Consider the following 144,179-nt stretch of genomic DNA (forward strand, 5'->3'; position numbering starts at 1 on the left):
TTATATATATTCAGCGCAGTCGGATCCAGAGGGATCCCACGCGATTCTTTCCCTTCTCAAAAAGCTGTATCCACCCAAGTTCAGGATTGAGCATCCATCTATCTCTCAAGGTGTGTTCAAACGTGTCATATTTTCTTTGTATTGAATCAGAGTCATCTATATGCATGACTTCGCCATTTCGGACCTATTATGTTTTTCCTACTAAAATACAAATCTGTCACTATCTCCCATTAATAGGAAATGAATAAAGAGGAAGTGTGTATCTCATCTATCCTACTCAAACCGTGTCAATAGCGCTTTGTGGGCCGTGCCTCTTGTGTTCACGGTCTCGGTCAAAGGGGAGTAACTCTGTATGAATCGGGTGTACACTATTCAACCAGGAAGCAAATTAAATTTAACAAACACGGAGGACGGGTTTTAGACAACTCAGTGTTATCAGACGTGTGTGACATGAAAAATGTCTTCCCTCCCACCATACGAAGAAATCGTTCGTTGGACTGTGGCCGACACCACAAGATGGCTTGCAGAGGTAGGAGGGATTTAAGTTCGGATTTAAGTATAAAACTTGATTAACCCTATCTGTTCTTGGCGGTAGCAGTAATTCAGCGCAAGTTGATCAGTTGCACGTGTATAGTCCAGTCAATGATCTGTTAGATTATGTGAATGAACGGTGTTTACATATTTACTATTTAGTTTCATGAGGTTATATTCTTTACCCCCAACAAAGCTGACAAGATGAGCAGTGTTCTATATTGTGTTCAACAGGCCAGTGTCAGTCAGTTTTTTATCGACAGAGTGCAGGAACTTAAAAAAACTGCTGTAGCTGACAGAATTATACTAATTCAGAATGACCTCTCTTTGTGACATACACTCTGTGTGAGATACTATACAGTCAGGCAATTACTACTACTGAGACAAAGTAGAGGGGACCTTTGGACATGCTTCGTGTTATCAGAGATTTGACACAAGTGCAGAATGATTTATAGGAAAGGAATATGTACATGATGTAGTGACCATGCCTTTGCTTCAAGAGAGTCAAGTTCAAGATATCAATGTTTGACACAAAAGTATTTGAGTGTACATCAGTATCTATGGTAATTAATACTATGGATGTTTGTGCAGGAGATGACAGTGTAGCAGTGCATTGTTATGATCTGCTTCTTGGTGTGGTGTGACATGAAAACATTGATGTGCTGATATTGATGAGTATACCATATTTGCCATAATAATCAATCTTGGTTCCTTAAAAAAAGGTCAAAGTGAACGGGTGTGTTTATTTTAACACCCAATGCAAGTTAAGATTACTTTTCAGATGAGGAAGTAGGATACACTTGTTTGTTGATGAAACTCAAATGTCTGACAGCCATGTAAACAGTAGAGAGAGTAAGTGAGTGAGTTCAGTTTTATGCCACACTTGGCAATATTCCAGCTATATGGCGACAGTTTGTAAATAGTAGAGTCTGGACCAGACAGTCCAGTGATCAACAGTGATCAACAGCATGAGTATTGAACTACACAAGTGGGATGTGATGATATGTCAACTAAGTTAGTGAGCATAAACACCACATTCCTTTAGTTGCCTCTTACAACAAGCATGGGTCAAGTCTTGTAGTGACTTATCAGTCACAAACAATAAAGTAATATGATATTTTCATTTCATTTGTTTATTTTTCTATCCGATGCTAGTGGACCATGAACAAGAAATGTGTAATGAAATAGTATGACCAAGAGATAAGAAAGATAAAACCAAGAGATCAGGCTAGTCTATATATGGGATATTAATATGTGTATATTGATATACTGTACCAAACAGCAGTTACTTGTTTCTTTTTATAGCCTGTTTAGCACTGAAATGAAATTTATCATCCCAAACTGGGTTCCACAGGAGATATTGCTTACGTGAGATCAAACGATATCACTAAAGATATACTATAAACTGTCTTTTTTCCGCGCCTTTAAATTTTCGCGAGTGATGGTCACTAAATCTTTTTGTGCCTTCTTATTTTCGCGAGGTGATCTTGTTACAGGGGAGTCTCTGAATGTTTTTACACAACACACAGGTGCGTGACCTTTGAGCTGTTATAAAATAAACAGATTTGCGAAGTGATCTAACAACAAATCAATGTAATTGATTTCAGAATGAATCCTTTTTAATTAGGTGTTAGAGCAATGAAAATAGAACGTGATTGAGCCGTGTTAATCCAGATTAGCCCAGCAGTGACACGTGATTGAGCAATGACACCTGTATTGTTTTTGTGTTGTTGACTTACCTGAATAGAGTGTATGATATATCTATATTATAGCGTGTTTTTTTTCTTGCGTCAGACTTCAAGTTCGCGAGAATTAAACGGTCGCGAAAATTTGGCTGTTTACAGTATCATTTTGACAGTAGATTTTGTACAGTGCCCTGACAATGGTATGACGTCATTAACTTCATGATGTCAGAATATTTTGACATCACTGTGCTACAAGTCTATAGGCAGAACTGTGTTTGGAAATGAACATTTTTCACTAAAACTAATGAAGAGTTATGTTTGATTATAAATATAATCTCACCCTCATGTCTGAGCAGGCTTCTTACATTTATAACTAGCATTTTGTATACTCCCACTAGTTTAAAGAATTGAGTACTTTTATCCTTACTGGGAAATGAACACTTCTAACTCTATAAATATAAATGCTTCTCAATAGCCCTAAGCATTTAGTAATTCTATATAACCATCGCTTAACATTCACTCATGCTGTTGTTGAGTTTGGGTGCCACGATGAATTATCATACACGAGCTAATTCAGTTACTGAGTAAGATACACAAGGTATTGCAGACCTATTGAGGTTTAAGTGATTTTTATGTGTTTTTGTACTCCCAGATTTGTAATTAATTGAGTAAATGTGAGTTTTATTGTGTAAAATATGCAAATACTCACCTTATCTGGAGCTCTGTTATTCTGGAAGTGTTGTTGCAAGGATCATCACCTTTAGGAAGAAGCATGAAAAAGTATACAGATGCCAGTGATCACAGTTTTTCTCATGACATGTTAGAAGGTTTTACTGTATGTAGTGATGAACTTAAAGTGTATCATATGTCTAACAAGGGAGAGGATACTTTCAAAAAATGACACTGATTATTCTTTTTTTGAATTTTACATTTGTCATTATGTTTTTGTATTAAGTGACATTGTTACATAACAGCAAAGTCTTCAGTGTTTTATCACAGAATTCTAGGCTTACACTGTCCTAGTACCTGGCTGAGTCCATAGGGACTGTTACTATCCACTGGATATTGTAAGAAACTAGGCTTTGTTACTAACCAGTTGAGATTGTTAGACACTAAGCTTTGTTACTATCCATTGGATATCATGGGAATTTAGGTGTTGACTCTGTCTGATGAAGGTCACAAGAAACACTCATGCTATCAGATTCAGGTCACTGTGAGGAAACAAAGCATTGTCATGATTGTTTTTATCAGACTGTAAGAACATGAGAGCTAGATGATTTTCTGACATATCGTGATAGTATAGCTCTGTCATAGAGGGCACTGCTATAACTGAAATGTTACTACCAGCACCCACAGCACCTAATATCAACGCAGTAATAATGTACATTAGTAAATAAATTATATATCATTAAGAAAAGTTCAAAGATGTATTACGCAGTGAAGAAACATCCTTTAGGCTCTTGGTGTTACGGAATCAAGTATATATCAGTAGAAAATTTAGAGGGGATCTATCATGTATAACTTCTGCTGGTGTAGGTGTACTTACGTTTACATTCCATATTGCAAATAGAAGTGTACTGAGAATTTTAAAGGAGTACTGACATATTTTTGTGCGAGAGAACCTGTGATGGTTTTTGTTATACATGATATTAAACAACTTTTCAGCTATTAAACTTTATATATGTCACATGTACAAAAGCATTTATAATACGCTTGAAATTGATGTTATGCCATACATAAAGCATTTATTCGTATATTACACCTGTACGTCCCTTGTCTGTTGCCCTTGAAAACAGTATGCCTTGTAAACAGAGATTGTGAGATGTATTATGGAGTGAAGAATACATCATTTAAAGGGTCTGTAGTATGTTTTATGAATTAAGGTAAGTATCATTTAGTTAGACCAGGATATCAAGACACATATTCAAATAGTACAGAGTATCAAAAATTCTAATTTATACATGGTTCTATTTCAGAATCATCTTGATGAGTTCAAGGATCCCTTCAAAAAGCAAGGAGTTGATGGATCCAAATTAGCTGTAAGTGTCCTTACTTTCACATGACTTCATAACAGTCCTGGCAAAAAAGGGTGAAATTCAAGATTTCAGCTTCTAATATAGACGTTCTATATTATGAGGACCACATCTCAGAGCATATTCTCTCTGCTTAATAGCGTTCATTTACCAGATGAAGCAGTGCTCCGAAATGTGGTTTTCATCACTATACCAAAGTTTATATCCATATTTCTATGTATGTAGCACTTCTTATTGTCATTAAGATACCTGTATTTCATGTTCAGCATTTGATCAGTTTCTCAGTTTTCAAACTAAGTAAATTCTGCAGGCATTCTGCTTGCCACTGACGAGATGTTTTCTGCATCAAAAGGTAATTTCTGTTATTTATTTTGCAACTGCAGAATTGTGGAATCAAGGATGGACTGTTTAATGCTCTGTTGTCCATTGAGCAACTGTGTGAGATGATGAAAGAGTGTTGTAGGTAATCTGTGACATTTGGTCTCCATCATCTCCATGATACAGGCGATGTTTCTGTCACCCGCTGTTGTCATATTTCTTTCATATCACAATATAAGGAATTCAGATGAGTGTTCTCTTGCTTAAGTTGAGTGGTGGGGTAGCCTAGTGATTAAAGCATCCCCTGAAGACTCGGGTTCGGACAATGTCTGGTGGTCTGGTGCTGATTTCTGGTGTCCCCCACCATGATAGTGCTGGAAATTGCTATTGCAACATAGAGTCAAACTCAATCACTCACTTTTGCTTGCGGTTTTACAATTACAGCTGAAAAAAATTTGAATTTGAGACAATTTTTAATTACCGGTATTGCACATTTACTTTTGAAGTCAAATGTTAATATTTAAGGCAAGAAAGAAAATGCACTTACTAAACATCTAATATGGAATACTTTATCATGAAAAATTATTGTTCTCATAAATAGCTTATGTGATTAGGTTGCAAGAAATAGGTGTATAGACCAAGTACAGAAAATGATAAGGAGAGTTATTTTGGTATCGGTTCCCACTTGACAGGCCTGCAAGCCATGACAGTAGGACCAGGATGCTGGAGTATCAGTGTTCATCTCAGGATGCTTACTGCTTCCTAGTACACAGGACAGGACACACAGGGAATCACTGTATTCACTGTAGATGTAGGCTAATGGCTAGTCCCTGAATATATAAAATTAAGGCCGAACCAATTTTATTGCTTGATTTACAGATCCACAGATCATATTTTTTCAATAATGAGAAATAAATAGAATCAATTTTTCCCACTCAAAAGATATAATTTCAATATTTTTGGCCAAAATTGTAAATGTGCCAGAAAATGCTTTAGATTTTTTTTACACTTGGAGTGGACCAAAGTGGTGTAGTGCAGACTGGCTTCTTATGCCAAAGGCCTGGGGTTCAAATCAGAGCCGATGGAGACACCAAAATTTGTGACTTGGGTTTCATACTATGTTTTGTCCCAAGGCAAGGCACTTTGTCCACATTGCACTCAGTCCACCCAGCTGTTTAAAATGGCTACCTGAAAATGCAGATGTACGGACCAGTGCGGTCATGCTTAGCGCTTAGTAGCAGCTTTGAAAGTACAGTTCCATTAGGATAATAATGTGTAGGGCATTGAGCAGACTTGATGTATGGACTATTGCGCACAGTAAGTATATAGACTTCATAATTGCTAACAGTGAAATACTTTTAGCATTTGAAAGGACTGTTACTTTGACTGGTGATTTGTATTTGTACTTTTTTCCTCCTGCCTTTAGGCTTTTGGAGACAAAAATCTGTCAAACAAGAAATAAAATCTTTAGGATAGTAACAAACATACCCATTTAATTTGAAAAACAGTTTCAGTGAGGTTGGAAATTATGAACCTGGGAAAATCTAGACTTGCTTCATTTAGAACTTTAGCATTGAAGAGAGGCCTAAGTAATAGGGAGAATGATGTGATTCAGTCATTGAGGTCTCAATGCCCCTCACAGTTACAGCTCTAGTGTGCCATGCTAAACACCCAGGTCTCAGTGCCCCACAGTTACAGCTCTAATGTGCCATGCTAAACTGTAGGTCTCAGTGCTCCATGGTTACAGCTCCAGTGTGCCATGCTAAACATGCAGGTCTCAGTGCCCCACAGTTACAGCTCTAGTGTGCCATGCTAAACATGCAGGTCTCAGTGCCCCACAGTTAGAGCACTATTGTGCCATGCTAAACATGCAGGTCTCAGTGCTCCATGGTTACAGCTCTAGTGTGCCATGCTAAACATGCAGGTCTCAGTGCCCCACAGTTACAGCTCTAGTGTGCCATGCTAAACTGCAGGTCTCAGTGCTCCATGGTTACAGCTCTAGTGTGCCATGCTAAACTGCAGGTCTCAGTGCTCCATGGTTACAGCTCTAGTGTGCCATGCTAAACATGCAGGTCTCAGTGCCCCACAGTTACAGCTCTAGTGTGCCATGCTAAACATGCAGGTCTCAGTGCCCCACAGTTAGAGCACTATTGTGCCATGCTAAACATGCAGGTCTCAGTGCTCCATGGTTACAGCTCTAGTGTGCCATGCTAAACATGCAGGTCTCAGTGCCCCACAGTTAGAGCACTATTGTGCCATGCTAAACATGCAGGTCTCAGTGCTCCATGGTTACAGCTCTAGTGTGCCATGCTAAACTGCAGGTCTCAGTGCTCCATGGTTACAGCTCTAGTGTGCCATGCTAAACATGCAGGTCTCAGTGCCCCACAGTTACAGCTCTAGTGTGCCATGCTAAACATGCAGGTCTCAGTGCCCCACAGTTACAGCACTAGTGTGCCATGCTAAGCAAGCAGGTCTCAGTGCCCCACAGTTACAGCTCTAGTGTGCCATGCTAAACATGCAGGTCTCAGTGCCCCACAGTTACAGCTCTAGTGTGCCATGCTAAACATGCAGGTCTCAGTGCCCCACAGTTACAGCTCTAGTGTGCCATGCTAAACATGCAGGTCTCAGTTCCCCACAGTTACAGCTCTAGTGTGCCGTTCTGAACATTCAGGCTTAGTTCCCCACACTATGCTGAACACTTAAGATTGTTCTTGGTGGGTCCTGACATAAAATAAGTTTTGCTAGTACTCAGCAGTACGCATTTCTGAAGACATATTTATTGTTTTGGGAAAAGAATTAGAGTACTGCTTGCCTTTTGTTGAAATAGTCCTACACCTAGGACTGCCCTTTTGAGATTGTATCTGACTTCCTGCACAGTAATATCATCCTTACAGATGTGTTCAAGCAGGCTTGTTTACAACAGGATGTAGGAGCTACTGCTGATATTTCTGTGAGGAAGTATGCAGCCTATAGCGCATGCTGCTTTCCTGATGGTTCCAGTTATCATACAACCCCACAGAAAAAGATCTGAATTGGAGTTGTGCTTTATTGGTCAAACAGGACCTTTGTCATGCTCTCTTGGTTACGGCCTACTCTAATTTCATATTTCAGAAACTTAAAGATACTGATATTGATGCTTTCAAGGTTGCATCTACCAAGAAGAGAATGTGAGTATCATGATCATCCATAACCCAGTCACTTTGCAGTCCCTAACAGTTTCCATCTATAACACTAAACATCCACCTACCTGCAGTAGTGGATAAATTAAAGTTGTGGATGGTTGCTGTGGTAGACTGACAGTTGGTGGATGATTGCTATGGCAGACTGAGAGGTGGTGGATGGTTGCTATGGTAGACTGTCAGGTGGTGGATGGTTGCTATGGCAGTCTGAAAGGTGGTGGATGGTTGCTGTGGCAGACTGACAGGTGGTGGATGGTTGCAGTGGTAAACTGTCAGGTAGTGAATGGTTGCTGTGGCAGACTGAGAGGTGGTGGATGGCTGCTGTGGCAGACTCAGAAAGGGTGGATGGTTGCTGTGGCAGACTGTCAGCTGGTGGATGGTTGCTATGGTAGACAAGTGGTGGATGGTTGCTATGGTAGACTGTCAGTTGGTGGATGGCTGCTATGGTAGACTGTCAGCTGGTGGATGGTTGCTATGGTAGACAAGTGGTGGATGGCTGCTATGGTAGACTGTCAGTTGGTGGATGGCTGCTATGGTAGACTGTCAGTTGGTGGATGGCTGCTATGGTAGACAAGTGGTGGTTGGCTGCTATGGTAGACTGTCAGCTGGTGGATGGTTGCTATGGTAGACTGTCAGTTGGTGAATGGCTGCTATGGTAGACTGTTAGCTGGTGGATGGTTGCTATGGTAGACAAGTGGTGGATGGCTGCTATGGTAGACAGACAGATGGTAGGTGGTTACAATGGAAATCATGCAAGGGGTGGTTGGTTGCTATGGTAGACTGACAATTGGTGGATGGTTGCTATGGAAGACAGACAAGTGGTTGATGGTAGCTCTTGTAAATAACAATTATTCACTTCCTTTACATCTACACTATAACTATTCACCTTTACATCTACTTGAAATTTATTCACCTCCTTTGCATCTACACATCTGTTCACCTCCTTTACATCTGCACAAAACCTATTCACCTGCTTTACATTTTAGTTTATGTCTACACATCTATTCCCTTCCTTTATGTCTATACATCTTTTCACCTCCTTTTTATCTGTACAAAACTATTCACCTCCTTTGTGTCTACAAGAAAAAACTATACACCCCCTTTCAACTATTCACCATGTTATACAGAGCTACAGATAAGGTGTGTATTTGTTTAAAATACGCTATGGAAAAGTTGAAATACCCGAGAAAAATAAATGGCAATGTATGAAAAAACACTAAATATTTACATTTACGCTATGTCAAAGTAACAATGCGTATATACCCAATACATCAAAATCATGTCGCGTGTTCTATCAATTTTATCTTAAAGGTACTAGAAAAGGTTGTTCTGAGACAACTGTTGGAACATCATACTAGTGCTGCAGGGCTTCAGGCAGAATATAGGCAGAATAATAGCACCGAAACAGATGTACTTAAAGGCTGATGACATACATGTCTTTTTGATATCTCTATTGGATCTGAGTGCGACGTTTGATATGCTGTAGCACTCAATTCTATTAAAGTGGATGGAAATAACATATGACATTCGAGGTACAGTGTTAGCATGGTTTAAATCTTATGTCAGTGGACATTCACCGAGAGTTGAAATTGATTCCATGCAGTCCGACCCCAGTTCCCTCATGTATGGAGTTCCACAGGGCTCTGTCCTGGGGCCAATATTGTTTACTTTGTATGTTCAACCACTCTCAGAGGTCATCTCTTCCCATGACTTTGAATTTTAGAAATATGCAGACTACACCGAAATGTCAAAAAGTGGTCGTCCACAGGACTTCGATGGCATTCAATGCATTGACGACGTCTTGGAATGGATGCTCAGTAATAAACTGAAATTGAACACTGAAAAAGCAGAACTTATGCCATCTAAAACTCATTAAAGATGAGTCAGCTGTGGTAGGACAGAGTGATATTCCCTTTCAACCTTGTGTGAAGTACGTAGAGGTGCACCAAGATCAATCACTCTCCATAACCACATCACCAGTGTATCATGCGGTTGCTTCCTTGAGATGTGCAGACTTGCTTTCATTAGACGATATCTCACAGAAGACGTAGCAGCCACTCTTGTAAGTCGCTTTATCACTTCAAGATCGGACTACTGCAATTCAAATTTCTTTGGTCTCCCTCTTGATGAGATCGCTCGACTCAAGCAAGTACAGCACAGTGCAGCTCGTCAAAGACGACATTTCATGTTCACATTTTGATTAAGAATCACATTCTGGCGATTGCGAGTGGGAAGTGACTGGTCCTGAGCAGCAAAAAGGAAGCCCTCAGTTTCACATTTGAGACCAGCTGACTTCATCCAGGCGAAGGAGTCAGTTGGATTGCTGTTCTGGTCCACACACTGCATATACACATGATGCAATGGCTTCTCAGACAGCTTCTCCACAAAGGACCGACTCTGGGCAGACTTGGTGAAAGACTTCACCTTGTGTACTCCCATCACTGTACCGTCCAGCAGTACATTGCCATCAACAAAATCAACTTCAAATTTCAGATTGTGTCCAACAACCTTGGCACACTTAAATTACTATTATCATTATTATTATTCTTGATCGAAGCTGATCAATCTTTTCTTTCTGTAAACAAATGGGTAATGCTGAGCAAGTGCAATCGAAAACTTCCACACGCTCAAAGGAAAATATCAATTCTTTACGCTTTACAAGAAGAAAACAACTTCATTACAGGACTGCTAGATGCATTCATAGGCAAGTGCTGTGTTTAATAATCAGAATCCATTGCCGTTGATATTTTAAATGAACTTGTAATATTAGCTGTTCACGGTGGGTAAGTGAAACAACATGGTGGGAACAAGGTTTCGAAAAAAACTGACTGTTAGAATGAAGACATGGCTGTTATATCATCCATCAGCCATCATGGTATCTTGTTTAACACCAATGCAGATGTATACGTAGAGTAAGGCATGTATTATATCTTACAGCACATTTGGATAAACGTTAATAATAATATCAGCTGTAGTTTGGTATTGTTGGATGAATTTTGTCTCTCTCTTATTGAATGTTGCACATGTTATACTTATTTGAAATGAATACCCAGATTTCAAAAAGATGATGGGTATCCAAAACTATAGGTACCCACTTGAAATGTAAAATTATTTTCGACTTTGTTTCAAAAGTATGGATATGATACCCACAAAGCTAATCTCGAGTTCTGGTTATACATCTACACAGTAACTATTTAATGTCAGTTTGGGAGAATGCTTTCTTCTCCCTGGCTTTATTAGAAACCTTCATCAGTTAAAGTTTACCTTGCTGTAAGTAATGACAGAGGGTTGTATTGTTGTTTCTGGTTTCTTTTCTTCAGTCAACTAAAGAACGCTGTCAGTAACATTGACAGAAGCAGATTGAACAGTCTTCCTAGAACACAGGGGTAAGACATGAGCATTATGTTCAGTGTGTGCCTAAAGGGCGTGTGTGTGCATAAAGGGCAATGGAATCAAATGGCATGCCCCTTCATAGTGTCAGCATTCCATGATTTAGGCACTGTGCTATAACTTGTTGATCTTAGCAGTATGGAACATTCTTCACAGAAGCTGTAATTTTATTGATGTGATGCTTATGTGATTCTGACTAGATTGTAAGTCATCAGATAGAACGTCTATTAAACCAAGAATATGTCTGTTATAAGAAAACCCACTGTCTACTGACCTACCTCATTGTATTGGCCAGACAATAGAGATACTAGGCAAGGTGAAGGTCACTATTTGAAGTAGGATGTAATTGTGACAGCTTGTGTTTGTACTTTCAGAATGATGAGCACCTTCCGTAATATGCCGTCAGAGCCGGTACCTCCACCAAGGCCACCAAAGAGACAATGTAGGAAGTTTTATGCATATTTTTCATGTATATTTATTTATTTGTAAATGAATGCATGAGTAAATTTGAAATCTGGTCTTTCTGTTAAAGATGTAAGATATTCAAATTTGAATTCTACTTTCATTGTGCACGAGACCTTGCACCCTAACAACCAATTAGAAAAGTAGAGGTTATCGTAATGCATCAATGTTGCTATTTTTAGCCTAGGTTTTTCCAAAACAGCTGTTTCTTATTTGAGTCTATGTTATTGTGAAAACATAATCTGTATCAAGGAGAAATAGAACTGACAGAGGTAATTAGAAAATTGATTTAAAATTTGCAAGACAAGATAACAGACAGCCTTTGAAATTAGCAGACATTTAAACTTTGTACTGGTCAAAGAACAGTATATACCAGATAACGGAAACACTGTTAAGAACTGGTAACCTCCGACAGCAGACCTGTGGTTCAATTCATTTCAAATATTGAACACAAATTTGACAAACTTAGTGGCATAGTGTTCATATATAAAGTGCGGTGCATGTTTGATGGCAGAAGTATCAGTAGCAGAACGATCATACATTTGTTTGTCCAGCCGTCCCAGTGGAACAAGCTCCCCCTCCTCCCTCATCACGTCATGCTGGGTATAACGATGATGATGACGATGCCTACAGCTGGGGTGATGAGTTTGACTACCAGTCAGACCCTGAAGACCAAGATGTGAGTCCATTATTGTTCATTCCTGTGTTCACCTGTCCCCTGCAGCTTTCACCAATCTGCACCAGTTGTATCCAGTTTTTACAAGCGTATTCCAGGCTATGCGTGCCAAGACCAGATTCATGTCAGTATGCACATGATCAGACTCCTTGGTTTTACACACACAATAGTTCAAGTAAACCCAATCTTCTGAAGTTTTCACACTCTCAAAAGTTCAAATAAAACCAATCTTCCACAGTTTTACACACAAAAATTCAAGTAAAACCAATCTTCTCCAGTTTTACACTCACAAATGTTCAAGTGAAAAACCAATCTTCTCCAGTTCATACACACGGAAAAGTTTGAGTAAGTTTATACATACACTCAAGTGAAATCAGTCTACTCCAGCTTGTACCAGTTAATGTACCCATCCAGCAAGACCAGTTGTCAGACTATGTTTAGTATTGGTGACAGGGAATGAGGAATGGTTGCTTACTGCTTGTTCCATCCTCCTCTGATTCCATCTATCTTCTGATCCTCACTTCAAAATCACATGACTCTCTTGCAATCACAAGAATCAACTACAGTGTGAGGGTTGAAGGCCAGGTTCTATGGATGCTAGTCATCTGTCAGCATATTTATAAAGAAGAAACACAACTTTGCATGTTATTGAGAATGTAAATGCACATTTATTTCTTTCCTAAACCTACAATCAAGGTTCATATGTGTGGGAGATCTGAGATTTGGACCCACAAGTAGATATTCCTAGACAAGCTGTGACAAGCTGAGACAAGTTGACCATTCTGCAGAGTACATATTTGAGCTGCAGTAGTTGCATGACTTACCCACAGATGCACAACCACACAGTTCCCACAACACCCAGACAACCTGGAAATTTCACACCTCAGATTCTAGTCTTGGAATTTGGAAAAAATGGAGTAAATCATGAAAAATCATGGAATGATCTTGGAGGTTTATGTAGCAAAACAGTATATCTTACCAGCACTACAGGGGCTATGATCAACATACTAAAAAATAGGTAACATTGCCACACTTGATGTTTCATTTTTATTATGTCATCTTAAAGAGGTGTGAATGGACAGGATTCACACCTCTTTCTCTTGAAAAATTGTGGAAATTATTCTTCACAAAAGTGTGGGAACCCTGAGTAGAATCACCTTGAAACACATACCGAAATTGTTACAAAGGATTAGATATGACATGTAAAGGTTGTACACAGGTATTTTACAGTACAAACCATTGCTTGTATAAGTAGATGTCCAATGAGCATCCAAATGACGTTTGTTTGGTGTGTTGTGAACAGGACCATCGCAGACGAAAGGTAAGACGCCGCAAAACAGAGCTAGAATATCTTTGTAGGACTGGTGCTTTTAAACAAAACAAATAAGGGCAGAGCAGGACAGATGTTGATGGCATACTATGTTTTGTGTTTGTTTGTGTATTGTTGTTTTGGGATACACAGGGAAGTGTGTTAATGTGTCTTAATTTTATTTTCTTTGTTATATTGATTTCACACACTTTGTCATTTCCATTACATTTCATTATGTCACCGTTTCACACCTCATAATCTATCTCTCAGCTAAACAGTCAGGAATTTTGTTTTCATTTTCACAAACATAAATGTTCGTAAGCAGAGATTTGGCAACATCCCTTTATCTAGTAACCACAATGGTGCTTGCTGTGTCATGTGAGAAGGAATGGTCAGACCACATTGATGGTTTCCTAATATGTGGGTATTTCACTGGAAGTATCATGCTCAAGTGAACTGACTAATGCTACAATCAAGAAAAAAACTGATATGGACAACTATTATAAACAAAAATGACAAGGAGTAATTGGCTCCTTCCATTAATATATAAATAGAGCAAGCTTTTCTTTTAAGTACCAATCATTCCTGTTGTAGTGTACAACCCAAACTGTGTTGTAATCTTGTATCTGCCAATCGAGTTATATCATCCCCATATGAATGTCCCATTGTTATCCAGCTGTTGTAGTTGATCTTATTTAAGGAGCAGAGTAACACTATGTTGCTTTTGATCATCTCCATCTTCAGATTCCACAACTACTCATCTTTCAAAATAGTTCAATAACAATCTACCAGTGATTGTTTCTGCACATCTCAAACAACAGATAGTTTTTTTCTGTTTTTTTAAAGAAAGGGTTTTCTTGTATTTATATATTACCAACTGACTTCTGTCTCATTATTAGCAATGTTTTAGAAGCACACAGAATAATAAGCCCATACCATAATTGTGATGTGTGACAAAAAATCACACTGTTATATATCACTCATCACCAGTTCAAATCTTATGGTAACTTCCAAGACAGACCCCCACCTCCCCCCCATGTTGTATGCAAAAAAATGGCAAACCAAAAGAATCCTGAGTTCTTGAATAGTTTATCACATTATGTGATTGTTTAAAAAATTATAAAGAATCGTGAGCATGTGATTTTGACATTTTTCCATTACAAAGAGTATATCCAGTAGAATTGTAGTTCCTGATTTGAAGTTGACAATAAAGATGGAGCAATGAACGGTGAGAGATTCAAATACCCACATGAACTCTCATGTTTCCAAATGAGCGCTTTCTCTCATGATCTTATTATCATCCTTTGGCTTTTTTGCCACTTTCTCTTATTATGGATATGTAGTTATAAATAGTTTTGAAATGATATATATGTACTTTTAATCCTAAACACTGCGCTTACATTTCACTTCACTGGGGATATTTTCAGCAGTTCTTCATATTTGTTTCAGCCTATTCACTTTAAAATCCACCAGGGGTATGGCATCCAGATTACAAGTGGTAGACACACTGAGTACACTTGAAATTGATAAGACTTTCCACAGATTGGTGGATAGCATCTATTTTTATTACAGACTTATTACAACCAAAATAAAATATTATCTTAATTACCCGTTGATGAAAAAAAAAATCCCATTTGCAATTCCTAACTGTATTCAGAAAATATACATAAAGAAATACATGGTGACCAGCAATAATTACATCAAAATATGTTTTCAACACATCATCATCATCATCATCATCATCATCATCATCATCATCATCATCATCATCATCTAAAACAGGTAAAACAAAAATAGAGTTTTGGAAGTAGTTTGAAGGATGTTCATGCACCATTATGAAATCCTTCCAAAGGGGCACGAGTCACTATTCGGCTTGTCACGGAATAACATGATTGGTTACGAATGAATTATATAACTTTTACATCATGTAGCTTAGAAATGGTTAAAGATCAGACATGTTTCCTTGATCCAAAAGTAATGACAAGATCAACTTCTGTGGAGCCTGTATACTGTATATATTGGTGCCATGGCTCCAGCCAACTGCTTGTCATGTTTATTCTGATGTACCGGTGTTTTGTGTGTGATGCTGTGTGGCCTGCTTGTGCAAATACTATAGTAAACTTATTTTTCAAAAATATAATGTTGAAAAACAAATTAGCAACAATGTTTATCACATACCAAGAATTTATTATGGCTAAAGTGGCATTTGCATTTGTGAGTACACTGAAATTATTGATTCACAGATCGACATTAAAAATCGTAAATGTGACAAAAAATCAATTCTATAGCATATCTTATCAATGCCATGCCTAATAATCACTCATGCCTGAGTGAGACACTTGGTAAATGCTCAATGATGCATGTTTGTTTGATCAGGTATTCGTCATAGTTTTGCTTGTACCCCAAGCAGTGAGTCACTTTGGTTAACATTATTCAGTTAAAGGTCACATGCAACACAAAACACAACTTTGCAGATTCTGATGCCTTTCAGGATGGACTTACAGAAACAAGTTATCAAAACTGTAAATTCAACTTATAAAGTTGAAAAATAACACAATGAAAAATTGCCCGCGAATTTGCAACTCAAACAATTCACTAATTTTCCCCTGGCACTGGGGGAAAAAAGTGGTGTCACCAGCTTTGCTATGCTGCGCACATAGTGCATACACAGTGCTTAGGTTCATTCAGCTTCTGCTGGATATGCAACTCATACAAACACAGCAAGTAATGCAAGCAAGGATTATCAATATGGTCGAAGTTGGAGATCCGAGGTGTTTCTTGTGATTACAAGCCTCTTGGGTCTGCAGTAATACATATGCCCTGGCCCCATACATGCAGATTTACAAACCATGTCTTCTTCTTTAAGTGGCATTTTAGAAGTTGGTATGATGAGAATGAAGACTTGGATGGACTGTTATAGAAAGAAGTTGTCTATTGATAAAAGTCTTCATAACAAAACCATGTCTGTTATATGGCTGGTACACCTGAGCTCTGTCTCTGTCACATTATATTATTACAAAGACAGGCAGGTATGATCCTTATACACACGAGATTTTGTTATATATGTGGGTTGCAAACAAACTGCATCTATTTTTACCGGATGACCGGATCAGAGGGAGACTGTTGCAAACTCAGATTGTCAGTTTCAAGTTCTGCTTGGTACATGGACAAACAACAGATTCCAACCATGCAATTATTCACCATCTCAGTATTTGTTGATTGGATCGAATGGATATACAGATAGCATTTATTTACAAAATCCAACATCTCTATATACATTATATAGAGATAACAACTTCTTCTGAAATACCAGTCAAACAGATTATCTCTATATACACACAATGAGCTCTCTACACATCGGCATGACTATGCTTCTTGTAAGAGGCGACTCATGGGATCGGGTGGTCAGGCTCGCTAACTTGGTTAACACGTCACTGGTTCCCAATTGCGCAGATCAATGCTCATGTTGCTGATCACTGGAGTGTCTGGTCCAGACTTGATTATTTACAGACTGCCACCATATAGCTGGAATATAGCAGAGTGCGGCGTAAAACTAAACTCACTCTCTCTCTCTCTGCGTATCGGCAAATTAATCAGCCAATGAAACGTCTTTGTTATACTTGAGTGCACACTCACCCACTCTGACCGGGTTCGGTCTCCAGGTGCTTCATTTCGAGGAAAGAAACCTCTGTCATGAATAAGTGATAGTTGTGTTTTGATTATGTTTGATATTTTGGTTGCATGTGACCTTTAAAATGCTTGTAAAGATTTGTTACTTGTAAATCATTTGTTATTTAGTGTAACTACATAACGACTTGTATATTAAATCCCAAGTTACTTCACTGTATGCTTTTTTACTTGATTTTATTGTGGATTGTTTAAATGTGCATGTGTCATTGGATTGTGAATACGTTTGTGTGTGTGTGTATGCATATACAGTATGGTTCAAAATTATTGAGAATAGCTAAAGCATTTCATATTATTAAACGAGAACAAATCAGATAAAATTGAATGTATTGTGAAAGTGAACTGACCTTTTCATGTTGTGTAGGTAACAATTTAATATTTTTATCAAGTCTCCTTGAGCTTCACGGCACAGTCTAAGACGGGTAGGCATATTTCCTATCAGAGAGGTTAGTGTCTCGTGAGTTATGCTGTCCCAGTATCGGACCACTTCTCTCTTCATGTCTTCAATTTTTGTCAACCCCTTTTGATTCACACATTCCTTCATCATCCCCCAAATGTTCTCAATGGGATTTAAGTCCGGACTATATACAGGAAATGGTAATGCAGTCACATTTTTCTCCTGAAACCACTGCTTGGCATGTTTTGCAGTGTGTTTAGGATCATTATCTTGCTGCAAAATCCAGTCATTTCCATAAAACACATGTGCACTTGGAAGGAGAAAATTATCTAATATGTTAGTGTAGCGTTGACTTGTCAGATTTCCCTCAAACACACACTCGTTCCTAATAAGGATATCCCTCCCCATACATGAAACTTTGGGCTGTATTTAGGTCGTCGATACAACGGTGCTGACGCAGACTTTGTCCATATTTTCACATTATTGGGATATACCCATATTGAGCTTTCATCAGTAAAAATCACATTTTCCTAGTCAAAGTTTTCATGTGCCAAACACCACTCAACACGCCTGTCTTTATGTTCTTGTTTCATGAGAGGAGAAGGAATTCCAGTCTTTTTCTCCCATCCAAGATCAATCAAATTTCTTCTAACTGTAGATTTTGATACAACTGTTGATCCCCTTTCTATCATTTCATACCTGATGTTGGAGATGCTTGCCGTTTGCTTTTTAGACGCTAAAATTCCCAGCCGGACGCGATCTGAGAAGTCCAATTTTCTGGGTCTCCCTGCTCCTTTCTGGTGCCCAAAATCCTTTCCCTCTTTAAAATTCTTCCTAATCCTATACACAGTAGAAAGAGGAGTTCCTGTTCTCTCTGCCAATGTATTTACATCATCAATTCCTTGATTACACAACTCAAAAATCAACCTTCTTTTATCTTCAGCAGACATTGTTGACAGTGCTGAGGAAAATGACGTCTGCTACAAATTCATGGGAGATAACTCTAATTGTACTATACTCAGTAGGCCAAGATGAGTTACCTCCCTTATACCATTACTTAGTTTTAAGTATCAGTGAATCAGTTGAGGTGTTAGGATAGCTCAAAGTAAGAAGAAAAATTCTCAATAATTATGAACCAGACTATATATGTCTGTGTGCCTGAAGACCATCAACACAATCACACTATGTAGATCATGGGTGCCCATCACTATGTTTTGGGCCAAAGAGGACTTGTTCAAATTTGAAATACGTCTACATACTCATACCAAAAGCTGCTTTCTAGATCATTTTGTCGCCATGAATTGTTTTATCAAACAAACAAAATGAAGATATTTCTTCAAGAATCCTCTTTGAATAATCTAATGTGTAAACGTTCGAAGGTATTCATGGAATATACAGTACAGTGTTTAGTATCACAAGATACTGTATTGTTGTTGCCGCAGTATCTGACCCGTGAAAGTCCGGATTAAAACTGGTCTTCAGTGACACATGCTTGTTGTATGAGGCGACTAATAGGATCGGGTGGTCAAGTTAACTGACTGGGTTGACACATGTCTTTGAATCCCAGTTGTGCAGATTGATGCTCATGTTGTTGATCACTGGATTGTCTGGTCCATAATTGATTATTTACAGACCGATGACATATAGCTGGAATATTGCTGAGTGCTGCATAAAACTAAACTCACTTGTAATGTGTAGAGTTTTGACACAAATCTCTGCTTGCTAGGACTATATAAATGAACAGCAGTGGACCCCGCAGGACAATGACAACACAAGATATGATCAAGAAGAGACCTATGAAGGTAGGTAACTGGTGGTGGATGGGTCCATTTCATGGACTTTTAAATTTGGAATTACTGTAAACAGAGACCATGGTCTCTGCTGTAACTAATTGCAAGTACAAGTAAAACAAATATTATTTGTTTTTTTGTAGTATATTTTCTGTATAAAGTTCTGGTGTGAAAGTTTGGATAGTTATGAATATCAACAAAAAGTCCCTTGTGTTAGTTGTACCCTCCACAATGATGGAGTTTCAGCTGTTTTGGTTATGCCTGGACGATCTGTATCTAGCTGCAGTGACAGCACTTATCAAGACTTTATGTACCCAGAACAGCCTCAATGTGACAATATTCATTGAAAAGGTCAAAATTATGTTTAATGAGATTCCTCACATGGATTCAGATAAGTTCACAGTTACAATCATTTTGTTTGCAATATTTGATAGATACTGTCATACCCACCTATATAATGACATGTCTGAACTTCTTTCATGCAGACTTATTTTGCTGACAAGGTCATTGTGTGAAAAATATTCATAAAAATTGCACCAAGACATCACATTTGAATGTTAGAACACGTCAAAGGTTTGTCAACCTTTCAATGTTAAACAATGGAAATATCAAATACAAGCTAAGTTGTGTATCAGAGTTACCTCCCTTGGTCAAAGTGGCATATTGACATATGGGATCTCAGTAAGGAAACTTACAGGTCCAGATTTTTCCTTCATCCTTAGTTTATGTGAATAATGCAGTGAGTGTAAAGTGAATGATGTTGTGGTAAAAGACAAATATTGTATCTTTAACATGTGGCAATCAGCTTTATTGTTCATATTGGTAATGAATTTATCAGGCAAACCATCCATTCAAGTTGTCCAATAAATACAAGCAGTGTTACGTCAGTTTTGCTAAGTGAATCTTGATACTTGGTTAAGTTTAGCTACTGGATTCTAATAATTTTCTATATATCTTCTAAATGTCATAGGAGCCAGGAATTCGGTTTGTGCAGAGACCATATAATATATTATATGGTCTCTGGTTTGTGTGAAAGGGCTTTTAAGAACCCTCATTGAAACAAATGTATTGTGGAACTGTGGGGCTGCGTATCACTTTGCTATGCAGTCCCATGGTGTGTAGTGGAGCAAAGGTGTCTTAGCAAAGCCTGCCCTTGATTACTGAGGATGATACTAAAATGTTTTCTGTATAAAGTCTTCCGACCCTCACATTCAAGGTCCACTGATGATGACTCTCCCCTCCTCATCTCAGAATAATAAATGATAGAAACTTTATTCTATATCCTGATGTAGAGACATGTTATAGTGATCAATCTGTAATATTTCACTTATATTATATGGTTATAACATTTATATCTTATTTTGAATGATATGCAATATTAACATCATGATGTCTTGTAATGCTGCTGTGATAATATTAGATTGTATTTGATCTATAGTTCCAGAGTTCGAAAGGTAAATATTTTCTTGTGATTTGACCAAGCATGCCCATGGGAATTTCTTTTGTAAATGTTTATCGATGAGGTTGATGTGTGAAGCAAAATATATATTCATGGTTCGGGTGGTTTGTAATATTATAATAACATATAAAAAATTGATTTAGTGTTTTTTTGTCTACATTTGATGATTCTGTAATTGGCACCTGAGGGTTTTTGTTTCTTGTGTATATTCAAGAAACAGAAGGATGGCAAGAGGAATCTAATGCTGTATAGGGTGGTATCGTGTGCCTCCTCCATTGATTCCACCTTGACTGACATGTTGTGTATATCCTTCCCCAGCTGTTGATGACGACGTGAGTGACAGCAACCCAGATGTCTGTAGTAACCTGCCTGCAGCCCAGTATATATATAACATCATGCCTCTCTGTGTTGGGACAGATATGCTGTCTCTCCATTCTCTCTTAGTTGTGTTGTGTCTCTCTGTTCTCTCTCTGTGTGTTTGGAGCTCCTACCTGCTTCTCTCCCGACCTCTAAACCTTGTCTCTGTTGTGATCTATTTCCCTAGTTCCAAGAAGCTGGTGAAGGTGATACTGATACATGTATATATACATTTAACTTGATATCTTTGAAAATAGGCTTGTCTGGTTGCTTTAGTGATTAAGTATAAATGCAGTAATACGAAGGCAGTTTTCAGTTCAGTCCTTTGGGCTCTGAGGGCACATAAACAAACATCAAGGGTACATCAGCCTATGTCCCCTCATGACCAGTGAACAACTTACAGAATGCCTTGTTGGCCACTCTCATCTGTGGCAGATTGTACATTTGTTTGTTTTAAACATATTTTATTCATGAGAAAAGGATTGGGTACAACTTATACAACTTAGAAGTACATTTAACATTTGTGGCAGGGGTATTCATTATGATGTCATGTCTGAGATGAGACCTGAGTTGACACAATGTCATGACGTGGTTATGGTCTGAGGTTGCTCAGTGTGGTGTCATGTCTGAAGGCATGCAGCTGTAATGTCAGAATTATTTGTAAATATGTTTACAAGTACAACATTTTGCCATGATCTACCACAGATTGGAGTTTAGGGGAGTGGCCAGCCAGTAGTTACCACTACAACCTAGTGCATGTTCAAATATACCCCTTTCCTGCTTGCTCTGCTGATCCTGGATCTACACAGTTAAAACATTAAACTGTACAATATGTCCTACACTATGACATCAATACAAGTAACTATTAGCACTATATATTCACGGGCATCATTAATTGTAGATATCAGCATAATTAAGCCAATCAACTTGTCACTGAGTATGTAACACTAAGCTTTTACATGGAGGCTTATCAATGACATTAAAATATAATGCATATGTTGACATTTAACCTTTGACGTACCCTGCATGGAGACGGAGCTATCAATACATGAGGCTGTAGTACCTGCAAATGTGCATGCTGTAGTCAGGGTAATCTATTGATTGTCATATTGATTGGTCAGTAAGAGAGCTTTGTGAGTAAAGAACAAGGAAAATGTGCTTTCTTTCTTTCAAATCCATGAAAATGACATGCCATCTACACTGACAGTGGGTGACAGTCAGGCAGCTTGTGCTGTGCATGAAATTGGTGTGACACGCAAAGTCCACTTCACGACAGGGTCAGGTTATGTGTTAGGATAATTTGATGAGGACAACTGCTTACAATATCTAATCACAATCATAATTTCTGTGTATGTTTTATGACTTATGAAAAGAAAAAAAATTCTGATAATTGATTCATAAAAGTGGATATATATTGTACAGTAAATCATCATTGTTACAAAAAAATTATGGTAACCCAAAAGCAATGCACTTTGAACTTACTTTGAAATATGTAAGATACAACTCTCCTATCAGCTAATTGACATTTAGAAACTAGTAACAGATTTGTATTTACTTAGATGATAATGTAGCCCCAATATAGATTCAGCAGACCCAAATTAGTTTACACAGCCCAGTACGCACCCAACTCTTCAATATTGCTGCCATTATCTGCAAACGATGACACTTACAGATGCAAGCCAGCCTGTGTAATTGACGAGCCTGGAATTCACAGTGTTAGTAATTATCTGTCATTTAAGTGGCATATTGGCTATATGGGAATCACTGTATTCCCACACGTTGTGTCGTGGACCCATGACACGACTCCCTGCACTGCTGACATCAGCCACGGTATTTAACACACTTCCGATGAATTTTCTATTAGTCACATGACTAGAATTATCTAATAAAGTTCAAAGTACAATAAAAAGCCTGTTAGTTTTAAATTAGAGTGAAATATATTTTTCGTTAAAGAATGCATGTTAATTTTAAGCTTGCTTCCTTGGTTTTCTTGTTTGGATAGACATTGTAATTGTACACCGTTTAGTGCCATGTATAGTTTTTTAACCTCTGTAGTGTATAAATTACCAATTGGCAGAGAAATATGAGTGTTTCTTGCTAAAATTGTATGTATTGCTGGACACGAGATAATAAATGCACTATTTTGAAATAGAACAGTATGTTTCCATGAAAGTTATCTTCTCACCTATTCCTCAAAATAGACTAATCCAACAGCTTTTAGATGCATCAGGAATGGGACAGTTCACTTACTGGCTACGGGTGTTTCATCCCACACAATGTGGCCCTGCAGAAAATTACTTCACATGAGATAACAACTGATGCTTGTTCCCAGATATGTCAGTTTCACCAGCTTCATTCATCATGCAAACGAGAGATGCTGGACTCCTGAAATAAATTATAATTGCATTTTACTACAGATTAGGATGGTGTGTTTTCAAAAAAGATTCATGGAAATATTTATATTTGTGAAAAGGATTTTTAGATTTTTATGAGTTTAATATAATTATTTTCAAAATATTATCTTTGACAGAAAGGAAATTAAAACAAGTTTAATTTTTATAATTACAGATTTTATAATGCCATTCCTATCTTCAGCATGTAAGAGTTGTCTCCCCTTATTCCACAAGAATACGCTTTACTTCATCCAAAGATTGTCACTAATCTGAAATAGTGTGATTAAGTGGAAAGAAAAGGAATAATTAACACTTTAACCAATTAAATAGAATACATGTTATCATTATAATGGATAGTATGAAAAAAATGAGCTTATATTGTCTTGTCTGTCTTTTAAAGGGTTACCATAAAACCAAAGAATTACATCATCACATGTTTTGGCCTCATTGTTTTCCAAACCCAGCCCTGAGAAAATGTGCATTTCATGTGTTGCACACTCCAGCACTTTATCTTTGCTCCCGAAGCTCAAAGGTTTTCGGCCTTTTACTATGGGAAGGTTGTGTCCTTGCACCCTGGAAGTGAATTGAAGTGTTGCAGTATGTTTCTGTGTGAAAGTGGCCAATCTAAATGACTTTTCCCATCATTGCTAGAATGAAATAATTTGTTGTAATGCACAGCCTGCCTTTCTGGGGACAATTCTCATCAGCCTAATGGCTTTTTATACACAAGCTGTCGTTATAATTGCATCAGCGTTCCATGAGTTTAAGTTGTTTTGAGACCTTGGGAAATGTTCACCTACTTTTTTCAGGTGTGTGTATTTATTTCCTCCCAGCTTAACAGTACCCCTCATTTGCTAGTGTCCTTCAGAGAAAGAGGAGGCTGTATGTTGTTCAATGATGCTGGAGCATAAGACGTTATGGCTTACTAATAACACACTTTCTCGGGCTCTCTCACGCCGCCTTCAGTTTGACTTACCAGAATCGGTTTACGAGAATGGATTTAAATGTCGGTCAAGGAATTCTAAAAGGAATTCTGTCAAGAGATTCTTAGAGACTCCTGGATCTAGATCGTTGCCACGGTACTTCATATTAGGTAGGGACATTATGTGATGGAATAATTTTATAATATTTGGTACGTGAAGACTTCCATCTCTGAATGACAGATATATTTAAGTGTTTTTGATCTTCATTTAAATGAATTATTTGTGCATGGTTATTTGGTTATGGTTAAATTTGTGAAATAAATGAGCCAGATGTTAGTTACTGGAACATGGACTGTTTCCCTGGAGACAATGTCTATGACATGCAGGGAGTCATGAGCTCGCCATGCAATCATTGTCTCATGATACTCACATGCAACATCTCAACTTACCTGATATCGTGTTGCGACGACTTGATTCCGTTACCTGAGAAACATGCATGAAATATCAGCTGACATGTACGATGTTTAGGATTCTGCGTAGTAGTTTTCCGGAAGAAGTTGGTCACATGACCTGAGTGGAGTTGAATGTCAGAGTCATGTGACGTTTAGCGTGATATTGCCAAGTTTGTTATTATTGCCAATTTTTCTTTTTTACTTTATTCTGTACACAATAATTTCAAAGCTATGCAAAACTAACATAAGACATTTTGCCTGAATTAATAAGCTTGAAATTGACAGTACATGCTAAAATAACCATTTGGTAAATCTTACATAGTTGATAATAAATATTTGTTGAATATATGTAGTTTGATTTGTAAGATTTTAGAAAATCATTTTATTTCTTGTAGACTGTTGTGATGAGCAAGTTGTTGCTTGTACCATGGGCTGTATAATCCACATTCTGATTGATGATGATGATGATGATGATGATGATGATGATGATGATGATGATGATGATGATGGAAGGATATATACAGTGTACATTAAGCGTAGGGAAATATTTTGACTTATGTTTTTACAATAAGAATGTAACCTATGTCTTCATTATTTTGATCCAAATTGCCTGTTAGCATGTCATGCATGACTTTCCATGTTTTACCTTTCTGACTTTATATCTTGCACATGCCTTGCTCCCAGTGGCCAGACAACACAAGCATTAATATCATAACATATATGTTATACCACTTTAATTTGATTAAATTTCATTTACGTAAATTATGTAAATTCAGTGCTATATCAAACGTATATATTTTCTCATTTTTGGTTTTGTATTTAATATTTTGTTGAATATTTATTCATAGCTAGTGTTTGTTTTTATCTGACATGTTATAACAATTGTCAGAAGATAAACTATTCATTTAGTTTCTAATTAAATATTTGAAGATTTGAAAATTCTTCCTACATGTAATGAAGAGCTTGCTTTTTATGATAATTCTTTTTCTTTGAATAATTGCTTTGGCATATGATTTTCACTTTTTGTGTTTTGAAATCTGAGGTAAAAAGGTACCGTTGACTGAAAGACTGGGAAGTCTGGAAACTGTAATTGTAGCTCACAGAGACAGAACTATCGTTTGACACTAGTAAAGAACTGTTATTTGACACTGATATGAAAATTTTGTTTGACAATAAAGATGTTGTTTGACAGTAATACAGAAGTGCTGTATGGCACTAACATAGAACTGTTATTTGTCAGTAACATACAGTATTTAAAAGTGTTGGTCTACACGGACATACAGATATTCAGGATATTGATATTTGACGGTGACATACAGACATTCAAGGAACTGATGTGTGACACTTACAGATATTCAGTGAATTGTTGTTTGCTGCTTACATTCAGACATTCACAAAATTGGTATTTGACAGTTACACAGAGAGATTCAAGAAATTGTTGTTTGACAGTTACAGAGGCATTTCAGATACTATTGCATGACAGTTACATAAAGACATTCAGGAATGAATGTATAAATGGTGACCCTTTTTATCTCAGAATGCTGCATTGTGATTTTATGTCTTGCTTATATGTGTTGTTGACATCAGGATGATTATGAAGAACCAACAAATCCCCCAGCACCATTAGGTGGCAGTGGCACAATTCTGGAGAAACTGCAGGCAGAGTTAACCCGACGAGGAACCCTGAAAGGTCCTGAAAGACCTCCAGGTTGTCATATTTTCCATGCTATGCAAGCCCATTCCCTACTTCATTCCCTCCCCATACCTTACTATCCTGCCCCACACACTTGGTACCCTAACATTCACTGATACTAGATCACAGAATCTTGGACCTCAGTCTCTCTGCCCATTGAAACCCAAGATGTCAGAATACATAGTTTGGCAAAATGCTTTGTAAATGTAGTTGCATTTGCTGAAATATAAATTATTGACTGTTGAGTATGCTGGATATTCAGCTGAATACAGTGCATGATTTGGAACCTTTGTGAAAACATTGGAGAGAAACATATGTGAAATAAACACAAATGCTGGTAGAAATGTTTCCTTACTTACAGCCACAAGAACCTTCACAGTCTACATATCCTTTGGATTCCTAACAATGGGAAAAATGCCTTTCCTCACCTCAGGCTTCTTGAGCACCATTCTTTTATGTATTCATAGTAGCCATTCCTGTCATTGACATCAAAGCAACCTCCAAATCTCAGCATCCACACCACCCAACCTCCACAGCAAGTGTTGTATTTGAGTTCAGTAGAAGTTTTGCTGTAAGTAGTCAAATTCACACACACACATGATGTCTCTTATCAGTTCCCAATATAATCTACTTTCGATTTAACTTACAGTAGTGAACCTGGCTTAAATCCACTCTTCATCCTTCACTAAACCCTTCAGATAGGATAACTTCAAACTCCTTCAGATGTCATATCTATGCCGGAGATTCATATCTGACCATGAAATATACTGAACAAAGTAAATGCCAATATAAAAATGACCTACCTGTTAGATGTTTGTGTGCAGTTGTTCAGATATTACCAGAAGGTTCCTAGATATGAGTTCAGTAAAATATTGTTGTTCTTTCACTTTACCATAAATGGTGGATTTTCTCACATGACCTTGCTCTTAACGGATAACCCTTCAATCTTGGATGAAGTGAAATAGTCCATGTCCTACCATGCTGACGAAGGACCTGCCATGTTTGAAGAATCTGTCTTCTTTGACCATGACCTCCATGAAGAATCTGCCCTCTTTGACCATGACCTCCATGAAGAATCTGCCCTCTTTGACCATGACCTTCATGAAGAATCTACTCTCTTTGACCATGACCTCTGTGAAGACTCTGCCTTCTTTGACCATGACCTTTATTAAGACTCTGCCCTCTTGACCATGACCTCCATGAAGAATGTGCCCTCTTTGACCATGACCTTCATGAAGAATCTGGCCTCTTTGACCATGACCTTTATGAAGAATCTGCCTTCTCTTACCATGACCTCGATGAACGACAACCTTCTTTAGCATTACTTAGGATTAGCAGACATTAAGTCTGCTCAGAATCAAGACTTTCCAATACACTGCAAGTGGAAGCGTGACAGAATTTTCACTTTTCAGTATGGAGAATTCAGATTGTGGTGGTAAGTGATAGGCATATATTCTATAATGCTACTAAGGAGTACTTTTTAAGTGATTGGTGCTCTGGTCTTTTGTTTTGCATGTTTGTTGCTTCTGATATGTGGCATTGTGATATGCAACCAGTAGCATCTGCAGTTAAGATTACTTGTTGATTGGTCAGGTAACAGTAGTGCTGGGCAGAACTTGAACTAATAACTAGCAGTACATCATGGACAGGTTAATAAATCAGGGTCCAATCAACAAAGCGTACCTAGCACTCATTATTTATAAGACTATCATAACTATCCAAGTACATCTACAAATGCTTTGTGGATCAGGACTCATTAATATGTTCATATCAGTATATTTAAATTCATAGATGAAATCACATACACTTAACAAAAGTACTGAACACAGAATAACTGACTTACCTTTGGAGCTGTTTGTGATGAGTGACACCAAGGGAGCATATGTTCATGTTTTCACCAAATGGTATCAACGCTTTATGATAGTAATTGATCAAAATGGTCTTACATGTAGTTCAAATCATACCACAGATAGTTGTCAGTAAAAGCAGGTTTATAGTTCCTATAGGGAAACATCTGTTCATCTTCTTCTCAAGGGATGAACTCATATTTATGGGGGATGTCTGACATCATATTTTCACTTTGTCATGGCATTTTCTTTAAAGAATGTTTCTCCCAGAATATGAAATGTGTGAAAAGACAATGTCAGCGAAGAAAGAAACTGATACTCCACTTTTTGAAATTCTGAAAGTTTTTAAAAACCTCTAAAACATTTTTCACTAACCACAAGATCCAAAGCAAAGACTTTCAGAAGATACCATAATGTATTACTTTGACTGGACACTGAAAAGATTATAGTGTTGAGTTAAAAAACTGATGAAACTCCATGACTGTAGGAGAATTCTTAACAAAACTACTTCACACCAAAATGCAGCTGTTCACATGCACAATATTTGCAAGTGCTTTTCAGCAATTTGATGCATGATCCTTCTGATCATGACCATCTGCATAAGTTTTGCAGTTGGTTCCCACAAGTTAGTTGGGAAATCAATCTTCGATGTAACCATATGTCTATACATCACATAGAGTGAATACTTTAAGCTAGTATACACTTTTGATGGAAACTGTACAATGTTCTTATACAGTATCATTTAGGACCTCTTGAAAACACACCAAATTTTGTGCAGTGAAAACAAAATAATCCCAGCAAACATCCTTTGCATGTTCAGCTGCTCCTAGCCGAGACTGAGATGGCCAAGTCTGAACTGTCTAGTTCATCAAATCTCAGGCAAGAATGGATCCAAGCATCCTTGTAAACTTGCAACAAATCACTTCAAAGTCTAAATCCATTCTGAATGATTAACTATTGCAGTACTCACAGAGAACAGACAAATAACTTCATGGAATAGAAGCCTGGAAACCAGTTGGATGTTCAGCTGACATGAACTCCTTTAGAGCACCTTTAGGTTTAGCCTGCCATCATGCTCAACTGATGATCATCCTTGGATTATGAACTAGAATTGACAATGTTCTTCTGTATCCTGCATGATGTAGATGGCGCTGGCTTCATGCTTCCTGTTGGAGCAGATGGTGGGTGATTACAAACCTGAAATATCACCTCACTTGTAGCAGAGAACTGGAGTGATCCAGACATAGGGGAGGGGGAAATAGCACCTCACTTGTAGCAGACAACTGGAGTGATCCAGACATAGGGGAGGGGCAGTTACATATAAGTCCCATTTTACAATATTTTCATCAAATTGTAGTTTCATTCTTGCTTTAAAACTCAGAATGTATTCCATCTGTATGATTATATTTTTCATCAAATGGTGCTTCTCAAATTTCTGTGTTCATGTCACTTTGCCATTCTGTAATGATGTGGGGTGGTAGGGTGTAGCCTAGTGGTTAAAGCATTTGCTCATCATGCCAAAGACCCATCATTTTTACTTCCAGGATCCCACATGGGTACAATGTGTGAAACCCATTACTGATATTCCCCGCTTTGATAGTGTTGGAATATACCATACAAATCAGAACTGTTCTTCTCACTTTATATTAGGTCATCTCTTGTTTTCCCGGAATAATTGTTTTGTTTTGGAGGGACAGGTTTTACTTTTCGCTGGAAAGACCTCTTCCCAGGTTTTACTTTTCCTAACTTTATATGTACATCAACATTCAAATGATACATGAGTATTTAAAATCAGCATTCAAGATTAAGCTCAAAGTAGAAATGTTTTCCCTAGCGAGTTTGGAACTGCAACTCTCATTGGTAGGCAGACGCTCTACCGCAGGGCCACCGGGCCGACGAGGGTGGTGGGGCTAAATTATCTACTTATAGTTACTGTCATTAAATTGATTTTATGTGCGCTTCAGTTATTGTTATAGCTTCATTATATGATCATCTACATTGTAATTACCCATCATTGATGGTATATATGTTAGAGAAAACGCATCTCCTTGGTTTGGGTAGCCAATGTAAAACCATCTCCTGTACTTATAGCGGGGTAAAACCATTCTCTCACTCTTGAATGATGTGGATTCCAGGGCTGTATGTGGTGACAGAATTAGAGGATGTCAATTCATGTTTGGCAGCAAGTTGGGAGTTTGGTAACTGCAGCACATAATGCGGCTTTGTATGTGAGTTGTGCAGGTGGAGTGTAACTAGGACAAACTGACATTGTCAAGATGATGAAGCTTTGTCTTTCTTGAATTCTCCCTGTTCCTGTCATTTCTCCCCTGATGTCAAGTATCTGTTTGTCTCAATACAGTATGTGAGATCCCAAGTGATGGTTCCAAATCTAAGCTGCATTGTGCTTCCAGTTTTAAGTCAGTATGTTATTCATATATCTGTCTTCAGAATGTTCTAAACAAAATCATTATCAAGATGGAGTCAGTATGAATTCAAATTCTTTTCAGCTATTTCTGCAGATCAGCATTGCAGACAGAAATATTGAATAGACTTTTGCTTCTTTTTAGTGGGAGCAAACTGGAGACCAAGAGTATTCCTTTTAAGAAACCAAATTATCTATCCACGTTTGAGTAAATTACCCATAAGGCCATCAAGGTCATGTCAATGTCATCTTCCATAATATGGGAGACTTTGCAGTTTTATTTAAAACACAACACAGGAAATGTTCAGATGATAAATTTGAGAATGAAATGTTAAATCATTCTCTAAATTAATTTGTCTTACAAATGACTAATGGAGAGTCACAGTGGAGGATGTTGTCTGAGTGCAAGTTGTGTATTTCCAGTGGCAGACCACAGCGATGACAGCTCAGAGGATGACTATGTGCAACCTCAAGAAGGTAATATAATTGCTTATGCGAAGTATACATAAAAAACCTATCTGAGCACCCCCTGATCCCCGACATATTTTGAGAAGCTTTATGTTAGTGTTGAAATTTTACCTATCATTGCAAAAATACAGGGGGTGCTTATTTTAAGTGAGTGAGTTGATATTTAACATCACATCAGCAATGTTTCAGCCATATTGTGACAATATTTTAAGTTCTTTGTGTGTATGTTACACAGGTCTAAATGGACACCAAGAAGTAAGTAATGTTCTCACTTGTCTGTATTGTGTGACACATTCCTAAACTGTCATGATAACTGGCATCAGACTTGTACTCAATTCAAGAAAGGTTTTATGTTGCTCAGTTTGCTCTATGACAAACTGATGTATGTATTTGGTTGACCTTTATCAGTGGAAAGGTTGCTAGGATACCATGATTAATGATAATCCTGTTTCACTGTTGTATCCAGCACCTCCTGCCCCGTCAAGACGACAACCACCTGTGCCAAAACCCCCTGAAAGAAATGCCCCGCCCAGACCTGCACACAGATCTGCACCCCCACCTCCACCAGTCGAGGATGAGGTAAGAGACAAGACTGGTCACAGTTTAACATTCTCGATCATGGCCAGCAGTCATGTCATGAATGCTTTGATGTTTTCATTTGATTTCGCCACACTATATCATCACAGTTTTGGCTTTTAACAGACATAGTAAATGCTTGTGATTGTAATAGTGCAGAAATCTGTCATCAACATATGTCTTTACCTCAGTACATCACCTACATTTCATTGTCACAAATCATGGTTTAAACCAGTGTTTTATTTGTACATAATGTATTTCAAGCAAATATGAAGTCAATTGTCTGTAAGACATGGCATTTCAGAGTATGTGTTCACCTGTATTATATGGAGTCACAAAATGAGATGTTTGTGTTCATCTGTAGGATGTGTAGTCACTGGTGTGATGTTTGTTTTCACCTGCTGGATGTGTACTCACTTAATGACATGTTTTGGTTCACCTGAACGTTGTGTGGTCACTGGTGTGATGTTTGTGTGCCCCTTTAGGATATATAGTCACTCAATGAAGTGTTTGTGTTCACTTTTAGGATGTTTAGTCACATAATGAGGTGTTTGCGTTCACCTGTAGGAGGTGTAGTCACTGGAGTGTTGTTTTTGTTCATCTGTAGGGCATGTAGGCAGTGATTTGTGTTCTCTTGTAGGAGATGTAATCATTGGTATGATGTCTGTGTTCACCTGTAGGATATGTAGTCACTTAATGAGGTGTTTGTGTTCACCCTTAGGATGTGTAGTCTCTAATGAGGTGTTTGTATTCACCTGTAGGAGGTGTAGTCACAGGTGTGATGTTTGTGTTCACCTGTAGGATGTGTAGTCACTAACAAGGTGTTTGTGTTCACCTTTTGGAGGTGTAGTCACTGATGTGATGTTTGTGTTCACCTATAGGATGTGTGTTTGTGTTCACCTTTAGGAGATGTAGTCACTGACAAGGTGTTCGTGTTCACCTTTTGGAGGTGTAGTCACTGATTAGATGTTTTTGTTTACCTGTCGGATATGTAGTCACTTAATGAGGCGTTTGTGTTCACCCATAGGATGTGTAGTCACTGATGAGGTGTTTGTGTTCACCTGTAGGATGTGTACGAGGAACCAGAGGCGGAGCTGGTGGTGACAAAGAAAGAAGTGAAGGGAAAAACTACCAAGGAGGGTCGACAGTTGCCGCCAGTGCCACCAATCCCTACAGTAAGAGTGACTTGTTTCTTCAGGGACTGATGGGCAGTCATCTGCCTTTAGTCAGTGAACCAAAAAACCAGAAACCTAAGACATTCTGTTGCCATGTGATACTTAAAAACATTAGTAATGGTTCTTGAAATTATCAAAAGCCATAATCTTCAACATAAAAAAAGTATACATGAAAGTGATAGCTCATCAGTATTTATCAACATTATCAGGCTTAGGAATGACAGATCTTTGTATGATCAGCTTCTGTATTGTACATTACCAAAGTTCTGATATTGATACAGTGGAAGCTGTCTTACTCAGACCCTAATATAATTCGGACTGAATTGTTGGTCCTGGCAGACGTTAACTAAGTTATCATTACATATAGGCTAACTAATTCAGACTTTGGGTAACTCGGATTTTGGACTAAAATCTCCACCCTTCAAGGTAATTTACTATGAAAACATTGCTAATTAATTCGGACTAGCAGGACTGCCCAAGCTGGAAGTGCTTTGTAGTTAGCCGATTACTGACTTCAAATGGATTATCAGGTGTGATGATAACCAATTAACAAAAGGAATTAGCAAAGCAGGTCAGCAAGCTGACACAACTCACTCAGTCATTGGTATGCGATTTTGTTATAAAAAGACAATACTCCAGTAATTTCTTATCAGTGACAAAATGGCTGAACCACCACTGAAGCAGGGACATCCAAATGAAGCCCTTACCTTCACTGACAAGATCAAGTTGATCGACAATGCTAAGAGGCTGCAGGCAGTGAAGCAGAAGTGCTTTGTCGTTAGAAACAGTGATTCAAAACTTTGCACTGAATCGGCGGTTTGCACAACACAAACAAACCGACCCGAGGGACTATTTCTGCAAGTAAAGCACGGCCATTCTGTCAATCAAACCATGGAATAAATACATTAATCTATACAGTACATGTTTACTTGTTCATTTGTCCATTTATTCATTTAGTTGTGTCTTTCATCATAACAGTACTGTGCATGCGTATCTCCTGGTCAAGGGAGCTAACTCTTGACTCTCACCAGTCCATTTCGGACTCCTCGTAATTTGGACACAAAAGTAGATCCCAGTCGAGTCCGAATTAGACAGCTGCCACTGTACTTATTCTGTTTACAAGCAGTTTTCATGCTTGAAAACTGTACAAGTATCTATACCGAAAAGTCTTCAGTATGACGATTGAATGTTCTTACCACTTGGGTATGCCACTGCCCCCAAAGTTTGAAATTTTGTGATGGTGTATTTTCAGAAATAACGGAGACCCTAACTCTTGGTAACATTGATATCCACACATCTGGAATGTACTAAAAAATGTAGCTGCTTCATTCCATGCCTGGGGATTGGGCGTTTGCAGCTACTGCGTCGACTGTGATACTGATTATGTCTACTTTTACTTTCAGGATGATCGGCCACCTTTACCTCCACCAACAGGTAATAACAACAACAATAGTGACTTTATGTTTGTAGTTTGTGAGATGAGATAAATATTTTGGTGTGTGGAAACACACCACCTCTCTGATGCGGCTCTGGTCTTTAGCAACTGGCCTCGGTCTTTATATTAAATCCATTTTGCCCACAGCTTATCCTCAGCATTCATATCTTCCAAATCAATACAGTTATTGTCAACACATAGAGGTAATCCATTTGATCACAGAACAGTTGTGCCACAACTGGTTTGAAGTGTTTGTTAGTTCATACACCCACCCAAAGGTGTATGGAAAAGGATGGCGGTGATTATACATAAAAAATTAACTTGAGCATTTCTTAAATGCTCTCTCTTTTTAATTAAACCTTTCTTGCCTACTGTATATCATGGACAAAACACATTTCACTCTCTCCCATGGGCCCTTGACAAGTAGCTGTGCACTCTGGGACTGAAGATGGTCACACGGCTATAGTGCATGCAGTGATCTTGTCATGTATTTCTGCTTTATGTATTAGCTAATGGACCCTGCTGGTCTATAGAAACATCTGTATATGGTTTCTCATTGCTCTATGTGATGTTACAGGTGGCAGGAAAGGCTCCAGACCTCCCCCTCCGCTTCCACAAGAAGTAAGTACCACAGCATACTGCTTCATCCATAACTCTTGTTCACACAATATAAAATCTAACATACTTTTTATATAGATAAAATAAGTATATATGGATGACAACTTCTTTAATACTGGAACTTGACGTTTCGATACAGGTTCTTGTATCGTTTTCAAAGTGTACTTTTTATAATTTGCTATTGTTTTCATAAGACCAGATCAGTTTTATTTTTTGTTTTACTGGCAAGAATATGAAAAAAAAAAATGTCTCAAAAACTAAAATCTCTTTTGTATTGGCCACAAATGTAAACTGATAAAGATCTTTTTTATTGTATTTTGTTTTGCCACATATACACTTCATCTCTTGCCAAGTTAAATACTTTTAGTATTTTAAAAGGAATCTGACTTTGACTGGTGATTATTTCTTTTCCTCCTGCCTTTTGGGGGTTTTTTTAGGGCAAAAATCTGTAAAATAAGAAAAAAACATTGGTCTGGCTTAAGTATACTCATGGAAACGTTTAAGGGAATGCACGTTTCTTAGGGCAATTCAAAATTTCTGTTTACTAACTTCAATGCCGTGTATTATCGTTTTCGTGAAGAGCAGTTCACTCAAACTCACCATAATGCTTTCCATGCACATGCACTACATGCTCCTATAGTTACATGCACTTAGATTTACACGTGACATGTATGTGCACTGTCAAACACAATGGTTAAAAACATTGTTAACATGGCGAGACAGTACTTCACTTTGGCACAGAAATGGGAGGCAATTGGCATGGTTAATGGTGGAAACTCATTACAACAGGTTCCAACAACTATTCACAAGTCTGTTAGCATGATATCCAGACTTTGGAATCTCTACAGAGCGCCGGGTGATGTCAAAATGAGGCGTGGTCGGGGACGGAAAAAGAAAACCAGCAGGTCGAATGTTTGAGTTCCAGCATGACAATGCCCACCCTTACATCGCTCATATTTGTCGGGACAGACTGAGGGCTGCAGGTGTTGCAATGGCTGGCTAAAAGTCCTGACCTTAACCCCATCGAACATCTGTGTGATGTTCTTGGCCGCAATGGTCGGGACAGACCTGTTCAACCCAACAATTTGAATGAACTTTTCATGGCTCTCCAGGAAGAATGGCATAGAATTCCAAGTGGTACCATCCGTACACACATTCGCAGCATGCCATGGCGATGCCAAGCAGTTCTCCAGAGACATTGGGGACATGCCCGACATTGATTTTCATCACTTGACATAAGCCTTTTCATCCATATGAACTTTTCTCTTGCTGATTCAAAGATTAAGTCACAGCTATTTCATGCGTTCCCTTAAATTTTTCCATGAGTATATGATAAAGAAGGATATATTAGATTATATGTATTAATCAATAAAGACTAAAAATGAAATTAGAATGATACAATTAAATTGTGCAAAAATGGAACAATGTTTACATGAAAGTGTAAGATAACCTCTGATAGGTTTCTTGTCATACCTTTTACCTCCAACAAAGGACTTCTTTCTTTCAACAGGATCTTTCATAATACCACGATATATTATGACTATATGGAGGACATTGTCAGTAAAAAACACCAACATGAACCATTTCAAGTTCATTTTTTAACTGTACATCATAAAGTTTAACATTGTTTTTGTCTGGTGTGGAGTAAATGAAAGATGTCTTCACCATTACAGTTTGTGTGTTTATTTTGTCCAGACACAGGAAGTATATGAGCCTATGGATCAAGGGGAATTGTCAAGTACGTAAGATCATTCTTTCTTTCACTTTACTTAATACTTTCTTGCTTAATATCATGTCTAATTTTAACATAATTGTAGTAGTACTTAGATCAAACAAGTAGTAATCATTACTTACAAGATCATGAATATTTGGGAAAGGATTTTGAAAACATTAGAAATCAGTGTAGTGCTTGTGGTGATTTCTTAATAACATGTATTGATCCACTGTATAAAATTATATGAAAATGATGTCAGCCCCCTATTGGGCCCCAGGGTATCATGCTGTCATGGTGCAAACACTACAGCTTGGCTGGTCATGTTGGCCAGACTTGTTTAAAATAAATAATAAACAGTTAAGAATCATTGAGATTTTCGAAGGAGAAAAGTAGCACAATCACATAGCCATTAATTATTGGTGTATTTTCAAGATGAATACATGGCCTTGGTACAAGCAGCACGTGAGAAAATTATATCCTTCAATACCTGACCTTCACACTTCAACCAGGACAATAATCCTACTGAGCTTTTGTCTACATGCTTATTTCAGTGTAAATGTCTCCTTGTTATTTCTAGGGCAAGCATATTTTACTGAAACCTTCCCCAGCACTAGTTTGTCAGGTTAAGGCTGTTTTGTCTACAGACTGGTATGAGAAATCGTCTCATATCTCCCTACATTGAAATTAGCCCATTGAATTTGGTCTGATCTCATGGAAAAAGGCAGAAGAAACAAACGTTTCCTGGCATTCTTTGTTACCACCAGGAGACAACTGCTTCTTGTACCTACTTTGCCAGCATGTGAAACTTGTTTAAAAATACCACTGCTACGGGATAACTTGTAGTGGCAAATTTGGCCAGACATTGATACTACAAGTAAACCTGTGGTGGCAGTCAACGTGTTAAAATCATTGTACTTTACTAAAAATACTATCCTTTTCTGATTATAATCTGTTGTTAATTGTCCATGTTGTGAGCATCATGAATATTCATTATCTGTATCGACTTGCATGCTCAGTTGTAATTACATGACAAAGTTGAGACTATTCTTACATATTGTAGTGGTATGTGTAAATGGTGAAGACCCCCACCCCCTTCCAAGTCACAACCAACCCTCATCCAAACTAACTTCCATTCACCTAGTGAGATCCCATAGTAGAGTAATAATGGCCTTATCCCAGTGCCAGCTTGACCTGTGTGATCCCTGTATAATCACTTTTATATCCACAACAGCTTCAAACCCTATCACTCACCCTGTATTTAACAGCTAATACAAATGTCATATGGGTTCAACTGAAATGAATGCAGACACAAAACTTATTTAGCTTAGAAAGGTGTTGATGTTGTAGCTGGTACCATCTGTTAACAGGGGAATGTCTTATGATGCTTTGTTTTTATTTTCAAGATGGGTATACAAGCTTGGAACGTACAAGTGAACGTACAAGTGAGAATATCTGAGCTGCAGTAACCATATTTCTCTGCTGCTCCCTATAAATGATTTCAGTATTGACTTGATGCTACATGGATCTACAGGCAGTTCAGTAGTGTATTCAGTAGTGTGTTCAGTAGTGTGTTCAGTAGTGTTCCACTCATCAGTTCCATAATGTGAACATGTAGGTGTTACCAACCCCATACACTGTGAATGTAATCCCTATAAAACTACACAGTGATTCACTTCCGGAAACACTTACCTTTAAATATGTGAACTATATTTTGTACAGATCATGTTTGAATCATTAAAAGGCTACATACTTGCACCTTCATAGTAATAGGCAGATCCAGAATGGGTTGCAGGGGTGCGCACCACCCCTTTTGTCCTGAAATGACCATAGAAACTCTTGTGAAAACAGGTAAAAATGAGCTGTACAAGGACCATCCACCCCCTTTCTGAACTGTGCACCCTTCCATTTTCAACATGTTAAATCTGCTCTGACAGTTCATGCACTTTGTAGATAAAGTGTGATGCAAACTGGACAAGGATGACACTGTTGAAACCATAGCTCTGTGTAGCGCAAGTCAAAATAAAAAATGGTTTATACAGAACAACAAAGAGATGTGGCTATCATGGCTACTAATAATGTCCGTATGAGCTTGTCCTTCAATACTTGATTTGCTTCCACAAGAATAATAAGCTGAACCAAGTTTACCTGCCTGTTGACCGACTTGCATTCAGTGGCAGCTTGTGCTGGAATACTTCATCATGCTATCAGTCACTGGTTGTCCAAACCAGGCTTCATTAATCACTGTTTGTTGTGATGTAGTATTCATCCATATTGTCAACCATATTTGTAACCTCAGTGAATGAACTCCACCTCTTGTTTTTTCACATTGAAACAATAATAATAATATAATCCCTGTCCTGAAGGATGAAGTAAAGAACGGATGTTCTTGGACACCATTGTTTCATAGCACAAATACAACTGATCTGCATTACGTTTTCATGCTGCACAAGATCCTGCACAGCGTTAGACGTGGTATAGTTGACAGGGGTTAGATGTTGAGTTGTAAGACCTAGTGAGCTCTCTTGAACTGATATGTTTAAACTAGCATAGCATAGATAAAGTAGAAACAGACATATTTGAGAGAGTTACACATAAACATTTAACATTTGCTAAATAGACAGTTATTTTTCATACTGAGTTCAAACCTCATTGCTTGTAGGTATATTTTGCATTTCTCATTACATTAAAAAGGGGATTGGTTGGTTCAAAGGGTATTTTACGTTTAGTTGGTCGAAAGGTATGTCAAAATTTATTTAAGTGTTCATTTATTTTCCACTGTGTATCAATCCCCATTAATTTCTTAATTTGAAATAATTTAAATAATGAGGACACTGATCTCCATGTGCATACTGTAAGCACATACAACAAACAGTTTAAGTCAGTTGTAATATCACCCAAAGAGTTAAGTCTTGAGATGAACTTTACAAACATCAGGTGAAGGAGTGCATCTCAGATCAAAGTGAAGAGCATTCCATATAGTTCAGCTGACACATGCTGAAAAGTTTTGGCCTCAAATAATTAACTTGTAGGAATGAACACAATGGAGAAAGGGATCAGCAGAACATAGGCTTCGCGTATGCTTGTAGAGGTGTTAATATTCGTAGGTATGGAGGACATGTCTTGTGACAAAATTTTAATATGTATCCTCTCTTCTACTTGTAGCCAATGATGAGATTTGAGGACACATTGAATGTGATCTCTCAGTTCCGTCTTACTCTCTATTGTAATAATAATAAGCACTACAGATTTATTATTGTTAACAGCAATAATAATAATAATATTTTTGTAGAGGGCTTAATATCCACCTAAAAATGCTAAGTTGTGCTAATTTAATGGGTTAAAAGGGTTTAAAACAGTACAATTCTGTTTATATACAGTCACAAGGAGGTCAGAATTTTGGAGAGACTTGGAGGTGTTCTTGGGAAAAGTATGTCCGATTTCTTTACATAGTGAGTTCCAAAACTTAGGGCTGCAGACACAGACGCTACTTTCAGAGAGTCCATTTGCTGATTTCAGTTGTGTCAATAGGGTATCACTGCAGGATAGAAGTCTTTGCTTGAGGCTGGAGGAGAGAGATAAGGTCCATGAGATAAGATGGACAATGTTTGTTTATAGAACACACTGGTAAACAGTAGACTGTTAATGATTGAAATACAGAGGTCAACCCAGAAACTAGTTTGTCCAGAAATGAATTAAGAAATCTGTGTATACCCAGTAATGACATCTGAGTCAATGTACAATCTTGACATCTGAACATTGATCACTGCGTAGTTTCACATTGTGGTACATCCCTGTACATGACACATTGCCCATCTAAACATTGATCACTGTGCAGTTTCACGTTGTGGTACATCCCTGTTCCTGACACACTGCCCATGTAAGCATTGATCACTGTTTGCATCTGTGTCTCAGGGTTTATTCACCAACATGGTCACTGTGATACATTTGGTGAGTATCATTATTATCATTCATAGGTCAGTCATAGGTCAATGTGTCAATCATAGTTCAGTTCTGTGTCAGTCCTAGGTGTGAATTCCTGCTTGCATCCTTTGGCTAGTTACATTTTATGGATTTTTTGAAAGTTTGTATTTATTGCACTTAATATTACCTAATAAGGCCAATCCAATTTTATTTCTTGTAAACAAACCTGCCGGTTGTATTTTTTCAGGAATAAGATTGGATTTTTTTGCCCCATATACATTTCATAAATTGCCAAAAGTAGAATAATTTTAGTTTTTATAACAAATATTACTTTGACAGGTAATTTCTTTTTTAACTCCCCCCTGCCTTTAGGTTTTCTGAGGACAGAAATCTGTGAACAAGAAATGAAATTGGTTTGACCTGACCAATAAATATTGTGGTATTCTATATACACTGATAACGTTTAACTCAAAAGCTAAAAACGTAACACATTTAACATGGGAAAGACTAAGATTATCTTGCGTTCAGCTTCTATTTACTATTCCATATCGTCATTAAAATGTACAAGAAATATTTTCATTAGGGTGTCTTGCATCATAAAGTAGACCCGTCACCATCATGGCATTGGGACTAGTTTGTTTTCACTAAAATCAGCATTTAATAGTTCATAAGATAAATATGTCAAAACCTATGTAATATATTTACTCAGCAAGAGTCACAGACATAAGGTCTGCACAGCCTGCCTGTGTGGGCTAAAACACAAGTGGGGAGGCCTAGTGGTTAAGGCATTTGCTCATCATGCCAAAGACCCAGGTTCAATTCCCCTCATTGGTACAATGTGTGAAGCCCATTTCCAGTGTTTTCCACCATGATAAAAGTGACTCTCACTACAACCCAAGATCTGTCCCGAGTGTGAGTGCTTGTTGGCAATCCTGTATCAGTCCTGTGCTTCTTGTGATCACCAAAGTAATCAACATCTAAAATCTGAAGCACTGTCCTCTTTTTAAGTCCTTTTAATGTAACCAGAGACCATGTATATGGTCTCTGATGTAACACAACATGACGTAACTGACACTAGGTTACAAACCAACTCACTTTATGATGTTGCAAAGATAATGTTTTCACTCATAAACATACACTTGTTCCAATAGTATATTTGGATGATCATGATTCTTACCTTTTATGTAAGTTCCCTTAAATATTTTTCTGATGTCCATTTAGGCAGATACACCAGTAATAGTCTGTACTCCCTGAACAGTTGAAATATGAGTCAAACTGTCACACCAGCAGGTAATCATTTAGTCTCTGGGAAGTTAACTGTGACCATGAACATTTTCAATTTCATGACCTGTTTCTTTGAGCAGGAAGACTACATCTCCTGTCTTCAATAATTATGTGTGCAATAGAGATCCCACGTTTCTGGCGCGACTGACCTTTCTCAAATTTTGTGGAGGGACATGATTCAGTATGGCTTAACTTTGACTTGCTGCTGTTCTTCTGTTCATGGGGAAGATTTCGGGATGCCTGGCTGTTGTGTATACAATGTTTATGGCTTAATGGTCTCTGGCTGTTGTGTCCATGATGTGGGGCAAGACTTAGGGATCCCTGGCTGTTGTGTATACAATGTGTATGGCTTAATGGTCTCTGGCTGTTGTGTCCATGATGTGGGGCAAGACAGGGATCTCTGGCTGCTGTGCCCATAGATTTGGGAATCTCTGCATGTTATGTACTCAATGTGTATGACTTAATGGTCTCTGGCTGTTTCAGGAGGAAGCAAAGTTCCGGCCCCACGTAAAACCTCCTACATACCACCTTGTAAGTACAATGGTTTAATTATTACACATTAGTTTTCCTAATTTGACATGAGCTTGTTAGTTGGTCATTTTTATTTCATGTTCAATTCAGGATGCATGTTTAGACAGAAAAATGGCAAAACAATAACCTTATATAATCCTGGATTTATTTAATATTTGATGGTATTTATCAACCATAAATGGCAATGGACTGCACAGATCTATATATTGACATAATATCATGTCTGTTATTACTAGAACATCACTGAAAGGGGCTTTTATTCAAACTTACTCACTCTAGTTATATAATTTGTCATTTGCGAATCATTATACTAATACCATTGTGTATTTTTCTCAGCGGAAGGGTCAAGTCGTCCATTGCCTAATGTTCCCAGCCCAACAGAGAAGCCTGAAAGAAAAGGTATGTCTCCTTGCAGAAAAAAATAATTTTGTAGCAAACTGACTCAACAATCCTTCTTGGAGTGACTAGGCATAGACCAGTAGAACCTTGTATGATTAATGAACTCCATAGTAGGTCAGGCTGTCGTGATATTGGTTGCATTCACTGTATGTTTAATCATTGAAAAAAGAGAAGGGCAATATCAAGTGAAATCATTCAAATTAAGATGAGGCTCCTTGTGATGTAGCCATATTGGCCTTGAATTGAAACTGCCTTTAAAAAGGGGTTTCAAATAGTATGATGAAGCTGAACACATTGGGGGCATTTCCCAAGGGAAGAGGACTAGCTCTGCACAAGTTATCTGTGCCATGCACATCTGATGCCTACACTACCCATCTTGCAAGTAACACAGGGTTCACACCGAGAAACAGTCCCATTCTTCACAGCGATACTTCTTAGCCTAATGGATAAAACCGCCAAGTTAATAAGCGAAGGGAGCAGGTTTGAAACTGGGTGTCGGCACAACGTGTTGGAAATTGTCAAGAATGTCATATTTTACTATCATATTCAGTGATAGTATGACAAAGTCATATCAATCTTCAAAACACATAATGATTCAAAGTTTCAGGGCAAAGGGGCGTTATTAAGATAATGCCCGGGTCAGAGGTACATTATGAAGATAACGCCTGGAGCAGGGGGACATTATTAGATAATTGCTGGAGAGAGCAAGATTGTATCAGATTTTAGGGATATTACAATAAAAAGTGTCCCCTAAGAACAATAGAGTGACGTCTTTGTCAGTTTTTAAGTTATGATATTGTGTAATCATGCATTTAAATGCTTCATGAACACACTCAGTTATGCATGGTACCGTGACTCCCTGGGGGAACACAGACAGGCCACTCACAGGAAAGTCCCTGGGGTTGAGCTGGAAACCTGCTCATCTCTTTCATGTATACTTGGTTGTCATGACTCGTGGAACCAACTAAAGAAGTTCGAAATAAACTATGTCTTCGTCTTCATCAATGTATTCATTTGTCTTTGTCAACATACTCTTCATCTAATACAGAACTAATTCCTCAGTAGACACACCAACCATAAGAATGCTCTGACAGAATCATGACCAGTTTCACTTTGTTTGATTGAAAATCTGCCCTTAAGACATTGTCTGAAAGCTTTTACTTTGAAACTAACTTGCTGCAACAGCATGAGCAAATTGGTGGAGGCTCGATGTTGGTCCACTTGACTCTCCTGAAACAATTTGCTGTGTACATGGATTATTTAGGCTGTCACACTTACTTCCAGAAATTTATTTGTATAGACAAAGTGCCACAATTTCATATTCCCACGAATGTTACATACCAATGTCAGTAAATGGACATGGTGTTGTAACATGATTAGCTGTAAATGATGCTTGTCCATTTCAGCAAGATCCAAAAATGGCGTACCTCCATCACCAAAACAGGTAAGTTGCCACAGACTGACTCAAACCATTTGTTGATTTGTTATCAGAAATGAGATATCAAACCTGGGGGAAATAGTTGTACATAGAAGAACCTATGGCATTACATGGCATGGTACTGAGTGTTAATGTTGTATATGCAATATTCAAAATGCCACTTCCATTTCTAAGCTGACTATACCCATGAAGATTCACAAGATATAGCTGTTGTCAGCAGCATGGTTCAACTCCCTAACCTCATGATATCACTGCTAAACAAGGATAAGTTGAACCAGTGCAGAGAATGTGTTTACAAGAAGTAGCCAGTACACAGCAATTTGATGGAGGCTAGTGCACATGCAGTGTATGGCGATGAAATTGATTTTGTGTGCACACGCCTTGCGCATGGGACTCTCACATAGTCAGTGTAGTAATGGCAACTGCCAGTGGGCCACACTGATGCTAATACAGGTCAATTGTCAGGGCAGTGCTCAACTTATCCTTGTTTGCCAGGGGGATATTTCTGTTGTTCGTGTTGTTATGGCTAGCTGTTTATGGCAGGATGAGTTGGAACAGTTTGACTGGTACCACAAGAACATCGAGAGGTCGGCAGCCGAGTCCAGACTTATGGAAGCGGGAGAGGTAAGTGGCAGTCATCAGTGTGAACTTCATGACCTACGAAGATATTTTGATGTCTTGACAGTGCTTGAAAAACCCGCCTGTCCAACAGCCTGGGACAGATCATTTTTAACATGGACTGCCAGATTCTCAAATCCACCTCCCTTACAGTCGGGTTATAATTTAAACATGTATATGAGGAAATTCATCATATTTCAGGATGATAAATCATTATTAGTCCAGTCATAAACATAGATTAAATAAATACATTAGTTTTCTTTGTGGGCAGGTACGTTTTGGTCAGAACTGGCAAGTTTTACATCTACCCAGCCTTGTGGTCTGGCTGAAATTTTTGGTCTTTTGTCTTGATGATTTTGTAATCAAAACTGTTAGACAAACATATGTTTCAAATATTTTGGGATATATATCACATTTTTAAAAACTAGCACACAAAAAGTACTTCAAAAGCTCAGATATCACATATGCTTTCTGGATTAGTAGGAAACATGACCCCTTGTATCTTGTAATGACAACTATTGATATTCCTGTCAACAAGAACAGTCTGGGGGTTCACTGTTTGTTTGTCATGGAAAAGAAGCACCTTTTCTTTATTTACCTGATTTGCACAAATTGAAATCTCAGTATAAAGTGCTCCAAGATGTCTATGAAGAAATTGGCTGAACACCTGGTAATACAAGTCATGATTTATGTAGGAAGTATCCATATACATATGGTTGTGTGAAAATTGTAAATTTATGTATTTGCATGATGCAGATAAGGTTTCTGCAAGATCCCGAGAACTGTGAAGCTTGTTGAAAGAGTTATCTAAAGGGAATTATATTGTTTGTTGCACTCTCAGCTATGCTATGACTGCTGTCTGTAAGTGTGGATATCCACTGTAAGTCGAGGAGCATCGCAAAACAGGCAATCAACTCCAGTGATAATCATGGCATGCTGAAGAATTTCTAATACGGATGTTGGGGCGAGCTGGCTGATGTGCCACTCTAATGATCCAGTGAGCTTGAGGTGACGGGATCGAGCTCACCTCTGACCAGGTGTAAAAACCTTGTAGTCAACTTTGATGGGAATCTGTTGGTATAGGACCAGATGATGGGCACATGAATACTAGCAAACACCTAGTTGTGGGTACAGCAGGTACGACATGTTGAGCGACATGTTTATGGGTCCAAAAATTTGGGAGGGTAATCAGCCTTTATTGTAAACCACAAGTCACTGTGTTCTTTAATATGGTTGAAAAACATTATCATGATGTTATTTGATTCCCTGAAATTGCAAGACTATTCACTGCATATTAATATATACAATAAGTACCCTTTGTGCTGGTGGATTACACTTTATTGCTGTACCCATACTCAATGTCAATGAGTGCAGACAGAAAAATGTGTGGACCTTTTGGTTTACTTGGTGTTTATATTGTCAATAAATATCTTGTGTACCATTGGTTCCAAATGAATTCCCATGCTTCTCAATAACACACAGAAGTTGGCCAACACATGATTATCTCCTAATTCATTGTATAGGACATTGCATAGAATGTTGCCCAGAAGCCATGACTGAAATACTTACAGGCCACTGTTTTGTAGATGCCATTAAACAACACAGAGTTTTATGTGTATCATTCCTATTATAATGTCAATCGATGTAGAAGATTATGAGCTATATCTAAGCAGGTAAGTTTATGGAGTTAAGGTAAATATGAGTGGTGTGTTGTTCCCCCAACTCACAAACATGATGAAGAGAACCAGAAAACATTATAAACCAGATATGTGTGTCATTTAGTGGTGATATACAGAAATCTGTGCATGCTTGTTATGAACAGGACATTTCCACAGATTACATGCAGTATGGTGACTAGCTGTGACACATGTCAGGCAACTCTTACCAGTATCAGGGCCAATATGTCAAGATACATATTGTGATGTTCCAGGATGGGATGTACCTGATCCGGAAGAGCAAGCGTGGTGGCACTGAACAGCAGTACACATTAACGATCTACAAGCAGGGGCGTGTCTACAACCTACCCATCAGGAAGAGAAACTCAGATGGCAAGTTTGCACTCGGAGCACCCAAACCAAATGAACTCGTAAGTATTTGGCAAGCGACATCTGTGGTGGATGGAGATATCAGAGATTTATACTTCATTGCTGGTCTCATATCCCTCCTCATTGGTGGGTGGAGATATAATGCTGAAGTCTGTTATCTCTCCTCAGTGATGGAAGGAGATATCAGAGATTTATACTTCATTGCTGGTCTTGTATCCCTCCTCATTGTTGGGTGGAGATATAATGCTGAAGTCTGTTATCTCTCCTCAGTGATGGAAGGAGATATCAGAGATTTATACTTCATTGCTGGTCTCGTATCCGTCCTCATTGGTGGGTGGAGATATAATGCTGAAGTCTGTTATCTCTCCTCAGTGATGGAAGGAGATATCAGAGATTTATACGTCATACTGAAGTCTTATCCCTCCTCAGTGGTGGGTGGAGATATCACAGATCCATACCTCATGCTGAAGTCCTCCTTTTGTTACACACACCCCAGTCAGTAGTGGGTTTAGATTCATACTGTTATGCCAATAATTCCTTTCTGTGTGTGTATTTCAGGATTTTGACACGGTGTCTGGCTTGGTGGACTACTTCAAGAAGCAGCTGATCAAACTCAACCCTAATGCAAAGAATGCAGCAGGCAGCACAAGGCTGGTCATTCCTCTCAGCAAGTAGCCACCCCACTCATCTGGGAGAACCATACGATTGTAAGTCAACACCATACCAAACAGGTCTGAGACCTCTTGCGTCATGTAAGGGAAGATAACTCCCAAAATCAAATTCAGTAATGAATAAGGATGTTACTTATTTAGAATAAGTTCAGTGCATCATTGACTGAAACTGATTTTAATTTCACACGCATCATAAATGACCAGTTGGAGGAACCTGGTGTCACAGTCTGTTAACAGTTTGGACAGTTAGACATCACAATCTGAATGGATTAAACTACTTAAAGTCAGGCCAACATTCAAATAACCCAAGCGACTAAACTTTTTGAACAACATATTTTGATAACTATCTTAAGACTTATTCAAAACCATATGTTTTTGTTACTTAAGAGATATGAGTTTCCCATTCAAATCATTTCAGCATTGATTTTTTGACAGTTTAAAAAAACTGATATTGATTGTTAAATGAAGTGGATTATGGCGTTAGTTTGATTATTTCATGTTCAATAGTTTGCTTTCTCATATGATTGTCATCACTTTGTTGAATTTCTAGTTTTCAAATCACATGTGTTAACCAACATGTACAGCTGTCTTAATGTTGTTAAATGCTGATGTGCAAATTTCACCTTGTTACAAAGCGCAGCATTTTCAAAGAAATTCACATTTGATATTGGTTAGATGAAATATGCTTTAATCAATGTTGATTTTGACAATGGCTTGTGATGTTTCTGCTTTCTGTGGTCAACCTCATTGTTACTCCAGTCATAAGTTTTTCAGACTCTGGGTTTTGTGTATTCATAACCACGTCTTGTGATATGTGATGCAATGCATCACCTGAACTGGTTTCTGTTTTGGACTGTTTGCCAGTGCTCAGTTGACCAATGTTGGTGCTAGTCAAATATGTCAATGATATTAGGTTTGTGGTTTGTCAAAACCACACCATGCGTTTTATGGAAAGATTTTGTGTGAGTTGTCAATTCATTACAGACGTTATAATTTATAAGCAGCATTCTTGTGTGAAATTCTACAGTTGAAAAACTACATGGAACAGAGACAGGTAGCTCTCACTATAACTCTGCATCTGGGTCAGTTTTATCCAGAGTGCTAGTAGCCAGTGTGTAAAGAATGGCATTAAGACAAACATTTTGAGAATAACTAGCCAGGTTATTAAATGCATGTGTAAACTATTGAAGAACTCTATTGTTAACTGTGAGAACACTCTATGAGTCAGCCTTGTGTGTCGCTTATAAAACGTCATCTGACTCCTTTGTGACACAAGTTTGGAAATCCATGTTCCTGGGCAAGTGTACAATTCATACAAGATCAGTTAAGCATATTCATAAATTTCTTGTATGTTCATTTCTTTGAACAAAAAGTTGCAAACCATGTGTGCTTTAAGAAATGTCAGTATACATTTCGAGGTAAACATCAGTAGGCCATGACTGATTCAATGATCAATGAATTTCAAACAGATACTGTGCTTAATGAGTCAGCATCCATGTGTATATATTTCGTAGTCCTCAGTTCAAGTTTGATATTGAGACACTGGGGTAGCCTAGTGCTTAAAGTGTTTGCTGTTATCAAAACCCAGGTTAGATTCCCAACATGGGCACAATGTGTGAAGCCAATTTCTGGTGACTCCTGCTGTTGTATTGCTGGAATATTGCTAAAAGCAGCGTAAAGCTCTCTCTATTTTGATATGGTAGTCTGTGTTTATTTTCAGGTCTTCCCAATTGTGTGTGGCAGTTCCTTGAGACTTCCTGTGATGGTATAGCTGAGCCACTCTAAACCTTGGCAGTAGCTGCTTGGCCCACTTCATGTGCAGTCCAATTCCAAGTTCTCAGATATTGCTAGAAAATATCACTGTCAGTGTTTGCTAACAGTTCAGGATGACAATTTTTATGTTTAATTTTGTATTACAAATACACATGTATTTGATATTTGGAAATAGATTCCAAAATATACCAATTATTTTAAACCAGTGTTAAAACATAAGGTAAAAGCAAATGTGATAGCTGAAATAAATTTTATGATACTTGATAGTGTAAAATGATGTTGGGCATGTGATCTGAACCATTACGCTGCTACCATATTGGTCTATCAGCAGTATATTGTCAGATATATTCATTGCTGTAACAGTCACAGATGTACTGACTACCCCTAACACGTGGATTGAGTGTAACAAATCAGGTTCCATATGAGAATGGGACATGCAGTAGCCTAGTGGTAAGCTCTTGCTCCCCACACTCAAGGCCTAGGTTTGATTCCCTATGATTACTGGCCCCATTTGTGATACTGCTGTAATATTGCTGAATGTGCTGAAACTTCATTAGAACTCTTATATAAGCTGCAGTTTATTCTGCCGTACAGACCCTGAAGCAAATATATCCAAGAAAGTCCATGCAAGTCTAGATATGGCAAGCCTAGATTTCCTTAGCTTCTGAAAATGAAGAGTCTCAGGGCTTCATTTCATTATATAATTTTTTTTACTGTGAACTTTTTTTCAGTAAAATATGTTCATTTCAGTGACTAGTTGTTAGTCTAGCTGCAGTTAAAATCTCAATGTAATAAAACTCCAGGTCAGAAGCAATGATATTAGCCAGTTCAAACAATGATACAACAAATGCATTTGTGTAGTATCAACAGTTATGTTAGAATTTGTTTTGTTTTTGAAATTTAAATCTGAATTCAAGTCTGTTTTAATATGGTGGGGTTCATTTTTCGCAGTACAGTGATGAAAACATATAGAGAAATATTCCTTTGCTGAATGTCCAAGAATAGTTTGTACATAAACTTTGTAACACTGAAATTAAGAGTGAGTATTGCCATTTGGTTATAGTTTTCAGAAGGTTTTTCAATTTAGCACCAACCAAAGACTTGTATTTGGTACAAACTGATGTTAATTATACTTGTTTTTTACTGTATGTCTTCACAGTATGGATTAGGTGTCTCATGGGTCAATGTACTGGGTTAGTGGCACAGCCTAAAGATGATGTTATTTCGGTCAGTAGCATGCCATGGCTTCTAATCCCACAATATTCTTGCTCAAATTGTTCGAGTTGACTGTGCCCTGAACAACTTATCACTACCACCCATCCAGACTGGCCAAAGACTCTGGACATACACTATTTTGTCAGATTTCAAATCTGTAAAACTTTCATTTGAGATAGGTGTAATATTCAGACTGATTTGTGGAAAGAAAGCATTTTTTGTTGTTGATGGTTTTAAGGAATTTATGAAGTACTGAAAAGGAAAACTGTTTGAAATATTTCTTAAGAATTATTGATACTGACATGAGCAATACAATCAGCATTGTAACCTGAGGAAAACATCAATCCCTGACTTTTTCATGCTTTTCTAAAGTACAATGGTTGATAGCTAGTGTTAGTGTCTAATTATTGGGTGTGTTGATAATTCAGCCTGGCAGAGGGTATGGCTGAAAATGAAAACAGTAGTGGTTCCTCCACAAAACTAACACTCCGCCATGAAATAATTACATGTCTTCACATATTAAGACAATGAACAGTCAAATCCCAGGGAGCATTCATTGTTCAGTCTTAACCCATACTGAGCTGACCACTATGCTGTTGTTTCAACTGTCCCCATCGGACAACCAGCTATTGTCCACTTAAAAACAATGTCGGTATTATGTAAACATGTAGCTATTTTAGCTTTCGAAGTTCAGTATCCACAAGTGTGTTTATCCGTGACTGCCAGAATGTATAGGTAATCCAGAACACCCATTGCATATGAAAGTCTTAACATACACCTCCGAATGGTAGAAAGAACATCGCTTGAGCATTTAAACAGAAAAGGAGTACAAATATTATTTATTTGCTGTCATAAATTGTTTTTTAAAAGGCATAATAATATGAAAAGATCACGGAGGATGTAATAGTTGTATGCATGATATGGCACTAGTTCTTACTATGAGAACAGACACTGTTCACTAGTTGTATATGTTGTTTGTAGAATATTGCCACTGTTCCTTTATAGAATGCTATGTAATAAATATCTTATCTGAACAGGAAATGTGTTCATATTAGAGGTGTCATTCAATGAAAGTTGACAACATATATCTTGAGCATGTTGATATGTAATAAAATTTGTTATTCTGTATATGTAAAGATAAAGATTTTTTGATGTCTGCATGAAAAATGTATGTCATCTTTAATTGTCTAAGACAATGACATTGTGAGTCTTTACACACAAAACAGTTGTCATAATGTGTCTGATGAACATGAAGGATAAAATGTAATGCACACCTAATATAAGGGGTACATAAAGACCTCCCTGTCACTGATTTGTATATATTAACAAGATTCCATCCTTGAGAAACATTACCTTGAAATGGGAGAAAAGACTTGAAGTTTGTTACTGTTGAATGTATGACAATGTATTGTTAATAAAGTAGCATGCCAGATTAACAAAGGGATCATGAGGCTTTAATATTATTTTCAGACATCATTTAAGTTGCTGTTGGAGCTATGGATGATATATCACTGCATGTTTGAACCAGATTTTTATGTTACACCAGTTACAACTTTCTCTGGGACTACCATTATTAAGTTACATACTAATTATCAATGCTCAGTGAATTATTACACCGCTTGCTTAGGAGCACCTTTTTTGTTTTTCAGTCGTTATTGAGCAACCAAATATTAAGCTGTTGTAGAGTAACAGTCTAGTGTGATGCACACTAACAGTCATTGTGACAGAGTTGACTCGGTCTCCATGAAGTCTTCATTTGTTAGTCATTACTGGCTTTTGTTAGAAACTGTTCATACTCTTCAACATTGATTGGAATACTGATTCACATGTGTAACATTGCTGTGAACAGGTTCTGTAATATGCCAGTGTATCTGCTTTATGTACCAGGAAACCCTGGTATGATAGACCTCAGATCTTTACTGTGACATTAAAGGCCTAATGCAACACCTTTTTGACAATATTTTGGCCTATATTATATATTTTGAGGCAGTATCACATACTTTAGCTTCCTATTGATGCAATAAAACAATCTGTCATATCGTTATGACTTGCCTAAAATCAATAATTGAAACTTTGAGTTTCCAAACACAGACCACTTGCCATATATGTAATGTAAACAGTTGCTCTGTACATGGAAAACTGTCCCATGTGACAGGTGTTTGCTGAACTGGTTTCAATCATAAGTTGTTTGTAGGATATTCATAAAGACCACTCCAACGGACATAACTCTATGGGGTTCAGTTGAAATGTTTGGCCAGCAGGTGTGAGAGTCAAGCTAATGCAACGTTGCATTAATTCATTCAAACTTTTGTTGTAATCTAAGAACTGTTATGTTAATAAAACAAAAACAAACAAAAAATAAATTTACATTACATAAACAATAAATTTTATGGTAGCTTCCCCGAGAGTTGATTGTAATACTGCGAGAAATGTTTTATTTATTTATTTTCAAAGATGTGTGATGTGATACTGTGCCTTTAAGAAAGTTGAAGACAATCACTTATTAACGTGTGTTCTTCATGTTTATTGAACTTGAAGCTGAATGTTATATTTACTTAAGGACTTGAAATATTTGTGTCATTTTGTCTGTCTGAATACTTCCCAAATATTCAGATCAGTTCCTGACTAGTGTTGGTTTATAATCATAGATGTATCTTCATTGTGCCATATCTAACACAAAACATAACAAACTGAAGACTTCAGGAGAAACGGTAGTGCTTCACCACTGATATCACCTTGTTGTATTGTAGTGTTGCTGCATAGATATTTACAATGTACAAAATTTACCAATGGCATGCATGCATTGATGCATAATGCTTGAATAGTTTTTTTATGTTACATATTGGTATTTCAAAGTGTTTTTTGTATACAAATTTTATTAAACATATGATCAAACAACTGGTGTCCTAGTCTTTCTCAGAACCATTGGAATAGTCATGAAATTGGAATGCATTTTCACAAACGAGACGTTGATTTATCCACCTTGACTTTTCATACCATTATGATTGTTTTAGTTGAAATCAACAGTTAATTATTACATCATGCAACCTATTCAGAAGCTTGTGCATTTTCTTTGGAAATTTTCCAGTTCCAGTTTCAATAATTTGAACTTGGGTTCTAAAGTATGGAAGGGCATAGTAGGGCAAAGGTGGAAAATGTATTTTGGTGTCACTACCTCCTACATTGGACTTATGATCTTCTTACATATCCCTCGTCTCATTTTCCTGGGAATGTTACTCTCAGTGGGAACAAATGTTCTAACTTCACAGCTTATGTATTTGAAGGAAGAATGTGAAATGTTGTCAAAAAGGAACACTGGCAGGGGTTGATGAAACCATGTATTCATGTTAATGCTTCAGCAGTTTTAAATCTTATCTGGGATCTCACACTGACAAATCATACAGCCTGTTCAACCCAACAGCCTGGGCATATCTGTGAGAGTGGTCTGAAGACGTCTCTGCACCCAGGGTTCCAGCTGTACAGACATTTCGTTGCAAACATTAAGTCATTATTTCAAGATATCCCCTTCGGACATTCTCCAGGCCTTTCTTGAATTCCTTGTTTCAATCATTTTTGTAACATAACACTTGAACTTGGTGACTGTAAATAGTGAACAGTTCTCAACTCAAAACCAACACAATGACTGAATTTGCAATTATCTTTTATTGTAAGATCTTATACTGAAATACAGGTTACACTATTTGTAGTAAATAATGAGCAGTTTGTCCACTGCCCTCAATTTGTTTTACAAACTAGAACTGTGATAAAACTGTCTAAGTCTAGTTATATCTACAGTTTGAGGTGATCAGCCAAAACGAGTGTTTCAAAGCAAACCAGATGGAAGTACCTTGAGGACATGGTAATAGCTCTCTCACCTTGACATTAATATAAATATGAATTTTGAAATGCCTTCCACCTTAAAATATAAATCAGGTGGAGTAGACAATGATGATGAACACATGAAGATTGATGGATATGTACAATGAAACTGACATCAACTTACCCTCCTTGAGTGAAGGGCTTAGTGACTGGTCAATGAATCAAATCTACATGAATATCTAAAATCGAGATGAGAAATGTGCAATGCAAATGTCCAAAAGATGATTTGTTAAAATTTTCACTTTAGAGTGGCCAGTTGATTTGATGGACATGAGGTAATAGTATGTACCTGAAGTGACTGGAACACATTGGTCAATGGAAGATGCATTTGTTTCAGCAAACCCAAAAAGTGCAAATTCCAAAAACACACAAAAATTGAAAGAGAGAGAGAAAAAAACCCACACAAACTCAAACTTTTAGGACAAAGCATTGAATCGTAAAATGTATATTCAAGTGTTTCTGTGAAATATATTACACACAAAAAAAAATGTCAAAAATGGAAGAGCACTTTTTCAGATTCAGCCAAATCCCAAATATTTTATCACCCTTTTTGTTCCCCTTTTGCAAAAGGTGTATAAAATGTTTAGGTAACCCAATACATTACTAAGCTGAATAAATAGGTCCAACAGTTACTTCACGATGAAAAAGAAACACATAATGGCATAAAGTTCATGGCATTGTGTAATCATGAAAAACACAAACAACAATACTGTTATACAAATACTTGAGACATCGCCATGTACCACTTTATCAATTGCTGTTAATCATACTAAGTTCTGAGGATATAGCCATTACAACGGAGATCCCTAACTTAAATGTTATTGAAAAAGCAAGTTATTTGATGCACGAAGGTCAGGAAATAACAGCAGTCAATCAGAAAATTTCATTAAAATCCTGTTAACTTTCTCCTGAGTTTTCGATAGGAACTCATCATGCAAGGTTTGAAACAAAAGCAGTGATATGTTTTATATTTAGCATACTATTAATAATATTGTCGGTCAAAATAGCAGCATTCATGACTTATCTGTTCATAGGAAGAATGACTATTTACAATGAGCACAATAATAAAAGCTTTTTAAACAATACTTTTTTGGAATCTGTATGCATAGCAATAATGAGGAAGTGATGACGATAAAACAAGGTGACATTAAGCATAACATGATATATATATATATCTTTGTTGCAGCTGCCCAAAGAGGAACGAATGAGTATGTTACAAATGGGACACTTAACAGTCACTAAAAGTTAACACAACAAATAACACGTTGACACCACCAAGTAAAACTTGGCATAAAATAAACTGACTATTTAACATAGTAGACATAAAAATAAAAACTATTTTAGAGACATTTGAACACATTATTTAACACTTGTCTTTTCAAAGGCATCTGAGGTAACTATTGAGGTTACAAATTGAAGTCTCTACCACAAATTTAAAAATATTACAAATGTACAGTTGAACTACAGATAGGAATTTCAGCTATTGGCCAGCTAAAGCCACATGAAATTATTTTCTACTCCGCATAGTTCTCTTTGCAGGTGTGGCTTTCTTTGGAGTCGTCTTTGCCTTTGGTGCCTTTTTCAGAACCTTCTTAGGGCTTTGGGCTGCCTTCTTCTCCTTCTTTGGACTTGGAATTGTCTTTTTCGGGCTAGGGTCAGCCTTCTTACCTCGTGTTGGCTTAGGAGTCTTGGGTTTTTCTACAGCTGCTTTTTTCTCTCCTCTCGTCTTGGCAGGTGTTACAGCCTTTGTTGGTGTTGCTATCTTCTTAGCCCTGCCCTTACCCTTTGCAGCTGAGCTAACTACTTTTCCACGCCTTCCCTTTGATGCAGAGAGAGGTGTCACCACAATCAAAACTGACTTCTTAGATGGCGGCTTTTTGGGGGTCTTGGGAGCTGGCTTCCCTCTTGTTCCTCTTTTGGAAGCAGTCACAACTGGAGATTCTGCTGGTGTTTCAACCACCACTGGGGCACCCTTCTTAGATATAGCTGTTTTCTTAGCAGGAACTGCCTTGGCAGGAGAAGCTGTCCTTTTCTTAGCAGGAGATGGGGCAGATGGGACAGCACCTCGAGCAGACCTCTTGCTGCCTGCTTTGACAGGAGTCTTGGTTGGACTAGCAACTGGTTTACCCCTTGTGCCTCTCTTGGCAGGAGCTGGACTTTTTGCATTTTCTGGTTCAGGAGCCGGTTCTGGAGCCTTACTGACTGTTTTGATTGGAGAAGCAGCTGGTTTTGATCGGCTTCCTCTCTTAGCAGGGGCAGGATTCTTTGCTGTGCTAGCAACAGCTGCCTTACCTCTTGTTGTCTTCTTAGCTGGTGATTTTTTAACTGGTGATTTAGTGACAACTTTTCCCTTTCTTCCCCCTCTGGTAGCCTTCACGGGACTTGCTACTGGTTCTTCTGTGACCACTGGCTCTGGTTCCTTTGCTTTTGCCTTACTCTTGGCTACCTTTGCTGGTGGTGTCTTTGCCTTGACCGGACTAACCTTCACAGGTTTACCTCGAGTACCTCGCTTGACAGGTGTTTTGGCTGGACTGGCCACATGCTGACCTCTTCGACTGCGAGCCTTAACTGGTGATGGAGACTTTATCGACAAGGCAGCCTTTACTGCTTTTGTCTTTCTTCCAGATGGCTTGGGGCTCTTTACAGGTGTGGAAGGCTCAACAACAGTCTTTGCTTTCTTAGGAGTGGGTGGCTTGACATCCTCTGCCTTTCTCTTGGTGCCTCTAACTTGAGCAGGTTTTGTTTCAGGTTCTGGGGCTGGAGCTCCTCTTCTTGATCTTGCTACTGGTTTTGCAGGGGAAACAGCTTTCTTTGGAGACTGAACTGCTTTTCCCTTCTTCACCGTGGGTGCTGCTTTCACTGGTGAGGCTACAATAATATCAGAACATCTTAAATCAAGTAAAACTGGTTAATCAAACATCTGACCTGCATGCATTTGAACAGTCATAAATGAACCCTATTTAGTCATGAAAATAATTCATGAAAGTCTTTCCTGTCCAGGCACCAGACATTTAACTCACCACATGTTCAAAAAAACATTCAAAACCTCTTTGATGGGCATTTCAGAAGCATAGGTGATAAAAAAAGATGATAATTTTATGGATATACAACTTGGTTGACGACATAGAAACTATGTCAAAACGTCACCCTTTACAGAATACAGAACTTGATATCCATAAAATTATCCTCATTACTCATTCAAGAATTTGTCTTTATGCTGATTTATGCATATTTTCTTAATACCTACCAACCGTATGTCACTATGTCCACTTGACCAAAAACAACTTAAAAGGGCACTTTTTTCACAACTTAAAGCTTTGAAAAAAAAAAGAAAAGAAAAGAGAAAAAAAAAAAAAAAAAAAAAGTTTAACCGAGTAAAAACCAAAGATCTTAATTTGCACAAATTGTGATTCACAACAACAAAGAGGATACAGGTAATGGCTTAGAGAATGAAACTGGAAACTAATCACTCCTTTGATGTAAATCCAGAGAGATGGAAAGATGATAAAGACAATATTAGTGAAGCATACTTAATTATTAACTTTGATCGTTGCCATTGTATTTAGAATAGGCTTAAGAAGTTCGTAGCGCTACGAACGTTTCGAGAATAGCTACCCTTGAATACTACCCCATACATGACAAATGAGAATGGAAAGCATATACTTACAGTCCTTCTCAACTGGTTCAGATTCAACTTTGGTCTTCTTGTTCACAGTCTTGATAGGGGTTGCCGGACGCTTCCTTCCCCCACGCCTGGAACAAAGCCACAAATTAGGAACTATACCAGACATTCTATTACAGGAAATATAAAATACAACTGCCACAGAACCTACATAAAATACACATATATTCGTGTAAGTAATATATGAATTCTCTTAATAATTAGACAAAACAACCTTATTGTTTCTATATAGGTACTATTATGTTATACAATTATGTCTTTTAGTGGCATTTAGAAATTGTATATATGACCAAGATCTTTTGTGGATTCTTTCAAACACAATGTTTTGGGATCATTTCAGACCCCTTGATCTAGCGAACTGACACTTGATGCATTTTATATATCATTAATAAGTGATAACTGTGTTTGATTTGGGGGGTGCATGTGACCTTTAACTTTACAACTGACTTGGGTAAGATTGGTTAGTGGAACGGTAAGCAGATAGTAACGTCACGCTAAGATTGGGATTGTAGAGGTTTACATAGGGCTAAGATCAGTTGGTGGAACAGGACCCTGGGTTGGAGTCAATATGCTTCTCTGTTGCTGGTCATGTGACCAGCTCTAGCCCAGTCAGGTTGCCAGAAAAATATGCCGAATCAATAATATAGGATATTTATATAGCACACATGTCCATGCAGTTGATACTTGCTCAGGGCACAGGTATTATTTTGTTCTTATCAGATACACACCTGGCAGGTAATGGGGACTTGGCTGGTGATGCACTCTTTGCTTTCTTTGCCTTTGCTGGGCTGACCTTCGGCGACTTTAGAGCTGTCCTGATTCTGCCACCTTGTTTTGTCTGTAATGTACACAACAGTAAATCATGAACTGAAAATACAGAAGAAGCACTGTACGTCCATGAGAAAAGAGCTGAATGCCTTTGCGGTAGTGGTGTTGGGGGTGTAGGGACACCAGAAATAGGCTTCAAACACTGCACCCATGTGGCGTATCAAACCTGGGTCTTTGGCAAGACGAAGGAACAGTTTCATCACTAGACTATCCCACCAACCCCAAACGTAGTAATCTAAAGTTCTCTACCAACCAAAAGGCATTCCAAGGGGGGGCATAGAATTTCAGTTGGTTTCAGGTAACGATGATTAAGATACATCCGTGTTAATCTTTCTGTAAGATAACATCCTGTATAAAGCATAATGCCCTTCCAGAACAGCTTATGTTACTTACCATAGCAGGAGTTGTCTTGGTATTGGCAGTAGCAGCACCTCTTCTACCTCTTGGTGGTGGAGATGCAACTGGTGATGCAACCTTTGCTGGTGCCACAGCCTTCACGGGAGTTTTCTTGGTTTTAGCAGAACCAGCACCTCTTCTACCTCTTATTGCTGGTGGAGAGGCAACTGGTGATGCAGCCTTTGCTGGAGTTGCTGCCTTTGCAGGTGTTGCAGCCTTTGCTGGAGTTGCTGCCTTTGCAGGTGTTGCCTTTGCTGGAGTTGCTGGCTTTGCAGGTGTTGCAGCCTTTGCAGGTGTTGCAGCCTTTGCTGGAGTTGCTGCCTTTGCAGGTGTTGCCTTTGCTGGAGTTGCTGCCTTTGCAGGTGTTGCAGCCTTTGCTGGAGTTGCAGCCTTTGCAGGTGTTGCAGCCTTTGCTGGAGTTGCTGCCTTTGCAGGTGTTGCTGGCTTTGCAGCCTTTGCTGGTGTTGCTGCCTTTGCAGGTGTTGCAGCCTTTGCTGGAGTTGCTGCCTTTGCAGGTGTTGCAGCCTTTGCTGGAGTTGCTGCCTTTGCTTCCTTCTTTACAGACTTCGCAACGGGAGATTTTGCAGGTGACTTGAATAGCTCAGCAACACCAGATGGACTGGCAGGTGTGGTCTTGACCTTAGGGGTGGACATTAAACGTTTCACCCCTACTGGGCTGGCATTACTTGCATTTCTGTTCTTCCCTCTTGGTGTTTTCATTAACCTTTTCACACCTGTTGGACTTACGACAGTCTTCTTCTTGGTCTTTGGTGTTCTCATGAGCTCTTTCACACCCTTCAGATTGTTTGGACTCTTTCCTCCACTGCTGCGTCGGTTGGTAAGGGGTGAGACAATCATCTCACCAGGGCCAATAGGAGTGTCAGGGAGATCTTCATACAAAGCATGTGGTGTTCCCTTAGTAGAAGCAGGTGTCTTCTTTGATGACGACTTCAGACTTTTTCTTTCTGGTGTCTTCCCTGTCTTGGCTGGAGTACTGAACAGCTCAGAAATACCAGTAAAACTTGTATTTCCTGCAGATGTACGAGCAACCTAACATAGAAAACAGAAGTGAATGTCAAATGCATCACTGAAATAGCTACTGATATCTATATTTAGGATCAAACTTTTAGTTTCAAATCTGTCAGATCATAAATGTTAAACAAGAGAAAATAAAACAAATGTCATTAACTACTGCTCACCTTGCCAACTTTACGGCCCTTTCTTGGCACAGGTCCAGGGGTCTTGACCCTCTTGCTGATCTTTCTGCCCACAACCAGAGTAGCAGGGGAATCTGCATGTCCAGTGGAGGGAGCAGTTGCACGAGCAAGGGCACGGGGAGTTTTGGGGGTCTTCTTTGCGGACTTTAGCAGAACCTACAAAGAAAACAAACAAGACAGTGTCATGTTAGGATAATAATTTCAAATCACAAAGAAGACTGTAATAAATCTGTTGCCATCTAGATCCTTGACACATTATTTCATATAACTATCTGAGAGCTATTTGCACTGACAGTATTAGAAACCTTTCAATTGGACAACAATAATTACGGGTCTTATCTGTACTTCAATGATCCAAAGTAACATTCATCAGTTCACATAACTATCAATGCTATGCATTCATCTGAACATTATGCATATGTTAAATTTAATATAGACTTATTACAGTGATCCTGAGTAATCGCTTCAACTTGTGAGTATTACTATATTTGAATCCTCATGGTATCTCTTTTTTAAAAATTTAATTTAAAGACTTAATTATTCAGATGGGGAAAAAATTCACTTGCTATCAGGGCCATTGCAAACTTACCAGCATAAATTTTACACACCTACTGACATCTTACCTGTTTTGACACCTTCTTAGCAACAATCTTTACAGGGTTAGCCTTAGGCCCAGCTTTCTTGCTAGCAACACCCACAGCAGCAATGCCTACTCTCACAACATCAGCCCAAAGTTTCTTTGAATTCGCCGGGGTTTTGCGTCCTGGTGTTTTCTTCATAAGCTGTTTAAGCTTAGGTGTTGCAGCCTTTCCATGGATTGCTCTCAGTGCTACCACCTTATTCATATCTGATGGTGGTGAGACTATCTTTCCAGCAGGGCTCTGGAGTAGTTTTGTCTTCTCACTCAATGCGCTGGGTGACTTTGACTCTCTGGCTGGGGTAACAGCTTTCTTGGCCGACTTAGGGGTATATCTCATCGATTTGGGTGAAGTAACTGGAGACTTCTTCAAAGATCGGGGAGCAGATTTTGGTGTCTTACCCTTCCCAGGGCTAGGAGATTTGAACAAATCTTCAAGTCCAGATAAGTTCAAATTGCCACTCTTCTTTGTTTTGGGAGTTTTTACTAACCTGGCAATTGCAGACAGACCTACATCATCGGCCTTAGTTTTCGGAGTCTTCATCAGTTCTTTAATACCAGTCAGATTTACTGACACAGATGGCCTTCCCTTTGAAACTTTTTTTACTTTCCCTCCTGATTTAGGGGTGTTGACTTTTGGTATCCTTCCTGGTGATTTGGCAGCTGATTCAGGGGTAGATGGAATAACTACTAGTGATTTAGCTGGTGTCCTTTTAGGTGATTTGGCTGGTGTCCTCTTGGGTGATTTGGCTGGTGTCCTCTTGGGGGACTTCGCTGGAGTTCTCTTGGGGGATTTAGCTGCAGGAGGAGAAGCAGTTGCTGCTGGTTCTATCTCAGCTAATTTCGGAGGTGTCTTGGCTGGTGTCAACTTGGGTGACTTTGCAGGAGTTTTTTTAGGTGTTGCTGCCCTAGCTGGAGACTTCGCTGGTGTCGATGTTCTTTCTTGGGTCTTGGCTGGTGTTGCTGCCCTAGCCGGAGATTTGGCTGATGTCCCTGCCCTAGTAGGAGACTTGGCAGGAGTTGCTGCCCTAGCAGGAGACTTGGCTGGTATCTCTGCCTTAGCCGGTGTCTTGGTTGGTGTTGTTGCCCTAGAAGGAGATTTGGCTGGTGTCGCTGACCTAGCTGGAGACTTGTTTGGTGTCGCTACCCGAGCAGAAGTCTTGGCTGGTGTCACTGCCCGAGCAGGAGATTTGGCTGGTGTCGCTGCCCTAGCAGGAGATTTGGCAGGTGTTGCTGACCTAGCAGGAGATTTGGCAGGTGTCACTGCCCTAGCAGGAGACTTGACAGGTGTCGCTGCAGTAACTGGGGACTTGGCTGGTGATGATGCCTGTGCTGGAGACTGAGCTGATGTCTCAGTCTTGGCTGGAGACTTCTTGGGGCTCTTGCTTGTTGTTTTTCTTGTTGGTGATCTGGACTTGCGTGAAGACTTTAGGGGTGACTTAGCAGGGGTGCTCTTCAGTGACACAGGAGTATCAGCTATGATTAAAGGAGCTGCTTTTGTTGGTGTTTTTGGTGAACGCGGTGGTGACTTTGATGGAGTTCTTGTTGTCTTGGGTGAAGCCTTCACAACAGACTTAGGAGTGGACTGTGGTGGGCTAACCGACAGCAATACAGGCATGGTCTTAATATCTTGATTTCTCGGTGTGGACTTAGGTGATGACTTTGGGGAGCGTCCTCGTGGAGTCTTTTGAGGACTCTCTTCTTTGATTGACTGCACAGCTAAGGATCTTCTCAGCAGTGACTTGGGGCTCCTCTGATTCTGGATGGGTTCTGATAGCCTCCTTGGTGTGTTTCCTTTCTTGATTGGTGTGGCCCCTTTTCTAATAGGCGTGGCTGGGGGGAGCCTCTTATCAAACTGCTCTGGTGTGAGCTGAGGGCCAAAAGAAACTCGCTTTCTTTTGGCGCTTGGCAGTTCAAAATCTGTTGACTTTCTTTTTCTTCCTCCACTATTTGGAGTCTTGCCTGAAAAGAAAAAGAATTCATTAACATGAAAGCAATCAACCATCAAACACCTTAACATGAAAACAATCAATCTTTGAGTCAATATTTGATATTTAGGTTACAGATATACACATTTCAAAGAAATGTGGCATAAAAGCTTAACTTAACAGCTGTTTTCCTCCAAGAAACAATATATCAACATGCACTAAGTGGATTTTCTCAAAAATCCCCACCTGAATTGTAAGAAATTGGCTTTATAACATGATAGTTGCATTTTAACAACTGTCTCTGTGGTTATGAAGGCTTTACTTCTCCAACATAGTGATCATCGAAAAAATCTGATTAAAGTCATGAGGTGACCGGAATCTAACAAGACACACACCCTTTTTACTTGACGAAGGTGTCTTTTTAGGAGATTTTCCTTTAGGTGATTTAGCTGGAGTGACAGGCTCAGCTTCTTTCACTGGTTCTGATTTGCGTCGTAGGTCTGAGATACTTGTTCTCAACTTGCTGCCTACTGGAGTTGGGTAAGGACTTCCAGCTGGGAGGGACTGCAAACAAGTACATTTACACTTACATTAAAAAAATGATAAAATCTCTTCTAAATTTTGCAATTTAAATATACTAGGTACAAGAGTGGACATTTCTATCAGAACATGCATGTTTTCAGATACGAAGCATAATTTATGTGCATACATATAGTATACACATACTGAAATAAAAACATACACAGATGACACAACTTCTGTATCTTAAAAATTGTAAACATACACCTTTAAAAATGCTATGAACAGTTTGTTCTGTAAACAATGGTGTAAAGCAAAGTTTCTGGCAAAGTTGAACAACCTTTGCTAATATTTTCCATGGAATACATTGGACGATATAGTTACCAACAGTACGTAAATGTCAAATGTTTACAATGCTTGGGTATTAAGTCCAACAGTTTTGTACTAATAAATCACATGAATGAACAGCATTGTACTGGTTCAGTCCTGTCTTTGTAATATCCCCCAACATAACATTCAAACCTTGGTCTTCTTCGTCATCAAATGGAGTTTTCTTCACAAGGAAAATGAGACTAACCCCAGACTGTCTGTACAGACTAATCCTCTCAGCCAATAAGGCCATGTGACAAGACAACTCGTCACTTGTATCTCACACTAAATGACATAGTGTGAGTTGTCAGTATGGCTCGTTATCCATGATTAGCTCTCCTCCACTTAATTACTCTGGACTCATTTACAAAGAACAATGCAAGGCAAGTGTGATCCAGACATTTCGTTTCAAGCTAGTCTGGCAATAAACTAGTGCCCTTAGGTTTTATGACCTTGATGTCAAAATCTTAATACTGAAGAGAAAAACACATAACCTGCGTCATTGTGACATTGTACTTACAAAAACACAACCCCCCTCCCCCCGAAAAGCCTTCTTTTCCTTATCCATATATCTGATATCTTGTGAAATACATGAGAGTCAGAGGATGAGCATGGCACAAGGACACGTTCTTTGAAATTCAACATTTTCCTGTGTAACCCTTTCTGAATTTTGTCACTTGTGGATGTCACAGCCAGAAACCAAGGACAAGCACTGTTCTCTTCAAAGGTGGTCAGTGTTTATGGCACATTCCATCATCAAAAGATAACAAAATCTAACTATGGACACATAAAATAGAAACATACATCATTAAACACAGACTCACCAAGAATAAAGTGTTCAAATCCGATTAGTTTCTACTTTTCACATACTGCACTTTTTCATAATTCAAATTCAGGATAATTTTAACCTAAAATTTACAGTTACAACCTATTCTCCATGAATTCTATCATGCGCATGTGAAATAGGATGTTTGCAATGTCAGTCTACAACATCACCCAATTCCACACCATCAGGAAAGTGCTCACCTTCTTGCCTCCACTTACTCGACGCTTGCTTCCGGAACCTTAAAACAAGGGAACAAACTCTGTCAGCAAAACCAATAAAATTATCAAGAGCTTAGGTTTATTCATATCCATATATTTACGTCATTTTTATTTTGCTTATTTTTTTATGGCACTGTTTCCCAGTTCATACAGACACATTTTGCCTATTTCGTGCATAAATGTTCTGAAAGGGTCCTCAGCATTTTAAACCAAAATGGTCTGGGGTTCTTGAGGTTTTCACCTGATATATGTGAAACTATGGATCCAATAAATCTTTGAATGTTATTGTTTTGAAAAAAAACAAAACAACAACAACAACAAAAAAACAAAAACAAAACAAACAAACCCAAGACTCTTTTTTTTCTTTGAGCTCAGTGCACTCATTTAGGAATGTCACGAGCAAATTGAAGGTCACTGTCAGAGTGTTTATCAATGTTTATAGGATAAACCAATCATCTGTTGGTGTTATTCAAATGGAGTGGATATTGGGAAATGATTCAGCATGGTCACAAACCAAAAAAGAGATAGGTGTATAGTCATTCTATTCTTATTTCTGCATAGAAGTTGCCACCTAGGAGCCTCTTCTCAAAAGTGTCCTGGCTAAGACAGAAAAATGCCTTCATCAAGTTCACCTAAATATTATCTATAATTCATTGCATGAAAAACATGTAAGGGCAGGTACAATCTCGCTTACAAGACAAATGGTGAGACTAGAAATCGAAGTAAAAGGTTTGTGGTGAAATTCAGCTTTTGGTGGCCTTACTTGATCTAGAAGAAATTGTAATTATTTATATTTATAATAAAAATTCATACCTTGTATCCTGAAAATAGAGTGAACTTGTACCCGAATAGATCTAAACTATTTATCAGATGTAAGTAATGTTACATGTTAGCATTTTCTATATTTTCATCACATAAAAATTCATTTATTAAACTAGGACCTAACATTTGTCGTCAGATTTTGAAAGTCTGCCAAAAAGAGAATTAACACATCCAAAAAATAGTTTCATTTGACTTGATTTTCTACGGATTATCATGACTTGAACTTTCATTATGCGGCATTTGACGTGAAAATTCACTTAGGAAATAAACAGAAGTTACTTCCCTTATCGAGCTGGAGTTGACATTGACATTTCAGAGGAATGTTGTGAATAAAAAGGGATAAAAAGGGATAGAAAATAGGTAAGAATAAAAATACATATCGGTTGTCGATCTAAAGAATGTGTATTGCAACAAGTAAGCCTTATTCACAACTGATAAATTGATGATATAAACTCAAAAAATCTTCTTAAGTCATAAAAACTGTGTGCTGTTGTAAATTCAAGTGTTTCACACAGTCAGAATTGGTCTAAAAGTAAGTACCACACCATGCTGATTTCCACCGAGACGGACTTAGAACAAGTCAGAACCTATCCTAGTATTTGTCCTTAGTTGGGATATCCCAGCGCTAGGATACTTTTCGAGAATAAGGTAGGACACCTATCCTAGACGCTAGGATATAGAAGTTAGGATATCTTAGGGTTAGGATCCTTTCGAGAATAGAGGCCCTGGAGTTCAATATTTCTCTATTTTGCACACACAAATAGTTGATGTACGTATTGTTTAGCTGTAAAAATAGATATTTTTCTAAATTCATATGTTTTCAAATACTCTATGATTTTCAATATGCTTTTGCCAAAGTGTTTTTCTTAATCCATTTCTAAGAAGAATGGGTTATGATCTCATGTCAAGACATCTTTACTTATTACACGTGATCATGTATCAGTCATCTTATAAGCTGCAAGGTGTTGTGTTCACAAATGCATACTTTCAATTGATCATTTATCGATAATTGATCGACAGAAGACATCAATAATCGGTTATGGTTCTACAGGTCAATTTCCAACACTACTTCTTAGCAGCCTGAATCTTACCCTGATGTCTTTCAATCAGCTGACACTAGCCAATGAATCAGTGTTAAATTAGACTAAAATCTGTTGATACCATTGTCATGATGATGCATAATGCTTGAACAGGTAGTCATTTATGAGCAAAGACTGATATGGGCCAAGATATTTTGACTGATCATGGCCAAAGTATGGAACAAAATTCGAGCAGTTCCAGTATGTCAGTTTCCTTAAAGGTCACATGCAAAGTGAAACTGTGCAAATTCTGACACCTTTTGGAATGCACTTACCGAAACGAATCATCAAAAATGCCAATTCAACCTATAAAGTTTGGGGGAAAAAATGCGTTGAAAAAAGTCTGCAAAATTGCAGTTCAAACGATTCACCCAGCGCTGGGGGAAAAAAGTGGTTTCAACAGTTATGCTATGCTGCGCTGTCCTCATAATGCATGTGCAGTGAAAAGGTTTGCGGAGCTTGAAGCAGTACATCTGCTTGGAGCGAGTCGTTGTGAACAGTAGTCTAATCTAGGTTGTGTACACAAACAAGTAAATAATCTTCAGTATGCAATGCACAACTTCAATCACTGACCACATCCAATTTGAAATTAACACCTATTGGGCCAATAAGCCATAAACAAAGAACCGACTAAGCACATCAGCAAATGAACCAGTGGCCACTGAAAAGGCTTGGTTATGCTTTAGTGCACACCGGCTCCAGCTCAGACTGGGTTCAGTATCGCGGTTGTCTTGTTTTGAGAGGGAAACCCAGGTACAAAACATTGCACTTTTGATTTGCAATTATACGCTTATAACTCTCTTTTTTCTTAATCACCAATGCACTTTATATATCATGAATAAGTAAAAATTGTGTTTTAATCATGTTTGATTTTTTGGTTGCATGTGACCTTTAAACATGTTACTTCAAAAGAGAAACTTCAATGGGTCAAGGGATCTATTTCTCAGCAAACATCCTTTTGCTAACATAAAACCTAAAACTAACATAACTAAATCTGACTTGTCAACATATAATCATTCACTATTGTAAACACAAAAGTAAACCAAAGGGTTTCACTATCTGCACTCGTTTACATCGAGTACGGGTACAGCAGTGAAGTGTCATCAGCTGGCCGTTTCAGCTGGTTCCCATGGTAGCATCATTTGTGCTCATGGTTGCTCATTTGTGACGTCATTCTGACTTTACGTCACAATATGATTTGAATAACGTCGCCACTGTTGATGACTCAACAAAACAATTGTTTGCGAGGTCAATACGCAGTGAATAGTCTTGTGGTTTCCGGGAATCTAATACCATTTGATCATGTTTTTCAACCAATCAGATTACAGAACACAGTAACTTTTATCAATGCTGACACCGTCGGTTCCAAATGCATTCCCGTGCTTCAAATACTCAATAACACCCGGAAATTGGCCAACACATGATGTTTATCTCCTAAATCAAAATAACTTAATCCTGGGTAATAATGCCAATAATAAAGCATGTAGAAGTGAAACAAATATCTTACTAGATGCCTTAGGAGACGTCTTTGGTGACTGTTTGGGCGTAGATGGTGCAATGACTGGACTCTCGCTCCTTGCCCCAGCATTTTCTTTAGAACTACTCTTAGGGGCTGTCTTAGACTGGGATCGTGCTGGACTGGTAGTCTTACTTCGTGGGCTTGGCTTGGGTGTAGCTACCTTGGGAGTTTTGGGAGATGCTTTAGGTGTGGCAGCCTTTTGTGGCTTCACAGACAAAGGTGTAACAATATTGCCATTGTCAGCTCTTGGAGACAGGGGCTGAGACATCCTTCTTGCTGCAGGAGAAGTTGGTCGAGAACCTCCTTTAGCTGGTGTTCTTGCAGGAGATGAAGATGCACTTCTGCCAGGTGACATAGGAGGCTTGGACTGCAAAACAAATCAGTCTTAGAAAATATGAAACGAGTGCCTGAGCAAGCGAATGAAGCAGGATGAGCGTTTTTTGTCGTTGCAGTGCAAGCAGATCAAGAATTCTATATTGTGAGCATTTTTTTATTGTCAAGTTTAATGTCAGACCTTACCTTTGGACTAAGAATCTTCGACTTGTTAATGGGGCTTTTGTTGGGTTTGGGTGACAGTCCTTCTCTAAAGGGGGATCCAGGAGGAAATTCAAATCTGAATGATCTGTCAATTATTGTAAAGATGTCCTTGTGGCTAACACGAGTCGTCGAGGATACCGTCTTTCCATTTATAAGGGTCGGGTTCGTCTGACTTAGGTTCGTCAAGAAAATCTGAAAGAAAAGGAGTGAAAGATATATACCAATACCAATCAACATCACCTCTATCATGCAATTTTCATCCTTTCTATGATGGTTGATGACCTTAAAGCTTATATGCAATGCAAAAACAATTGTGCAGATTCTGAACACTTTTGGTATGGACTTACAATAAAGAAATTATAAAAAGTGCAAATTCATCCTATAAAGTTGAAAAATTGACACAAAATCAGAGTTCGAATGATTCGCTAATTTCACCCCTGTGCTGTTTACATAGCCCGTGTGCAATTAGGTTCACACAGGTTGAATCTAGATGCCTGGTTGGTTTATTCCCAAGAAGGCAAGTGATGCGTGCAAGGACAATCACTGTGGTTGAAGTTGGGAAAACAAAAGATGTTTCTTGTGACTACAAGCATCTTGGGTCTGCAGAAATAAAAATACACTGGTTGCATACTTTTTCTTATTTTGTTTCACATTTTGTGTTTTGGCGGTTGGCGGTTTTCAAGAATGTGTAGCATTATTCATTATTCAAAAATGCTCAGCTTGTGTTTTAATTCTTGTCTATGGAAACACATAAAAACATGTTGATTGTGATAAGCAGCCTCTTGTCAGACAAAACTTAATGTCTGTTTTATTGACACTTCTATGTGTGCCTGCCCATCTGCTAATGACAATCACTAACCGTATGCAATTTGAACTTAACACCTTTCAGGCATAAACAAGACATTGATTTATGGCTTGTGCAAATGAGTTCTGTCTGCCACATTATTTATTTTCTAAGATGCTACGGTGAAAGATAAGGTGCTGACAGCACTTTATCAGACTCTAATGTGCATTTCTTTTTGCATTATGTCACAATGTGTTGGTATCACTGTCCCATTCTAATCTTCCCCCTTGTAATCGAACTCTTTTCACATTATATCACATTGTAACAGACGTCATGTCCCACAATGCAATTCTGGAATGTCACTTAACTAGTCAGCTTTATCTCAATGTGCTGATCTTAACTTAGGGTGGTAGCAGAAATGCAATGTTCATATTGCCCCATATCGTTTATGTTAATCACAGACATAATTAAAATAATTTAGAGACGATATTCAACCTGAACGTAAGCCATCATCAAACTGTTTATAATTTGTTTTGTTTATTCTAGCAACATTTGCCTTAACATTTGCCTTAACACATCACAAAAACATGTCAGCCCAGTGCGAGGATTTTTAATTTTGGTCACTGACACAGTCATTTGTTTTCTGCCCTAGATTGATTTCTATCCTTATTAAGCATTAAATTTGGCATCTTAGAAAAAAAAAACACGTCCAGTTTGCTGTAGCACCAAGAATAGTTAAAGAACTTTAAGTGTGTTTTAACATTATAATGGTTCAGGACAAAGTTTCCTTTATCACACTACATATGGTATAAGATGGCAACAGGAAAGTAGGGTTTCAGCTGAAGACTTAGTATTGTGTCATCGATTGGGGATTCAGATGATTCACAAAATTGATCAGTTTGAAATAAGATCAGTGGCAATCCATGTATCCTCGAAAAATTGCCATCCCTGATGCTAGTAGAGTGAACTGTATTTCTTAAACACAGAGAAGCATGTGATCCTTTGACTGCAAGCAAACTGCATCCACACTTTCTTGAATGACTGGATCGGTTGAAACCAGTGCAAACTCAGATTGTTACTTTCAAGTCCTACTTTGTACTTGGACAAGCAAAATTTTCCAGCCATGCAATAATTCCCCATCTCAGTATTTCAATACTATTTGTGGATTGGATCGAATGCAAATGCAGAAAAAATGAGTGTGCATTTACAAACCAAACATCTCCATACATACAGAGAGAGATCCCTGGGCGTATCAGCCAGCCAGCCAATGAAAGTCTTTGTTACACATAAGTGCATGCCCACCCCCTCTGAATGTGTTTGGTATCCAATTTCAAGGGTTGTAAAGCCAAGAACAAAATACTGCACTTTTGATTGTACACTTATACTTTTGTTTTTTGACCAGCATTAATGTATTTCACATGTCATAAATAAGTGACAACATGCCTTAATTATGGTTTTTTTGCTGCATGAAAGCTTTTACATAAACAAGAAGATGATTTGACACTCACAGCTGCAGAGTCGTCTACATCCACACGACAGTGAACCTGTGACACATTTGGAAGCTGTATTCGAATATCGCATTCATTGCTCCTGAAACCAAAAACATGAAATGATCTTCAATAATCCAAAACCAAGAAAAAAACATGAATGGTATGTTGTGACATACAGCAAGCAATGTTGAATCAAATGTTCAAGCATATCTACGTAAATTTTTAAGACGCAAACATTACACAAATTTACAGTCAAAAGTTCCTATACATAAATCACCTTTTCCACATGTTCAGTAGCAGATTACCATGATTACTGTATGTATGTACTTTCCAACAGGATTAGCACCAGCATAAGTGTTAGTAGTATAATTCAATCATTTTCTATCATCAAAGTTACCCTATTTTCTATCTTCAAAGTCACCCTATTTTGTCTTCAGTTGTTTTAAATAGTATTTCAATGTACTTGTTTACTACACAACATATATACACAATGTAAAAAGAACTCTCTTCATTGCTGCATTATTTAATCGGAACACTATATTAAATGCAACTGGTGCAATCACATGCAACTCTTACCGTCCAAACAGACACGCTGATGCCGTCAATGGGAAATGGGCACCATCCTGTCCATTACGCTTTATTACAACAATTTTCCCATACAACATTGTAGGTTACCTGAAAATGGGAATAAACAAAATGAGTTCAAGGGGAGCTTTAACAGATTACTGTATGACTGGTTGAGTTTTGTAAGCTGAATAATGACCAATGTTTGAATTACTTTGAACATGCTTCGTTTAAATGCTTGCTACGCTTTCCTTTATTTCTACCTTTCTTGTGGAGACTTACAACACTGAGAGGGCATATACGACTTCCAAGTGAGCTGAGGTGAAATGGGGGTTGTTATATTTTGAGTCATCAAAATATTTTCATTTTTCGGAAATTTGGATTCAGTTGTAACACGACATATTTACATATTTAGAAAGAGATAACAGAATGTAATTTGTTTTTTTTTTATTACCTAAACTGGTATCAGGACAATCATATTTACGTACACAGCTTATCTTTCATTTTTTAAAACAATATTTCAGATTAGACAGATTTGCTTTGCAAATATCTGAATACCCAGTACCAGTCTTCTTTCTGTATGAAGAGGGCATATTGCTGCCCTTGAGTGCTGAGCACCAACTGCCCATCACTCAGCATACATTTTAAGCTTAAAATCACCTTAATGCCAAAACAAATTAAGCCTATAGCACTTATTCAAATGGTTTGATTTCTAGGGCATTATTGCATGTACACAGAACCATTTCAAAAAAGCAGTGCATCATTAACATTCTGGGAAGGTGCGTGAAGTCTGAAAATGTATTTCATTATTGAAAATATAAGTTTTTGTCTATACATCCAAATTTTAATGCATTTCATTCAAATTTCTTAGGATTTCTAGTGGAATTGTATTGGCAAAGTTTGAAGTAGTTTGACACATCTTTGAGAGCATCGATTTACAACATGTGTCAAAGAGCCTGGGTTGACCATTCAGTCCTGTTAGTCACCTCTCATGACAAGCAAGGGGTGCTGAAGACCAATATTTTAACCAGGATCTTCACACCAATCTGTGGTCCACACTTCAGACACAGGATATCAAAACTTGTTATCCTGAGATAAATTTGTCGAATTCTGATTGGGTTAATAGCCAAGGCACACCAAACCATGGGGGCAGATTTGCAAGGGTGTACGAATCGTACAGTCCGTCAAATCTGCCACATGGCACACTACACAGATTGTGACCTCAAGATGGAATGGCTGCTAAATGACTGATCACTTCAAACTTTTACACCTAGCTTATACAATTAAGGATATAAACAGAGTAATAAGATTGTTGCCATAATTTCTTCATTTGTTTATCCAAAAATAAAATACTTCGCTGATCATTTACAGGGACTGGGAAAGGCAGGGGCCATGGGCCATTTTGCACATTAGACTGAAAAATGGCCCATTGAATTTTGGAAGTTTACTATTGATACAAGGGCAGTGGGTAAATTCAAAATTCTGAAAATGGCCCATTGTCAAAGTTCTCTTTCCCAATCCCTGAATTTAACAAAACCTTAAATTTGATCATAAACTAAGCCATCCCGAGTTACCTCACTTTATGACACGTTTTGAGTATCTCACAGTCCGGTATACCCTTTCAAATACCATGTAACTTATATTGTAAACCAAAAGTCACTGTGCTCTGTAATCTGATTGGTTGAAACAAACTGCAAGATTATTCACTGTGTGGAAACAGCTCAAGCAATTGTTTTGTTGTGTCATCCAAGTTGTGATGTCATTCAAATCATATTGTGACAGAATGACGTCACAAATGAACGGCTCTAGATGCTACCATGGGAACCAGCTGAAAAGGGCAGCTGATGACACTTCACTGCTTTACCCTGTACTTACTGTAAACAAGTGCAATCAGGAAAACCCTTTGGTTTACTTTTTTATTTACAATGTTGATAAACATCATGTGTTGGCCAATGTCCAGCTAACGCCGTCGGTTCCAAATGTATTCCCATGCTTCAGATACTCAGTAACACCTGGGCATTGGCCAACACATTTATCTCCTAAATATCTGTTGAAATGTCTCTCACTGGCATTCTGTGTACAAAGGTAAACAAATTTATGAAGTAAAAAAAAGAACCTCATGTGCTAACATGCTAACATGCAATAATTAATAGAAAAATCAAGTGCATTAAATTATTGAACACTCCTAATTAATAATGATCTGCCCACCCAAGATTATTTTTTACTTTATGCCCGACTTTTTAGTTTACTTGTTTATACACTTTGTGATTTTGGATTTTATTATACATTTGTTGAGGTAAACAACAACAAACCCAAAATCCACCTGATTGTAAAAATACTTGAATCATTAGATCTAGTGCACATTTAACCCTATCTTGGTTTGTGTACGTCTTGAAGGAGGAGTAATGAAAGTAATGATATCTTTCGATTCAAAATTTACATTAAATGAACGTATTGGTAAATAATGACATACAATACAACATCCTCATTTCAGAGTGCTAGCAAACACCGTAATAGTGGTCATCGACAGCGTTCGTGACACATGACCTATTTCCACCAAGCAACAAAAACCTTTGGCGATGTGCGCTGTCATTCCTCAGCGGGAACTTTAAATATTTTCATACGTCTGTTTCGTACTGTTTGATCGTGAAGGGATTTAACTCTGGTCATATAACAACGATCCTAAATTCAATCTTCAGATCAATCAGACTGACGCTGGCTTGGATTCTTTGTTCTCGCAGAAACAAAAATATCAGCTGCCCTCAGCTTTGAAATCAGCATCTAAACCAAAACATCAACCATGCTTACAAATATTATTCACAACAAAACTCAAACATTGCTAAGTACCTTACCGTTTCACTTACCAGATTAATTCCGCGTTGTTATAAGAGGTAATTTCGACATCAAATCAAATGATGCTTATGTTTTTAATAAACATTTAACGCGTTATGTTATCAATGTCTTCTAGATAAACCGCCGCGCGAATCGTACAAAGCCTTACTACATTGCGGAAGTGATGATATCCATGCGCGTATTAACATAGTCATCCAACAAAACAGATGTTGTTCTTAATGTCAAATGTGTACGAATGTATACGCATGCTACATTTTGATATTGTTTATAGTTGTACTATTTATAAAATTAAAAACTACCGTTTGGAGCCAATTTACCTAAATCTTACTGCCAACGTTCTTTGTGGTGGTTGTTTACGGCGCATTGAGACAGAAAGTTTGAATCGAGAATGAGATAGGCGTTGATTGGCTAAGAGAACGGCAGTTATCCAATATTTCCATATTTAGCAGCAAAGGTCACGGGTCAATGCGTAATAGTGCGTTTACACACGCTTTCAACGGTGTTGTTGTTATTGTTGATCCTTTTATCGTGTTACGACAGTTATTTTAAGTAATTAACAGGTATGTATGCACTTTCCTATTGACGTTGACTCCCTTGATCTTAGTGGGTACAAAATTATTCCTGTACACTAACTTACATTTACACAAACTAAGTGACGGATAGGTGTGTCGTCGTTTTCAGTTTGCACAGTGGCGCGTTGGGCGCGAATCGTTGGAGTGTGTAGTAATTCTAAAAATAGTGTCAACGGTAAACAGAAAAATGACAGTTCTGTGTTACACGATATGGCATGTGTAGGGGAGAGTGTGCGAAAGCGGATCTTTTGCTTGGTTATCTTGTCACTAAGATCAACGGATACACGAATTTCCCTCAGTGAAGCAACCTGTTTTATTTTGGCTTTCGTGATGTACATTTTGATAATCTGCTTGTATGAGTAACATTGAGATGAAACTAGGTCAGCTGTATTAAATATATATCCAGGAGCTGGATGGAAGACTCGACAACAAGGTATCGTATGAAGAAGCACATATAGGCGTGTGGAAAGGTTGCCGTCATGTTGCAACTATTAATTTTTAAAAAGGGTCATAAATAATGCATATGACTTGCCATTGTCGTTAGTTAAAACAGAGACCATATAGGGATGATCCCTGGTTAAAAGCATCAAAGGTCAGTGTCAAGGTCTTTGAAATAAGTCATCACTAGATTCTGGAGAATTTCAGATTTTGGGGATGCATATGTGTTTAGAATAAAACAATAACTATGTGCAAAGCAATAAAAATAAAGTCTTTCATTTACATTTAGATCTACAGTACAACTGCTAATACCTTTATAGCAAACAAAACCTAAGGGCAGTTGTAGTAATTTACTTCATAAAGATTAATAGTACAGATATATTTTACATTAAAAATACTAAACATTTACTTTGTATTACTGATAGATGTCTTTATGTCTACTGCTCTTCAGTTATAAGTCACTGTCATGATTATCAGATTGCAGTGTATCATAATTCACCTAAAGAAATGTTTCAGAGAAAGTTATCAGAAATGATCTTTATTCTTCTTTGATCAGCTGGAAGACAAATATAACTTTACAAACAATTAATACCACAAGCTAAATGTAGCAGGGCGTGGTGTCATCACACAGATGACATCCTTACCTTGACAGCTTGCTGACAGAGTCAGCCTCTTTTGTCATGTGGACAAAGCATCCCACTTCGGATCAGAAGGTCCGTGGTTCAAATCTGAGCATGGGATTCTGAATTTTTATGGCCGCTACATAAACATTGCTTGTTTTAGAAGAAATCAATTTGCAAAGTTCCGTGGCATTCATTGTATCAGCTCATGTGGCATGTTATGCTTATTTTCTCAAAATCAATAAAGATATAGCAGTAGTGGTGAGGTGTATGTGGAGATATGTTGTTTGACATCTAGGAGTCAGTCATTAATAGAACCATTTTCTATCCGCATACAACTAATATTCTGTAGTGAACTGAACTTAGATTACACCAATATCAGACGACAAAACAATACTGAAAGCTCTACATATGAAGAGGTCTGGAAATGATATGTAACTTACATTAACCCCCAAAGTGTTAATCAGAGTGGTATTGTGCAGTGATATTGGTGACACATCCTGCTCTTGGTATAGACTCTGCCTCATCTTTGTTGGGAGTAAACCAACAAACAAATGTATATAAAACAGGCCTTTAGTTTGTCTTGTATAATGTACAGTGGAAACAGAAAGAAAACGGCATCTGTCCAATCCAGTAAGTTGTCAACACTGGTATAAAATCTCAGTCCCCTCCATGGCTTGCACATGTATCGTCAGGACTGCAGCCTGGCACATTGTCTAAACTGGATGATTTCTTCAGTCAGGATGAGTGTCCGTTCAGACAGCTCCCACTGTATGATAATTATTAATTATACTAAAAATAATAAGTTCAAGAATGTTGTGAGAAAAGTCACAAATTTGCCATTAATTCCAGTTGAGAGGACTTGGGTACACACACTTTTGTTTGAATTTTCATGATCCATAAAACATCATCCTCAATATCTCGAGGGGGTATGTTCAGATAAATCTCCACTTTACCCTGGATTCATCTTTTATCCAATCAGGTGTCTATGCTGAGAAGTTGAGTATACTAATCACAACTCACTTTAGCTTCTTAAATTATCAAATGATTATCCTTGGCAACGCAAATCATGCAGAGGTACTCTGAAAGAGATAGGAGGAGTTATTGCATGTACATTTTTAAGTTTTAATTTGTCTGTATGATTTCCCCAAATCTGAATCAAACTGCGAACAAACCTTCACAGCTGTGACCGCTAGTTTTGTTGACACTGGCAAGCTCGGTTGCTACTGTGAGAATGCAGAGCCAGCAAAGGGAGGTAGATACATCCAGGGTATACTGGAGATTTATCAAAACATATCCCTGAAGGTATTGAGGATGTAAAACATAGGATCCATACCCAGGTACTTCTTTATATTGTACTTAGTGTTAAAATAATACCTCTGTTCCTGAGTGATGAAACTTTAGAAAGGTTTGAAATTAACATAACAAGACAAATATATATTCTAGTATGACAAGTGAAAGTATATCAGGTGCGTGGCAAGCCAATTTTTTCGTGTAAGTCCAAGAGGTTGCAAAGCTTTATATTTAGATAGTATTGCTGCAGCGTTTTATGACTGAGTATTCATTTTTGAGAGTCATTTTCAATATTGGGAAGTCATGACCAGCTTTCAGCTGATGACAATGAAAACTTTAGTGCAATGTTTATTTTGTTTTTATCAAAATGCAAGAGTTTTGCAAAGATTTTGTTGATCTGTGTTGCATTGCCTTTTATATGTTAGTTAATAAATAGTGTATGTTTTAATGTTCAATTAAGTCATAACAAAGTGCACCATCCTAAACAAATAATCGCCCTTCTGTTTCATTCACTCTGATGGACAGTTATTAACCTGAATTGAAAGAAATATCTAAATTAATGAAGACCTCATGAAAACTATCAATGTTTGCTTATAAAATATTGATTTTATTTAATTGAATTCTGAGGGTCACTTATAAACCTTGTATCAAGCTTGATGGGTATGATATTTTGAGAGTCTGTGACAAAAATCATTGCAAAAAATATGCAGGAATGATGCATCAATTAAAACGCTGATATTGACTCTTATTGAGGACTTCTCCAACGTTTTTAAACAAAAATCATGTCCTAGCTTTTTCTTATAACGGTATCTACACCTCTGTAGTATGAAGTATGTCCTTCGCAGGTGAGTGTGTGATGCCTATATGTTGAACCATGCCCAGCAGAAGAGTAAGTGTCATACAGAAGTCGGCATCGTCCAGCAGAAGCAGCAGGACAACTGTCATCACATCATCATCATCTCGTGTGACTACTGTGGTGTCATCAAGCAGGACCAGCCCCATCACGAAAAGGGAAATGTAAGTGTTCTGCTGCTATTAGTAACAATGTGAGTTCCTATTTCTTTTGAGAAATATATTATTTTTAGTCCCTGGTGCATACTAAGGAGAAACTGTAGTGTATATTTAATCCAATAATGCTATTAAATGAAACATGGCTTAAAGCTTGTCAAGGCTAGGCTATATGTTTTGTTTTGTTTTCAACATACTTAAGTTTAGAGCTTTAGTTGTCATTCCTAGGCTCTTAATTCGAATTTTGTTTGTTAACGTGATGATGAAATATTGATTGGTAATCCAAATGGCATTTGTATGTCAGGTGTTACAAATATCTCCCTTAAAGGTCACATGCAACCGAAAAAACAAACATAATTAAAACACAATTATCACTTACTCATGACTTATAGTATACATTGCCGATTGTAAAAAAACAAATGAACAAAATTATAAGCGTACAATCGCGATTTAAAACTGCATTATTTTGTACTTGGGCTTACTTCCCTCGAAACAAAGTCCTCGGGAGACCGAACACAGTCATAGCGGGTAGTGGTGCATTCAAGTGTAACGACGGCTTCCGATTGGCTGATTCATTTGCTGATACGCTGAGGGCTCATTATGTGTACAGAAAGGTGATCTGTTTGATGGGCATTTTAGTAGGGCGAGTCACAAGAAAATAAGATTCTTTAAGGATAACAATTTCATTTATTGTACTTGATGCGTCGTTTCAGTATGGATTCATATACCGTTGTCAAACAAAACCATGTACACTAGAAGAAGTTGTTATCCATAAAGAATGTATATAGAGATGTTTGGTTTTGTAGATACATGTTCTCTGAATTTGCGTTCAATCCAATCAAAAACCATCTCAGTGGAGATGGTGAACTACTGCATGGCTGGAATCTGTCATTCGTCCAAGTGCAAAGTAGGACTTGAAACTGACAAGAGTTTGCACCATTTTCCGTCAGATGCAGTCATCTGAGAAAAATGGATATAGTTTGTTTGCAACCCACAGACATAAAAACATGTCGTGTACATGTGTATGTATGTTGCCTAATTACATAATGTGGGACAGGACTTGGGTGCATGAGTCATAAAACAATTTATTTGGTTTATGGCGTATAGCCTGATCGTTGTTAAGTTCAAATTGCATGTGGTGAATGATTGAAGCTGTGTATTGCATATTGTCTTAAGCAGACAGGTTGGCAGACATATAGGTGTCAATAAACCAGACATTGAGCTTTCTCTGTGACAGAAGCTGCTTTCCACATCAACAAGTTTTTTTATGTAACAAGTTGATTGTTTCCTTGTTTGTGTACACAACCAAGATTAGACGACTGCTCACGACCTCATACTCCAGGCATGCATACTGTTCAAGCTCCACTGACCTATAGCACAGCTGTTGAAACCATTTTTACCCCCAGTGCTGGGGGAAATTTAGTGAATCGTTTGAACTCCGATTTTGTGGGCTTTTTTCTCATCACATTTTTTTTCAAGTTTATAGGTTGAATTGGCATTTTTGATGATTTGTTTCGGTAAGTGCACACCGAAAGTTATCAGAATCTGCGAAGTTGTGTTTTACGTTGCATGTGACCTTTAACTCTTTAGGTCAGATAAGTTCAAATTTGTTTGGCTTGAATTATAACATTTTGGATATACATCTATTGATTTATAATAAGATGTGTAACTGAGTTTTTCAGTAAATGGTTTGTGATCCATTTGGAAAATATTTTTCTTATCCTATACAATCTCTTACACAGAAATATGTGAAATAGATGGAACATGTTTAATCCTAAATAATTAACGAAACTTGTGCATGTGTGTTTTTAAGTGATGAGATGCATGTTTTTTGATGATGCAGCACACCAGTGAAAAGTCGGCTGTCATCAGGGTCGCCACTGACTCCAGGATGGGTGTCAGGCCGTTTGGCTGTCTTTGAATCACCTAAGTCAGCATCACCTTCACCTAAAAGGCCAGGAACACGCAGGTTAGAAATTGTGAAAAACTGAAGAAAAACAATTTTCCACAAATGTCTTTGTAGGGTAAAACTTGTTAATACCTAGTTATGATTAAATTTGAAATTGTTCATGTTGATCAATATTTAATAGTTGAATATTTGTCTGCATCTGCATTTACTGATCTGCAAATTTTCTGTGCCAGGTCATCTGTGTACACTAAGAAAACTGTTGTGTCCAAGATTCCTCAGAGGTCCTCCAAGGCTGTGAAGGGAAGCAATGTCTTCAAGATGCCCACTGTCTTCTCCCCACCTGGCGTAAAGACAAGAAGTAGACGGTCTTCCATATTTGCTGGACCAGCTAAGAAGTCCCCCTTGCAGTCTGCGTCTCTGTCAGTCCGTGAAATGGTGGAAATTGTTAGATCTACCTCAGTGGAAGAAGAAGAAACTGAATCACCAGCATCCAAACGGAGGATTCTGAAAGCTCATAGGGCTTCATCTACAGCAACTAAAAGCATGTCCTCTAGAACATCTTCAGACTCTAAAAATGATGTTTCAATTTCATCTTCACGTTCCAGTCGTTCTAAAAAATCCAGCAGAAAGTCTCAGTCTCCGAGTAAATCTCCATCAAGATCTAAAAAGAGGGAAAGTAAATCACCGGCACCTAAAGCGAAGACAACACCACAGAGAAGTTCAAGTAATTCTCGGAAACAATCCACAAGATCTTCAAAGAAACGTTCACGAGATAAACAAGAAGTGGAAGATGACATGGAAGTTTCATTTCAGGTTTTGACACCCATCCCATCACCTGCCCAGAAACGGAGACGTGTGGCAGTCAGTTCATCCAAAAAAGCAGGCAGTAAATCAAATTCAAAATCTCGACAGTCTCAGAGTCCCAAGAAAAGACAGTCTGCATCAGCATCATCTTTGAAAACATCTTCAGCATCCAAGAGGTCAACTTCCAAGAGATTACTGGTACGGGTAAATAGATTGAAAAGCCCTGGATCACCCGATGCTCCAGTTTCAGGCGGCAAAATGTCTGTGAAGAAAAGTGCATCTTCTAATCCATCCACTCCACGCCGACTTGAAGTAAGTCTTGATGACATGAGCACCTCCCAATTATTAGCTGCATCAACAGCAAGGTCCAGTAGCAAGAAAGCAGGTAGCTCAAAGAAAGCAACATCTTTGTCAGCATCTAAGAATACACCCAAGTCCTCATCAAAGAGTAAGTCAAAGAAGAAGAAAAAGAGCTCTACTGGATCATCAAGCTCAATGAAATCTTCCACGACAAGGTCAAAGAAATCTGAAGACTTCAAGAGTGACCTCAATGGTTCCGATATATCTGTCACAAGTCTTGCATCAACTGAAAATGAAACACCAGTTACACCACCTAGAAAATCTTTGGTCAGATCTAGAAGCAAATCTCAATCCTCTATTAAGACTCCTAGGTCAAGTTCTAAGCAGAATGCCTCTAGTAAGAAATCATCAAGGTCATCTAGCAAATTCACGCCAGTTAAATTTCAGAAGACACCTTCAACCCCAAAATCTAGTTCCAAGAAGAAATCCTCCACAAAGAGATCTGTCAAATCTTCCTCCAGGTTAACCAATGTGAGTTCCTCAAAAGCCAGAAAAGCCCTTGAAATCACAAGTTCATCTTTCTTGTCCAAAGAAGTTAAGACAGATTCTTCACTTGGCCCGAGAACACCAAACTCTGTAAACAGAAAATCTGTGTCTCAATCTTCTCTTAGTTCAGCTAAACGATCATCCACTGGCTCTCGACAGCAGTCATCGTCATCAGTCAAATCTGGACAGAAGAGAAGGTCTGTAGCATCACCCTTGACCCCAAGTATAAAACTGTCTACAATCTCCTTCAGCTCACACAGTAAGAGTAAAGTTTCACCCAGACACTTGCTTCAGAACACATCCAGGTCTTCTTTAGAAGCAACATCATCAAAAAGATCAGTTGGAACACCACAATCACTCACTAGTTCAAAATCAGGAAGCAGGTCTGCAAAGAAATCTGTTGAATCAGTCATGTCTACATACAGATCCACTGAAGGCTTTTTGCCTGTAGCATCTGTTAAGAAACGCAAGACTGCTCTTACCCCATTTTATGAAAGCCTTACAGCTAAGAGACGGCGTATAAATGACAGTACTGACATGGTTGACAGTCCGCTGGTTTCAAGCACACCTGTAGGTAGACTGTCAGTGAAATCCAATCTAAGGTCTTCCTTTGGAAGTGCTGTCCTATCAAGCAGGCAGAACATTTCCAGAACATCATATAAGTACTCAAGCACAAGGGATGGATCTGAAAATGAGAACAGCTTCTTGGATGGCTCCTACACGTCAGGAAGGTACAGCTACTCCAGGAATGGAGAAGATGATAAAGATTATGAGGATGATGAAATGGTTGGGGAGGAGTACAGCACTAGGTATGTATCATCAAGTGGGGACATGGAGGTCACAACTACCAAGTCCAAGTCATGGTGCTCTGTCATGTGAATCTAGGTCACAAGTACCACGTCCCAAGTCGTGATTCTCTGTCATGTGAATCTAGTGATGTCATAAAGGGCTGCATATCACCTAGCATTTCTCCATGGCATGCAACACTAGTCTTGTTTGGGACTCTGTTTATCATTTCTAGTGATCCTGGTGTTTTGTATTCAGTTATAACCATCAGTAGAATAGATCCTGCTTCTATATTTATCTAATGGTGTTTGTATATAACCATGTCCATGTGAGTTTACTTTCAACATATTCCTCTACTGATGACAAAGAAATATTAGGAGAAACTTGGTCATGGTATGTATTCTCCAGTTTAGATGTAAAACCTGTATGGACATTCTGTCAGTGGAAAGTAATCCAGTTTACGGTAGAAGTTAATAGTCGTTTGGACATTAGCCTCTGTGTGAGATTGAGAGCGTTTCATCAGTGCAATAGCAGAACTACAGTCTGTTTGTCCAAGGCAGTTCTGTAGACAGAGGCCTAAGACTTCAGGAATTCAGACAGAAATCTAACATGCCCAGACTCAAGGCAGAGGCCTAACTCCCTTCAGGCACAGACCTAAAACAGCCAGAGGCCTAAGACTTCAGGAATCCAGACGGAGGCCCAGATTTCAGGAAAACAGGTAGAGGCCTAAAACCTCAGGAATCCAGGCAGAGGGCTAAAGCTTCTCAACTCCAGGCAGAAGTTTTACGTTTTCTTATGAACCAGGTTCCCAGCAATGTCTAGTCTGTGTCCATCAAAATATCACAATAGCAGGATATTAATGTACTCAACAGGTGGTCTAATATTAGTAATACCCTGTATCTAATGTACAGACCAGTGCCAGTTATATTGGGCCATTTGATGCAATTTCCATAGACTTGCATGTTATTTCAGTGTAGCATAAATAACTTCATGAAGTGAGTTTAGGATGGATCTTTGTAAAATTTTACAGGCAAATGTGAAATCATTTCTGCTCTCATAGTTTCAGGTCAATTTTTCTGGCCACTATTCAACCAATGACATTGCATTTATCAACATATGTGTGGTTCAGCAATGCACAATCCCATAGGCAGCCATGTTAAAGGAGTTCTCGGAACTGTACATATGTTGATTAAATTGTGATTCGATAAATAAGCAACGGAATATTAAACAGAAATAATGTGATAGTAGGTAAGATGATTCTTCACAAATATGCAAAATTTGACATGGATCATGCTAAATTATATTCATGAAAATTATTCATGCTACACTAAATTAACATGTAAGTCTGTGGAAATAACATCATGTGGCCCAATATAACTGGTACAAGTCAGTAGCTGCATACATCTATACAGATAGCTGTCATTGTGTATACAAGTAACTATCGATGCATTTGATCTCACTCCTGGGCTAGTTGAATATTGTTCTTATCATTACAAAGATCAATGGCTTTAGACATTAATAGCATTTACAAACATTCCTGTATTGTACCTACTGGTTTTCTGACATCATTTGTGTAAATGAAAAATTGGTCAATCTAAGCAAGACAAGAGTAGGAACTTTTCCCATGTCGTCCCAGTATATTCTCTGATGAATATCCCTTGAGATTCAAATTGTGGTTGACTCAAATCTTGTTAAATTTATAACACATTGTTGCCTTTTCTGAAGCACTAAGAGTGCTTACACTGTATATAGCATTTTATACAGGCATGTGGTCTCCATATTGTAATATAGTAGTTCAATTTTATGTTGTATTCATAGTATCTTGTCATAGAAAAATAATTATTTTCTCATATGTCTTATGTCCTTTCATATTCTTTCCTCATTAAACGAGTCTGTTTGATTTAACACATAACGTATTTATTAGACAAACAACTTTTATATAATATATTTTTCTGCATTTGTTTCAGATTGAGATTTTGTCAGTGCTATTCATTATTCATTAATATATTTAGTCATTTCAAACATTGTTTATTATATTAGAGAAGTGGCATACTTCATAACTTAAAGACCTTCACTGCTTAACGTCTGTAATGAATTCCTGAGTGACAAAAATATCATGGCTTCACCATAAATACAGATATAGAGAAAGAGTTTGATTGCACCTGGACAGCTAGTACCAGTTGGGTTTGTGTATCAAAGGTTTATTCTTTAGTGAACAGTAATAATAAAAGATAGTACAGCTACCTATGACCGATACCAGGTAGTTCTTAAGGAGGGAGATGCTTGGTCTGTGCAGGTGAAGGTAAATATTGTAAGTTAATGTTCAGAACAGACTTTATATATCATAGTTTTTGTAACCCAAGTTGACAGCAACTTAGCAATATAATCACAGTGTCACATTCAACGCTAATAATCACTGTGACTGTACGATTGGGTTGTTTGTCTTTAGTCCCAATATGTGGTGAATAGAAATGTCTCCTAAAATGTCACTAACCATTATCATTTTGTTACTGAATGAAAGTCCCATTAACTGCTGCTTCTGTCCAGCTGAGAGACAGGTTGTTATGTAGATAATACTAGTAGCTTTTGCCTGTGTAGTTATCTCCATCTACTCAAGTAGGTATTAGTGTAGGCAACTGGTTTGTTGGTGTTTGGGGTTTTCTTATGGCTGAGTTTGTTGTGTGATGAAAAGAGGTTTGAAGATAAGCTCTTCAAAAGGCAGCTTGTGGATAATCACCTTAGGTAGTCTGTGACTGATGTGTAGCAGGGATAGACTTCCAACCCCAGCCTGCCTCCTTCCTGGCATCCTGAGGGTCGGAAATGCTAAAACTTTTAGTATGTGTTTACATGTTATTAAGTAGGCTTCTTCCAGGTTATGTTTTCATCACTAATGTCAGTATCTCATGAACACTGCATCCTTCATAGAAGTGTTATGAACATGGGATCTGTGACTTGAAATGTTTAAATGAATCAGTTGTCATTGGTTTATTCTGCAAAATATCTTTTAAGAATCTGCTGTTTAAAATTATGTACACCATGGTTTTTGTAGCTTTTAATATACAAAGCATGTTGCGACTATCTGGTAGCGTCCCTGATTGTTTCATTGTATTATTACACCTGATAGCACAAATGTGTCTTGGTAGGTGTTGCCTCTGGCTATATGTTACATTGTGATTAAATGCTCAGGGCATCAGATTCTGTTGTTGATTTCACCCTTGATCAGCTATGTTACTATGTGTTTATTGCAGCATTGCTTGATCCCTTGCTGAGAGGACTTTGTGAAATACCTTTAACTTCCCTAACCTTTGTTGATGTGCATGCTCTGGAACAAGTTACACCCTTTAACTCATGGGCTGTACATTTCAGATTGGATGTCTGTTTCAACTGATGGTTTTCATTGCTTTAGACAGATTATCATCACATGTGGCCTTAAATGACAACTAAATTTCACTAAGTTGCAGGTTTAGAATGGACAAGAAAAAGCATGCATCAGATTTATCCCCAAACACAGTGTGATTTTTATTTTATTACTTTCATTTATTTGTTTTTTCATTGGCATCTCTTGTACAGAACTTTGTTTGAAATGTTTATTGAGAGAGGAGTTTGGCAATTTAGTATACCAGATGTGGATGTAGGATTTTGCAGCCTTCCTGTCCTCCCGTCAGGATCCATCCCTGTATAAACCTTTCAGGGCCAGCTTTCATGGAGCTCATATTGCAGACTTGCATTGCAGACGAGATAGCAGACATATCATATGCTATTTACACATGTATTTGAATGCTAAATGCAAAAGTAGTTGAAGAAATCAATATGTACTGTGTAGAAACAGATTGGTGTTTTTTCAGTTAGTCTGGGATTAACCGCAAGTCACAAGTCTGACTGAAAGCCTGGTACAAAGAAGGATAGAATGAAAGTAGGTATATGTACTTTAATAGTCATTTGTAATGGCTGCTGATTAATAAACTGTACTAAGAAAACCTTGTTACACTTTCCTCTGGAACTAATGCCAAATTGCAAACCAGATTTTATGTCCCTTTGGTATATCAGAAATTAGTTAAACCAACATACCATAACATGGCAAGTGGCTTTCATCAAGTTCCTGTCATCATTGTGTCAGGGTGGTGAGGTGTTTATTTTGTTTGGAGTGTTTGTTCATCACACCATAAGCCCGGGTTCCATTTCCCATATGGGTACAATGTGTGAAACCTATTTCTGGTGCCAGGATATTGTTGGAATATTGCTAAAACTGGCATAAAACCATTCTCACTCATTTCATTTATCATGTTTATGAAGTATCTTCTTGCTCTCATGTTACATGTGTGTTCCTACTCAACATGGCATAAGTTAGACTCAGGGGACAGGCGAATCTGTCATTGAAACCCTGCCCTCTCCACTTTACAGTAATCTTCCGCTTAGAATAATCACCCTCCCTGCTGTATGTGTATCATTGTTTTTATTTATTTAACACTGCCAGACAACTGCCTAGCTATGCTGATATGTTATTGTAATTGTGCTTATGTAGTGAAGACAGACTGAACTTTTGTAATGCTTATCTGAAAAGAAACTGAGCATTTGTTATGCATTTTTAAAAACATGATTGAACATTGGTTGTAAACATTTCTTACGCTTATTTGTGATAAATGCCAGAATGGTGTTCACATCAAAGGGTATAAATCCTGTGAGATTAATAGTTTAGAACATGGGTGTGGATAGGTTTGATCATGTAAAGCATTTGTCCGAGATGTAAATCTTTGTGGTGTAAACTAGCACTTTGAAGAGGTAGTAACCAGGCTTTTCTCTGGTGATAGGCAATTTGAGCAATGAAAGTTTTAACATGTTTGTAAGGGTTAGATTTTAGCACACATGTATTTGATTTGAAAATATTGACATTGAGTTATATTCAGTTCTTTGTTAAATGTGGACTGATAATTTCTTGATGTCCCAGAAGTGCTTGAACCTTTTAAGACAGCAGAGATTCTGTATTATGTTACAGTCGGCTTTACTTATAGATTTCTGTGAATTTTTGTAACAAGGTTTTCAGACAGTTTAGAAGATTTGAGCTATTTTTCTGTGTTGCATTGACTGTCCAATGAACTAATTTCAAGATTACGAACACCTGGGGAAATGTTTTAGCTCTTTGAATATTGCCTTATGTACCAGCAAATGCTTTGATACATGTATCAACATGTTGTAACAGTTTTGATGGGTGTGTTGTGAACGATAGGCATCTAATTCATAGCAAACTGAAGTTTTAGAATGGTGGTAGCTATTACCATGATGCCAACCTCTGTGATTTCGTCATAGTTGCTATGAATTTTAGCATTATACAGCTGAAGTAGAAATACCATGAAGTTTGCAGACAGTTCATTTTGTTTTGGATATATAGGCAAAAACATATATTATTGTTGATTAAATACATCAAAAAGAGACAACAAAATTTGCAAGAATAATTGAATTGCTGATAATTTGAAAATGTGCTGTTGGGGGATATGTGAAATTAAAGCTTCACTCTTGATTAGTATCATATTGTCTTTATCAGAATCCATCATCATTTTAAGCATTTAGCTGACAACTCATTTTATGGTCAAACTATTACTTAGATCCTTGAAACTACTATGTGCATCACTCTTGGTTTGGCATCTCTGATGTCATGTTAGACCAAGGGGATATACAAGGTGATGCTATACATACAAGGTGATGCTATATGCATAGGAGCCACATCAAGAATGCTACTGTGAACGTGTTATCATACACACAAGCATGTACAATCGATGATGTTTTGGATGACATAGTGCTGTGTACAGCAGAATGGTTTATGTTCTTGTTATGCAATGAAAGGTGCTATGAACAACACAATCGTTTGTGTCAGGTATATCTGTGCAATGAAATATGCAATGTACATCAAAATGGCTGACATTGTGCAATGGAACATGTTATGCAGAACACAGTGGCTGCTGGTGTTAAATATGCTGTGTGCTAAAATGTGATTGCATTTGATATTATGTAACGAGACCCAAAAGGTCTTGTCATGCATTTAAACATGCCATGTACAACAGAAGTTTTGAGACAGTTCTTATGAAATGAAACATGCCATGTACAACAGAATGGTTCAGACAGTTCTTTTTATGCAATGAAAACGTGCTATGTATAACAGTATGGTTGTCAATCAGGACTCTTGTTATGTGTTGTTGTGTTGTCTATTTCGGAAAACAATTTGTTCATGTTATCCTTTTCTTTCTAGGATTCTTTTAGATAAAGGTTTATTTGATGCAGAAGTAAATTCCATCCAGAAATAAATGTTACTCTAAGCACACGGCAGATCTTTTGTATTTCTTTGTGTCCATTCACTTGAGAAAGTATTTTACAGGACTCTCATTCTGATTGTCCCTTAGCATATAGACCACCTATATTCTTTAGCATAGAACAGAATGTTAGCTGAAGTCTTGCGGCAATATCACAGGTATGACATTGACAACATACAACTGCAGTTACTGGCAAACAGTCTGCATCTGGGATCCAGTTTCACTCTATAAAAACTCATATATCATAGAAGTTCAACACTTATGGCTAACAATTTAAGATTTTAATATTAAATTCATCTTGTATCTTCAAATCTACCTACCTATTGACTTCAAAAGCCACTGAGATATTTCAGAAATCTGAAACTACAGAGTAATAACTAAATTAACAGGTCACACAAACTTGAATTCTCACCAGCATAAACAGAATGCACTGAAGGGGCACATGAACATACCGTAATAAAATAGAAAAACCCGAACCTTTTATTCTACACTGCAAACACTGAATACACATCTACTTAAAGTGACCGTTACCACATGTATCTTTGTTTATTCTGTAAGTGTATGGACACCAACATTATACTTAGCAGTGTGCAAATTACCTGAATATGATGTAAATAATAAATAAGCAACGTATTTATTTGGACATTAGTTTAAGCTTTGAAAATGCATGCATGTATGAGTTAAGTGGGCTAATGTTTGCTTAACGCAAAGATCAGCGATTTCAAGCTTTATGAAGGCCGTCTGTAAATAATCTAATCTGGACCAGACAATAAAGTGATCAACACAGTTGAGATACGATGATGACATGTCAACCAAGTCAGCGAGTCTGACCACCCGATCCTGGATAGTTGCCCCTCACGACAAGAGTTCCGCCCGTATCCACCCCACCCGTATCTTATGTCCACTGACATAAGTATACGTGCATACTAATTATGAACGACTAGTTTATAAATCACACAATTCTGTAAGTTAACCGAGTGCACTACCTTAATGCATCTAATTCTTACACAGCTATTTACACAGGTAACAACACATCAATATGAGCCAAACATAAACTAACCTTAGATATATATACACAGAGATTTTCAGCCACATGGTCCCGAAGACATGGATGTGGGATGCAACCGACTTTCGCCAGTAGTTGTCTGACCAACTGCGTGATCACACAAAGCTGAAGTGAAGGAAAGTGAACTTACATAACATGCCTATGGAAAAAGAGCGACCAGTGCAATGCGCTTGTCATTAGAGTGAAGTGGCTATTATGAAGGTAGCCATTGGTTATATAAGGGTTGTGGTAAATCTGTTGTTACTTTTCACATACTGCTTAAATGATGTACATGCATTTGTAGCTTGAAACAGACACTGACTAAGACGGAATCTAGACAAATTAATATAGGCCTACGTATATGTTACTAAGTATTTATAAACAGCTGTTTGTAAAACGCCCTTTTCTACTGACTGGTATAAAAATATCAAACAGCTGGTACTGCTGGGTACATAATGTTCATAGCCTTGTCCTGCGTTGACATTTAATACACCATGATTTGCGATTTTGGTTATTTTACAAATCATCCTTCTCGTTTGGGGTGAATGAGTGAATTTTGTTTTACGCTACACTCAACCATATATGGCGATGGTCTGTAAATAATCGAGTCTGGACCAGACAATCCAGTGACCAACATCATGAGCATCGATCTGCGCGATTGGGAACCGATGACGTGTCAAGCAAGTCAGCGAGCCTGACCACCAGACCCCGTTAGTCGCCTCTTACGACAGTAATGGGTTACTCAAGATAATTCTAACCTGGACCTTTATGGGTTTTGTTCTCGTCTGGAGACAAACGGAGTATTAAAGACTCTAACATTTCTCAGGGCAACTGTTTCAAGGAACTATCAATGCCGCCTTTAGATAGATTTGAATTCTTTCTTAGTTGTATAAGCAGACTAGAGGTGAATGTATATATTGTGACCAGACGTTGATGTATTTGTAAATAAATAAATAAATAAATAAATAAATAAATAAATAAATAAATAAATAAATAAATAAATAAATAAATAAATAAATAAATAAATAAACATTTGCAAGTTTGTTTTGCTTATTCGATATGTGGCGGCATATGTATGGAGCGTACTAAAATGAGGTGACGCCGTCATAGCTTACAAAGAGGTGACGTCACAAACAATACATTATTGTGACGTTGCATGTTTGTGACATCATAGAAGAAACGCTTAGTTACAAGGCGATCGTCGTGATGATTGCACGCAAGAACTTGAAAAGTAATTAATTCTTGTGCTTACGTTCATGTAAGTTTTCCTGCAACCAAGAATGAGCTTTGAAAGTAAGTTTTGGCATTCTTAAACGTGATTTATTTGTTACTACTATAATCAAGTAGAGGATCTGTGTTGAGGTAAATATGTGTATATTGGAACTGCATTAAGATTATGCACCAGTTGACAGATTCTCACCAAAACTGATTACTTGTCTTAGAGACCTTGTGCTCTAACGCACAGACTCTCACGAGAGCCGGTTGTGGCGATGGCTTCTAAACGGTTCTCATGACCATATTACTCAGACTAAAAATGATAGTTGAAGATACGTGTATCAGAAAAAAATTTATGTTCTAGAACATGTATGCACCATGAAGTATGTGTATAACACGTATTTGCATTGTGTTCAGATCGACCCCAAAGACTGTGTCTGTGTCCTGGCAATGATCCGGGCATGACCTATGTTTTCAACAACAGGGGTGGTTTTCAGTCGTCAAATTCCCAAAGACAAGGAGAAGCATCATCCACAGTGGTCTCCACATCTAGTTTCCCAGGGACAGATGAAGGCCATGTTTCTGCTGAAGTCTTGTCCAGGAAGTTCGGATCGTCTCGTGATGGTGCTAGAGACTGTACTGACGCTCCTGTTAAATCTCATCACCAGAAGACGCTGACTTGCCGACGGAAACAGAGGACGTCCAATGCATGGCTACACCGAGGTACGTATCGTGATGCATGGGATGAGATAAAATTCGGATGAGCCACACAAGATCATATACTATTATTAAAGCTACATTAATTTATACAGTTTACTGCTGGTTTGAGGTCTAAGCGCTACAGCTACTGTATGTATCTGTTAATGGTATGGGCGTTACTATCAGTTGAGTGCTACGAGCTTATCATGGGACGGGAGCTTGGTTATAAATGATGCTGAATATGATAGCTTTTTATATCTGTATAATCCTCTTTACCTAGATCTAACCCTGGAAGATGAATACAACATCGCAACTGTAGATGGTGAGGATCTTGACAACAGCAACTGCTCGAGGTGTGTTTTCTCAACTCTATGTGCGATTTTGAAGTGATATAGCTGAGTGAGTGAGAATGGTTTCACGTTGCAGCAATATTTCGGGGGATGGGGAGTGGTGGACATCAGAAATGAGGTCCACATTTGGGGAATCGAATCCGGGTCTTCGGCGTCCCGGGCGAACGCTTCAACCACTATCACATCAAACTGACACACCCTGATATAACTGAGACGAAGGTGTCAGGAATAAGAAAGGAAGTAACTGGTGAATTTGTAATCCCATCATTTATCATTTTCATCGTAATGTAACCCAACCAACAAATATTAAAGGAATGAGATTATTGCTCGTTGTGTATTGTCTTATAACAATAAGGGTTTTTTAACTTCTGAAACGAAACACGTCCTTTTGGACAGCACATATGTTTTGGTGGAGACGCATCATGACTGTTCCGTGTATGCCTCAGATCCCAACCAACCGTCGGAGCTGCAGCGTCCAAGCCTTTCTTTAAACCCCACTTACGCCCATCTGAGGAGCAGGACAGATCACTACAGCGAGTGAGGGACACATGTCGGGCAGATAGAGAAGTCCACTATACAGAGTATCATCTGCATGAATGGTACACCAATTACAGCGACGTCAAGCGGCGAATCAAGCATATCTCCTATGTTGCCTTATTTGAACCATGTGCGGTCACAGTAACCGATATTTACCATACCACTGTCACAGAGGACATGGACGGGAGCTCTGACATCAAGACATCATGTCTGAAGCGACCTCTGAACTCGGAAGCATCCCATGCCTCTGATGAACATCATCTTCCTTTAAAGAAGAGGAAGAGACGCATAAAAGCTGCCACCATCAACGCTGCAGTCACGGGAAGCAGAAGGGTGGGCACAGTCACATCACCTGCAGCTCGGTGTCACCAACCATCAGCCAGCCAGGCCGCATCTGTCATTCATACAGCCTCTGTTCCTGCTGCTCCTCCCGAACATCATCCATCCACATTCGCTTCTTCTTCTCTGTCTAACCAGGGTACCAGACGACACACCATCCAGAGACCTGCCATGTTGGATAATTGTTTGCCCTTAAAAAGAAACAAGACAAATTGAAGTTTCGAAGGTAAGGTCTTCACTGTGCATATGATATCCAACCTATTCAGTGATGATTATATTGAATTTAAAAATGTTTTGTAAATTGATTGGGGGACTTCAGACCCAGTTTTGTAACTTCCACGGTGACACCATTTTTTTACAAAGCCCAAGCTAGGAAAGACGTGTTGTCAATGACATGTTGATTGACACATGCAGTTTTGTTTTTTGTTTTGTTTTGTTTTGTATTCGCTATTGTAGTTATAGAGTTACAGTATAGTGGTGATATCGTGGGTATGGTTTCATTGTCACAACCAGTTTATAGTAAATATACATACCTTAAGTACAGTGAAAATATCTTTCATATGTATATGTCATGTAAGAATTTCTTTACATCAAAGGGTTTGTTTTGCACACCTTTACACCTTTCCAATCGTCACTCGTGCTGGTTGCTATTTAACGCCGCACTCGGCAATATGACAACTTTAACCCGTGTATGAAAGGCCGTGATATAAGTAGGATGCATTGGGAGACTTCTGTTTCCTTAATATCAGTGACCGAGTGAGTTCACCAATATTCCAGCTATATGGCGGCGGTCTGTAACTAATCTAGTCTGGATCAGACAATTCACTAATCAACAACACAAGCATCGATCTGCGCAGTTGGGAACCGATGACATGTGTCAACCAAGTCAGCGAGTCTGACCACACGATCCCGTTAGTCGCCTCTTACGACAAGAATAGTCGCCCATTTATGGCAAGCATGGGTTGCTGAAGGCCTTATTCTACCCCGGGACCGTCACGGGTCTCATTAATATCAGACTCTTGTTTGTTTTTCAGGTTGTCGATACGACCAGAAGGATGAAATTCATCTCCCCACATCTATATCTTATTAATTTATTAAGGATTGTTTTCGATACAACATGTTATACACATATTTGCTGTTATTTTTGTATGGATTATTGTGTGTGTCGATTTTGAACTGATTAAATGGCATTATCTTTGACACTTGTGTTTGTTGCTTGTTGAGGTTGGCTTGTTTGTTGTTGAACGTCGCACTCAGCAATATTTCACCCATATTGCGGCAGTCTGTAAATAACAGTCTGAACCAGACAAACCAGTGATCAACGGCATGAACATCGATCTACGCTTTTGTGATGCGATTGCACGATTATACACACTACGTCAGCCAGTCTGACCACCCGATCATGTTAGAGGCCTCTCACGACAAGTATTGGTTGCAGAAGATCAGTTGTAACCAGAATTTTCGATCCCGGGTAGTGTGTTCAGGCTTTGGTGTAGATATTAATATATAATATGAAACTATTGGCTGAAAGTGCCTTGGGGGTTGGGGCGTAGGAAAGACTTAAATACACATGCAGCTTTGATGGGGTGGCACGACTGCTAGGCAAGGAGTCCACTATCTACATGGAGGTAGGCCTCAATTTACTCAAATATTCTTGTTAAGATACATAAAGTACTTCTCGTGGTAATATCATCTGACTCTCTAGTGACGAAAATATTCCTTTATGATGACAATACAAGCGTTTGCTTTTCTAGATGAGTCGCACCTGTCATTCGTAGAGAGCCATGATGTCTTCGTGTCTGAAACAGATCCACTGACTACAAATCATCACCTTAACCTATACATTGTGAACGTTTACCGTTAAGAGATGATAGTTTGCTGCAGTACATTTAATGCTTCGCTGCATACATATGCATACAAGAAGGTTCAGTTTACACCAGTGTACGAAGCCTTGCTCCGAGGCTGCACTGAATGCTGAGCCCAGGTGGACGTACATATATAATACATTGTAATCATATCCTTCGAAGATGCCAGTCTAGATAATTGGACTGCCTAAGGATGCCAGACGCCAGTCTGTTAGAGGAATATTTATAGTTATTAGAAATTATCATTTATACTATCGATTATCTATAACCAGAGAATTGTATAAGTCTTCTGTGTACTCAGAACGCATTTATGTTTTAAAAAAGATATATGGTAAAAATATTATTTGCTGTCGGTATTTTTTCGTAAGTGTCAGGGAGACGATATACATGCAGACATCCAAAACACTGGACCTTATCATGACTAAAGACGAGAAGGCGATTGATGCTGTCGAGCATTTGTGCCCATTGGGGAAGAGCCATCATCAAGTTCTCAAGTTTCGCTACAATATGTAGCACGAAATCTAGAAGGACGCAGGCAAATACAACGCACATTGTACTAAATGACGCTATGAGGACACAGTTGCAGAGAATGAAGTGGGGATGAAGAATCTAGACACAGAAGGAGCTTGGAAGTTTTAAAAGACATGATATCAATGACAATCTAGTGACATATCCCGCGAGTAAAGAAACATTCAGATCAGCAAAAAAAAAAAAAAAACAAAAAAAAAAAACAGCATAGAGCTTCACGGAAGGAGTCTGACTGCAGAGAATATACTAGAGCCAGAAACAGGGTCAAGAAAATGTGTGGCAAGCTAAGAGAAGTTTTGAACAAAAACTAGCCAGGGAGGTGAAAGACAACCCAAAAGCCTTTTACGCATATACAAACAGCAAACTGAAAACAAGAGATGCTGTAGCAGACCTGACAAATCCAGACTGAACAACATCTACTACAGATAAGGAAAAATCCAGTACAGTGAATCAGTTCTTTACAAGCGTCTTCACAGTAGAGAACAAGGAAAACATGCCAGACTTTCCAGACAGAAGTAAAGGAGCATCCATGCTGTCCTGTGTTTTCTCTAGAGTCCCAACCATTAACTGTTTCAAAGGAAGGCTGGACAAGCATTGGAAGAGCTACAGATACAACCTGGACTTGTTGTGTGAACCTTGTGTGTTTCGTCAGTTTTGACATACTCTATCTGTCCTTGTGATATATTTTCACTAAACTTCGTCTCCGAACTCTGGTATTTATGTTGTCATGTTTAATTTATTGAATTATTATTTTTTTGCATTTTTGTCTGCTGGTATTCTACTATATTGACGCCCTCCGTGATGAGATAATTGCGAAACTGTGATTGGCTAACTTGAAACATGCGCTACATCCGGGGATGTCAGTAAAGATGGCGGCCCCTTGCGATCTTCGCGGTAATATTATATTAAGAGATTTTAGTCACCTTTGTCTGTATTAGTTTTTGTTAGGCTGTAAACGTTCTGATTCCTTTTCTCAAGCGCAATAGTAATAATGGTCCCATCTAATAAGGAGTCCAAGTTAAATGTTACTATATTTTTGCATGAACTGTGTGGCAGTAGTTCGTGTTTGCTGCAAGGAACATGCCCCCTGAAACCGTGCAAAATTCAGGTGATTTGTCAACACAGATATTTCTCGAATGAGATTCAAGAGTACTGCAAATCAAGAATCAAATTATAAAAAACGGATTTGCTTGTACTGTAGTTTGTAGAAAAACTACAAGGAGGAACATCTTCTGGCTCTGTAGTGAGAACACGGTACATTGTACAATCACATTGATGTGGTTATTGCTGTATGAAGAGCATAGCCTATGGTATGCAAGGGATGGCAAGTTTCTTGAATCTGCGGAAATCCACGCTTTTAATTGCAAATCAGTCTGTCTTGGACAATGTTGAAGGCCCCTAGAATCCCAGCTGATTTTCAGCTGAAATCACTTTCACTTGTTGCCATCCCTGGCATTCATTAAAAGGGTAACAACAACTCTGTAAACATAAAAAGATATGGTTTATTCGCATATGTGCTTGTTACATCACATGTTATACTTGGGATTATTAAAAAGATATCATATTTTTGTATCATTTCATCTGTAGAAAATGAATATCATTTCTGTGTTTAGTGTACATTCAATAATGATCTCAGAGAGAAAAGACAATTCCTAAATATTACTACATTCACCCATCACATGAGAAGTTTCAGTTTTTCATGTCAAAGAATGTAGTTGTCATTAATGATCTTTATAAATGTTCATACCTAGCTCTTAAAAGTTGTAAACCAAAAGTTACTGTGTTCTGTAATCTGATTGGTTGAAAAACATGATCAAATGGTATTAGATTCCCGGAAACTGCAAGACTATTCACTGCGTATTGACATGTAAACAATTGTTTTGTTGTGTCATCAACAGTGGTGACGTCATTCAAATCATATTGTGAGCAACTCCAGATGCTACCATGGGAACCAGCTGAAATGGCCAGCTGATGACACTTCACTGCTGTACCCATACTCGATGTAAACGAGTGCAGACAGTAAAACCCCTTTGGTTCCAAATGCATTCCCGTGCTTCAAATACTCAATAACACCCAGAAATTGGCCAACACATGATTTTTATCTCCTAAATGTAATACGTTCATGTGAATGTAATATCCTTACATCCTGATGTGAACTCTTCTCTGTGGCATTCAAGTAAATGATTAAATAGGCGCTTGTTCAACTGTGCACTTGGTGTAACATGTATAATGGGCCTGTGGCCCCCTTACTGAAAAAAACCTCTCTCACTAGGCTAGTCCCATCCAGGATTTTTAGTCTCAACCCACACTGTGAGAGTCGGGCACCTATTTGCATGCACACAAACTCCGCAATCTTACCCACTGTGGCTTCCTTCGTGAAGTAGCTGAAAAGGTATGGTTGCTGAGTTTGTGTGTGCAAGCAATTGGTTATTAATACTAATCGTAAATGCAGGTCAGAACTGTGAGGTAATATTTGTACTTTGTGTGGTTTATTATCTCAGTTATACAATGGAAGCTAAAAATAGAAATTGTATGATCTGCAACTAGTATCCAGTGCCTCCAATTTATGGTTTCAGAAGTTTTAGAATCTACCTCTTCTGTAAAATCAGAGCCAAGGACTACAGATGATAAAATCATTGAATGTGATAATGAGGACACCAGACAGATGGAGACCATGCTATCTAAAGGTCAGTATGAATAAACACAGTGATAAGTGACAGTATGATGTATCCCATTGCACATCATATTGTCTGCTGTTCTATGGACCACAATGGGGGCTAAAATGATTTAGGTTAAGACAACCACTGTGTTCTGTGGGATGTCATCTGTTGGAAACTGGTTATGAAATATTGATATAATAAATCTAACTGACTGTTTTTCTTGTTTTGATCAATAATTTCCAAATATGTATAGTTTAATTTACTTGTATTCATTGTGAACATTGAATATGAATTTTAGGAAAACAAGACACAAGGAAACTGCTAACATATTCTGTCTTCCCTGTATTGTATTGTAATTTGCTAAATAGCATGTATTTGGAAATGTGTCCAGTAACAATCATGGACAAATTGGATCATCTAATATTCCTGAAAATCAAATGTCTTGTACTATGTTTATGATGTATTGTGTCTATTGTGTCTGTTCCTTTGTGTCAGCCTTAGTCTAATCACAATTATAACAAAGGTGTCTGCCTTATTAAATAGTTATTCTAGTCTGTCTGTTATTAAATATTTATTCAGGCATATTAATGTTCAATACCCATAGTATCATATCTGGAAATGCTAGGTGTTGTATAACTATTTTAGATACTGCTCCAGCACAGCATGTGGAAGGGGAGACAACTCAGAGCACTTGCATTCAAACAGCTGAGATTGGTACTGAGACTTCAGCCACCATGAGTCATGAGACCATGGAGCTGACTAGTGATGAGACCCATGATATCGAGGAGTTGTTGACTGAGAGAGAAGATGAAGATCAGGTCACTGTTTTACCAACTGACCCCCAGAATAGCTACCGCATCCTCATGGAGGTTGGTGTGCAGGCCAATGACTATGACATAGAACGGAGGTCAGGCAGACTGCCAGCTAGACAGAGGATCATCCCAGCCAAGTTCAGGTATGGATTGGTGTCTTATCTTAACTTAGTTAATCTTGATCTGAATTGTTTTGTACACAAAAATACACTATTGCTATCATAAGTCTTTGTTTAGAGAAGATAAGACTGTCCTATCACAGAGATTGCTTTGAGGAACAAGACTCAGACTGTTTTCCTCACAGGTTGCTATGATATGTGCATTAATGCCCATTTATTTGTACAAGCATGTTCACTTACGTATTAGATAACTGCATCTACTGTATGTGATTGTGGTGTTTGCAGAGACTTTAAGAATCCAGTCAACATTGATGAGGAAACTGATGACTCTGACTTTGATCCAGAAACAGAGCTGGTTCCTGTCAAGAAAAAGTCAACAGGCAAAAGGGGTAATGTTCTTTCACCCAAAATATACAGATTCTTGTTAATGTGCTTGCCATATTGGTTTGTAAAATTGCAGATATGTTATAATGACTGTGACAGCAAGGTACATGATAATATGTATGATAAAAGTGACCATGTGGTTAGCTACTAGAAGGGCATCAGTGAGACATATGGAGGAGTACAACCAAAGTAAACAAATGGTAGCTTTGCAAATTTTGAAATAGTGTCTCATGCTTTGTGATATTTTTCTAGATGAAAGTTGTACATATTCATCACAGATATATATCTGGATGTGTGGACTTGTCAAAACTGAAAGAAATAAAATTGATGCAACTTTTTGAATGAATTTTATGATATAAGGGAAACGCTATTTTTCAGGGCATTATCATTTGCAGATGCCCGAGGACTTTCATTAACTGCCCGACGAAGGAGGGCATTTGAAAAGACCGAGGACTTCTGCAAATGATAATGCCCTGAAAGATAGCGTTACCGTTATTATAACTAAAATGAATAGAATTTTTAATAAAATAAGAATGAAACCAGCGGCATCGGTTTAGAAGCATTTACTGCCAACAACAAAACGACGGAGGTCACTGACAGACATTTTATAAATATAGACACGTCATAAAACAACACAAATGAAGTCACTATTGAGAGTGACGACATTCGACCTTGACCTTTGCACATACTACCAGTCGCTACTGTTTTCACTGATCAAAAATTTTAGACTTGAAGTCGATATTTTCATTGCTGTATGTTGTCATGTATGGTACAATTGTTATGGTTGGCACAGGCAGGAAAGTGCATAATGGCACAGGCACAGGTGACGAATGTGAGACTGATACACGGTCAATAATGAACCCAAGTTTAAAGGAGCCGTAGGTGATTGAACTTCAACAACTGAGCTACTTATGACGTCACGTATTAACGGGCTTGATAATGGCCCATCATCAAGCATTTTGTGTGCATTGTCAGGTTACAGTGGCCCGCTTATTTCTGATAGCATGCAGTCGTTTTAATGATAATTCTATCCATTTTAGCTATAAGAGATGGCAGAACTTGAATCAACCTGTGGCAGAGGTACTGTGCAGGTTCCATAAGAGATTTATATTGTGACTTGGAAGATACGGTGGTTACTGTACTGAACAGCAAAAGCAATGCAACTTTTGCTTTTTGTAATGTGTTTAAATAGCAGACATAAACATGTATGCTTACTTTTATGAGATGCCACTATTTTGATGTGTTGATGTTCCTGCAGTCAACCACTTGCCATACTCAGAGTCAGTACTTACAGGGCACCATGCTGTACCATAGATATTGTTGACTCTTGCAAAACAACATAAAATGACACACTCCTGAAGACTTCAGACATACCCAAATAATTAAATATCATAAAATCAAAACATTTCAGATAACATTCCATGGTTGTTGTTATATAGTGAAAGAAAATCTCATAAATGTGTTATTTCACAGTCAGGTGTTTGAGCACATGCACAAGTTCCAACGAAGTTATTGATTCATTAACCTGTCTACATCCTTCCTCGCTCACTTGGCTGTCCCTTTCTTTGCACTCCTTCCTCATAATAAATAGTGAACTGCGTCAATATTTTTAAGATAGTTTGTGAAACAAACTTAAATTCTGCAAAAGCCTCACAGCTGGTCTGATGTTTTTATTATGATCAGCATTTCGTTGAGTATTTTATGTTTATCAGTGTTTGAGATAGATTGCAATTCATCAGGCCACTTTTGAGTTGAACAGACTGCTGTCAAAAGCGCTCTTGACCATATCATGTCTAATATAACTACTGACCAACATATTGTTCTGCAGGGAGGCCTAGGAAGACTACAAGTGATCTCCCACCAGGTAGGTTTGTGGTGACTTCATTTCAGAAAAAGTCATCCATATTAGATGAAGGTCAAGCGTAGTTAAATATCTGATTTTTCCATAACATCACAAGTTGTATCCACACATTCATTTGTTTGCTGTGCCATGAACTGAGAGTGCTTTCAGATTTTGGCAGCCATTGGTGATTTTTCAAATGTCTACTTCACAATGAATATTGACATCAGAAATTATTTTTCCATGAACTTCTTTCATGTGGTCACCAAGTAGTAAAATAATTGTAACGCAAGTTCACAGGATAGAATAAAAGGAGGGGATTTTTTGTTATTCTTTCTCAAGACATTTTAGTACAAGTATCCTTCTCTTGGAGGGATCCAGCTTTGAAAAAGTTTAGGTTAGAAGATGTCAAAGTCTTTTCCGTGCAGTTTGTCAGCGGGGGACAATGCAACATTGAACGAGGGAGCATGTATGCAGCAGCTTCCCGATTCTTGTATACACGATTCTCATGAACTGTTGTACCCAGTATCTTTATATTTGGTGACCGCCTATATTAGGGGATTACACTGTCAGCAGTTGATTGAAGTTTCTTTGACATTATAGTCAAAGCCCCTACAACACTTTGACAGCTTTTCAAACTTTTCACAGACAAGGTTGATTTGTGTCACCTTGATCTCATTTTCAACCTATGTAAATGTGATATAAAAGCGTAAAAGCATTGCACCCAATATCTTCAAATACTAGTATGTTGACAGCCTACTTTGGGTGCTTATGCAGATGCCAGTCATTTCAGGAATCTTGTGTGTGACCCAAAGATTGAAAGTTGTAAATATGTTATGAATATTTCATTCTTCATTAGTGGTGAGGGACATTGCCATATTAGTTTCTTTTAAATCTGGTTATATCATTTTCAGATTTTCATGCATTGTAACCTCTCTGTGCTTAAAACTTTATATCTGCATGTATCTATCATACACAAAGTTCTGAATAACATGTCTTTGTTCCAGCGCCTGATGTCAAAGAGGACAGTATTGAGGCTCTTGGGAGAATCATCCGAACTTCTACAGGTTTCAAGTGTCCTCGGTGTGGCAAGAGTTTCACTCAGAAAGGTAAACATTACAAGGGTGACAAAGACTTTCACTTGACTAAAACCAAAGCAGTGATCAGGGCTGCTTTCATGTGCATTCCTTATCTTTGTTCAAATAAAAAAAAATATTGATGTTTGATAATGTGTTCTTGTTTGAATGCAGGAAGTTTTTTATTTCTAGGAAATCTGAAAGTGCACATGTGGACCCACACAACAGCCAGGCCATTTGCATGTGATTATGAAGGGTGTGGCAAGAGTTACCGTAGCAATGAAAGTCTACGAAGACACAAACTAGTTCATATGGGTATGTTCTTGTCAGCTTGCATTGTTGATGAAAACTGCAAAAATTGACACCAGATGCACCTGATGTTATGGTTATCGAAATAATGCACACTTTTTATAGTTCTGTTTCCAAGTCATGGAAATTATAAACTTTTCCTTATCCTGACTCAAGCTAAATTGCTTATCTCCTCTTCCTGGCAAAGGTAGTGGAACACCTGAAATCCCTTGAAGTTCCCTTCTAAAAGAAACGAATGTAAAAATACACTCACCCATGTGTAGCCTCCCCTCCCGCACACATGGTCAGCTGATTGGCCATGGTTATCTCTCCCTATCGCCCGATACAGGGATAAGGTTTTCATTCTTTTGGTCCTTTAACTAAATTTGTGTCGTATGCGGTATTTGGCTTTGTATATGCATCATTATTATCAATTTTGTGATTATTGTGTATTTATTTAACATGTATTTCATGTTCATTTTATTTAACATGATGAAATCGTGTCTACACTGTCGGCAGTTGACCTGCACTTACTTTGTCCGGCGTGTAAGCTCTTATGTTCTTCTGATACTCGTTATAAATTTTGAGTCAGAATTTATTTTATACCTATGGTCTGTTCACTGATGTGCGAAAAACAGGCAACGTCGGCTCACATTAACCATGTCTAAATCTGGTGAGATAAATTCGGGTAACCGTTTATTTATTGCTGCCGAGATTCATTCCAATGATATGTCAGCCATATCTCCAAGGTTATGTGGGGCAGTGGGATAGCCTAGTGGGTAAAGTGTTCGCTTGTCACGCCGAAGGCCCGGGTTCGATCCCCCACATGGGTACAATGTGTGAAGCCCATTTTCTGGTGTCCCCCACCGCGATATTGCTGGAATATTTCTAAAAGGCGGTGTAAAACTAAAACTCACTCACTCACTCCGAGGTTATGTTCAGGGTCGTGCGTGTCGTCTCCTAAAACTCAGAAGAGACCGTCTACAGAGTCAGGTGTGTCACAGTCAAAGAAATCTAAGTAGTCAAAGTCAAAGTCCTCGTCCTCCAGATCATCACAGAATCAACATTTTTCAATGAAGAAATAGTTTGGGGAAGAGATCGTGCCACTACAAGAACGACACATCTTTGACGAGCCTCCACTGATGATACGCAGTGAACAAGATATCAACCAACATAGGCAACGTGCGTCCTCAGCTAGATCGACACCGATGGTATCATCAACGCCTCAGAACCCTATGATCATCATCAGACATCGCAGACTCCGTCAGCAACCTCGGGCATTGCATCAGGCAACTCTACAATTCGGCCGCCACTGCACTCAGCACAGGCATTCAGTGCAGGCGCCTTCATGCAGCAATTCATGACACAGATGATGAGCCTTATGGATGAATGGTTGGAAGAAGAGAGAAGACTGCATTCATCAACAATGTCGACTGACTCACTGAGAGCACTCGTCTAGACCTGCACTCACGCCCGAAGACGAAGAAGAGGTGTATGCACACACGTCCTCCAGAAGATCAAGGTCCCAGTCATGTCGTCGCAGTACAGAGAAGGATCCACTCGCACCGAGTGAGTTCACTTGCATCTACTCGTCAACGCAAAAGATCTTCTTCAGTCTCCCCAGCTCATGGAAGACGCCGTCTGCAGTCTTTGTGCCCTTCAGACTTGGACTCACATAGAAGGGATTGTCGGTGTTCAGTGAATGCATCTCACTCTAAGAAGGATGAAGATAGACACTACCAAGAGTCGTCGCCGGAGGAAGCCCTCTTCTCAGATTCGGAAGTCACATCATGGATCTCGAGTGGCTTAGACTTAGTCTCACCATCTAAGGACTCCAATGAACTTAACATGTACAAGATGAAGAATGATGACATCGATACGTTAACGTTCCTGCCGATAACTCCCATATCTATGACCCTGAGACGTTATCTACGATGTCTTGTACATATCTACGACATTTAAATCAGCAACCGTGTTTCAACAACAACAGGTGCTGCCGTTCAACACTCACGGTTCCCTCTTCATCGCATGGAGCCCCTCATCGGGGCACCTGATGTAGACAAAGGTTACAAGGTAATCAGCACAGCCTGCAGTAGATCCTACAAGGTAGAAGACAAGACAAGAGACAACTCGACACTACTACGAGACAAACATTCTTCGGACTAGCACCAACTAGAACCATAAATGAGACTCATTACAAAGTTCAGCAATCCTGGTAATGAGGAAGAGAGAATGATCCTGTCAGCACTTGTCACTCAGAAGAAGGATCAGCAGTTTATGTCCGAACATCTAGTCTCTACTGCTGTGGGTCTAAATCTACTCCGTCAACAAGGGCTCTTGTCTGCCTCATCATGGAGTGAGAACTTCACGAAGTCTTTGTATCAAGCCCCATGGTCTGCACCTAATGTGTTTGATGGGAAGACTGAAGAGGTAGCAAGGACAGTTGCTCAAGATTCCAGAGGAGTCATGATGATCAAATCCATGGACAATTTGACTTAAGCAGACAAATCAACGTTACACTAGCAAGTCTTCTGGGTGCAATGAGTGATGGATAAGAAGTTTAACACTTGAGGGGAGAAGTCATCTTCTTCCTTTTAGCGCCATTATGGATGAAACAAGCACTCTCAGGCGCACGGCCGTTCGTCAAGGGACGGAGGAGGAGGTAAACATCGAAGATCAGGTTTGGAATGACTGGAGTTTTCTAGCCCTAGCCATTCCCATGTCTACCTGGAAAACGGGCTGTCTACATCAGCCTTAAACAGCTGGAGTTTTTTTACGTGCTTTTACTCATTGAGACACGTGCTCACCAAACCAGAGTGCTAGCAAGGGTATCACTGTCTGAACAAGATGTCACGTCACGTCTACAATCTCACTGGCCTCTGAGAGACGACGCCATGCACAGAATTTGGTGATATTGTTCCAGTGTTAGGAAGTCATTTACATGTGGTTACAGACTTTCAACGATGGAAAGATGTCGATGACACACTAGATTAGCACTCTACAGCGACTTTTGATTCTTCAGGCGGCATAGAGGTCTCCTAACAGCTGACTCAGTGTTGCCTGTTACGAGGCTTGCAGCAATGAATGACAGTTTCTGATCGGACAGGCAGAAAGCTATAAATAGACTTCGTTTGAATGTTAACTCGCTCATAATGAACAGTGTTGACAATCTGAAGACAAAGAATGACGCATTTGCACAGTGTACAAGTTCATCATGAGAGAGTCAGCTCAGTCTAAGTTGGACTTCACTATCAGGCTACTACCACAGCTCGGATGACTTGTGAATCTAAATTCCTCGGGATTTGATTAATTGCTACATTGAAATACATCGCTGTCCCAGAGGATCGGTGGGTCAAAGTTCAAGTTGATGTTAGAACACGTTCTACTCTCTCCGTTACCACTACAACAGTGACAATGTCTACTCGGTCTGCTCAGGTTATGACCAGATGAAGACGCCTACAACTACGTCTGTGACATTGGTTCCTGAGTCAAGGTATCCAGTCCTGACCGATTTACGACGTTGGACATCTTGAGGCCATACCCATTATGGGGAACTCATGAGTCTTATGTCTTATGTCTGCGCAGGAACTAATATGTTACAGCCGGCATTCAACAACCATCTCTATGCAGACACGTCTCTCCAATGATGGGGTGCCCATCTAAACAACAAGGTTGCAGCAGGAATCTGGAAGAAAAAAGATCTAAGTCTTCACATCAACCAGTTGGAGATGAAAATGGTGCAACAGTAGCTTTCTACATAAACAAGCAAGGGTCAATGAGATCGCCATCTCTACTACACCTAACGTTTCAACTCTTCGACATGGTCGACAGTCTGAATCTCCAAATAACACCATGTCACATACCAGGAGTCTGCAACATCATGGCAGACGCCTTATCTCATCCCCTTCGTCCATCACCAACAGAGTGGATGCTGCATCGAGAGGCATTTCAACTAATCTTCCAGACCGCAGCAAATAGACTTATTTGCAACAAGGTTCAACAAACAGACAACAACCTTTGTGTCACTGGTACCAGATGCTCTCAGCATCCTGTGGGAAGGACTAAATGTGTTTGCGTTTCCCCCTCCAGTGCTGCTAGCAAAAAGTAATTGAGAAAATCAAACAGACGAAGGGGCTACAACTGATCTTGGTCGCGCCTTTGGTTTCCAACACTTATAGAAGGGTTAGGACAACCAGTGCTACAATTACCTGATTGGAAGAATCTTCTTGTCCATCCTCACACAAAAAACAGGCACACGTCAAACCATCTGTGTTCCAACTTCTATGTATGGACTGTATCAAGACCTATTAAAGCACAGAGGATACTCAGTGAGAGCAGCGAAAGCAGTTACATTAGCCTTACGGAAATCAACTCGCACCCTGTATGATGACAAGTGGAAACACTTTGAGGCATACACCAGGCAGAAAGGATTCACAGCAATGAAGGCAACACATCCTCAGATAGCAGATTATCTATGCCATCTACCCCATTCCAGAGGTCTGAAAGGCTCTACATTATCTACATGCTTGGCAGCTCAGTCATCACTATTGGAACGGGGAGCAAGCTGACTAAAGTATCCAAGCTACTTGCCTTACTAAGCTCCTTCAAGTTTGATGATCAACAACACAGATTTGAAGCTCCAGCGTGGGATCTAAACATCGTACTCCAACATCTCACAAGTGATGTGTATGAGCCGTCTGACCGGACCTCAATTGAACTGCTAACTCAGAAGACATTGTTTTTACTTGTCCTTAGCTACAGCTGCACGAATGTTAGAAATTCATGCTCTAGACTTCAATCAAACGGGGTTTGATGCAAGTCACCAAGAGACAGCTCATCTGCATCTTCGAGGGGATTTTATTGAATAAAATCAACTGCCAGGTCAACCGGGCAGACAGTTCCGCATACTGGCCTTGTCTTCAATCCTGGGAGTTAATGATACGCGAGACTTATCACTAGGTCCTGTCAGAGCATTGAAGATATACATTGCACATACCAAGTCTAGAAGACAACGTTTCAAGTGCCTGTTCATCCCTATATCTAATGAGACACCTACGGAAGTATTCCACCACACTATCTCAGTGTAGATCAGAGCTGTTATATAGAGAGCCTGTAAAGCAGCAGGACTGGAACCTCCGCGAGCCTCCAACCCACATGAAGTCAGAGCCTTGGCCTTTACACTAGCGCTACATGGGAATTGCTTGATATCAACTATAATGGAGGGCTGCTTTTGGAAGTCAAACACAGTGTTTGCTAACCATTACCTACATAGTCACTTAGGACGTCACTGGCATTCACCAGTTTGGGCCTCTTGTAGTTGTGCAGCAACTAACAGCTTCCCGAAGGCGCTGAATTTACTCACCCGATTTGTCACGTGACTTGTGGAAGCCAGATGATCTGCGGAGTATAATGGTGGAGAGTCCACGTCTTGAATGTTTCCGTTTCCATTCTATAAGCAATTAAGCATGAGTCAGGATAAGGAAAAATATGTAATTTTCTGAATAAAATTGATATTTTATTCTTATCCTGACTCATGACGAAAGCCGTCCCAGCCGCCCCTCACAGACATGCTGAATTCCTATATTCTTGTCTTTGCCTATCAGCTGACCATGTGCGGGAGGGGAGGCTACTCGTGGGTGAGTGTCTGCTTCTTTTAGAAGGGAACTTCAGGGGATTTCAGGTGTTCCACTACCGTTGCCAGGAGGAGATAAGCAATTAAGCATGAGTCAGCATAAGTATAAAATATCAATTTTATTCAGAAAATTATGTGTTGCAAATTTACTGTCATCAATTATATGGTGTCCTTGCCACCATAATTTTTTTATTCATTTGACGAATTTCTTTTGATAATTTCATTGATAAACTGTTTCAAAATGTTATGTTGCAGATATTACTGAATGATATTTAAGTGTCTTGTGTTGTCAGGCATCAAGCCATTCGAATGCACAGACTGCAGTAAGAAGTTCTCCAGCAGTGTGACCCTTAAGGAACACATGACAATACACAGCAACACCAAGCCCTACACATGTGAGGTGTGCAACAGATCCTTCCGACAAGTCAGCTGCTTCCGGCGCCACCTCATCACCCACACCAACAACACTCCGTTTGCCTGTCAGATATGTTCCCGTCGATTCTCCCAGATGGTGTACCTCAGGTCCCACATGAAGATGCACACAGGTGATGAATGGCACAGATAGCTTAACTAGATCATTGTTTGTTTGTTTCTTTGTTGTTTAATGCCACACTTGGCAACATTCAAGCTACATAGTGGCAGTCAGTAAATATCCTGTGATCAACAACATGATCATTGATCTGTGCAGTTGGGATATGATGATATGTGTCAACCAAGTCAGCGAGTCTGACCACCAGATCCTGTTAGGTGCTTCTTAGAGCAAGCATTGGTTGCTGAAGATCAATCTAACCTGGATCTTACATCAGGAACGTCACCAACTATATCTGAAAGTGGGGTAGCTGAGGGGTTAAAGTGTTGGGTTATTGTGATGATGGTCAGGGTTTATTTCATAACCTACTATATTCTGGTCCTTAGTAGCTCCAATAATACTGGGGGAATATTGCTTGCTGCTTGAAATTATTACTTCACTTATTATTAGAATTTTTGTTGTTTGGGTTCTAACCAGAATGGACGGTCACAAGTTCTTGCTTACCTTAAGAGGTTGTAGGTACTCAAATAAATGTTGCAGGTGGCAAACCCTCTGAATGGGTGGGTAGCAATATATATTGTGTGACTTTTGTTTGGCTGTCACAGACTATGCTAGTGTGTTATATTTACTTTTCCAGTGTTCAGCTATCAGCCAGTAACGTGAATTGGGTTTGATCAAACTCATCTGTTAACACTACAAGAGCCTTTGCAGCTGTTGTTTTGGGATGTTTACAATTATATATATAGAGATTAATACACGAGCGAGTGAGGTAATTTCTTTATTATCCATTTGTATCTAATTTTTTATTTCTAAACAACCAAGTCCGCATAAGACAAAATCAGCTGTTGTCGCTTGGTCAAGGTCGCGTAAGAATACAGTGATACTGCACTATGGATGTAAACTCCCTGTGTGATGCTACCAAGTAAAGAATGCGACATATTGACTAGCTACTCTTGCATGAAGACAAAAAATACAAACACATTTTGAATTGAAATTTAATCTTTATCAACTTAAGTAACTGTAAGAATTGTATAACTGGAAACATTGTTATTGGGAAAGTTATTCCTCGTCAGAAGAGCCACTGAGAGGAAAGCAAGCAACATGGCGACGGTTTGTAACGGCTCGGTCTCACTCACTGTCCCCCTGTATATTGGACCTCCGAAGATAGTGTAAACAACATCACTAGACAAGGCTTTGCTTGTATTTGTGTACGACATGCATTGGGATGTTAGATTTATTTCAGACAAACTGCAGATAACGAAACGATTGAATAATTGTTCACACTCTGCACATTTTTATGTCCAGACACGTGCATGATGAGTTACGTTGTTGTCTTGCAACTTCTGAATCAGGTGTTTGCAGGCATTAGTTAGCCATTTGTCACCAGTGATGTGTGTTCGCTTTGTCGTTATTGAGCCGAGTTTATTTTTACCTTTTCTTGAAATCTCGTATCAATAGACTCAGTGTGTGAAAAATTGTTTGTTTGTAACGTTTAATGTTTGATAGCATTTCTTTGGTTTGTTCTCGTGGTAGCGAGACTGAACATACGTAGTAAATTTGTAGCAAAAAGTTATGAATGAAAAAAGTAGTTCCACATTCCTGTGGGGTCATGGTCAGATAGCTGACCAATGAAATTCATTTTAGGGTGTTTTTAGGGTTTATTACACGTGTGCAACATATGATTTTTATGTACTCACTTATGTTTCAATGTATGGATAATAAATGGGTGTTTTGTCTTCTTAGGTGAACGCCCTTTCCAGTGTGATAAGTGTTCCAAAGCTTTTGCTCATCAGTCAGATCTGGCCAGACACAAGATCATACATACAGGTCAGTAATGTTTTGTACAAATATGTAGCGTCATCACACGAATCTGATTAAATATGATTAAATGTGCTGTAGTCACCTCATCAGTTATCTTCATAGGCAAAAGGGCTAGACAACTTACACATTGCTAAGTTGAATGGTTCCCATTAAGCATGAAACTAACAAAGATTTAAGTTTGTTGTCGTGTTTCAGGAGTGAAGCCTTATGAATGTGAGGTGTGCTCTGCCAAATTCAGTGATCCATCAAGTAGGCGTAGACATTTCCGTGAACATATGAGCACAAAGCCCTTCGAGTGTTCTCTTTGTGGAGAGAAATTCAAGCGACAGAATCAGATACGAGTGCACATGTCTAGATGGCATGGTGGCCAGTTGAAACAGGGCGAGCAGGTCACCATAGCCGGTGATCAGACCATGGTTGACCCATCTGACACCACCGTTGTTAACATCATGATGCCAGGAACTCAGAAGAAATCTCCAGGACAGATTGATGTGGAAGCTCTGGCCAATCAGAGGAAGATCGTCAGTCTCATTCAGAATCTCAACACTGGATTTGTTGTGCAGGAAGTAGAAATTGCTTCTCCATCTAATCAGAGTGGAGGAGACAAAGACCAGTTGGAAACCGAGACAGAGATTGGCCCTCAGAATGAACAGAATCAAATAGAGATCCCTCTCAGTGACTTGCCATTGATTCAGTCAGAGAATGGGAATGTTGAGAAGACTGTTATTGCCATTGCTGAAGTCCAGGAGGATGGGAAGGGAGACAATGGAGCATTGCCTGTAGAGGCTGCTTACCAGATCATACAGGAGTTAGCTGAGGGTAATGATGAACAGCAGATATACGAGATTCAGTATCAAACAGCAGATAATCAGCTGGAGACTAGTATTGTCCAGTTAGACAACAGACCATCTAATGATGCTGCTGCAGCAATGAGTGAGCAAGACATGGCTGCTGCGACTCTTTCAGCTGACACAGCAGATGGTGTGGATTATGTGAAGGAGCCTGACTTTGCTAGCCAGGAATATTTCAACTGGTTGTCCAACTTCACAGAGCTGTGTAAAGTGCTCAAGATTCCTCTCAGTCAGGTTCTGTTTCAGAAAATCAGCCAGGTGCATAAATCAATCACAGATTTCATGGCCATGCCATCAGGTGTGCTAAATGATAAAGAAAACTTTCGAGTTTTAATGAGTATATCTAAAGACTTAAATAACATCATTTCCAATCATCTTGCCTATGTGATGGAAAATATAGAAGCAACTTAGGTGATGCCATAATTCTTCAATCAAAGATCCTCCCTTCAAATGTCTCTTCCAGGTGTATTACTGGCTGGCTCAGTAAACACTGGATTGAGTGTTGGGGACATTTAATCTAGTTTATTTGTATTGAAACCATTATTTATTTGACAGTTGTACATGACATCACAAAATAAACTATGTTGTTTGTATTCATTGATGTACTTTATACATGGCCAACTGAAGACAAAGTATCTGGTTTGAACTCATGAACCATCACAAGGAGCACATAGTTATAGTACCAGATGGCAAAATCCCATCCAAAGGAATTAGCAATTGACAATCAGAGCAGAGTAGGCACACCTGTTTTTCCAGTCGCTACTAGTTTCATTTCATTGTATGGTTTCAGGCAAAACAATCTGAACATTTTGTCATTTTGTTCATGTAAGTCCTAATGCAAGTTAAGTACTCAGTACATAACGTCTTCATTATCAATACTTTTTGTGACATTATCTTGTTGGAATGTTTGATGCAGAATAGATGGATTCTCCGCTTGTGATGCTTGTTTCTGTCAGTCTGATTGATTGTTGCTCATGCAAATCTCAACTCATGAGCCATATTGAGTCTTGCAGTTGTCATATGGGTGGTATATTGCTGATACTTCCTTTTGTATTCTTGATTTGATACAACACTGAACAAAGATTTCATGTTTAAAACAAACACTTTGTCTAAGGAAGTAATATTTATTACAAATATTTTCTTGATAAATTATTTTATCACTGGATAAATCAAAGCGATGACATATACAATCCTGTGTACATATTATCAAATTGAAACTCATAACAAAATGTTATATTAACAACACTCTAGATGTACATATATCACAGATGAGCATGAGAAGTGGCTTCCTATTCCATCTCATTTACCATTCATCAACAACATTTACAATCCCAGGGGGAACATGCATTCACAAACACCAGTGCAGACATCACATATTACATCTGAATGGAAGGTCCTTTGAATACTTCTCTAAACTACACTCATCACATTGCATAAAACCATCCATTGAAACATAACTGTTCCTACTAACTAGATGGCTAACATGAAAGATGCATGGACCTGGTTTATCTAGTTTATATATTTATGTGGAGCTATTGTTCAGTTGATTTGGCATCAAGTTGATTGGTCAGGCAGTTTAGTGTAGAAACAAAATGTTCTGGGCCCAATTGCTCAAAGGTATCCTAGCGCTACGACTCGTATGTCTGTGTTACAGTATACGAGTTATGACTGTCATGGTGCTTTAATAGCTTTGTGAAACAGGGCCCAGGATTACTACTTACACCTTTATCCACACTGATCTAGTTCAAGTACCTTCTACTGTTGTCACAGACATTCACTATCCTGTGTGTTAACTAAAATACTGCAGTTAAGCAAGAAAAGTTAACACACTTTATCTTATTGAACCTTTTCCTTGGCTGATATTGAAATGGACATGAAAATATGGATGTACACATCATTGGATGTAGAAATTTGGATTGAATCAACAGGGTATTGCTCTGTGAAGCAAAAAAATGAAAACAATGAACTTCATAGATCTGAACAGAAGAGACATCACAGTGACACAGATACTGAGACAGACCCCATCATGCATGAGGCAAGGAATGTTATGCCTCAAGTAATGTTCTTTGGCATTTTGAAAACAGTACAGTTAAATAATAACAGCTGATATTATTATCCTGGATCTAAAGCGTTCAATAAGCATATCAGGCCACACATGCTAAATTCAGAGAAGGATGTCAACTTAGAGGCTCAATTGGCCTAGTAATGCATCCCTCATGACACTAAACACTAAGGATATAGGCGATACCTCTCAATGTTATTTGCAAAGTGAGATCAACAGTCAAACTGAATTACACTAAATGGTCAGTGGTGGATTCAGAAGGTGTATATACTTCCATGACACCATGCATGTCTACCAAAGTTGATTCATCCATGTGACTTATGTTGGCACATCATTGGTAATGACAACCTTTTGCTTTCATAATCGTCTTCAGTACCTGAAGCTGAAAAATGATTTTTTTCGATCCTGTTCATGTATGCTTCTGTTGGTAAAGATTTCTTTATAACATATTTCTCACACCAAAATGGATTGGGACTTCTACCACTGAGATATGCACATGGACACTTCCTCAGTAAGCTATGTGCAGACAGTATGACCACACACAGACTTATTCACTCTCTGGACCAATTTGTCCAGTGTCACATCCATACAGAATGTCTTTTTTAACTGAATAAGTCAAACATCCTGTTTCCTCCAGCAATGTCGGACTTCTCTTTGATTCCTTGTACACACTCTGGTCTCTTTAAGCTGGGAATAAGCAACAAGCAAACACCACTTAGATTCCACTCGGAACATAAATGGCCACAACAAATTTATTTGTGTCTCAGACAAAAGCACATGCTTTATCATAAGGCTCCATACCCTTCAAGTATCAACTATCCAAAATCAATACACCCATGTTGCTATGCAGAATATCAAAACAATGCATTTAAAATATTCAACACACACTTCCACTATTCAATGTTTGGCAAGTTGGTTATATGCATGCATCATGGTATTCAACTAATTAGTTAATCATCTAAATATTTATATGCCTCAGTGCAAAAAGATGATGAGTTAATCAGCCTGAATATATCAGAGGTGGCATGTCTGTCAACACAACCCCACCACTTAGTCTATAGTGAGATATACACAGCTTCACAGCTTTATGGGTTGAAATCTAACTTGAAACTCTTACCATGCATCTATTCTCACTTGGTGTTTAATATGTTTAACTCTGTACTTTAAAACGTGATGATATTTCCAGAAATAAACAATATGCTGCTTTAATACCCATATGGTTAAAAATCACAGTTTTATTTTATCATATGTGCACACATTAGTTTTGCCTAGCAACCATTGTTTCTGTATGTTATCGTCTGTGACATCATTCAGTAATAAAACATGACAACGATGACTCTCACACTTGAGTACCATGTTTAACTGCACAAACGTAAGTGAATAACATTGATAATAAAGCACTCTTTCGAACAAGTGTGTCAATGCCTTATCTGAAACCTTTGCAAAATTCTGTATTGTCCAAGCTCTCGCTAGGGTAATAAAACATTTCACATTTGTGTTGTACAAACAGTATGACACACTTGCTCATGTAATAATCTCAAGAACATGCAAGAAATAAAGAAATATACTCAACTAACATTAACTAACAGATGGGACAAAGTAAAGAACTATCACATTTCCTTCCTGTTAAACCTGTTTTAGAGACATTAACATGCCAGTATTTGGTTTCTGTCTCTTCTGAGAAGAGCCACTGCAGTTTTGATGACATTGTAGTTGCATGTTGCATGTGGCCTCCATATTTAGACCTGTATGACAATGAGCCCCATAAGCAATGTTTTGTAATATTTACAACCACTGCTTAGAACAAAACTGAGGTACTCACAGTAAACCAAACAATACAAATGTAGAAAAAGCTCAGTGCTCAAAATTTTGATGAAACGAACATGCAATCAGTTTGGCACCATGTCCTCCCTTATGTAGTCTTGTATGGTTCTGGTTACATCACACACTATAATTAAAGGTGTTGTCACTCTTCACTAAAGTTGATATCAACATTATTGTTAGGCCTGAGAACTTAGCTCCTGATTCATGAAGTTCTTCAGGAAATGTCTTTTCTTGTAAAAAAAAAATTCTCAAGTTTTTAAACATCATGTAATGCTGTGGATTACAATTCTTGTCTAGCTATCTGCAATATATGTGGCAAAACTGACCCATTTATTGATTGTCCAGTCTTACTATGGTTCTCTTATACAAAGCAACCAAACATGACAGAAAATTGCAAAAAAATTATGAATTGCTGGATGTTTCAACAGCTGTATACATACAGACCATTCAAGAACTGAAGGGAAGGTTTCTGTTTATAAGTGAGGAAAGTAGAAACCTGACAGGGATATGGGCCTTAGGACTCAACTTAAACCATGAGTCCTTGATAATGTGCTGTTGAGGTAATAATTGTTGAATAGGATATTAACCTTTATTGCTAAGACTTCCATATCTGTGGTTTATCTGATATACTTAATTATGTTTGTTGATGCTAGCATATTTACCTGTACATATTTTGTATGTCACTAGAATATTGGAAAGCATATTTACCTTCTGCAAATTGACAAACTAATGGAAGCATGGTTACCATGACAACCCAGGCAATAGGATGGCTTTGTGAAAGAGGAAATGGAAAAGAAGAAGCAGGAAGGAGAAACAAAATACTTGTTCTGTGTCCCAGGGCAAGTACATGCAGTGTATGACCTTTTGTTTCCAGTGGGTGAAAGGACAACTGCCCATACAACCAATATACATGGCATACTGGTGCATTCCATTCCTCACGCAATAGTTACCTACATGAACATACACAGCAAAGTAGTTGTATTTAATACTTGGCAACCTAAACATGCTAAAGGCTGCAAGCCCCTGAACGTAGGACAATACTAGTAACTCAGAAAACACTACACTGACTTTACTGACTATCCCGATTTCTCTCCATATGTGTCACAGAAGTCCTTGACCAAAGACTACTTAGCACTCTGTTTCCATAGTGTTTCTGTAGACTTGAACACAAAGTGCAGAACATGTCCTGCAGCATGACAAAACAGATGATATTGCTGAAAACCACTGAATTAGGTTTATACTGAATCCTGTGTGTAATACATGGCAGGGACAAAGGCTTTAAACAGTTTGGACAGCTTTCCACTGACCCTCCCTTCACTTCAAAATATGTATGGTAGCAGGGTAATGGGTATTCCTGCTAAAATTAGCTAATTTATAATTACTCAGTTGCAGCATTGGGTCTAGTACAATATAAAGAAAAAACAGTACTCGTTATCTTTTTGAAAACACACATTTGAATAAAGTACTAATGTTCTGGCTATCTCCATCTACCTTCTTTTAAAACCTTGGCCCTAGTGCAGCAAGCTAGGATTAACTTCTATTCATGAACATTCAGACAAGATTTGTGTTGTTCCACCGTACAACCCACCACCTGGTATTCATGTCTGTACTCAGCTAGAGGTCAACATATGCATGTCAGGGAAGGGTTTCTCATTCTCAGATGATTCTTGCACCTTCCTCAGGCAATTTATATATTAAACTTTTGTCAAATGCAAATCGAAATGTTAAATCTGAAATGTGTGCTCACTTCTTATTCTATGGGTCCTGTGAATTTTCAGAGGGTCACCCAGACATTTGAAACTTACAGGACTCAATGTCCTGTTACCTTGAAACACCATCTGTGAACACTGCCTGGTATAATGTACAGTACTGTCTACTGAAATCCAAGAAGACTGTTTACAGATGAAACATTTGCAGGATAAACAGTAACAATTTGATGCTTCAGTCTGGGACCAAATGTAATTGAATACAGTTTTAATGATAACAAAATATCTATGAGACTATACCCAGAAGCACCTGATCCACCGGCCATTCCTAATCCTGGTGAGGATGTATCACTCTTTGAGCTGGGGCTTGTTGGGGTGGTGCCACGTGGTTCTGGAGGGGGAAGGGCTGAGGTTGTGGCTGAGGTTGTGGCTGAGGTTGTGGCACTGCAAGGTGGACTTGGTTGGGGTGTGCCTGGAAGCGATGCACCACCTGTGCACGTGCCCTGTTCACGTGGTTCTCCCAAACCTCTGCTACAATCGGAGATGATATTGTCTCCCCTTCTGGCTTGTAGATCAGCTCATGACACAGAGGACAGTTATCTTGCACATAAAGCCATTTTCTTAAACACACACCATGGAAAAAATGTTGACAGCGCGTAACACGAGCACTGGTCAAATCTTGATAACATATAGCACACACATCATTGACACTTTCTAACTGTTCCTGTGTCGCCACCGGTAAAGAGTTGATTTTATTTACAGCCGTCCTCCTCTTTATAAACACCTTCCATCCCTCTTTTGCCTGCACCCAGATGTTGAAATATGCATGGATACACATCATCACGGCTCTTATTGCACCGCCGGACTCAAACACCATTATCCATGCACCATTGCAAAATAAGAAAATTCCAAAGAGAAATTCTATTGTATTTCCCGTGGACTGAACAAAATACACATAGTCATCCAACTTCTCCCAGAATGAATCACGATATGCATCAATCATAAATAATAAATAAACAAGCAATGATATAAAAACTTTGATTATAACTTCTATACTAAATGCAGTAACAGCTAGTAGCCACGTACTTGCGTTGTGATGGGTCCACAGGAATGTCAACAGCCACACAGGAAATACTATGAGAAACACACACATTCCCAATGCTCGTAAATGTCGCACAACATTTGTACTCCGAGATGCACTCAGAGACATCAGTAAAGGATTCACCATGTTGTGAACAAAATGTAAAATTGCTGTTGATAAAAGGCAGAAGTTTCTATACAGTCGCAGTAATCTTTTTTCAGGATCTAGGCTTGTCAGTCCTGTTTGAAGGGCTAAAATAAAAAATAAAATGGCTGCCACTGTGCCCATGTTGCGATCTTCTTCAGTTTCTGATCCTACACAAGCAGCCATGAACATTCCTATGTAATGAGTCATCAGAGACACGACACTAGTCAGTCCCAGAAGCGCTACACTTGTCTCACAACTCCTCACAAGCAACTGCTGCCATAGACTTGACGAGAGATCCCACTGGAAATACGACAGTACCCCAGTTTCTATGTAACTGTCATAGATACTACTGACTATATGAACCAATATTTGATGAACAAGTCTGACGATAAAGAACACTCGAAGCACATCAGGAACATGAATCCTTTGCCAATGATGTTCTAAAAATGCCTGAATACCTTCAGCCTGAACTGCAACTGTTGCTATATAGTATGCACGTTTCAATGTGACAGCTATAAAATACAGTGAGTTATATAGATCAGACACCAGCTGTAATACTGGTATGGACAGTGAGAGGAATGGAGACCATAAAAACAGATGAGAGTCACAATAGAAGGCTCGCAGACACAGCGGAGCTACCAGTGATAGGTATATACTCAGTCGCAACAGAAACTGCATACTGTTGTTGTTTTCAATCTGTCTATAAGAGTAGCGACTTGTGCGTAACACGATGAACAGATGAGACAAACTGATCTGGAACATGAAGTTAGCGATGAGACTGTAGGGGTCATCAGTCAGCAGATGGAGCATGGTGCGGGGGCCGGTGTATGCATACTTCTCCATCTCTGTAGTGTAGACGTCCAGGACGTATGCCATGTTCAGCCAGTGGGACAGGAGGAGCGCCCCGAAGGAGATGAGGTAGCTGTACACCTCCAGCAGCTGCTTCAGATCCAGGCAGAACATCAGGCATGAAGAGAAGAAACCTTTGGGAAGAGGAATAAACAGTTAATGATTTTGATCGTATAAATCCATCAATGTCCAAGAAAATATTGTAATCTTATATCCCCATCTTCTCCAAGCAAGCGTGTCCACTAGTCTATATAGTCCATCTTCCCAATAGCCATTTGAAGGTCTCATGAAAACTAGAGATTATATCAATATTTGTATAAAAGTTTATAGAGTCAATATTTTCAATTTGTATACCAGGTCGCGGTTAATTATTTGAACAACTAAGCAGAGACAAAGAATTTCAAAGAGTTGTTTAAAGTTCTCAGTCAAGTTCCTTATAACAAACCTGAGTGCAAACTTCTTTTCTTTTAACAGAACTTAATGCTTAGATGACCCCCAGCTAAGCATCTTGCACCTTATACTGAGTAGTCTTACACGACAGGAGGCCTCTGATATTGTACAAGCTAGATGAAATAGGTATCATTAGCTTTGCCACTATCAGTTTCTTATTTTGAGTTTACAAAGGTTAAAAGTCTTTGTTTCATTTTGTGATCAACCAGGTCATCTGCTATGGCAGTCACTCATTCCAAATATGAACAGAAATTGAATTCTATGTCCCATTCTCATCACATGGGACATGCTTATGTTGCACATAGGATCATCATCAACCAAAGAAAAGTACACTGAGACTGTAAATATATTGAACACTATTACTTACAGAACCCAGATAAGGTGACATTTTTCAGTTCAAGGGAAAGACTAACTTGTACTCATGAAAGTATGCACTGGTTTTGTTGAGGCAATTGGCATTAAATGATACATACCACACAACAGCACTTCTTATATAAGTTAAAGGGGCACTGATGCGGAGCAATTTCCGTGGACTGGTTTAAACTTTTGTTATTGTTTTTCTCCAGTGAGTACCTGGATGATATCCCAGAATTCGTGACTGGCTCGTGACCTCTGCTGCGCAGTCCATATGCGCAATTGATGGGTTAATTATAGACAGATCAACTAAGGCGAAGTCATTTAGACTTAATTACAAATGTATTACGAAAACAAATGAAACACTTTGAAGGTTAATCATCTGCCAGTGGTAGAAATGGTAAAAACTATTAGGACGGAAAAATATCGAAGCCAAGGTACGTCTCTATATTTTGTCTCATAACCCTTATTAGTTTATTGTCATGTTTGTATGATTTTGAAAATTAATAAAAGAAAACACGGTCTGCTTACACTTATAGTAAATTTCTAACATAAGTGTAACATTTAAAGATTGTATAGACTGCCAATGTGGATCCTATTTCACACACATACGCCATCTAGTGTGTGTTTTCTGTCATATAGATTCTGCTGAATGCAACAACAAACAAATTCAAACAAAATGCAAATAAAGAATGTAAAACAGACTAATTTTATAGCAACAACATCAGGCTACTACCTTGTTCAGGAATGCATCCATCAATATCCACATAAAAGAACGATATTCAAAGCTGGTAAATAATCCTGCTCTGTGTCGTGTTTCTTACAACAGTCTAATTTGCAGAGAAGTAACACATCGTTTCACGTCTTTCACACTGGTGAAAACCTGACAAACCTCTCATTGGTCACCCAAGATAGCACACCTGGCAACTAACTGTATGATGTCCGCCATTCTAAGTAACTTAGTTAACCAATAATGAGCAATCAATCAATCAATCAACACAATGGTGGTTAATTCTTTGAAGGAAGGATGTTGTTTTTACACTCATACTTTACAACAGGGTGTAGTCAGTATATATTAGTACACATACACACACTGCCTTTTGACAAATCTGCTGTAGAAGATAAAAGTAATTAATCAATCAGTGTGTTATCGGTTTGTAACTCAGCTGATAAACCCTCCTGCATCACTTACATGCACATATTACATAACATACAATACATTTGCTACTACAGACCTTAATTTATAATGTTGAGTATTTACTCCAGACAGGAGAAATGCCAAATGGGAACCTTTGTTGAGTAACCTGAGTGGTGCTACCTGTAATAAATTCATTAACTGACCACCAAGAGAATGATGACAAATAACAAGTGTAGGTTTACACCATCAAACGCGATTTACAGCAAGGAAGATGTAATCTCGGTATCGCATGCAACCTGAAAACACTTATGGGCCGAAACTGTTTTGAGGATACCAACAGAACTTCGTTACACATGAAATACATACAGGCATTTGCTGTGTACTTGGGTAAATAGGTGTAATCAGTTTTTTTTTTACGTAAGAACATTTTCAGACTTCTCTACCAATGGCAAAGTCATTGTTTTTAGTTTACGAATTCAAATAAACCAACTGTGTGTTTTTATTATCAGAGATAATAAACCAGGGTAGCTACCATACCTACCAAAATTTACGTATGGTATTTCCTATCACAGCTGGGCCAACACTCAAAACTATCTGAATATAAAGCTTTGCAATCTTTTAGATTGGAACTAATGGCTTGCTACGTGCCTGTAGACATCATATTTTCACATAACATGATTTAATATCGAGGTAAAAACACCTAAATAGGATCAAATTGAATCAGTCACTATACCATCCAAGCATCCGAAAAAAACCTACACTGGTGGGAATACCATGGACATTTTTAAATAATGGCATATGATGGGCATCCGGCCTCCTGACTGTTTAGGTGAAGAAATTCTGGTATGGTAGACCGGAGCCCAGTCCCTTTGTCCGTCATGGTTGAGGGAGAGGGCGCTGACCAATTTGCAGTTTGGTTTCTTAATTAGACTGTTGGCGAGAAACATTATTCGCTCCACATCAGTGCCCCTTTAAATGGTCAAACAAAGTACTCATTTACAAACAAAAGAGTCATGAGTGATTTTGTTGTTCTTGTAATATCATACTGAAATCTGAGATTTAGATGACCAGTTAGCGGTGATGTCATCATGCTTAGTCACATACAAATTGTTTACAGAAAATTCATCTACATGACCATGAGCTGATTTTCGGATATTCTTGGTCTAGAGCAGACCTGATATTCTGATAAGGAATAATTAGTAACAGGGTAGGGGTCCAAGGTGAGGTCAGTTTAACAAGGATGAGTGGATACAGTGATGTCAGCTCCAAGAAAAAGAATAGAATCTGACTTGATATCATTTGACAAGAATGACTTGCAGATATAAAAGAAATCAACTGTAAGGATGGTAAGCATGGTAAGTCAAGGTTGGAATATGTCAGATCACTGATGCCAAATCTGTACATCAACTAAGTCTCAATAGTTATAGCACCTTTAGAATTCAGCACCACAATTTCTCGTGAGGACGTTCTCACCCGTAGGTCACATGTCAGTGAGACAGGCAACCAGTTTGTGAGAAGCCGTCTGACGCGAACCCGCGACCATCGGATTGTTAGCCCGACAGATAACCGACTGAGCTACGTCTACATTGTTGCACTATGTCATTCCTGTGACGTCACGGAAATGAACGGAAAGAGTCGAATTGGTTGCGGAGAATTACGAAGGTTATGGGTAGACTTGGGGCCTCGTGCTTTCAATCTACTGATGGTTGCCGAATGGTCCTGATATCATTTGGCACGATCGTCCTATTCCGTAATCTACAAAATACCATGCTGTGTTGAATGAGCCGATATGGTTCGAACTGAAAAGGGTTGTTGACATCAGGCGTCAGACGTTGATTTCACGGTGCATGCATGAATGACGTGCTTGTATAAAAATCATTGTGTGCTTTTGTGACAAAAAGTGTTGTAGGGAACCCAGTAAGGATAATGTGGATCACACTAAGGAATGTGTGAGACATGAGCATGTTTGGTGACGGCACGAGGGTGAGTTAGACTTTGAATCATTACTGAAAATATGTAGATCTAGAGGAGAAAGTTGCTGGAGGCATCAGCCCTAAATTTCGACATTAAACCTTTTCATCGTTTTTTTAACTTTTGATGTTTTTGGTCTCCCGTTTTTCTTTGTCAACAAAATATCAAAAATGGAAAAGGAAAACAATTGGTACTCGTGCATTTACCTACTTTATTGGGTTAGGTCCCATACCCTTACCCTAACCCTTGAAATAATTCTAATAAACAGAATATGCTCACCGAACCGGCACGAAAATGGCTGACGAATCCAGTGTAATGAATTCTTACTGCTTCGAAAAATAAAAGATTTCCTTGTAATGGTGCAAATTACTGAATGACAAAGATATGCATGTATCTTAGTTTACAGTTTTAATTCCTTTGATCCAAATAGTTATGTTTGAAACCGAAATAGAGAATACATTTAGATTATTTTAATTGACCAAAACTGCGAATAATAAAACATGGCGCAATGTGACCAATGTAAGTCATTCTTACTAAATTTAAAAATACATAATATATAAATACACTAAATACAACACCTCAGCACCTCTTAATACAAAAAAATATGAGCATATTAGTCAAAAAAGAAAAAATATTTAAAAATTGCACCTCCGCCGGGAACTACTACTGGAAACTCGCAACATCGTTGGGTTTCTGTAATGACATGGCTGGTAGAGATGAAACATCAGTCAGCGGAGCTTAGACGCACTCGCTGAGCTTGACGACCTTGTTGGTATGCTGGCGTCATAGGGCATTGTTTCAAGAACGTGCTTTTGAACAAAATCACTTGCAATTACATAAAATAGTATTATGACATGTCTTTAAAGTTTGTGGTGCTGTATTCTAAAGGTAGGCCCAATAGTTTATAGAATAAGTAACTTTTGAAGCGATCTTTGCCACAAACAGTCATTTTGGACAGAAACAAATTTCCTCTTCAAGATCATTGATTATATACAGAAAATTCTTTTCTGTTTCAAATAGAATATTTGACAATTACATCTGGGACATTTGGGATAAAACCCCAGGTTACTCTTACTTCTTATCAAAAGTTGTGGACATAACCATGTTTATAATGAAACAACTAACCGTACTGAAAAAGCATGGTAAAGTGCTAATATCGGAGGTGGCAACAGGTACGCATTGCTCCTAACATTTAAATTGCTCTGTTGGTAAAAAATCAGGAAGATGTTTACTTGCCCTTTGGAAAATGAATTTACACATTTTCAGTTGTAAAATAAAGTCTAAACTTGAAGAAAAGTCTGACATACATTCTTAATATTCAACTGAAATTATGGAAAGAGTTCCCTCATATTCTTTCTTCCGCAGAGTAACAGAGGTAACACTAAGTGGTTCAATCCTACATATTGTACTTAATTAGTTAGTTTAGTTATTTTTGTAAGTCCTCTAGTAACTGTTGTGTTAGGCTTTGTTAATATTAATAATTCCAGGATGTACATTAATTTAAAATCATTATTCGGGATATGGGAATGGGAGGAACTCTTACTGAGATTATGAATTCGGAAGACTGAAGACACTTTACCTTAAGACATCATAGCTTAGACGTTGCAGTGTTTCAAGGTTTTAGGCCTACTTTCAATACTAATTATTTCTGACATGAATATTTATAAACATAGCTTATATGTCGATCGACTGGGCACTTACTGAAATTAGAGGGTGATTATTTATGAAATTCAGGCAAATACATACACGTGACCATTCCGAATAACCACATCATATAGGTCCTCCATGCCATATCTGGATCGTATGTGATGAACAGGTTCAGGAAGTTCCCCAGAAAAATACTGTCCATGACGAACAGGGAAGGGACGCGTAGAGCAACGTCTAGTACCCTTTCTACTCGGGATCGCCATGTCATTTTTCATCTATGGGGAGGTCTTGTCCCTCTCTTTTCTATTTTCAAGACTTAATTATCTCTAGTTGCTCAGAAACTGCGGAAAAGTTTCTTCGCAACTTGTGGAAAGTACGCAGCCACAGCAGCGGTTATTTCACTTCCGGTACATCGATATGTTTATCCTCACAACTATTTCTACCATATTTCTATCTCTGTGGGCACCTTCTGGGTAATTAAATTGTAATATGTAGTAATGCTATTTCCCCATTACCTGAACAGACAAAAACGATGGATTACTTTCTTACAGGCTTATTCCATATTTACTGAGGGGTTAAAGTGATATGCCACGGTGAGAGGGTCAAGGTTTCAAGGGCCACAGATTTTATCACACGAAAACGTTGCACTTAGTAGTAATGATGTTTGCATGTATTCTATACCACCCTTTGTCCTATAACACATCATGTGCTTGTGAGAATTTTTCTGCAGCCTGGGATTGAGGAAACAAGATAATAAACAATTCAATACAGCTCAGAGACAGCTGACAGCTGGTATAACTGTTCATGTAACAACAATGTTGTTCACCATCAACTGACAGTTCCTCCGACGAAGTAAAGTATTTAAAAACAAAACCAACATAAAAACGTTAGCCGTAATAACAACATTACGTAATAACACAATCCTTTAACAGGCAGATTATTTTTCCTGCCTATAGAAATAACTTTACATGACTAGATATTCCATTGCAATACTCAGTATAATTACCTGTCACCGTCATCATCATTTTCATTGCCAAAAGTTGGAAATGCTTTGTAGAGAAACCTTTCCGTTTGCGTTTTCGTCGGGTTGACGTTTCGCAGAGGTGCCGTTTCAGCTTTAACACTTAGGAGCAAAAACAAAACCGAAACAGCAAGTGCTTTGTTCTTCGAAATGTTTTCGTACATTTTCACCAAGCGAGTTTTCATATTCAGCGCGGATGGTCACATCTCGTTTCAGGCATGAAACTTTGATCTTTTAATAACGGACAATAACCCAGTATTCTTGTGGTTCAAATGATTAATTGGCCCTCTTGTCATTCATGTTGAGACGATCAAACAAGATTGGTATTGGGGGTGATTTGTGAAGCATCGAGCCACAAAGAGGGTGCGGGTTCGAATCCGGGATGGGACTCAGCTAAAAAACAAAAAATGCTAGAATTTGTACTTTACTAAGAAAGTATAATCCCAAATATAACATATCTTACAAGACACTGTGGTTTGGAAATAATTTTGGATCTCACATTTCACAGTTGGGATTTTTTCTTTTTCAGTCCACTGCCATATTTTGAGCCTAACAAGAAATGTTTGCCCCCACGTCATTCTCCAGGCTGATGGTGTTTTCTTATGAACTAAATAGACTAAATAGGGATAATGTAATTACAATCCATCATGGCAACTCCACGCTGTTTACATGCAAACAAGGAACATATCTCACACCGAAAGAGTTTTATCTTCTGTAGTATCACGATCAGCCGACAGTTGGAACCATATCCATATATGTCTAAGGTATTTTGAAGATAGGTATTTTATGATAACGGGTAAGATACGTAAGACTTTCGCCATCATCATGTTTAGATCAGAATATTTTTGTAGACACGTAGCTTTAACTGCTACTAAATATGAAAATAACTTAGATTAAAAATACAAATAATGTTGCCATGACTGAGTCCTGACATGATAGTGGCTGCATTTCACTAACTCATTTCAAATTTACATCAAATAGCTTGATACTCAATATTTGATTCAACAGAAGACTTTCCATGAAAAAGTATATATATAAGGATAGTTATCTTTGACAGTATATGATTGTACACGGACTTCCGGTCATTCTGACAGCGAAGGCGACTCTTCAGAGGAATCATCATACCCATAAGATGATGACGTCAGAAAGCAAGTGCACCCCTGACAGCTGTCGCAAGACAGTGCTTCGATAACACAAATCCTGCATTATCCAGTGTAAGTTCTAGCCTGGTCCAGTTTCCACTGGGCTAGAGGACACACCTCGGTAAGATGCATGCGTATACAATGACGACTACGTCAGTAACTGACTTACCGAGTAAGAGGTGTAATGATAGATATTGAAACAGTTCGCATGTTTACTGATCTCGTAGTAATTGTAACGTCTACATTCCCGAATTTAGCTAGATACTCTTCAATTCAAGTGCAGTAAATAACCGATTCCGAGACAAAACAGATGAAAAAGACAGCATCAGACTCAGACGTTTTACACACTGTATCATTGATTCGCAGGTAAGAGTTCCTCCCGTTCCCCCATCTCAGATATTATTTATAAACTGACATATACTTGAATTTCTAACAAAACCTAACACAACACTTACTAGTGGACTCACAAGAACAATTAAAAGCCCCCAAATTAAGTACAATATAAAGGGTTGAACCACTTACTGTTACCTGTGTTATTCTAGAGAAGAAAGAATAGGGGGAATGGAAGGAACTTTTTCCAATTTGCATAGTAGCATCATTTTGTATTGTAAACAGCAAGTGGTGTCACACTGGATTGGTTGATCCTGTATGTGAAGTGTTAACGCACATGTGAATATTATTTTACCCTTTATATGCTTTTCTCATGCATAGTCAGTGCTCATTGAGAAATACTTCTTCCACACACTTTAAATCTTTGGGCTTTGAAAGTAAACCACATTTTGTTCAAAGTTTCCAAAAAGGTAACAGATAGTCCTTGAATCATACAACTACATGGGAATCTTAAGATTGCCAGTGAAACATAGGATAGTCATTAAAAAATAAGAACTGGTGCATGGTAGATACTGGCTTTGAGTGACCTCTATTCATTGATTGTTTTTATGATAGAACATAGCAAACAACCACATCAGTGTTTCCTTGTTCACCATGTTCACCAGTGTATTTAGATAGAGGTGATAAATGTTATGTTTTGTGATGTATTTCTCCATATCAAAAAATACTTTGACAAGCAAATCTGAAAGGAGCTCCTCAAGTTCGATTGATAGGGCAGTATGGGGTCACCTGGTTTTACCTTGGCCTGTTTGTGATTGTGTAAGCTGGTCAAAACCAGTCACAAGGTTATAGTTAGTGATAAGGAATATTACAAATAGCTTGCCAGGGTAAACATTTCACAGTCCAGTGAATGATTGCTGTGTTTAACTATGAAATGACATAGTTTTTAGGTAAGCTGAAATGTTTACTGATCAGACAGAAGCTAAATTGTGTTACTTTAAATTCAGCACCATCATTTGTTTATTTCCTAAGGCTTATCTCATGTGAAATATGTGTCATGTGTTAATGATTACCTATGATATGTGACCATTCATCCAGCATTTGAGATTGTAAGGTCTAAACAGGCAGTTGTACATGTCATGAGCCAACCCCACTCGATTTGATCATCTGGTAGTGCTACTTGTATGTTTGTCGTAACTGAACACATGGAATCCCTTAGCATATGTTTCTTAAAACTGATCACAGAATTCTGTTCCATTATAGACATATTGAACATGTTATTGAATATTCAGTCATTTATTATTAATAACACCCATGATGATTTACTCTTGAAAGATTCTCTGATCTAATGATAATTCCAGAGCTCAGGTAGGGCACAGTGCCTTGTGGCATGTTTGGTTGTACTCTAGTTGTAATGAAATATATGAAATTGCATATCAAGTATGTTGTAGATTTTGTAAGAAGAAGATTTCAGTTACATGTAAATGAAGTAGGGTCATAATGCCAGTTAACATAAGAGAGACGGGTAAATGATTCATGTGATATTATTTTGATTCTTTGATTCTTTCGTTTTTATCAGTTACTATTTTGAGCCTTAAGACATTTGTCTCTTGTACTTTTTACACAAAACAGCAAACATGACTTGTTCAGAGTGAGTGATGGGTACTTGGCTGATGGGTAGTCATCCTGTCTCTAATAATCTCTACCTATAACAGAAATGACGTGTATTAGTTCTTTACAGGTTTTCAGTGAAGTATGATTTTAACAGACAAGGTGGCCTGTTATGCACAACTGTTGAAGTGCTGCATTGCAATACCTATTGTGACCTCAGTATCGAGATACATATCGTATGGTGAGGCACCTGCATCATGACACCTGTAAATGAGCATCTATTTTCATAACTGAGATGTGATGACAATTATCAGCCAAGTTAGTGAGTCTGCCCATGCCATTCTGTTAAGTGCTTCTTCCAAGCATGGGTTGTTGGGGACCAGTACTAAGGTAGATCCTCAACAGTGTCTTGGCTATGTAAACATAACATAAGGGCCTGGAAACAAGTTTCAGAAGATTGACATTGCCCTTTTACTGACATAATTGTACTGTTTCATTTACAGGATAAAAGAAATGACCCCTTATATGTGACATGTGATACCGAGTTGGGTCAGACTGGTGACAATGGTGCAGTTGTTCAACATGTTCAAGATATCTCGTGAGTCCCTGGAGTCCGGGGTGGGGGTCATACTAAGGGTCCCCGCCCTCTTCGTCATGGAGGTGTGGTACCGCACTGATCCCCTGAAGACGGTCCAGGTGCATACCAAGGATGTTGAGATCATCATCAAAGTCGTCTATTACATGGGTAGGAGGAAACTACTCTGCTTCAACTTCTGCTCACTCTCACACCATCTTGTGTTTGGCTTTGAATGACTTGTCAAAGAGTTACTTCCCTTGCCTTCTGATTTTTTTAGGTTAACTGGAAAGTGGGAAGGAAAAAGCGTATTTTAAAGAGGTCCAGGGGGATCCAGTACTTTCAAGAGGTTCAGATCTAATTATTATTATGACAGTATTTTCAGAAGGTAATAGGAAAGTAAAATGCCTTTCAAACAGAACATTATCACACATATTACAAAAATAGCGTTAATGGTCTTGTTCAGTCGTTATTGTTAAAAATGTAATGAAATTTTTTTACATGTAGTTGGTGGTGAGGGAGAAGCTGTTTTACATGTTGACATTCATTCACCATTGCATGACAGCCTTAACAAGAACTGAGTATTCTTATGGCCATTTTCTAGCCTTAACATGTAATGCAATTTGGTATATGTGTAGTTAGTAGAGTCCGCTGACACATGCTGAATCTTCTTGGGTAGTGTTTTAAGTTTTGATCTTTGTTTAATATGTTGGATTGTTTATAAATATAAATGAATATATTCATGAATTTTGCTAAATATGGATAAATATCTACTCAGAGGAAAATCCTTAAGCAGTATCTTGACTTTCCATGTTTGTAATGTCTCCATGTTTTCTATTGTTATTGTAATGTCTCCATGTTTTCTATTGTTATTGTAATGTCTCCATGTTTTCTACTGTTATTATTGTAAATTGTATGTTTTCTAATGTTATTGTAATGTTTCTATGTTTTCTATTGTTATTATTGTTGTTATTATTTTTTCAGCTCTTCTGTTTGCTGTTGCTATTGGCACCCTCCCACTGAAGAAACTGGTGACTTTCTATGTGTACCTGGTGAGCGGACTGATGTTGCTAGGGTCCTTCTTCCTGTCACAGAGCTTTGTCCAGGTGGAGGTACTGGAGAACAAGGAGCAGACGTGGGCAGATCTATTTGATGACAAGGAGCACACAGAGAGGCTGATCCTGCACCTAATCGCCCAGGCCTTCATGGCTGCTCTTATCACATACCTGGTTGAACTCAAGGACTGGACACGCTTCCTCATGCTTGTGTTTACACTGCCTGTACTGGCTCGCTCGCTGGGCTTCCCACTCAACGATTTACACATTGTGCATAACTTTGCATCCATTTTCTCAACTCTCATTGTGCTGTTCTACGTGTTTAACAATCTTGGGAATATCATCGACAATTGTAAGGAAGGAATCAATAATGTTGTCCTTGCCTTCCGTGCATTTGGAGTCTTCCCTGTTTTCATCACATTTTGGCATTCCGTACTACTTCCCATACAACTGTTGATATTCTGGCTGGTTATGTTCATCACACAACTGTATGTGTATTTATATTCTGAAAACCATCCTATTATGCAGGAAGGTTGGATTGTGATTATCCTAGCAAGTATTGGTGAATGTTGTGCAACACCAATCAGTCTGTTTGCATTATGTGTAACTATTACCTACGCATCATACAGTATTCTCACTTTGACCAAGCTGTACCTCCAAGGATTCGAGGCATGGTCACAAGATGTGGATGCAATGCGAGGATGGACAGAGGGATTCACGATGTTGTTAATAGCCATTCAGACAGACCTCCTTGATCTTCGACCACTTCAAAGAGCATTTCTGATGAGCATCCTTTTATTCATAGTAGCATCTTCGCTAATTCAGTCAATGTATGAAATTGCTGATCCAGTATTGTTGGCACTTAGTGCGTCCCACAACAAGAGTGTGTTCAAACATGTGAGAGCTGTGGCTCTGTGTACATTCCTGTGGATGTTTCCCCTGTACATGACCTACTCCATCTGTCAGTATTTTGACCTGGATTTCTGGCTCATGGTCATTGTGTCCAGCTGCATGCTCACCTCTGTGCAAGTCATTGGTTCACTGGCAGTGTACTCACTATTCATGTATGACTCTTTCAGGAACGAGCCCTGGGAAATGCTGGATGATGTCATATACTGTGCGCGAGCCATCACACGTGTTCTGGAATTCGTTGTTGCTGTGTTTGTTGTGTGTTATGGACTGAAGGAGTCACTGTTTGGAGAATGGAGCTGGATCAACTCCTCCATCTTGATTGTCCACTGTTACTTCAATGTATGGCAGAGACTGCAGAGTGGCTGGAAGAGCTTCTTGCTGCGGAGGGAGGCTAGTAAGAAGGTTGAGAGCCTCCCGGCAGCCTCTGAATACCAGCTATCCTGCTTGGATGATGTTTGTGCTATCTGCTATAATGAGATGAAGAGTGCGCGGGTGACTCCGTGTGGCCACTTCTTTCATGGTGTGTGTTTACGTAAATGGCTGTATGTGAAGGACAGTTGCCCGATGTGTCACCGTGACATTCACCAGGAGGTGGCAGCAGGATCTGATGCCAACAGGGAGGACTTTGTGATGAATCCAACTCTTGCATCCCAAGATGATGACGACAGTTCTGAGACAACATCTTCGCAGACAACTGAGTCCAGTGACAGTAGTGCCATGGCAGAGGATGGAAACGTGGATGTGGACAATGACCACCATAACCTTTTAGGAGATGCCGGACATGTGTCCAAGTTTGACCTGATTGAGGGCGTGGCAGAAGCTGCGAGCCCCACAAACAATGACAATGATGATGTAGAGACTAATGCATGGGTAAGGGGTCAGGGTTTGGCTGATGGTGGTGGAGGAGGGGATGTTAGGAGAAGGTATGGGCCCATTCATCACCAGATCTGATGCCTACCTGGGTGTGGACTTCCAGAGTGATCATATCCCATGTTTATTGCTTTATTCAAGTTGTTCTGCTGAATCCTCATGTCATTGTTTATTAATTTATGCTCAAGTAATCTGACATGCCATTTAAAATGGTGCAACTGTAAGGTGCATGTAGATCCGTGAAGGTCATGTTAAGGAAATACGTTGGGAGATTGGTCTTCTGTAACGCATGCTTGTCATAAGAGTCGACTGACCAGATCGGGTGGTCAGGCTCGCTGACTTGGTTGACACATGTCATCATGTCCCAGTTTCGTAATTGGATGCTTATGATGTCAATCACTGAATTGTCTGGTCCAGACATGATTTTTTACAGACTACTGTTCTATAGCTGGAATAAGGTATTACCCTGAGATTTCACTGTTCTGTGTACATGGTCTGTAAGTGTAGTCACTTGTTTTTGTTCATGACAAGACAGAGAAATATTTTTCTCTTTAAGTTATGGTATTGTTATTACAGCACATGTGGCAGTCTGTGGGAGACTAGTCATCAGCTGTAACTTACATTGCATTTGTACAGTTATTGTGTTAACGTATTGATATTGTCTGCTTATTGTTCTTGTATTTTACTATGAGTACAGACATAACAAATTATCTTACCTCACACTTAACTGTCGTTTTCTGACTGGCCGAGTGCTCTTCAATCATTTCCAATGTTCCCCACATACATGCAGGATAATGCTACACGCTGGGAATGCTGAACTTTGGGAATTCATTTAGTACTTCATGTTAGTAATTATTTATCTAAAATTACTTAGTTATGTATGATGTATGGAAAATACTGATGCTTTGCAAATGCAATTTGATGTAAGGGTGACAACTCTAATTTTTTTCTGTCTGACTTCGTAGGTATTGGCTAATTACCTAACTCTGGTACTGCCTATTAAGATCTGATACCTGTGCTTCAAAATTTTCAGAATATACTTTGAGGTGTTCAGTAAGATAAATACTTTGCTCACTGGTCCCTCGGATGCATAGGTTGATGGGGATCCCAGACCCTTAAATATTGTTATTAATACTGCTATTGTAATGCGTATTATTATCAACACATTAATTGTATGTGTAATGAAATTGCAAATGATACCATAACCCAGCTAGTAACAAAGTGAGTGAAAATTTATTGATTCTTGATTGGAATTTTTACAGACGTATTTGGACTTTTCCTGGGTCCCCGTTGTTGTACTGATAAATTTTGTTGCATCCACAGTCAGTGTATAGGACGCAGGAATTCTCATCCTGTGAATCCCTGTAGAGGCTACATCAACCTTTTTCTTACCTCACACATGAATGTTGCTTTCTGATTAGCTAAGCGCTATTCTATTATTTTCAATGTACCCCGCTTACAGGCGATGTATTATTTTCAGTGTACACTGCTGGGAATTCCAAACTCTTTTGGTGCTTCATGGTAGTACTTTTTTGCCTCGAATAACACTGAATCATGCATCAGGCATGGAAATTACCAATGTTTTGCGATTGAGAATCGATGGAAGGGAGATCACTCTAAATCTGTTTACCTTTTGTCATCTGCAGATGGCGATTCGCCTCGCATTCAACAGAAGTGCTTCAGACAGTTCAAAATTAAAATGTTTGGTAAGATAAATACGTTGTTCACTGGTCCCTCCGGGTCCATGGGCTCATGTACCCTCGAGGCTTGTTTATGTTCCCCTCGCTATAAACACACCTCGAGGGTACATGAGCCCACGGTCCCCTTGCGACCAGTGAACAACTTATAATGTACTCCTCGTGACCAGTGAAAAAATTATTATCCTTGTGATGCATGGCACTATTGTCCATAAACCATATTACCTGATCTATGTATTGAAAAATATATACATTTAGTGTCAAATGTGAACAAGCTGTAAATGTATAGCATTAGAAGACAAAAGGCAATTATGTGCTGAATGAGTTGTAACAATGCCCTCGATACTGTGGGAATACTAGAATAGTGAATGGATTTGAATGCAAATGAAGACAGTATATTTTTTTTGTAAACACGAGACAGGAAACTGATTTAGTGTGCCTATTTGTATTTTAGACATACAAGCTTCTCTCATGTCTGTGCCCAAATATTATAGAGCCAAGATGTAAATATTGAAATGAGTTATTTATTTGTTGAAGAGTGTGTTAGAGGTGAACTAAGGTTGTCTGATACTGATGTTGCTGCCTGTTTGTTATGTTATTTTAGGAGTTGCTGTGGCTGGTGATACTACTATCACCACAAACAGAAAGAGTAACTGAGTATATTGTAATGGGATAGTTCTGTCATTCAAGACAAGCTGGACAGTAGCAAGAGACATCAACAGATATCAAACTATGGTGCAGTAACACAACCCCTCTCACTTATGCACTGGTGAAGGTCATCTGTTCTTTCCTGGCGGTGGGGTAGCCTAGTGAGTACAGCATCCCCTTGTCACATGGAAGACCCAGGTTTGATTCCTGACATGGATACAGTGTGTGTAGCTCATTTCAGGTGTCCCGTGCCATGATATTGCTGGAATATTGCTAAAAGTGGCGTGAAACTACTCACTCAGTATCCTGGTGGTATTACTTCACACACTGACTGATTCAGAGGGTGTATTCACAGTTGGTCGGGCTATAAGGGATCTGCAAGGTTAAAGTGTGTGATATGTGCTTGTTTTACCTGTTGTCATGTGGAAATGTTTGATAACTGTTCAATTTTGTTCATATTGATCTGTTGCATATCTTGCCCAATTGTGAACAAAACCCATTTCTGGGGGTATACTGGCAATGTCTTAATATGTCCTGCTAATAATAACAATGAATGTGTATAATAAACCACTGTTACACATCATAGTTCACTTGTTTATTGGCTGCCTTTTTTATCATGAAAACATTGATATTCATCCATTATATGAGCCTGAAGCCTGCAGGTGTCACTCAGCTGGTAAACACATCTCTTTGGGCTTGCCCTCCTTCGATGTTGAGCACATTTCTGGTGTCCTCACCCATGATATTGCTCAAATACTCTGTCAATCATCTGAAAATGAACGAGCACATGGTGATGTCTCATGGTACCACCCGATCACCCGATTTATATTAAATCACATGTATCTTCTCTTGTATGTGCGTGTGTGTGGTGGTGGTGATTAGTGTGTGTGTGTGTGTGTGTGTGTGTGTGTGTGTGAGAGAGAGAGAGAGAGAGAGAGAGAGAGATGATAATTATGTCTGGTTAATCCCACAAACAACCGTTACATGAACTTTATGGTTAAGATCAGCCGTCACCCGAATGAATGTATATCGAGTATATCTCTGCCGTCCGGAAACACAATCCAGCCATATAAATATATGCTTTTCATGTCTAACATAATAGAAGAGCTTGTAAAATATAAATATGTATACAGTTTGATCATCACTTCAGGTGAAACATTTGAATTTGTATAGTAGACTTAAGTATCCATAATTACAGTATCGGATTCATATTCGACACTGTATTCGTGGATCATGCAACATCATGTACAGTCCTAGATGTGTCCAGAATTATCACCCGAACACATATTTATAGCATGTCTGTGAGTTTAACTATATTACTGATAGGCAAATGAACTGGCATTGATCAGACGAGAATGAATGGGTTGAGTGCCTTGCTAAGTATCAGTATATGAGGTAAAGGGGTTCTATACATTTACAACGGGGATGAAAGAGCTTTTGTGAAGCCAACATCAACTTTAAGAAGAGGCAGATCCACCTCATACTAAAAATAAACTTTCCCTTGAACATTTCCCCCGACATGGACTTCATGACATATGTGCACGACTCCACCCGTCTAGCCTCTGCCCCCTTGCACCACGTTCTGCTACATTTAATTAACTCGTTAGATCAGGTGTTGGTTGTAAGTAGGTGACTTTACCAGTACTAGGTATAGATAACAGAGAATCACAGCTCAGTGGTCATTACTGATCAGCAGATGAGGACTGTTGCTAATGATTGACAAAACAAACATAAATGCATATATTTATTTGTTTGAATTCAGGAGGCAAGAGTGGAAGTTAAATTGGTAAAATAACTGGAATCAATAGGCTTACTGTCTGTAAATTCCTGAAGAGGTATTCTCGAGAAGGAAATACAGACATCATCAGAGAAGAGGCGACAGAAGAAAATCAACCGACAGGGATACTAGGGCTTTATTGAAGACTGTTAGATGTAACAGGAGGAAGTCTCTTTAAGGTATATATATATATCCTCACTTTGGAACCAGATATCTCAAGTGAGACTGTTCAAGAGGACAATACAAAGGCGTCTTCAGGAAAATAGTTTTCATAGAGGAACTGTGAGGAAGAAAACCACTATATCCCCTCAAAACATTTTCATGAGTACTTTCATGGATGTACAGTGTTCCCAGAAATTATTGAGAAAATCTTTGTTTTTTTCTTATGATGCTAAGAGTGGAAAAGGGGCTTTCACTATGCACTAAGCATACTAAATAAGGGAGACAACTCTTGAAGGCTTAGAAGGCAGCTCATTACGTCAAGAGTTATCTCCCTTGTCTTAGCAGACGGCTTCCTGTGTTGACATGGCAGAATTTACAGCAAGAGAGAAAAGAAAGCTCATTCTAGATGATTTTGAAAGGGGCGAGGCTGATGCTAAAGTGTTATCTTGTAGACATGGTATTCCTCTGTCTACAGTATACAGAACTTTGAAGAGTATTCAAACAGGAACCGGGATAGAGCACAAAGCAGGGGCAGGTCGGCCTAGGAAATTCAGTGTTGTGGATCGCCGAAGACTTGGGCAGATTGTGAGTAGGGGCAAATTGAAAAGTCTTGAGAACATCAGAAATGAAATGATTAGCAGAGGAAGTCCTCAGGTATGCAATGAAACAGTCAGGCAGGAATTACAGAGACTTAATTGGGTGAAAAAAACGTGGAATTCCCTCGCCGTTGATGAAAGATGCACAAAAGGAAAAACGTTTAAACTGGTGTCGGGCTCATGAAAATCAAGATTGGGATAATGTTTTCTTTTCGGATGAAAGTTCTGTTTGGCTTTTCCCTAACTGTGTGAAAATTTGGACCAAAGATACTGTCAAACCTATCTACCAGCGACCAAAACATAGCCCGAAGTTTCACATGTGGGGTGGCATATCGGCTCGCGGAGTGACGCCATTCTGTGTTTTCACGGGAAACTTGACAAAAGAAAGATACGTTGACATTCTAAATGGTCACCTTCTTCCGACAGCACAAACATTGTATGAAGATGATTGGATTTTCCAACATGATAATGACCCAAAACACTGCGCGCTACACAAAACAGTAGTTGTCGGGCGAAAATGTTCAAGTTTTAGACTGGCCCAGTTACAGCCTAGACCTAAACCCAATTGAGAATGTGTGGGGAGTCATGAAGGACAGAATAAACCAAAAGGGACTGAGAAATATTGAAGATATGAAGGCCGAGGTGGTCCAATATTGGGATACCCTGTCACACGATTACCTACAAACTTTGATGGGTAGTGTGCCTAGGTGTATTCAGGCATGCATTGCTGAGCGAGGAGGTCGAACAAAGTACTAAAACAAGATTGAGACTGTAAAAGGATGATGTTTTAACATGTTTATGTAAGTAAAACGCCAGACGTTAATAAACGTAATGAGTTCCATGACGCAACATGATTCTCAATAATTTCTGGGAATACTATAAATAGAGATTGGTCCAGGGTAATATATTCAGATGAGACTCAAGTTACAGGAAAAGATCAGGAAATTAATGTTTGGAGAACCAATGAAGAAAAGGGGAAACCCCGGTTTCCAGGCTACAAACACAGTTACATGAAATAAAAATCAAGCAGAATCTGATAAATAATGTTGAAGGTATCTGGACATCACTTACTCCAGAGTACATAAACTCACTGTATTCTACTCTACCTAAGCGAATGAGGGCTGTACATGCAGTAAATGGCAGTATTTCGAAATACTGAAAATATCAGGTAAGTCACTTCAGGCATTATTTTGAAATCAAACTTTATTAACATCCCATCTCAGAAGGCGAAAATTACATGGCAGCCATTTTGTGAACATTAATATGACACATGAGTGTACGTTTGGTAGCAGCTGCAAAAGCTGTACTTGGCTGATGCTTCATCGTGAATAAAGAGGAATGATGCCATGTGCACCGCCTTCCCTAAAACCCTGCATACGCTGCTGACATCGTTCTTGTTCGAAGTAATTCTCATGACAATAAGCCAATGTGAAAACGTTCGTAAGGGACACGAGTTTCAGTTGGTACGAGCTATCCACAAATGATTCACGTTCATGTTGTTCCTTCACCAGATCATTAAGTGTCGATGATCCAGTTCACTCAGTCCTGGCTTAAACTTATATGTTTATAGGTACTTGAGGGACTTACCTATGTGCATTTCAACAGATGTGTAGTAAGGGTTGATTCAATGTTTCAGCTATCCTTATTCACGCAGCTGCTTATCATCGTCGGTAACACATCCGTTTAAAACGAAACCACAAGTCCAGAGTGTTCCCGTTAAAGGCGCACTTGTAGCCACCTTTCCATGATTTGTCCCATTCCCTATTTACAATCTTAAAGGCGACATCCTCGTATGGCGGCCCGGCACTGAAGCGGATTATAGCCAAGTCTTTGCTCTCTTCACACTGGGTAATGCTATACGTGGGCGTCACTGTCTTGTCGATCAAGTCCGGGTAAAAGATGGTAAATGTGTACCCCATCACAGTTTTTGGCGGGGGATTGTCGATGTCGTAATGGGTGCGGTTGTACTTATTCCAAACAAACCCTGTCTTAACACGGTTTAAATATCTTGGCTTCCTCGGTTTGTATTTATTTCCCCAAGTATATATTTGATTTTGAAGTGTATGTTCGTTCTCGAAACTGATTTCATCCTCCTGCTGCACGTGATCCATGTGCAGGGGTTGACTGTACATTTCAAGCACCCGATTACGGGCTTTTCGAAGTTTTTCCAGGTCGTCCTCCGGGTCAGTAACTGTTATATCCCGGTCGATTTCTGATGCTTTTAAATATTTCGGTGAGTAATCTTGTTGAAAAAGATCAATACTCCGTCGTACGTAATGACGAGTTATTGATTTTGAATGTCCTCTCTCCTGACCAACAACTGTCATGGGTGACTTATTACTTGATACACTCGGCATTCCCTTCGTGTCTTTACCACGTGACTCCCTAACAGTTTCCTTGGTATCATACGGCAGATGTGAAATAATTGTGTCAGTCTTTCGTTTTAGTAAAGGTTTTTGGAGTTCTTGAAGTCTTGCGTATGATAGATAAAATGTTAATTTGTGAAGCAAACATTCCCAGTAACTGACATCTACGTCCTTTCCCGAGTCTATCTTCTGTTCAATTTGATTCCTAAGAATGACAAGTTGATTGCTAGTTTTCCCTCTAAATAGAACGTCGACATCTGGTGACACGGCGTGGTTTATACCGCTTCTCCTCAACAGGTCGTCATCCATATTGTTCTCCTCTAGATGATGACCCACCACGTTCATGACGTCCTCCCAGTAGACACAGCGACCACCCTCGATCTCCTCATACACTTTAATGTCTATGGCAAGATCGCTAAGTTCATTGACGCCGAGCCGCGCTATAACGTTTAAAGGATAATTACTTGGGTGGTCGGCGTGACCCGTGTCTTTGAACTTGACCAGCAAATCTATTGGCTGTGGTCTTCCTTGATTCAGACGGATCTTTGTTCGTTCTCTCGCTTGGCGTAACATAAAAGCGTTCTCTTCTTTCTCCCAATTTTCAAATTCCCCAGCCAACTGAACTTTTCGTGTCTCTTCCATTTCTCTCATTCGCTCACCACGAAGTCGCTCACGTTCCAAACGCCTCTTCTTTAACTTTTCAAGCTCAGTCTTATGTTCTTCCAACAAATTCGCTTTCTTTCGGACACTGTCATGACCAGGTTTTCGTTTTCTGTCTCGCTTCTCCTTTTTGATCCATACAAATTCCTTATCAGCACTCTCATCAGGGACCAGTGTATACAGGGGATGCGGCTGTGGGGATGCCGAACTGCGGTTTTCCTTATTGACGGAAGCAAAAGGTACATTCTTCAGTGGTACCTCACGATCTGACGAGGGCGTTTGTAACGAACTGCAGTAAAACTTCTTGCTTGGGGTTAACATATTTTACATGTAAGCAAAACAATCAACCGGCACGTAATATTCCACTCAGCTGTCCTTTCCCTTTGCTATCGACAACTGTACTCTCTACAACCCAGCTCTTTATATATATCACGGATATCATGTTTGTCAGACGATGTCGATGTACTGTAAACGACATCAAACGTACACCCAACGTGTGAATGTTTATTATCTATGGAAATCCCCGTATGATATAAATAGCACCAAGGACAACGGGAGATAACCCCTGCGAAGTTACGAGCTAATTGTCAAATGTTCGTGTCGTGATAGCTTGTTTGACTAGAATGTAAACATTGAATTGAATTAATGCTTGGATTAAAAGATAACAAAACAAGTTAATAAACAACTGTATTGATAGAAGAGGTATATTTACTGTACTCTTGGTCAAGGGGAGCGTCTCTGTCCATGTTTGTGGTCACTGTCATTGTTTCCAAGGTAAACAAGACGATGCTGTGAGTGGAGGAGAGCTAGGCTATCGAGTTCGCACTGTGCAATATGGCGACAAGGAAAGTATTCGATGGAGTGTTCCAGGACCTGCCGGCCAAGGAATCGAAGACAATACGTATTTTCTTCAGCTCGACCTTTACAGGTGAGGAAACAGGCGCGGTCCAGGATTACACTGTTTGACAATCTGCTGATACTGTCTAGGCAACTTAATGGTTATTTATTGTCTCCTTGGATACGGATCAAATGTTTATCATTGGTTATGTGATGCACATGCACAGTCTTATATTTCCAGCTACACAAGAACTAAGATGTTATTTATTTGTGTATATTGGAAATGGAAAACTCTATGACTACTGAGACTTTGAACCGAGAACCTGACCAGCGTGTAGATATATAATATGTACGTGTTGAGGTACTTAACTTTACCCTTGGCTAATCCCAGGAGATCAGGGTGGGGGTGGTGGGGTTTATCATATTAGGTGGGTAACTAAATGAAAGATGTGAGAGAGATTTCTTAGATGGATAATGAGGAAGAACTATATTATGTTACTATTAACAATGAAACAATGAAGCTGGTATTAATGTGAAATGGGACATGTTCTTAATACAGATATAGATTCAAATCTGACAAACACACTTGAAAGTCTTTACAACAATGTCAAGCAATTATCTAACAAATTTCAAAGAAAACAAATTATTATTTGTTGGAGCCATGGAGCGAAAAAATACAATATTAATTTATTAATATTACTTGGAATAGGGGAATGGGAGGAACTCTTGTATCTAACCTGTAATGATGCTGGCTATGACAAAACATAAATCCCATGCAAATGTTGGTGATGGTCAGCCAAAGGGTAGTGGCTAGTGGCCAGATGCTTGATGAGTGCTGGGGCCAATCAAGCATAAGCTGACTGGAACAAAAACACACAACATACTAGAGTCACCTACCATATTCCACACTTAATACAAGCTGTGCAGCAGTTTTCTAGCCAGTCTGGCAAGTTATGTCTCAAAGCCCAAGAAATAATTCACATGCCCCAAAATAGATTGTAGACACAGGTTTCATCATTAAGCTGATGAACTGATGAGCATTTTCATCAGGTCATGATCTTGCATGATTTAAAAATTTCTTATATCTTAAGAAGTCAGAGGGAGTGATACATACTCACAGAAAAAAATAGGGAGACACATGAAAGTGCAAGTGTTTCTTTATTCTTTTCCAGGTTTCTTTACAAGGTATGAATTGCACTGTGAGTTAAAAATTTGGAAATAAATATAGGAACACTTGTACTTTTATGTGTTCCCTGAAGTATTTCAGTGAGTATATTTACAAAATTACCTCCATGAGATTTCACTAGTCAGCCAGGATAGTGACTGTGGAGATTTACTGGCCTGAATGTCTCACAGTCCCTGAACCAGATTACACTACTTCAGTACTGCCCAGCCCTCTTTGCTAAAGTCTTGAATGAAGCAAGTCTAGAATTCTTCTGGTTCATTTATGAATCTCTGGGTTCTCTTGGGCTCTTTTCAGTTCAAATGGGCTTATTTGTTACTATCAAAATTGTATATATTCAGAGACTAAGCACTGGCCTAGCCACTGGCTACTGGGCCGGTGTGTATTTTGCACACTGCTGTTGAAGGACTTGTTCAACAAATCAGTCACAGGACTGGGCATGAATCTCTGCTAAAGTATGATCAGTAAGGAGTTATGATCATCTTAGTGCTAAGATTGCTTTGAAAAATGGGACCCATATCTGTCATACTGAGGGCAACACAGTCAAAGGTTTATTGTTTCAAATAATGTATGCTAATGTGAAAAATGTGTCAAGCACACATAATACAACACTACAACATAGCTTGTATCTGGCGTTCCCCAAGGATCAGTATTGGGTCCATTTCTTTTTATTGTTTACATAAATGACATAGCTGATGAATTAAACTGTTTGACAAGACTCTTTGCTGATGATACATCACTTGGGTTTTCATCAACCGATCATAGATTGCTTCAGTCTACTTTAAATTCCAACCTACAGAAACTGAGCACTTGGGGAAAACACTGGCTTGTTAAATATAACCCAAATAAAACAGAGGCTATCATTTTTACTCTGAAGAAACAAAGTGACAATATAACTTTATACTTTGACTGTTGTGAAATTAGTAATGTAAATGAACATGAACACTTAGGTGTAATGTTCTCGGCAGATGGGAAATGGAATAAACATATTGATAAAATAGTAAAATCAAGTTCAAAGATGATAAATTCCTTGCGTAAATTGAAATTTCTGCTCAGTAGGCAAATTTTGAATAAGATTTATACTATGTTTATCAGACCACACTTTGAATATGCCTGCGAGGTCTGAGATGGGTGTAACCATGTACAGTCACTGAGGCTAGAACAACTACAACTAGAAGCAGCCCGTATTGTTACTGGATTACCAAAATATACACCGCATAAATATCTCTATTTTGAAACTGGGTGGGAAAAATTATCGATACGTAGAGAAAGAAGAAAGTTAACATTATATTACAAAATGAGATGTGGTA

The 144,179-nt window shown here is 38.6% G+C and overlaps 8 protein-coding genes across 15 annotated transcripts in view; 6 read left to right on the top strand and 2 right to left on the bottom strand.

Annotated features, from left to right (window-relative positions):
* The first annotated feature begins 370 nt into the window (after positions 1-370).
* On the top strand, positions 371-53,779 carry LOC137264882 (SH2 domain-containing protein 6-like). 4 transcript variants are annotated; one of them, XM_067800231.1, is made up of 23 exons: positions 371-529; positions 4,193-4,255; positions 7,679-7,734; positions 11,067-11,132; positions 11,511-11,578; positions 12,153-12,277; positions 19,394-19,469; positions 21,235-21,248; positions 26,629-26,749; positions 31,427-31,480; positions 31,938-32,050; positions 33,115-33,222; positions 34,626-34,656; positions 35,235-35,278; positions 36,971-37,013; positions 38,393-38,431; positions 42,678-42,725; positions 43,062-43,124; positions 44,531-44,568; positions 45,106-45,186; positions 47,111-47,266; positions 47,784-47,932; positions 49,617-53,779. In XM_067800231.1, exons 1-22 carry the CDS (start codon positions 458-460, stop codon positions 47,898-47,900), a joined length of 1,596 nt encoding a protein of 531 aa, XP_067656332.1. In that variant the 5' UTR covers positions 371-457; the 3' UTR covers positions 47,901-47,932; positions 49,617-53,779. The 4 variants fall into 4 exon arrangements, with proteins under 4 accessions (XP_067656332.1, XP_067656333.1, XP_067656334.1 ...); XM_067800232.1 differs by lacking the exon at positions 38,393-38,431; XM_067800233.1 differs by lacking the exons at positions 21,235-21,248; positions 26,629-26,749.
* Positions 53,780-54,528: 749 nt separating this feature from the next.
* Positions 54,529-75,193, bottom strand: LOC137265133 (nascent polypeptide-associated complex subunit alpha, muscle-specific form-like). The gene is made up of 13 exons (XM_067800446.1): positions 75,043-75,193; positions 72,191-72,289; positions 71,633-71,714; positions 69,323-69,532; positions 68,792-69,170; positions 65,366-65,403; positions 63,847-64,015; positions 61,510-63,485; positions 60,869-61,042; positions 59,667-60,719; positions 59,174-59,283; positions 58,431-58,516; positions 54,529-57,631 (listed from the first exon to the last, which is right to left on the bottom strand). Exons 2-13 carry the CDS (start codon positions 72,277-72,279, stop codon positions 56,271-56,273), a joined length of 5,727 nt encoding a protein of 1,908 aa, XP_067656547.1. The 5' UTR covers positions 72,280-72,289; positions 75,043-75,193; the 3' UTR covers positions 54,529-56,270.
* Positions 75,194-75,500: 307 nt separating this feature from the next.
* Positions 75,501-89,620, top strand: LOC137265649 (uncharacterized). Its single transcript, XM_067801082.1, has 5 exons — positions 75,501-75,591; positions 78,800-78,971; positions 80,806-80,931; positions 81,105-83,406; positions 83,456-89,620. Exons 2-4 carry the CDS (start codon positions 78,829-78,831, stop codon positions 83,398-83,400), a joined length of 2,565 nt encoding a protein of 854 aa, XP_067657183.1. The 5' UTR covers positions 75,501-75,591; positions 78,800-78,828; the 3' UTR covers positions 83,401-83,406; positions 83,456-89,620.
* Positions 89,621-91,934: 2,314 nt separating this feature from the next.
* Positions 91,935-94,010, top strand: LOC137264971 (uncharacterized). Its single transcript, XM_067800313.1, has 4 exons — positions 91,935-91,947; positions 92,287-92,592; positions 92,849-92,921; positions 93,365-94,010. Exons 1-4 carry the CDS (start codon positions 91,935-91,937, stop codon positions 94,008-94,010), a joined length of 1,038 nt encoding a protein of 345 aa, XP_067656414.1.
* Positions 94,011-97,044: 3,034 nt separating this feature from the next.
* On the top strand, positions 97,045-112,792 carry LOC137265126 (uncharacterized). 4 transcript variants are annotated; one of them, XM_067800436.1, is made up of 10 exons: positions 97,045-97,081; positions 98,764-98,874; positions 99,493-99,802; positions 100,064-100,167; positions 101,991-102,026; positions 103,010-103,111; positions 103,271-103,393; positions 109,292-109,543; positions 111,271-111,354; positions 111,544-112,792. In XM_067800436.1, exons 1-10 carry the CDS (start codon positions 97,045-97,047, stop codon positions 112,608-112,610), a joined length of 2,226 nt encoding a protein of 741 aa, XP_067656537.1. In that variant the 3' UTR covers positions 112,611-112,792. The 4 variants fall into 4 exon arrangements, with proteins under 4 accessions (XP_067656537.1, XP_067656539.1, XP_067656538.1 ...); XM_067800438.1 differs by having other exon boundaries at positions 99,505-99,802; XM_067800437.1 differs by lacking the exon at positions 97,045-97,081 and adding an exon at positions 97,240-97,295.
* Positions 112,793-113,309: 517 nt separating this feature from the next.
* Positions 113,310-125,832, bottom strand: LOC137265127 (protein TRC8 homolog). Its single transcript, XM_067800440.1, has 2 exons — positions 125,528-125,832; positions 113,310-120,002 (listed from the first exon to the last, which is right to left on the bottom strand). Exons 1-2 carry the CDS (start codon positions 125,694-125,696, stop codon positions 118,120-118,122), a joined length of 2,052 nt encoding a protein of 683 aa, XP_067656541.1. The 5' UTR covers positions 125,697-125,832; the 3' UTR covers positions 113,310-118,119.
* Positions 125,833-127,516: 1,684 nt separating this feature from the next.
* Positions 127,517-135,873, top strand: LOC137265232 (RING finger protein 145-like). Of its 2 annotated transcripts, none has more exons than XM_067800586.1 (3): positions 127,517-127,663; positions 130,036-130,277; positions 131,091-133,564. In XM_067800586.1, exons 2-3 carry the CDS (start codon positions 130,097-130,099, stop codon positions 133,022-133,024), a joined length of 2,115 nt encoding a protein of 704 aa, XP_067656687.1. In that variant the 5' UTR covers positions 127,517-127,663; positions 130,036-130,096; the 3' UTR covers positions 133,025-133,564. The 2 variants fall into 2 exon arrangements, with proteins under 2 accessions (XP_067656687.1, XP_067656686.1); XM_067800585.1 differs by having other exon boundaries at positions 127,539-127,712; positions 131,091-135,873.
* Positions 135,874-141,683: 5,810 nt separating this feature from the next.
* Positions 141,684-144,179, top strand: part of LOC137265233 (NACHT domain- and WD repeat-containing protein 1-like) — a 16,076-nt gene continuing 13,580 nt past the window's right edge. The window contains exon 1 of the mRNA XM_067800587.1: positions 141,684-141,777. Coding sequence (XP_067656688.1) covers positions 141,684-141,777 — 94 coding nt within the window. The remainder of the gene's footprint in view (positions 141,778-144,179) is intronic.

This window comes from Haliotis asinina, chromosome 15, assembly GCF_037392515.1.
Source record: "Haliotis asinina isolate JCU_RB_2024 chromosome 15, JCU_Hal_asi_v2, whole genome shotgun sequence".
Taxonomy (NCBI): domain Eukaryota; kingdom Metazoa; phylum Mollusca; class Gastropoda; order Lepetellida; family Haliotidae; genus Haliotis; species Haliotis asinina.

Excerpts from the sequence above, each read along its gene's own strand:
- LOC137265232 (XM_067800586.1), top strand. The coding sequence starts at position 130,097 with ATGGTGCAGTTGTTCAACATGTTCAAGATATCTCGTGAGTCCCTGGAG. Across the intron at positions 130,278-131,090 it reads CAAAGTCGTCTATTACATGG|CTCTTCTGTTTGCTGTTGCT; the intron begins GTAGGAGGAAAC and ends TTATTTTTTCAG.
- LOC137265649 (XM_067801082.1), top strand. The coding sequence starts at position 78,829 with ATGCCCAGCAGAAGAGTAAGTGTCATACAGAAGTCGGCATCGTCCAGC. Across the intron at positions 78,972-80,805 it reads CCCATCACGAAAAGGGAAAT|CACACCAGTGAAAAGTCGGC; the intron begins GTAAGTGTTCTG and ends TTGATGATGCAG. Across the intron at positions 80,932-81,104 it reads AAAAGGCCAGGAACACGCAG|GTCATCTGTGTACACTAAGA; the intron begins GTTAGAAATTGT and ends TTTCTGTGCCAG.
- LOC137265133 (XM_067800446.1), bottom strand. The coding sequence starts at position 72,279 with ATGTTGTATGGGAAAATTGTTGTAATAAAGCGTAATGGACAGGATGGT. Across the intron at positions 65,404-68,791 it reads GACGTCTCCTAAGGCATCTA|GTTCCGGAAGCAAGCGTCGA; the intron begins GTAAGATATTTG and ends CCTTGTTTTAAG. Across the intron at positions 57,632-58,430 it reads TGAACCAGTTGAGAAGGACT|CCTCACCAGTGAAAGCAGCA; the intron begins GTAAGTATATGC and ends ATATTATTGTAG.
- LOC137265127 (XM_067800440.1), bottom strand. The coding sequence starts at position 125,696 with ATGACATGGCGATCCCGAGTAGAAAGGGTACTAGACGTTGCTCTACGC. Across the intron at positions 120,003-125,527 it reads GTTATTCGGAATGGTCACGT|GTTTCTTCTCTTCATGCCTG; the intron begins GTATGTATTTGC and ends CTCTTCCCAAAG.
- LOC137264882 (XM_067800231.1), top strand. The coding sequence starts at position 458 with ATGTCTTCCCTCCCACCATACGAAGAAATCGTTCGTTGGACTGTGGCC. Across the intron at positions 530-4,192 it reads CCACAAGATGGCTTGCAGAG|AATCATCTTGATGAGTTCAA; the intron begins GTAGGAGGGATT and ends GTTCTATTTCAG. Across the intron at positions 42,726-43,061 it reads AACCTCCTACATACCACCTT|CGGAAGGGTCAAGTCGTCCA; the intron begins GTAAGTACAATG and ends TATTTTTCTCAG.
- LOC137264971 (XM_067800313.1), top strand. Across the intron at positions 92,593-92,848 it reads CAATGCATGGCTACACCGAG|ATCTAACCCTGGAAGATGAA; the intron begins GTACGTATCGTG and ends CTCTTTACCTAG. Across the intron at positions 92,922-93,364 it reads GACAACAGCAACTGCTCGAG|ATCCCAACCAACCGTCGGAG; the intron begins GTGTGTTTTCTC and ends TGTATGCCTCAG.
- LOC137265126 (XM_067800436.1), top strand. The coding sequence starts at position 97,045 with ATGTCAGTAAAGATGGCGGCCCCTTGCGATCTTCGCG. Across the intron at positions 102,027-103,009 it reads TACAAGTGATCTCCCACCAG|CGCCTGATGTCAAAGAGGAC; the intron begins GTAGGTTTGTGG and ends TCTTTGTTCCAG. Across the intron at positions 103,112-103,270 it reads CAAGAGTTTCACTCAGAAAG|GAAATCTGAAAGTGCACATG; the intron begins GTAAACATTACA and ends TTTTATTTCTAG.